The sequence below is a fragment of the Tiliqua scincoides genome, chromosome 1 (assembly GCF_035046505.1).
Source record: "Tiliqua scincoides isolate rTilSci1 chromosome 1, rTilSci1.hap2, whole genome shotgun sequence".
NCBI classification, from domain to species: Eukaryota; Metazoa; Chordata; class Lepidosauria; order Squamata; family Scincidae; genus Tiliqua; species Tiliqua scincoides.
In genome coordinates this window covers 295,396,408-295,540,586 of record NC_089821.1, presented here as the reverse complement: position 1 = coordinate 295,540,586, position 144,179 = coordinate 295,396,408, and the positions used below count along the sequence as shown (strand labels likewise).

At 45.1% G+C, this 144,179-nt stretch overlaps 1 protein-coding gene across 1 annotated transcript; it reads left to right on the top strand.

The window, feature by feature from the left end:
• The first annotated feature begins 88,296 nt into the window (after positions 1-88,296).
• On the top strand, positions 88,297-143,416 carry PRIMA1 (proline rich membrane anchor 1). The gene is made up of 4 exons (XM_066612205.1): positions 88,297-88,380; positions 104,006-104,153; positions 127,382-127,511; positions 143,317-143,416. The coding sequence occupies exons 1-4, from the start codon at positions 88,297-88,299 to the stop codon at positions 143,414-143,416; spliced, it is 462 nt and encodes a 153-aa protein (XP_066468302.1).
• The last annotated feature ends 763 nt before the right edge of the window (positions 143,417-144,179 follow it).

The window sequence follows — 144,179 nt, the reverse complement described above, 5'->3', positions numbered from 1 at the left end:
CCCTAGCATGTATTTACTGCTGAAACAGAGACGCCTGCGTTGGCTTGGTCATGTCGTGAGAATGGATGATGGCCGGATCCCAAAGGATCTCCTCTATGGAGAACTCGTGCAAGGAAAGCGCCCTACAGGTAGACCACAGCTGCGATACAAGGACATCCGCAAGAGGGATCTGAAGGCCTTAGGGATGGACCTCAACAAGTGGGAAACCCTGGCCTCTGAGCGGCCCGCTTGGAGGCAGGCTGTGCAGCATGGCCTTTCCCAGTTTGAAGAGACACTTTGCCAACAGTCTGAGGCTAAGAGGCAAAGAAGGAAGGCCCATAGCCAGGGAGACAGACCAGGGACAGACTGCACTTGCTCCCGGTGTGGAAGGGATTGTCACTCCCGGATTGGCCTTTTCAGCCACACTAGACGCTGTGCCAGAACCACCTTTCAGAGCGCGATACCATAGTCTTTCGAGACTGAAGGTTGCCAATACAATATTGCAGGCAGACTACACTCACTTGGTGGAACAGGACTGGCTCCCCCTTATTTAATTATTTCTTTCATTTTAATTGAACTATTTATAATTATTTATTTTAATTTGCTTGATGATGTCACTTCTGGCCATGACATCACTTCCAATGGGTCCTGGATAGTAGTTGGCAAACTTCAGTCTCGAAAGACTATGGTATCACGCTCTGAATGGTGGTTCTGGAACAGCATCTAGTGTAGCTGAAGAGGCCAATTCGGGAGTGACAATCCCTTCCACACTGGGAGCAAGTGCAATCTGTCCCTGGCCTGTCTCCCTGGCTATGGGCCTTCCTTCTTTGCCTCTTAGCCTCAGTCTGTTGGCCAAGTGTCTCTTCAAACTGGGAAAGGCCATGCTGCACAACCTGCCTCCAAGTGGGCTGCTCAGAGGCCAGGGTTTCCCACCTGTTGAGGTCCACTCCTAAGGCCTTCAGATCCCTCTTGCAGATGTCCTTGTATCGCAGCTGTGGTCTACCTGTAGGGCGCTTTCCTTGCACGAGTTCTCCATAGAGGAGATCCTTTGGGATCCGGCCATCATCCATTCTCACAACATGACCGAGCCAACGCAGGCGTCTCTGTTTCAGCAGTGCATACGTGCTAGGGATTCCAGCTCATTCCAGGACTGTGTTGTTTGGAACTTTGTCCTGCCAGGTGATGCTGAGGATGTGTCGGAGGCAGCGCATGTGGAAAGCGTTCAGTTTCCTCTCCTGTTGTGAGCGAAGAGTCCATGACTCGCTGCAGTACAGAAGTGTACTCAGGACACAAGCTCTGTAGACCTGGATCTTGGTATGTTCTGTCAGCTTCTTGTTGGATCAGACTCTCTTTGTGAGTCTGGAAAATGTGGTAGCTGCTTTACTGATGCATTTGTTTAGCTCGGTATCAGTCCTGGACAGATTGTCATTCTAAAAAGTGGGTGCTAAAAGTTTGAGAACTGCTGCAATAAGGTGTTAGTAAGTTGACACGGGGTGCGTGTGTGAGACTCTAAAAGTTTTCAAAGTCACTAAAATCAGAATTTGGAGGAATAATACCATCATGTTATATATCAGTCAATCCGTAATTTCATGCAGAATGCAATGAAACAAACCACATTGAAATATCTATGTTCTATTAAAAGGTACTGCCAAAAAACCAGTGGAGGCAGGGCAATGGTACATCACCACGCCCACCACCTGGAGTGTTGCCCCGCCCACTGCATGGGGTGACGCGCAGGTCTCCCGCGCCGGGTGATGCAAATCCTAGTGACCCCACTGTTTGTGCCAGCTATATTGCTGGCATAGGCCCAAGTAGCCCCATTGTGGGTGGTGGGCTTACTCTGGGGCAAGGGGAAAAACATCCCCTTTTACCCCATGTAGATCTCTAGCAGCCAAAATTCTCCCACAGAATGCATTGGAAACCACACCGGTGACACTGCATCAGTGCAGGGGAACTTAAGTAAGTTTGGACTGCCCGTGTTCCATTAATTTCAGTGGAAAATCTGTACATTTGCTTACCACTTCCATTGATGAGTTAAAAGCCATTAACCTATGACCTGATCCTATGCAGCAGGATTGGAACTTCCAGTCCACTCCCATAGGAGCTGCAGCAGCATCATAAAAGGCATGCTTCTGTCATGAACTTCGGGTCTTCCAGTGCAGATGGCTGGAGGCCTCATTCACATGGTACTGGATTCTGGATGCTGCACTGGGGCTGGTAAGATGGTGGAGGGGACTGTTTGTGGGCAGTTTGGGAAAAGACAAGGATGGGGAGTAGGGAAAGCAAGGGGCAGTTTGGGGTGGAAGGTAGTTCTTGGCAGCAACAGCATTTGCCGGATCCAATCCCCTTTCCCAGCTCAGTCCAGTCCTGCCCCCTGAGTTTCCTTGGACTTTCACCAGCTACATAGCTGGTGTACGTAGGTCCCAGGAGACCCACTGACAGCCAGGTGGCCTCCCTACCATGGCATGCAGTGCAAGCTCTATCGGTGGTACTGCATGTTTTCGAATATAGGATTTGTGTGTTAATATTTTACACAATATTTTGCAGGTATAGAAAGCCTCGCCCACAAAATTATTCCAGTTAGCTCTTAACTCTCACTTTTCATACAGTTCCTTCCCCCTCAAATGTCTCATATTCTGCTGCTCATATATGATAAATCAACTGTCTTCATATTTATTTATTTTTCACATTTTTATACCGCCCTTTCTCCAAGGAGCTCAGGGCGGTGTACACAGCTGCTCCCCTCCTTTTTGTCCTCACAACAACTCTGTGAGGTAGGCGAGGCTGAGAGAAAGTGACTGGCCCAAGGTCACCCAGGAAGCTTCATGACTAGGAGGGGATTCAAACCTGGATCTTCCAGGTCTAAGTTCACCTCCCAAACCACTACACCACCCTGGCTCTATATAGTCCAGTTCTATATATATGCACCAGTTCTTTAGCTAGTGCAAATTCAAGGAGATAAAGGCTTGCTCCAGAGGGGACAACAACTGATTCACATCACCCATGCCTGGTGTCACCCTCTCCTGCCTCTGACATGTCCCTGGCCTTCTCTCTATTCTGCCCTGATCCAATATACCCTTTCTATACAGTTTATACCCAGGGATAACTATAACTACCTGATTTTTACTGTTCCATCAGGTTTTTGCTACAGCTTGAGACTTCTGGCATAAAAACATTTACATTTATGTCACTGTTCTAATGGTTTTTCATGTCCCATTTTTCTGTGAGTCATTGGGTTATTTTCAGTGGTTACTTCTGTATTTGTTTCTTTGTGCTCACTGCTAAATTCTACCCTATCCTCACTTAGAGCACCTGAAATATTTACACAATTGGACCAAAGGAATGAGTCATCTTGAACCAGATGCTCCCTAGCCCTTGTCAGCCTTGCCCCAGGTCCGTGGAAATGAACTGCTCTGCAACTTTTTTGATGCCAAGTTCCATTTGATGCTTCTTCTGTTTCAGTTTAAGTGGAGCCCATCCTTTTTGAGTAAGTTTGGTTCCTCCTAATATGTGCTCCAGTACCTAACAAATCATTCTGTGGATGCTTCTTTGCCAACACCAACTCATACCTACAATGAAGTATGCATACCTACAGTGCGTTGACACATCACAGCTTTACCTCTCTGGCTGGCGCAACAACCAGCACATAAAATCTAAGTACTCAAGTGGCACTGTAATTTTTTCCATTCCTTGGTACTCTTTCATTCTGCCTATTACTATTATACTGTGGGTCTTAACTCCACAGCTTCATCCCTCAAGGCATGGTATCTTTTATTTAAAGCATCATTTAGGCTTATCTTACAGACTTTTAAAAAAGCATACCAAGAGGGAGCCAAAATAACAAGACGGTTTATTACATTGCCAAATGACTCTTAATTTAAAATAGTTGTCCTTTGTATTTATTTTCGTAACCTAAACCAATTGTACCATGTCCCTGTTATTCAATAGTTATTCAATAGTTCTTTTGGGCATCCTTTTGGATATGTGAAAAATAGCAAACATGTTTGTGGGTGCATGAAAATTGCAAGCTACAGTAGTTAAAAATGTGACTAGGAAATGTTTGGGGTCATTGTGTGAATTATACCTCCCTGTCCTGCTGACTTGCACAGGTCAGGCCCCAAGGTTAACTATCCAGTATTGGACCAAGAAAAATAAGCAGTCAGACTAATTTTATCCAGGACTTTCTGTGGCAGATCCTGTGATCTGCCACTTTAAGCCCCAGCCCAGTGGTACCAGAGCTGTGCCGTTCTTTAGCATCTCTGGTGCAAATGGCCAGAGGCCTCACACATGCAACAGCAGCTCCTAGATGCTCTGCCAGAGCAGGATGTGGGGGTAGTAGGGAATTATCATGGGCAGTTTTGGTAGGGGGTGGGCCAAGTAGGAGAGAGGGGAGATCAACAATTAACCACCACAAACTACATTCTCCCTGAACTGACATTTGTCCCAGGAGACAATTGGAAGTCAAGCAACCTTTGGGCAGGTAAGTCAGAAGAGTTTTAGTTACCACTCCTGGGCCATTTGGTTGCCCCCTCCCCCATAGCATACAGCTGGCAGGGGATAGGATTGAGCTCACATCTTGTACGAACAAGAGAAATACAGAATGGTGGTGAGAAAGCTAGCTGGGTGAAGCACTTCCATAAGGTCTGGGGATCTGCCCCCATAAAGAAATTGTGGATTACAGCCAAAATCACATACTCCTACAATCCAGAAAATATTACATTTAGAAGTCATTTGCATGTTCTGATTTGTGTCTCATTCCCCTAATTTTAAAATGCCTAGCAATTTAAAATTCAGTATGCATACACAACAATCCTAGGCATGTCTCCTAGAAGCAAGCCTCATTGTGTTCAGTGGGGCATATTCCCAGATAAGCATCTATAGAAGTGCAATGCTGTAAGCAAAAGCTTATAGCTAGGTGAGCAGGCAAGCAGCCTGCAGTCTAGAAGGGAGACAAAAGCTGTAATCCTAAGCAAGCTTTCTTGAGAGTAAGCTCCAGTGAACAAAATAGGACTTACTTCTGAGTAGACCTGGTTAGGATTGTGCCCTAAGAGGAACAGGAAGCAAGAAACAGTGAACATTTTCTCTTAGTCTCCCTTCTAAGCTGAAGGCTGTTTTGCCTGCTCGTCTGGCTATAAGCTTTTTGCTTACAGCATTTGTACACACAAGGCACCTTATCACTTTGCACAAATGTAACTCACAGAAACAAAGGTAATGGGCTGTGGCAAGGCTGCAGGGGGCCATGTAGCTAGGGTCCCCCCTTATCTGTGATTTCTGGTATCTGCAGGTGGGCCAGGAACATATCCCTGTGGATACCAGTGGATGCGTATGTATAAAATTGTAGAAAGCTTTGAAGTGCAAGGATTGAGAGGAGCTTCACTGAGTGCACTGGATACATCCTTGAAGTTGACCTGATGTGCACTGCAATGTGCATTTTCCTCAGCTGTCTGCTTGTATCTTCTTTTCTTGATGGAAAGGCCAATAACTAAATTCCTGTATTAGATTAGGTACAGATTCACTATACACCAATAACCCAGACGCACTGCTACAGAGGGAATATATCAAGAACTTGATAGTCCATTTAGAAGTTTTAGCTTATGCAGGCACTCAGTCTAGGAATGCACTCATATCTGTATTCTCATCACATTCATTTTACTTCCCATTTTCCTCTTTCTTTTACACTTCTAATCTTTCCTTCTTTCCCCTCACAAAATTGTGGGCTCAGATATTCATTTTTTTCCCCTTAATAACATTGGATTTGTACATATACATCCATATAGCCATACCCACTCCATTATATTTGATGCTATTGGTCGAAAAGTATAAAGGCTTAGGATGAGATCATGAAATAGCTGCCTTCCAGGAATGTGAGATAAATGTGTTCAGCTTCTGATAAAAGATATCAAAGAAAGCAGGAGATGAAATCAGCAATGGATACCCAGATGAAATGATCAAAATTCACTTTGAACCCCCAAGTCCCCCCCCCCCTTTTCTCAAAATGATGCAGTAATGAAGGAGAAAAGGGCCATGCAATGGCAGGAAAGACAGGCAATGCAAAAAATATCACAAGACTAGTGCTACATCAGACATTGTCTCATTTTGATTTGCAGGTCAAAATACACACTTTGGGCAGCAAAAAATAAATATTTTGTGACAAATGCTCATTTAATTGTGAGATTGTTCACTTCTTTAAAAATGCTCTTTGTTCCTTCATTTGAAAAATGAAGGCATTTTCCCTTCTAATTACTATGCCTTCTTTCTGGATAGGTCACACTAGGGGCAAAATCTTGATTTGCACAGGAAACAGGCAGGCTAGCAGGCCTGCGCTGCATCCAGCACAAGTTTGGGGCTGTCGTGCTGTAGCCCTAATGGGTCTGTGCCACCTGATGAGGTGGTGCAAATCCAAGCTGCCTGGGACTGCCCTGGGCCACCCGGGAACGGGGCTAGGGTCTGGCATAACTGCCTGATCCTGGCCCCGCATCCTGCTCTCTGCCCGCCTGCCCATTGTCCCGTCCACCACCCATCCTCCCCCGCTCTGAAACACCAGGACAGTTTTCTCAACAGGTGAATACTTGAAGCCATTACTAAAAAAATCACTGAAAGCTAAGGTAGATTTAAATGCAGCTGAGCATTCATACAAAGCAGTGAGTATTTTTGGTTGAGCCACGGTCCAGAGCAACTGTAGTGAAGTTTAATGAGATGGACACTTTTGGTCTACCCTCCACCTAATAGTGGAGTCCTGAAGAGGAATAATGGCTGACAGATGACAGTGTCTGGTTTGTCTGTGCGAACCTTTTGTGTAATTAGTATCAAACTGTATGAAAAACTACTACTATGGATGCAACCCAAATCATATTCTAACCTCATGTTCCTTCTTACATTTTTATTTAGGTTCAGACATATGAACTGTAAAGGTATAAGGCCACCAGCAAAATGTCCCATGCTGCTGCAGAGTAGTTTCTGATACCCTGCCAGCACTCTTCTCCCCCCCCCCCTTTGGTGTCCCTGTCCCCCTGCAGTTGGATGACAATAGGGCAATGGACTGAAGAGCACAATTTTCTGAATAAAGAAAACCCTTTCAAGGTCAGACTCAGGTTGAGCTGCACAGGGATTTCCCCGAAGAGACCACCGGAACCCTTTTGTTCCTCTCTGCTTTAACCATGTTCATCCCAATGTACATCTGAAAGGAACAATTAACAATAGGGCACTCCTCTTGGAGTTTCTAATGCACTTTGAAGTGTCCACTGAGGAAAGGCATAAGAAAGATACATCATTTTAACTGTGAGACTGTCAAAGTCGTACAGCAGTTGAAAAAAATGTCTCCACATGCCTTCCCAGCATGCAGACAGGGACCAGCTGTAGAGCCACTTCATATCTGACATGTCACTCTCCTGGCAGCTGGCTTCCTGGGAGTTTTGGTATGCAAGTGTTTGAAGGGGTAAAGACCCTATTTCGTGAGAGCAAATGCTCTCCATATAAAAAAAAGCGTTGCAAGACTTCCTCTTTTCTTTCAAAACCTCTTTGTTTCCCTGAAAAAAAGAAAAGGTCTCGTATGTAAATGGACAGCGGTTGTTTTTAAAAGGACCATTTTCAATGGCATCTGGTTTTATCCAACTTCTCACAAAATACAGAAAACATTTGCATACATTTAGACGTAGAGTCAGAAAGGGTCTCACAGCACAAGCATGTACATGTCTACTCGGAAGTAAATCCCACTGTGTTCAATTCAACTTACTCCCATCAAAGGATCAATCAAGGATTGCAGCCTTAGTATCTTATTAACTACTAATGGTGAAGTAATGGGTAGTATGGGATATGTTTCACACCATGCAATGTTTGCTCTCCAAAGTGTTCCTTAAAAGCACTACCATGCCTGCAATAATAATTTAGGAAGGATTCACAAATGTATTTATTTGCAAGAAGGAAATGGACAGAATCTGAAAATGAATTGGCAGAATGTCTTGGAAGAAATGCTAAACAAGATACATTTTTAGAGGCATCCTAAACCTTTCACAGAATGTGCTGGTAGAATTCTGGACTGTATCACTTCAGACAGCAGATGTAGAGTCATATTTTTTTTGAAAGATCTTCCACTTAAAAGCTTCCCAGTATGTAGCAAGCTAGCAGATCTGAGAGAGGGGGCTACACTAGGTCTTTCTTCCTGATATACTAATTTACTATGCACCAGGAGCTTTACACTTAAACAAAACCTATCACCCACAATAGGAAGTGGTTGAGTCCAGAATTTTGACCTTGGTCTCCATCATGCCTAAATTGGCCTTGAAGGCAGAAGAGTAACTTGTGATGGAGTGGAGACTGCACTGGGTTTGAATTGTGAGCTCATGTTCTAATGTCCCTTTAGTCATGAAACTCCTTGGGTAGCCTTCAGCAAGCCAGTCTTTCACAGCCTAATTGAGCTCACCACATTGCGATAAGAATTGTTATACTGAAAACAATTACTGAAATATTCTCATCTGAGAGAGATCTTGCACAAACCATATCTGGTTTTCAGCCATCACCTGCATATCCAAGCGCCCCATACTTTGTCCTGAATATTTTGACACAGGAAGTAATTGAAGCCAGGGAGGCACAGGAATATTCAGGTGAAGGGGCAGGAATGGAGAAACTGGGGCTGGTTTGACTTTTATTGAGTACTATGAGACCCAATCCTATCCAAATTCCCCCACACCAATGCAATTGTACCAGCATGGCTTGCACTGCATCCTGCGGGAGAATTTTGCATGCTGGAGGTTGCCACAAGGTAAGGAGGCATTTTACCCCTTGCCCCGAGGAAAGCTCCAGCAACCAAATGGGGCAACGCAGACAACTGAGTTGTTGTGGGGCAACTGCTGCTATATAGGTTGGCTGTAAGCCCTTGGAAGAATCACCTCTGTAGAAAACACATTCAAAGTAGTAAATGTGACATGTCTTTTGTAGAAGTTTATACCTGTCCTAACTTTCAGAAAGGACACACAATAACAACACTGTCACTAGACTGTAAAACAGGGAAATGCAGCTGGGGTGGCGGTGGTGGTGATTCCAAGTATTATTTGGCTGAATTTGCATGTGTTTGCACATGCATAAGAATAATAGTTCTGGACTGGAAACATACTTTATTTTTAGAGATACATTCATGTGCTGTAGCAAGTATCTTTCTAGAAGACGCACTCCCCATTCTCTCCCACACGTAGAGAGATTTCCATTTGTAGTTTATACAAGCAGCTGTATTAAATAATTTTTTTTTTTTAATGCCAAGCTGTTTAGGGATCGGTTCATCTAACAGAAGTAAGCGGATCCTACTTATGCCTCAAAGGGGTTGTGTGTATTTTCAGGGTTAGAGGAAAAGCCAGATTATGGACAGTTTCTTTTCCAGTTAGCTACCTTCAGAGGTGGAACGTTTGAAGACTTTTGGTAGGCACCAAAGTCTTCCAAAAAGAGGAACAACTTTTTCCGTTTCTTCACATCTTTAGCCAACATTAATTTCAGGTGAAATATCACTGGCATTTTGATGAAAATTCAATAGTTGAATAAAATTAGAGTAATTTCATAGCAAGGTGTACGGTAAGAGAATATGAGGACTGCTTCATCTAGTGTAAAATTGGGTTGATAGTGAGTGTGTGCAGTCAACACAGTTGAGACCCAAACTCCTGAAGCAACTCTTTTCCATCATGAGGTTTTTTTGTGGAGTGGGAAAAGAGTTCACGATCTTCCATCTCCTTTTTGCCTTTCGGCCTGTTCTGGTCTGAGACGGGCTTTTAAGTTATGAACTGAATTTTGAGAGCCATAAAAAGCGCCGTGTGGGGGGGGGAGGGGAACAGTTGCTACTTAGAAGCCTGCCATTCAGGCAGATGGTGGAATGATTTGATATGAATAGCCACTGTCAGTCTCATACAGCGAACTTTTCAATTGTGCTCCGTGTTGGACGGCATGTGACTAATGCCATTCTTTTGCAGGCTGCAGGCAGGACACAGCTGTTTCTTTAAGAAAGAAACTGGTTTTACTAATGGACAGAAAATTTATGGTTAAATCATTTGAGGAAATGCACGACAGCCAACACTGTCCTACATAATGAAGCCGACCAAATCCCATCATCATGGCTGTAACCAAGTCTTTCTCTTCTCTAAAGCACTGGGTGAAAAAAGAACTCTGGTTTGGGGTTGAAGCTTACACTCATGTTGTAACTTTGCAGTCAAACGGCCTATTCACACCCTTGGTTAGCTTCTGTGTGAGCAACAGTTGAGTTTTCCTTGTGCAGCTAAAAAAAAAAAGGCCAAATTTCTAGATCAGTTCTCAGCAAAGGGCAAAAGTGGGTACAGGCCACTTTCCTTGGAGGGCATGAACTAAAACAGGGGTTTCCAAACCCTGGCTCAGGGGGCCAGATAAGGCCCACGGCAAGCCTCTATCCGGCCTGCAGCCAACCTCTGGTCCACTGAGAAACTCTGACCCACTTGACCAAACATGCCCAAGCTCTCAGAACGCCTTCTAAAGATTTAAAAACACAATTTCTTTGTTTCCCTCAAAAAACCAAAAATAACTTTTTGTGCCCTTTGAAGGCCTTAGAAGGCTTTCTGAGGGTTGGGGAGGCCTCTCCAGCAATCAGAACACACTCCAGGTGCTTCCTATGATGTGTTGGTTCCAAGGTATTTACTCTATATTTAAGTAAGCTGCTTGGGAGGTGGGGGAATGGGGGGCCCTTTTGAGTATGTGCTTTATTTCTGCCGTGTGTGTTGGTGCTTGGAGAAATCCTGGAAATTTGAGCCCATTCATTCATTCATTCATTCATCTAAGTTTCATCTCTCATATATTTATTTAAATTTTATATTTAAAATTTTTTTAACAGCCCTCAATATCATGGCAGATATTTGATGTAACCTTCTGGCAAAAAAGTTTGGAGATCCCTGAACTAGAAGGAAGGTGGGATGGCCAGTAGCAAAAGGGACCCCAGCTCAAGTGTTGGGGGGGGGGGAGTGAAAGAGGAAGATTCTCAGCCAGGTTTCAAGACCCATTCATGATTAAGACAAAAGCCATGCATTTTATGTGCATTCCTTTGGTTTGTTTTGAATGGAAGAATAACTATAGATGTATTATCAACACGTGTCAATCACCCTTTTCTTTTTTAAAGAAAGCAAAGGGATTTGTGTTTCTGTATGCATACTTAGTAGACAGGTCCATTTAATTGTTTGTAACCATAGGTTCTCAGTATGTAGTATGGGATGCACTAAATGATGGAGTATCGTGTTTTGTTTTTTATTTTTTGCCGTGAAAGGTGCCATTTTGGGAGGTATGAAGTTTTGTCCAAAAGAATATCGGTAACCTAGATTTCAAAACATCCAGCTGAAGGAGAGGCTGCAGTGAAGAACTCTGGGCTGATGTGGGAGAAGATGATCCCTTGGGCACCTGCGTCCCAAACTGCTCAGGTATTTAAATTGAGCAGCAATATCTTAAACTGTGGTTGGAAATGAATCAGTGTGGCTTTTTCAGCACTGGCAAGATATGACCCTAACACCTGTCCCAATTAGCTGCCTTTAAACCTAACTGCAGTTTCTGAACAATATTCAAAGGCAGTCCAGCTACAATACACTACATGAATAGTTTTGACTTGGAAGTTACCAGAGGGTAGTCATGATAGCAAACCACATGGAGCCTCCATAACTAGAGGCAGTGTATCTGATTGCAAGTGTATCTGATGGGGGGAAGCGAAAGGCAAACTTCAGTGACATCTATAACCTGCACCCCCTAATTTTCCCCAGTTTTAGCCAAATGCTCTGATCCCCCAATGATAATATAGTTGCTTCTTTCCATTCCTTCTTTGGTTCTATAAATTTTGTCTTAGAAGATGGGCAGCCAAGACAACACACAATGTTCTAGATGAGGTTGCACCACAGAGTAACCTTTTTCCTTAATGGGGAACAGCATATCCCTGACAGAACTTGAACTTGGGCAAAAATCAGCTAACTGGGAACCAGTGTGCCTGGTACATAAAGCTTGTAATACTTCTCTGCTTGGACATATCTGTTAGCAGTACTCCCTCTAGTGACTGGTCCAAACAATCACTTTCCCTGTGATTTTTCACTGCAGGGATAAACCAATTACACTCAATGATGGCACACAGAATTGTGACAACAGGGACCTAAAGGACACTTACACAAAAATACACAAAATCACACTCTTATTATCTTTTGTTCTGGATCACATCTGGCTATGTATGCATAATCACAGAAGGAATTTAGAAGAATAACTTAAAAAGAGTTATTCAAAGTATAACACTGTCAGGAAAGGTCCTGAGAGAAGGCGGGCCAACCAAGGGAAGTAGAACCTAGTGGCTAGTGTTCATATAATCAAAAGGATACAATAACTAGTAAAGCTCAACAGAGGGAGCTGAGAAGCTACTCAAGAGTAAGGCACACAAAACACCAATGTGTAGCTAAATGTGAAGTTTGCAGGCTGGCTTGAATACAGAAAATGAAGCAAAATTAATTCCCTGAATGCATCTAGGTAGGATTACAGTCCTTTTGGCTAACTACTTATACTGTAAGTACACTGCAGTTACTTACACTAGCTACCATCCCTGCAGTTTACTGGAGAGTAAGTGGGTGTGCTTTCCATGACCCAACACTAGGTTCCACAGCAGATCTGACAGAAACACACATGAGCATCCCTGTACTTGAACTCAAGTAACCTAGATTTGATGATATCATAGAATTAATTACCAGACTGGAGGAGTGGAACCCACCTGGCCACTCCATCCCACCCTTTCACTTAGACAGACAGGTTTGTCTGCCCAAACAGTAGGGCTATGCCAGTCTGAGTAAAAGGCTCAGCTACTCAAGACATGAAGAAGGACCCCAATCCACAAAAGCACATACAGTAGCTATTTAATAATGGCATTTCAAACAAAAGACAAAGCCTGTTGCAGGAGGGTATCTCAGCAGCATTTAGGCTACTTAGCCTGTCCAGAAGTTTCTGACCCAAAAATAAGAGGAAAAAAATACACAGAATACGGGGTGGGGGCAAGGCATTAATCTCAGACGTTGCTGACCGGTGTCTCTACTTTTTAACTTTTGTATTGCCTTTCTTTACACCAAGGCTCTTGGGTGTCCTTTTCTACTTCTTGTTTTGTGGGTTCCTCTACTTTATAGTGTTGGCAATTTTGCATGAAGCATGGCAGCTGTGGTCAATTTGAAAGGAGTTGCATGGGGTAATGGGATAATTTGTGGCCTTGTAAACAGGTTCTGGGATTCAGTCTCCTGTGCCCTAGGTTACAAGTTCAGCCCAAAATGATTGGATTCTGAATCCAGAGTCTAATGTGCTTGATGCAACCCATCAAATGCAATGATTCTGAAATTGTGAACACTGCAGGAGCATGCAAGTTTTCGTATTAAGTTAACCACACCAGAAGGTATAGTGAAACAGTTCCATTTTTAGAAAGGAAGTAACTACACAGGCCAAAACACATTTTGCTTCCTTAAACATTACACCAATTCCTGGGTATATTTGGGGTGCCTCATGAGGAAGCTGCTTGAACCATTCACTAATGAGGCTATACTATATCTCCAAAACTTGATGTGATAGGGCAAAACGGATGCCATTTTTGGAATTGGCACTCCAAATTCGTATCAAACAACCATAAAGTTTGGGGAAAACTTTTCTGGCCCTCAATTTTGTAGGCCAGTGTTATCTGTCCAAAGTCAGACCCTGGCTAGAGGCATGCAGAAATGAGAATGAATAATTACTCCATTCCTTTTGATACCATTCCATTTAATTTGAAAACTTGCATGTTCCTGCACCAAAGGAGGTTAGTACCCCACATGTGCATGCACATGCATGCATGATCCTGGGTGTACACATGCTGCAACCCTATACACACTTTCCTTAGAGTAAGACCCATTGAACTCTATGGGAATTACTTCTGAGTAGACTTGTCTAGGATTGTGCTGATAGCTTTCCAAGGTGTGGCATCATAAGGATCAACCACTTCCACTGAGGATGGGAGATAAGAAACCCACCACGAACTGTCTCCAGATAAAAGAATGGTCCAGTATGGCAATACATAGATGGTATGGTGCCCTATGGCCCTACTGTATTGGCAACCTTCAGTCTCGAAAGACTATGGTATCGCGCTCTGAAAGGTGGTTCTGGCACAGCGTCTAGTGTGGCTGAAAAGGCCAATCCGGGAGTGACAATCCCTTCCACACTGGGAGCAAGTGCAGTCTGTCCCTGGTCTGTCTCCCTGGCTATGGGCCTTCCTTCTTTGCCTCTTAGCCTCAGACTGTTGGCAAAGTGTCTCTTCAAACTGGGAAAGGCCATGCTGCACAGCCTGCCTCCAAGCGGGCCGCTCAGAGGCCAGGGTTTCCCACTTGTTGAGGTCCATCCCTAAGGCCTTCAGATCCCTCTTGCAGATGTCCTTGTATCGCAGCTGTGGTCTACCTGTAGGGCGCTTTCCTTGCACGAGTTCTCCATAGAGGAGATCCTTTGGGATCCGGCCATCATCCATTCTCACGACATGACCAAGCCAACGCAGGCGTCTCTGTTTCAGCAGTGAATACATGCTAGGGATTCCAGCACGTTCCAGGACTGTGTTGTTTGGAACTTTGTCCTGCCAGGTGATGCCGAGGATGCGTCGGAGGCAGCGCATGTGGAAAGCGCTCAGTTTCCTCTCCTGTTGTGAGCGAAGAGTCCATGACTCGCTGCAGTACAGAAGTGTACTCAGGACGCAAGCTCTGTAGACCTGGATCTTGGTATGTTCCGTCAGCTTCTTGTTGGTCCAGACTCTCTTTGTGAGTCTGGAAAACGTGGTAGCTGCTTTACCGATGCGCTTGTTTAGCTCGGTATCGAGAGAAAGAGTGTCGGAGATCGTTGAGCCAAGGTACACAAAGTCATGGACAACCTCCAGTTCATGCTCAGAGATTGTAATGCAGGGAGGTGAGTCCACATCCTGAACCATGACCTGTGTTTTCTTCAGGCTGATTGTCAGTCCAAAATCTTGGCAGGCCTTGCTAAAACGATCCATGAGCTGCTGGAGATCTTTGGCAGAGTGGGTAGTGACAGCTGCATCGTCGGCAAAGAGGAAGTCACGCAGACATTTCAGCTGGACTTTGGATTTTGCTCTCAGTCTGGAGAGGTTGAAGAGCTTTCCGTCTGATCTGGTCCGGAGATAGATGCCTTCTGTTGCAGTTCCAAAGGCCTGCTTCAGCAGGACAGCGAAGAAAATCCCAAACAAGGTTGGTGCAAGAACACAGCCCTGCTTCACTCCACTTCGGATGTCAAAAGGGTCTGATGTGGAGCCATCGAAGACAACAGTGCCCTTCATGTCCTTGTGGAAAGATCTGATGATGCTGAGGAGCCTGGGTGGACATCCAATCTTGGGGAGAATCTTGAAGAGGCCGTCTCTGCTGACCAGGTCGAAAGCCTTTGTGAGATCTATGAAGGCTATAAAGAGTGGCTGTCGTTGTTCCCTGCATTTCTCCTGCAGTTGTCTAAGGGAGAATACCATATCAGTGGTGGACCTGTTGGCTCGGAATCCACACTGCGATTCTGGATAGACGCTCTCTGCAAGTACCTGGAGCCTCTTTAGTACAACTCGGGCAAACAGCTTTCCTACAACGCTAAGTAGAGAGATGCCGCGGTAGTTGTTGCAGTCACCCCTGTCACCTTTGTTCTTGTACAGCGTGATGATGTTTGCATCCCTCATGTCTTGAGGTACTCCACCTTCTCTCCAGCAGAGACAGAGGATTTCATGCAGCTCAGTGACGATGATCTCTTTGCAGCATTTTAGGACTTCAGCAGGGATGCTGTCTTTTCCAGGTGCCTTGCCAAAGGCAAGGGAGTCCAGGGCCACGTGAAGTTCTTCTAGGGTTGGTTCACTGTCAAGCTCTTCCAGCACAGGCAGGCACTCAATGTTGTTCAGTGCTTCTTCGGTGACTACATTTTCTCTGGAATATAGCTCAGAGTAGTGCTGCACCCAGCGTTCCATCTGCTGCGCCCGATCCTGGATGACCTCGCCTGTGGCAGACTTCAGAGGGGCAATTTTCTTCTGTGTTGGACCTAGGGCCTGCTTGATACCATCATACATCCCCTTGATGTTGCCCGTGTCAGCTGCTATCTGTATCTCGGAACAGAGCTGGAGCCAGTAGTCGTTAGCACATCTCCTGGCAGTCTGTTGGACTTTGCTGCGAGCAGTTCGGAGGACCTGCAGGTTGCGCTCACTGGGACAGGCCTTGTATGCTGCTTGAGCTCTCCTCTTTTCCTCAATGACTGGTGTCAACTCCTCAGAGTGGGCTTCAAACCAGTCTGCCGCCTTGTTGGTCTTCTTGCCGAATATGGACAAGGCGGTGTTGTAAACGGTATTCTTGAAATGTTCCCATCTGTTGGATGCGTTTGCGTCGGCCGGGCCTGGAAGAGATTCCTCAAGCGCTTGTGCAAATTCCTCCACTTTTCTCTGATCCTGGGTCTTGCTGGTATCAATGCGAGGTCTTCCTTCCTTTTTCGTGTGATACAGTCGCTTTGTTTGCAGTTTCACTCTGCTGCACACCAGGGAGTGGTCAGTGTCGCAGGCAGCACCCTGATAGCTGCGTGTGATCTTGATGCTGGGAAGGCTGGAGCGTCTGGTGAGGATCAGGTCGAGCTGGTGCCAGTGCTTTGATCTTGGATGTCTCCAAGAGACTCTATGTTGGGGCTTTGTGTTGAAGAACGTGTTGCTGACACAGAGACCGTGATGACAGCAAAACTCTAGCAGGCGTTGGCCATTTTCGTTCATCCTCCCAGTGCCAAACTGACCTAAGCAAGTGGGCCATGAACTGTTATCAGCACCAACTCTAGCATTGAAATCGCCGAGGATGAACAATGGCTCTTTTACAGGGATTTTCTTGACAGTGGTGGCCAGGTCATCATAGAATTTGTCTTTGGCTTCTGCTGGAGACGACAGAGTCGGTGCATAAGCACTGATGAGAGTGACAGGTCCTGCTGATGACTGGAGCTGCAGGGACAAAATTCTTTCACTTCCCACAGTAGGTGGGATGATGGATTTCAGCAGGGTATTTCTGACCGCAAAGCCAACGCCATGTTCCCTGGTTTCGTTTGGTGGTTTTCCCTGCCAGAAAAATGAGAAATTTCTCTCCTTGACAGATCCGGAATCTGGCAGCCTCGTCTCTTGAAGGGCGACGATGTCCATCTGCAGTCTGCTCAGCTCCATGTCGATGACAGCTGTTTTGCGTGCGTCGTCTATTTCTTGCAGGTCATCAGAGAAGCCAGGTGTCATTGTCCTAACGTTCCAGGTGCCCAGCTTTAGGGCAGTAGTTTTCTGTTTTCTGTTGCATGGTGCAGAGTTGTCGATCCGCTTGTCGGTTTTCACCCTAAACCCCACGCACCCCATGAGGTTAACGGACCGTGGCGAGGCAACACCTTACTGGCTGGGGACTGCCCAGCTTAAGGCGGGCGGTAGCTGCCCAATGAGATGCAATGATCTCTCCCACCGTCGGAAGCAGCCCCTGGCGTCATGCTCTACGCCAATCGAGCAAAGACTTATAACCGGTAAACTGCTGCTTCCCGTGTTGTGCCGACGCCGTATGGCGAAGTTGGAGTGTCCTCTCCAATGCCATGTCCTCTCCTATGGCCCAATTCTCTGTAAAAGGTTTTACCAAAGGACTCCCCCCAAAGTGTGCATTTTATTCTCTTATGTGCTGTCAGAGAGTCTCTGTTGATACCATGTCAGGCACCCCCAACCCATTCAGAACCCCAAGAAGCTCTGTGATGCCAAGCACCCAGGACAGGTGCCTTCTTTCTGCCCCCTTTCTTTTTCCTTCCTCTTCATGCCTCCCACCCCACTCAAAACTGGACAGACTGCAGCTCAGCACCTACCGTGTGCCCCTCTTTGCCCTGAGTACACCTCTTTGCAACTCTCCCCCTGGGAAAACACTCTTGATTCCTTTGCTTTCCTCTCCCAAATTTGACCATTTTTCTCTCCTCTTGGGTGTTACTCCTAAAATGGGAATGTGTGGGATCTCAGCTACCAAGCCCTGCAGCTCCTACCTCATGTGAACAAAAACCACCACAATAGAAACAGAGGGAACACCTTGGCCACTGGCCCAGCTATACAATTTTTTTGTATAGGTGTGTGTGTGTGATTCTGTGCATGTTGTAGGCATAGGTTCTTTCATATCACTGCCTGCCTGTATTTTACTTTCAATTTCCCCTCACTGTTTTTATCCCTACAATAAGGGGATTTTCTTGCACCTATATACAGTCTCCTACATCCTTGTCAAATGCCAGCTTCCACTGAAGTGTGCCACAAGCCAGTTGCACATGAAGTGTGCCATGCATACATGTTTTGATTCCCCCATGTATGCATCAACATGTGTCCAAGAGCACACTTAGTAACAAGGTTAAGCCAAAATACTACTTTATGTATTCTAGATATCCTGACAGTCTTAGAAGGACACACCACTAGAGTGCACTGCAGGGACCATATTGGGACTGCTGAATTACAATAATTGCTACAAGTGACACAACCTCCCATTTTATCGGTGTTTGTAGCAATAATCTCAGCTTTCAGAAGACAGTCAAACACTTAATCTGCAAATGCTGCATTCTGCTTTATCTTGAGTCATTCACACATTGTCTGTTCAGGTGAACACCTGCCAGAGTTTAGGGTTGCAATTCTAAGTATACTTTCCTGGGTGTAATTCTCATTGGAAAGAAAGGGACTTACTTCTGAGTAGGCAAACATAGGCTAGCATAGGCTAGCATTGCAAGAGTGCAACAGTGCACGTGTGATAAGGCTCTTACTACCAGGTCGTTTCTTTGTTTGTTTGTTTGAAGATGTTGGCAACCTTCAGTCTTGAAAGACTATGGTATTGCGCTCTGAATGGTGGTTCTGGAACAGCGTCTAGTGTGGCTGAAAAGGCCAATTCAGGAGTGACAATCCCTTCCACACTGGGAGCAAGTGCAGTCTGTCCCTGATCTGTCTCCCTGGCTATGGGCCTTCCTTCTTTGCCTCTTTGCCTCAGACTGTTGGCCAAGTGTCTCTTCAAACTGGGAAAGGCCATGCTACACAGCCTGCCTCCAAGCGGGCCGCTCAGAGGCCAGGGTTTCCCACCTGTTGAGGTCCACTCCTAAGGCCTTCAGATCCCTCTTGCAGATGTCCTTGTATCGCAGCTGTGGTCTACCTGTAGGGCGCTTTCCTTGCACGAGTTCTCCATAGAGGAGATCCTTTGGGATCCAGCCATCATCCATTCTCACAACAGGACCAAGCCAATGCAGGGGTCTCTGTTTCAGCAGCGCATACATGCTAGGGATTCCAGCATGTTCCAGGACTGTGTTGTTCTCTAGACAAGAGTCCTATGGCTGGAATGAACACAGGGGTGCCTTTTCATTCCTAGCTAGAGGTTCTGATAATATGACCCAACCATTCTATACTTTACAGAGAATGAGGCAGTGGAATCCTGGACTGGACCACCTCAGACTATAGATGAAGTGTTATATTTTTGAATGCTGCCCAGCATTTTAAAACAAAACAACACACTGCAGTTAGGACCCAATCCTATCCAACTTTCCAGCACTGGTGCAGCCACAATGCAGGCCCAAGGTAAGAGAATCCATGTTCCCATACCTTGAGGAGGCCTCAGTGACTGCCCCTCACTGCAGTCCTCCAATCCCCATTGGCACAGCTTCACTAGCACTGGAAAACTGGATAGCATTAGGCCCTTAGTAAACTAGCGTATCAGAGAAAGCTTTATGTGAAAGTGTCTTTCTGATATTCTACAGCACAATCATATGCACCTCTACTCAGAAGTGAGCCCCACTGTGGTCAATGGGGCTTACTCCCTGGAAAGTGTGTATGGAATTGCAGCTGTGTTTAGAACATGCAAAAATGTGGAGTGGTTTGTTTGTTTTACATGTGGGAACATTTAATAATTGCTGAAAGACAGGCTGGGTGCCATGCAGGACTCCAAGAGCAGGAATTCCCACATCTTAGAGGTCACCACAAAGAAAGCCCTTTCTCTTGTCACCACCAACTGAACTTCAGATGATGAAGGAACACTCCCCACCTCTGCCTGATCTAAATAGGTGGGTAGACTCATATATACCTGTATTTGATACTTCTCCTTTGTATCTTGTTTGAAATGTTGTTGAAACAAACAGTCCCCCCCCCCCAACAAAAGCTGCTTTCCAAAACAAAATGCATTTTCTTCTTATATCACTTTAAATGTCACACTTCCACCAAAGAATCCTGGCAAGTGTAGTTTGGTGAGGGTGTTGAAAGTAGTTTGGTGAGGCCCTCTCAAAGAATTATATTTGCTAGGGTTCCCTAAGGAGGGACAATGTCAGCTAAACATTTGTTAAACTGAGAGTCCAATCCTATGCATGTTTACTCAGAAGTAAGTCCAATTAAAGTCAATTGGGCTTACTCCCAAGTAAGTGTGGCTAGGATTGGGTCCTTAGTCTCTGCTAATGCTGTACTTATGCTCTTAGAATGCTCTTATTCGACAATATGAAGGAATGTTTCATATCTACAGCCAGTAGGGGGAGTTTTCTGCTTTAATATTTTTTAGCAGCATCTTGTACAGACCCAGGCTGCAAAGAGAGGAACAGTATTTGTTTCCGTTGTTGGAAAATCAAAAATGATGTTTTAGTTCTAAGCTCAAGGCCCCCTGACAATGCGGTAAATGCATCCATACTACAGCATAATGCTGTGCAAAGTGGAAGGTCCTTAGCTCCGTGGCAGAGCCCATCCCTTGCATTCAGAAGGTCCCAGGTCCAGCTCTGGCTTCTCCAGACTTTCATAGGCTCCAGATGTCAAAACTGAGAAAGACAAGACCTCTTCCTGAAACCTTGTTGAACTTTAAAGAGGTAATTGGCGCAAACCAGTGGTTCCCAAACATTTTTGACTGGAGGCTCCTACTGGGCCATTGGCCAGGGCTCCCCCTTAGGTCTACAATCCAATACAGTGTATAGGGTGAAGGGTGTTTTTTGCAAGGATTCCATGGCTTCTCTGGATGATTTCTGTGGCTCCCATTCTCCAGTGTGGAGTAAGCCAGGGGTTTTCAAACTGGGGTGTTGCGTCGTCCCAGCCTGAGGGCCCTGGCCTTTGCCCCCTTAAGGGGCGGGGGCAGGGGGGAGGCAGTGATGCGATCCCCAGGATTGCATTGCTCAGGGGGCTGCAGGGGCTTGGTTGTACTTACCAGAGCCTCCTGCAGCCTCCTAGGGGTGCTGGGAGCCCTGTGCAACAGACTGCAGGGCTCCTCAAAGCTTAAGAAGTGAAAGTGGAGCGATTATGATCCACTTCTGGTTTTGTGGAGATGGGGCGTGATCATTCCGCTTTCACTTTCCAAGCTTTGGGGAGCCCTGCAGATGGTCACGCAGGGCTCCCCGCACCCCTGGGAGGCTGCAGGAGGCTCTGGTAAGTACAGGCAAGCCCCCTGAGCCCCGCTGCCCCCCCTGCCCTGCAAGGACTTGGAGTGGTTCAAACTCTCCCAGAGAGCTTGAAATCGCTGGAGTAAGCCCTACCAAGCTAGATGGGCCAATTGCGTGACTCGTTACATCACTAAGGTTTGTGTGTCCAGTGCGGGGGCAAAAGTAAGGCAGAGGAGACCCCTCTGTGTTGCTTTCACTCCTCAGACGCTCCCTGAGAGCGAAGGAGAGGGGCGGCTTACATGGCGAGTTTTGGAGCCATGCAGCACTTACAGCTCTGTCCCCTCCCCTGGCTTTGCTACAGTTGCTGAGCTCCTCCAGGTAAGAACCACAGTGGATGACATGCACCCCTGGGACACTTCGGATCCCCACATTTCTTATGGGAGAAAATTCCTCCCAGTAAGTTCAAAATAGGGCATGGATATACAAATGGTCCCAATTAACCCTTATTTACATTATTTCTTATGGGGGAATCATCCCCTTTTTGCAATATGTCCAGATTTTCCAGCCTTAACCCTGATTTATAAAAGGGCCCCCAAGTATAGGTAAAACAGAGTCCTTCCTATTACAAACTGTTCACCAACTCGCTCATTCCCATCAGTGAGCACCACACTGTACCCTAAATCTGAAGAGTGGAAAGAGTACCCAGAAGCAGAAGAGACAGCAAGCCAACGGTACATTTTTGACGTTCACAGGATTCATGCAGAGGAAGAGTACCAAAGGAATCTGTAAGTAGATTTACATGAACAAACTGTCCATTCAGTGCTTTTGCATTTCCAGATGCTCTCTTTAAAAGTTGGGCTTACTTTTTAGCGAGCTGGATTGCAAATAGGCATTGCCTCTCTCCCTGTTCGTCAATTGTTAGAATTTTCCATCACTTAAAATTAATGTACTTTCCCCCCAACTAGGTCAGTGGAATGTAAATGTTCTGTTCCTGGGAGGATTAGGCATCACCACTCCGCTAAGGGACACACAGCAGAAATCAATCCACACAGTACTTATCCCAAAGCAGGCCCGCACGGATCAGTGAGCAAGCCTGGCTTTCCCAGGGAAATCTTAAAATGCCATCTCACTAAATGCCACAACAGGGAGCATTTCTAGACATGAGTATCTGCCTGTCATGGGCATGACTGCAGTAATGCCTCAAAATCCTAAAGCAGTGAGTGTGAGGAGTGCTGCCTGTGCTCCCCTTTTCATGCCTCAGAGGGCACCGCCCAGGTCTGGCAGCTACAGGGCCTGCCCAAGTATCGATGCTGCCCCCCTCTGCTCCTCTCACTCTCCAGTGTTCTAACTCAGCACTTTCCTCCCCTCCACATCTCATCTTCCTCTCTGTCCCCCTCCCCCATTCCTTTTCCAGTCCATGGGGATGGAAGGAGAAAGATGAGCAATGGAGGCCAATTGGCAGATGGGCTCCCTTCAACCCATTGCTGCCTGAGGCAACTACTTCAGTTGGCCTCATGGATGGGCCGGCCTTGGGCAGCTACTACCCTTCCCTCACCATCACAGTAAAAAGGGGAGAGATCTTACCTCATCATTGGTGACTACCTGCTTGATGCTGTGTTCGTCTCAGACTAACATTCCTTCAGGCAGAGGCAATAATGCTGGGTGTTTGGCCTGGTCGCTAGGTTCTCCCCAGCTTTCTCTCCCTTCTCTACTTTGTTTGGGAAACAGCTTTACAGGGCAGGGTGCTGCGACTTGGGATGTCTACACACAGGTGCCACAGTGCTGATTAGGGCATGAAGCAGCTGGGGGGCCCTCCCCATACTGTGGGTTCTAACAATAGGAGGTGGGTTTTCTTTTCTTGGAATTGAGACTATAAGGATCCTCTTGTTCGTTTGCATGAAATTTGGCACCTAAGACACAATTCTGTTGCTGCTCTTGCTCTACAGTTGCAACAAATGTTCATTCCTTTCCATTTTTGCCACAAAAAAAACACATTTGGGGCACAATCCAAACCTGTGCTGAAGCAGGCAAACCAGGCGGCTTGCACTGCATCCAGTGCAGCTTCATTGGCTGCAGCGGCTCAGCCAGGGGCAAGGGGAAGCTCTTCCCCTTACCCCTGGGTAAGGGCTGCGCGCCTCAGTGGGTCTCCTCAAACCTGCGCCACCACTGGAGGTGGTGCAAGTCCGAGGAGAGCGGAGTGACTCGAAGCCGCTCCGTTCTCCCCAGGGACGGGGGTTGGGATCCGGCATAATGGGATCTGTGGATGTTCTTGGCACAAGCAGTGGGAAGGAAGCCGCCGCAGAGGCTTCCACCGGCCTCTGTGTGTCGGCACATCTGGATGCGCTGATGCAGTTTCCTCCCATGGAGGCACAAACATGCTTTATGGCATAACTGCTGGTTAGGATTGCGCCCTTGATGTGGCTGAAATAATAGCTGAAAAAATACCGGGCTTACCAAACACATAGTTTCCGTGCTGCTTGGTCAAAGCCAACCCAGCCATGAGACAAGTTGAAACTGTTGCCTCAGGTTTCAGGGCTGTGCCAGGTTGCAAGTTGGTGGAGAGAGCCCTCCATCCAGTACCCACCTGACACTCCTCTGGCCCGCCGACTACTGAGCAGACACCTCCGTCCTCTTCTTGTGTGCTGACGTGCAAAAGAGGGTGGTGAAGGCTCACCAACAGTGATAATGTTCAGGTCTGCTGCTGTTTTTTCTAGTGCACTGTGAACACTGGCATTCCTGGAGAGGGGCAAAGTTTCTTCAGGAGCTGGAACTCCCGTGTAAAGTGCCTTCTCCCCCTTGGTTGAGCCAGTTGCAGCTGCTAAAGCAAAATGGAGGTATATCTTCCACTTTGCTCTCGCCTTCCTGAATGACTCGGAAGCCAAGGAGGAGGCGCTTTACACGAGTGTCCCAGTGCTTGAAGAAACTTATTGCCTTGCCCCCTTTCCAGGAATGCCAGTGTTGTGAAACTCCCAGCATTAACTCTACTGGCTGCTAGCAGAAGTGGAAGTAATGGTGGACATTGGAGGAGTAGAAAAGCTCTCCTGTCCTTGGCTGCTTTCTGAGTGTGTGAGAAGAGGATGTGGATACCAGGAATATGATGGGTGGATGAACACACTCTTAATGCACACTCTCCTGGGGTACACCATCAATGGTATGTGCTTGAGTATATGTACTTGCATACAATGTGGTGCATGCTGGTGGGGGTTAGAGGGCAGGCAGCGGAGGAGATGGCAGAATTGGGGTGGGGTCATGCAACAGTTCTTCATGGACCACCTCCATGTTTGCTATCCTTCAGTTTTCCTACTGATGCTGGCAGCTGCCATATCCTGAACCCCTGTCCTGGGCTGGACACCCCCCCCTCCCAGCAGACAGCTATGCCTGCAAAAGAGCTGGTGTAGCTTTGCAGAATCCCATCGTGGACCTTCTTGAGCCAACAGCAAGTATTTCCCCTCTTAACTCTCTTGCCCAACCTCTTTCCAGGGACAGCATGTTCAATACAGCAACCAGCATGGCAGCATCCCCGCATCACTCACACCAGCCCAGGATAAGATTGAGTTATAGGTTAACAGTCGTAACCTGGAAGCAAGCCCAATTAAACTCAATGGGACTTCTGAGTAAGATGCATAGGATTGTGCTATAAAATGATGTGAATGAGCCAAAATGAATGAGCCAAAATGTGAATGAGCGGTGTGCCCCAAGGATCTGTCTTGGGACCGGTGCTTTTCAACCTCTTCATAAATGACCTGGAGACAGGGGTGAGCAGTGAGGTTGCAAAGTTTGCAGACGACATCAAACTTTTCCGAGTGGTGAAGACCAGAAGTGATTGTGAGGAGCTCCAGAAGGATCTCTCCAGATTGGCAGAATGGGCAACAAAAAGGCAGATGCGCTTCAATGTCAGTAAGTGAAAAATCATGCACATTGGGGCAAAAAATCAAAACTTTAGATATAGGCTGATGGGTTCTGAGCTGTCTGTGACAGATCAGGAGAGAGATCTTGGGGTGGTGGTGGACAGGTCGATGAAAGTGTCGACCCAATGTGCGGCGGCAGTGAAGAAGGCCAATTCTATGCTTGGGATCATTAGGAAGGGTATTGAGAACAAAACGGCCAATATTATAATGCCATTGTACAAATCTATGGTAAGGCCACACCTGGAGTATTGTGTCCAGTTCTGGTCACCGCATCTCTAAAAGGACATAATGGAAATGGAAAAGGTGCAAAAGAGAGCGACTAAGATGATTACTGGGCTGGGGCACCTTCCTTATGAGGGAAGGCTACGGCGTTTGGGCCTCTTCAGCCTAGAAAAGAGGCGCCTGAGGGGGGACATGATTGAGACATACAAAATTATGCAGGGGATGGACAGAGTGGATAGGGAGATGCTCTTTGCACTCTCACATAACACCAGAACCAGGGGACATCCACTAAAATTGAGTGTTGGGAGAGTTAGAACAGACAAAAAAAAATATTTCTTTACTCAGTGTGTGGTCGGTCTGTGGAACTCCTTGCCACAGGATGTGGTGATGGTGTCTAGCCTGGACGCCTTTAAAAGGGGATTGGACAAGTTTCTGGAGGAAAAATCCATTACGGGGTACAAGCCATGATGTGTATGCACAACCTCCTGATTTTACAAATGGGTTATGTCAGAATGCCAGATGCAAGGGAGGGCACCAGGATGAGGTCTCTTGTTATCTGGTGTGCTCCATGGGGCATTTGGTGGGCCGCTGTGAGATACAGGAAGCTGGACTAGATGGGCCTCTGGCCTGATCCAGGGGCTGTTCTTATGTTCTTATGTAAAAAATGACCAAAAATGAGACTCACTTTTTGATTCTTATAAAAAAAGAATGCTGAAGAAAGTGTCTCAGTCCTATTGTTTGCATCAGAACTTTGTTATCTGCCCTTACCTCCTTGTTTGGTGTTTGGTTTTGTTTTAGGTCTGGTTGTTGTTATTTTGTAATCCGGTGATCCTACTCGCCCAGGAACAGGGCTTGGTCTTCCATAGTCTTGTCCTGGTCAAACCCCATTGCCTTAAACAAGCTCAGCACAGATGGACACTTTCCAGTGCAATTCCATACACTGGTAGATTGTGCTCATCACGCAGTTATGTTAAGGTCAGGTGCGGATGCGAAGTGAATGTATACCAGACTAAGGCTACATGAGGATATATATAACCCCTATAAACGACAGAGGTGAATTGCGACAGAGAAGAAATGTTTTTTGCCTCCAGCCAAAAGCCTGTCATACCTGACTCTGCATAATACAGATGGCTCAAGCACAACATGAAAAAGCTATTATAGAAAGCAACCTTTCTCTGTTTTCTAATAAATGCCTCCCAGCGACAGATGGGGGACAGTATAAATAATGCAAAACAGGGGGCGAGGGTGGAATATTGTCCACTGAAGGAACTTCTCCCATCTCCTGTGAACATTTTTGAAGATTTATTTGGCAATGAAACCGGGCTGCGATTCACAGAAAATATTAAAACCAATTGTCAGCTTTTCATGCTCCAATAACTCATAGGCTGTCAGAGATCCTTCCAAATCAGCTCTGATGCTCAGAAAAGGCCCACTTCTCCTTCTTGACAGGCTTTGTTGGGAAGGAGGGGGGTCAAGGAGAATATACAACGCTTTCTCTAAAACAGGAGAAGCACAAGTGAGAAGTAGTAATATGGCAACAGGTTTGTAGGCCATAGACCAGTGGTTCTCAAATCTTTAGCACTGGGACTCACTTTTTAGAATGAGAATCTGTTAGGACCCACCGGAAGTGATGTCATGACCAGAAGTAACATCAACAAGCAGGAAAGTTTTTTAACAATCTTAGCTGCAATCCTGTTACCCACACTTACCCTGGAGTAAGTCCCATTGACTACCATTGTTAAAAGCAAATACACAGTAGCCTAGTAAAAGTACAGACTGTAACATTTCCCCAAATGCAGTCACATATCATGGTAGCATCAAGTCTAATATATTAAAAATAATATATTGAAATGAATGGGGACCCACCTGAAAATGGCTCGTGACCCACCTAGTGGGTCCTGACCCACAGTTTGAGAAACACTGCCATAGTCTATTAAAGAATGATAAAGGGTCTCAGGAGGGAACAATTCAACAAGCAGACATCCTATCTGAAGGGCTGCACGTCTCCATATGAACCTGCCCGCCCTTTAAAATTTGCATCTTGAGAGCCTGCTCTGATGCAGAAACCTTTAGAGGTGAAGCAGGTGGCTACTGGACATTGGCCATTTCAGTGGTTGCACCGCTGGCGTTCCTGGAGAATGGGACAGAAGGCTAGGTTTTTCAGGTGCCTGAATGCCTGGTTAAAGCAGTCCCTCCAACTCACCTTCAGACCCATTTGTGGCTGCAGAAGCAAAGAGGAGGAGATGCCTACTCCTGAGTTGGCACAGATGTGCTTTACGGCACATTTATGACTCTCAGGAGCCAGTGCAGGGGGCCTGTGTCAGCCCCCATCCATACCGGGTAAGATGGTGGAATGCCTCATCAAAGATAGGATCTCAAAACACATAGACGAACAGGCCTTGCTGAGGGAGAGTCAGCATGGCTTCTGTAAGGGTAAGTCTTGCCTCACGAACCTTATAGAATTCTTTGAAAAGGTCAACAGGCATGTGGATGCGGGAGAACCCATGGACATTATATATCTGAACTTTCAGAAGGCGTTTGACACGTCCCTCACCAAAGACTACTGAAAAAACTCCACAGTCAGGGAATTAGAGGACAGGTCCTCTCATGGATTGAGAACTGGTTGGAGGCCAGGAAGCAGAGAGTGGGTGTCAATGGGCAATTTTCACAATGGAGAGAGGTGAAAAGTGGTGTGCCCCAAGGATCTGTCCTGGGACCGGTGCTTTTCAACCTCTTCATCAATGACCTGGAGACAGGGTTGAGCAGTGAAGTGGCTAAGTTTGCAGACGACACCAAACTTTTCCGAGTGGTGAAGACCAGAAGTGATTGTGAGGAGCTCCAGAAGGATCTCTCCAGACTGGCAGAATGGGCAGCAAAATGGCAGATGCGCTTCAATGTCAGTAAGTGTAAAGTCATGCACATTGGGGCAAAAAATCAAAACTTTAGATATAGGCTGATGGGTTCTGAGCTGTCTGTGACAGATCAGAAGAGAGATCTTGGGGTGGTGGTGGACAGGTCGATGAAAGTGTCGACCCAATGTGCGGCGGCAGTGAAGAAGGCCAATTCTATGCTTGGGATCATTAGGAAGGGTATTGAGAACAAAATGGCTAGTATTATAATGCCGTTGTACAAATCTATGATAAGGCCACACCTGGAGTATTGTGTCCAGTTCTGGTCACCGCATCTCAAAAAAGACATAGTGGAAATGGAAAAGGTGCAAAAGAGAGCGACTAAGATGATTCCGGGCTGGGGCACCTTCCTTATGAGGAAAGGCTACGGTGTTTGGGCCTCTTCAGCCTAGAAAAGAGGCGCTTGAGGGGGGACATGATTGAGACATACAAAATTATGCAGGGGATGAACAGAGTGGCTAGGGAGATGCTCTTTACACTCTCACATAACACCAGAACCAGGGGACATCCACTCAAATTGAGTGTTGGGAGAGTTAGAACAGACAAAAGAAAATATTTCTTTTCTCAGCGTGTGGTCGGTCTGTGGAACTCCTTGCCACAGGATGTGGTGCTGGCGTCTAGCCTAGACGCCTTTAAAAGGGGATTTGACAAGTTTCTGGAGGAAAAATCCATTACGGGGTACAAGCCATGATGTGTATGCGCAACCTCCTGATTTTAGAAATGGGTTATGTCAGAATGCCAGATGCAAGGGAGGGCACCAGGATGAGGTCTCTTGTTATCTGGTGTGCTCCCTGGGGCATTTGGTGGGCCGCTGTGAGATACAGGAAGCTGGACTAGATGGGCCTATGGCCTGATCCATTGGGGCTGTTCTTATGTTCTTATGTTATGTTCTTATGTTAATCACTGCCTTAAAAGGTCTTGAATAGTATATTACAGAAATGCAACTTTAAACCTTTTAGTGCACTTTCTGATAGCTTACTTTATTCTTGCTGCATACCTTTCTTTTCTTTTCTTTTTTCTGGCTCAGACCCCAGGTTAGACAATTTATAATGTTACATTTGCATTTATGCAAATAAAGCAATATATCCAAATGAGAAATGGTTTATTCCCTCTGGAAAGATGCAGCACCTGTGAATAAATCTGCTTTAAGTCAAACATAACTTGCTTCAAAACAATAACAACATAAGAAGAGTCATGTTGGTCAGAACCAGTGCCAGGCACTGGGAACCCCCCCCCCCCCAGTGTGGTATAACTTTTCTATTGCTTTCTCCTCGCTAGCATGATTTATTTTCTTTATCTTCTCCCAGTGCAGTTTTTCTTCCCCTCTCTTTCTTTTCCCCCATTGTGGGTTCCCCCTGCCCTCCAGCCCAGCTTTCTGAGCTGGTGGACTGGAGCAGTTTCATCCCTTCCAGCTCTTAGAAGAGGAGCTGCTTCCCTCCTGTCTTGCTCCCAAAGAACCCTGTGATAATAATTGCATTAGAAAAGCATGGGACCCTTCTTCCCCCCCCCCCACCAACTAATTGGGCTTGCACCCAGAGGGGCTTATTACAAGGGGTCCCTGTTAGCTGCAATCCCATTTGGCTGCCATGTGAGAAGCAAACCTAAAAGTGGTGTATAAGAAAACAGAGTCTATGGCTCTAGGTTTCCATAGGCACTAGTTTTAGGTTTGTGACAACTTGCATGGCAGCCAGTGGAGCTGGATCCATCCCTGTGAGCCCTTTCATGGGTTTGGGCTATCTATGGGCCTGCACCCCACAAGTCCCTATATGCAGAACAGCGACTGCTGCTGGGTCAGACCAAAGATCTGTCTAGATCCACATCCTGTTGCTCACAGTGGTAATCTATGGTTACTTGTGGGGAAACCACAAGAATACTGGTATTCAGAAGCATACTGTCTCTGAGTGTGGAGGAACATTCTCGTAAAAAGCAGTATTTTTTTTTTTACTGCTTTTACATGCTAGAATAACATTAGCATGATCCATCTAAGGAACATTTGCAGTGATTTGTTTACAAAAACATTGGAGAGAACGAAATAGAGAACTCGGCATCAGAATACTTGCCTGCTCATTCTAACTAGCATATTGATTTGTAAGTGCAGGAGATGCTGGCAATCCATTTCTCCACAGGTTTGCACAGAAAGTATCTTGTGATTACAGTACTGTATTCTTTATATGAAGACTGAACAGGGTGCTCAACACATTGCATATGTATTTACTTCATCCTCTTGACAACTCCCATTGATTTCCTGTTTATTTTGGCACAGCCTGTCTCCTGCAGAAGAGAAGATCGGCCTAGATTAGCATAACTCCACTGAAGTATTTTAAGTCAGATATGTTTATACTAGTTGAGGGTCTGACCTACCAAAAATAGTAGCTAGCTGCCTATGTTTTTAGTCTGCATGATTATGTTGATGGTGTGCCTCTAGAGCTTGCCTGTTTCATCAAAAGTTCCAATGTGAAAATGAAAGAGCATGGAAAAAAAAATGTTGGTACTTGATCCTAAGCAGATGAGTTCTTTTTAAGTGAGTCTCAGAGAGGAGGCACACATCTGCCGCAGTCTAGCCATAGAAACTTCCACAAGTGAAGATGCCTTGATTCTAATTAGAATTAGGGAACCAGTAGGATATGCAAATTCTTAGCATACATGGGGTGTTTGCTGACATTGATAAGACTAGGAAAGTCTTTGGTCACATTAAGTTCCTGTGGACACTGGTGCTCCTCAGAACTTTCCATGATTGTGCTTATGTGAGACAATATACACAAGCCGCCTAGACAGACCACTCATCATCCTGGACTGTGCCAGTTAACCAGCATGTAGGGTGTGTGGTTGCCTGGCATGTCTGCTGTCCCAGAGAATAAGTCCAGGACATAGAGTCACCAAACTGATGTCATTTCCAAGCTGTTGCAGAAGATGGGATCCTGGTACCTTGTCTGCATGAGTTGGGGCTGCAGATGCAGGAAGGCAAAGGAAATGGGAGATATAAGGGGAGAGGCTGGTTAGACAAGGTGGGGAGGAGAGGAAGGCAGAGAGGAGGAGAAAGAGGACACAGCTACCCAGTGATGGTCTGGGTGATTAGTTTATGCTAATCCCAAGGCAGAAGGGTCCATCAGGATCTGCATATATTTCAGGCACATGAAGGAGGTGAACCCACCTGGGTTCTAACACAAGGCTACTGGCAAATTCCCTTGTGCCCCACCTGCAGGGAGCTAACAGCCTTAGCCACACCCCAAAGTATTGTAATTCACTTGTATGCTATTTGGGCTCAATGGAGCAGCAGCCACCTTTTAGCATCTGGTGGACCAGGTCCTGCGGGAGCACCATATGTAAGCCACCATCACCACCACTCCCACCAAAATAAGCACTGTCATGACCCCTCCCCCCGCTAGCAGGACTACCCACATATACCACCCACTATACATAGATAGATCTGAGTTGTCAAAACAGATAAGAGATCTTGAAGTCAATGAAACCATAACCCCATGTGTAGCAGCTGTAAATAAGGCAGATTCGGTGCTGGAAAAGGATTGACAATAAGACTGTTTCTATTATAATGTCCCTATACAAAACAACGGTGCAGCCACGTTTGGAATATTGTTGCCATCCCCTGAGAAGGATATTGTAGAGATGGAAAAGCTGCAGAAGTGGGAAACCAAAATGATCAGAGAGCAGAACCTTCCTTATGAGGAAAGGCCACAGTATTTGAAACTTTTAATTTAGGGAAACAGTGATTAAGCAGAGATATGATTAGCAGCCCAATTTAATCCAAGTATGGTGGTGGATGTCATAAACCACCACCATAAATGCTGGACCGATGGTGTGAAAGCCATGCTGCTGTAGTGCACGCTGGGGTTGCCAGCACAAATGGCTGGAGGCCCTGTGAGCACAGCAGATGCCCCGCTGGAGCAGGTAGGGCAGCTGCAGGAGCAGTTCAGGGCATTGGGGGCAGTTCAGGGCAGAGCAGGAGAGGGCAGAAGGGTCTCAAAAGCAATTGCACTTGCTGAGATTCTACCCCCTTTCCCACCCCAAATTGCCCGGAGTCGCCTTAGACTTATGCCAGCTAAATAGCCAGGCCCATACAGGGAAATAAGTAACAAGGATTCTTACTTCCCCTGGGCTGTCTGGTCACTCTCCCATAGTATTCAGCATGTGCTCCATCATGTGCTGAGTGCTATAGGCTGGGAGAGGGATTGGATTGGGCCTGGAGACATAAAATTATGCATGGTGTGGAGAGAGCGAGCAGGGTAAAGTTCTTCTCCCTTCCTTACAACACTAGAACCAGGAGTCATTGAATGAAACTGAATGCGGAAATTCAGGACAAATAAAGGAGGTCTTTCTTCACACATTGCATAATTAGAGTGTGGAATTTGTTGCCACACAATGTGCTGATGGCCATGACTTTGGTTGGCTTTAATTAAAGGGGGATGAGACAAATTCATGGACGACAGGTCTATCAATGGCTACCACAGGCAGTCTCTATGTTCAGAGACAGTACCTCACAATGGTGGGAGAGAAGCATGTCTTTCTCTTCTGCTTGTGCACTTCCCAGAGGCAGCCCAGGAACACTTCTAGCATCTGATGTGAGCTGTGTGTGCTGATATAGTGTAGGTTACTCCAAAATTCAGTTTTTGGTATGATACTGGAACTAAATAAGCTGGGGTCCCCAAACTTTTTGGCATGAGGGCCGTATCGCATATTTGACAAGGTGTTAAGGGCTGCAAAAAATAAATGAATAATACATACATACAGAACTGATATGCTGAGAGTTTGACTGTAGGAGTGAGTGAAATGGGGAGTGTGGCTGAATGAGGAATATACCGGGTATATACCTTATTCAGTCACTAGAGGTGCAGAATGTAATGCAATGTAATGGAACAATTTATTTACATTACATTGCATTACATTCAGCACCTCTGGTGGCTGAATGAGGTATATACCAATGCTGGGAACCCTGGAAGTGCATCTTTCGAGCTATTTTTAGCCCAGAGACGCTGGGGAACAGCGCCGGTTGGATAGAATAAGGGCCAGATTTGACCAGAGGGCCAGGGTTTGGAGACCCTGGCCATAGGCATTTATTGATGCCTTTGCTCTGAATGGTGATAGAATCTGTCACATTCAGAGTTTGACTCTCTGGGGAGGTGGGGAGCCCTGCACTTACATATGCAGAAATATGGAACGAGTCAGCGTTGTGTTAATTTCCATCTTCTGTGCCTGGGAGAAAGCCCGTTTATCCCGTGACTCTGGCAGCAAAACTGTTCACTAAGAACAAATGCTACATGACAGTTTGTGGCAGGTGTTCTAAATGTTTCAGCTGGTTTTTTTCCCTCCCCTTTAATACAGAGGCACATTAGATTATGTAACCTTCTATGCTCAGCCTGCTAATTTCTCCAAGATTCCCTTCATGTTTCTCTCCGTTGCTTTCAGTCCTGCAGCATAATGTCATTTTCATTGCTATCCAGTTAACAGCAGTCATTTAGAGGGAGAGAAAAGTAAGATCTTTCACCCATATGTTTATCTTAGTGATGGGAATTAGCTGAATGGAAAATGAGCACAAACAGAATTCATTTGGTCCCTTCAATGGGTCCCGTTAGGGAGAAGGGCGGGATAAAAATAAAGTTTTATTATTATTATTATTTGGCAAGATGGGAAGGGGGAGAGAGAGAGAGAGAGAGAGAGAGAGAGAGAGAGAGAGAGAGAACCCAAGCTGGAAAGGATCAGGGAGAGGCAATGAATGAGCATCTCTTGCTAATAGCTGGCTGATCTTGTTATTAAAACAGCTATAATGATGTTAAGCTTTTCTATTAAGTCAGCAGACCTGGAGTATTGGCTACATTTCATTTCTCAGAAACAGACCCATTTTTCAATTATATTTTCATCTACAGTGCCTTTAAAGGCCTGAAGAGTACAAGTAGTGCAGGGAGACAGATTAATATAAAATGCTCCCAAGTTTTGGGAAGATGTCGATTTTGATGAGAAAATGGAATATTTTGATCTCTGTATGCCTTTGGTTTTCGGCATGTGCAATAGCCAGGGTGATAATTCCATCTGGGCACTGCTAACATGTCAGGCTGGTTCAGGCACTCATCCAAGTAGAAGTGACTGTGTGAATAAGGGCATGAGAATCATACTTACTGGCTTCACCCCCAAACTCCATGCCTTCAAGGGGACATACAGCTGACACTGGTACAGTGGTGTCACAATAGGGGTGCAGCTGGTATGGGTCATACTGGGTGACACCTTTAGAAAGGGGTGACACTATACTACCCGAGCTACCTCTCACTCTTGTATTTTTGCTGCTTGCTGGAAAGAATGTGAGGAAACTGGGCCTGCAGCAAGTCGAAGATCTGCCAAACAGAGGCAATCTAAATAAGGGCTTATTGAATTTAAAGCAATGGTATAGCCCATAAGGTCGGGGGAGACATGTTTACATCATTACATCACCCCCATACTTCCAGAATGCCAAGCTGCTGAAGATAAGTGCTTGTACTGGGTGAAACCCACTGCTGAGATGCCTCTGCATTGGTACACCAAAACATGTGAAGTCTCCTGTATGCACATGAAGCATAGCATGGAACATAGTAAAGATCATGTGCATGCACGGAGAGGCACAGCATGCTTTCAGCAAGGCAGCCCCTGACAAGAGGCAAGGAAGCAAAGAAGAGAAGGACACTCTCTGCCATTCAGGGCTTTTATCAGAGTGAAAGCCACACTTGTTCCTTCTCCTACACTGCCAGCATCATATGGCAGACTTCCTGACTCTGAAGGAATCCCAGGAGCCCTTGCAGCAAACAGGGTGGGACCTTCCCCCTGAGACTTTACCCCTTTGAGAGCAAGATACTTACTGGTGTACCCATATCATATGATTCTCCTCTCCAACTTTCAATGTTCTTCCCCAGGTTCTGCCCTTCAATCAAGGAAGTGGGGTTCCCCCAACATGAAAAACATTTGATAGGATATACTTTCCAACCATGGTTTCTTGAAAGAATGTTTCCCAAGCTTTAAGTGAAGGGGGTCTCACTACTGCAACCCTCTGACCAAACGAATCATTGTGTACAATATATCATCCAACACTCAATACATGCCTCTGCTTCCCTCCCCACTCCTGAACTCTTAGAGGAGTGTAAGACGAACATTGGGTGGGGCCTGGTTCTCCATGGGGAACAAGTAGGGGGATATGATGCAAAAAGCAGACATTCCTCCTGCTAAAATTTCACGTTTGTTTGTGAAAGACAAGCCCTGCAAATCCCCTCCTCTCCCCCAGCATGTAGTGTATGTATTAGGTATTATTAAAATAAAGTTGTAGTTTTGAAGCTCTGTATCACCTGCCCATCAACCTTTGTTTAGCCTTCTCAAAGGATCCCGTGAAGGAGGTATGTCTGGTGACTCTTGTAAGGTTTCGTCTGTCCATCTAACAGCCACTCTTCCACCCCTTCACTGCAGGTTGTTCAATGTAAAATAGAGAGGTCACTCCATCAGGTCCTACCATAGATATTCACCTATAAGACGAGAAATTTCTACCTTCAACCAAGCGTAGATTGAAACCTCATCTTATCTGTGGGTTACTTAGGGTTCAGGCAGCCAGGAGCAGCCCAGAAGAGCTTCAAAAGTGCCTATGGAGGGTCTGTGAAGTGTCTGAGGAACATTTTGAGTGATTGCAGACAGCTTACAAACAGGCAGCTTTGTTTACATTTATCGTAGCTGTAGCATCTTCCGAGCATCGTCGTTGATGCCAAACCCAGAAATGCCTCTTGAAACAACAGTGAACTATATAAAAATTAGTCTGGCAGCAATGGAAGCAGGGTGTTGTGCTGAGGTAAGCTGTGCATGTTGCTTTATATTGGTGCTGTGCTTGTTTTGGAAGGTTTTTAAAAGTGCAAATGCTTTTCTGCAGTTTCAAACCTGGACTTTCTTTCTTTTTCTTTTTTTAAAAGCAATTCAATGCAATGTTCAGTTCTGTTACTTTAAGGGGGGAATGGCACACAGTACTACATAAGCACCTTGTTAATGTCTTCAGAAACCGTGGCATGGCTCAGATTCAGGAGGGTCTGGTCTAGAGGGTAGAGCCTCCATTTGCCTGAAGATTAACATCCACAAGGTCGCCAGTTCGAGGCCACCGGCACCGTGCGACCTTGAAGCAGCTGGCAAGCTGCAGCTGAGCTGTTCCATCTGCTCTGAGCGTGGGAGGATGGAGGCCAGAATGTTAAACCAGATCGGAGTGTAACACCTTGAATGTAGTGGTTCTTGAAAGAAAGAACCTTCTTTCAATTTGTAAAAATCCCTGCGTGGATTTAATAAGCCTGCCTATGTAAACCGCCTTGAATAAAGTCTTGAATAAAGACCAAGAAAGGCGGTATATAAATACTGTATATTTATATTATTATTATTCTTTCCCCCCTTTCAATCAGGCTCCAGGGCAAGCTGCAGCTCCTCCTCACAGACACCTTTCCCCAAGTTTTACCCCCCACCAACTTATCCAAGAGTCATGAAACATTCCATGATTTTGGCTGAAAACCTGCCCTCGCCTGATCTGTGGGATCGTCTTATAGGCAAGCATCTGCGGTAATTATTGTTTCTTATCCTTCAGCCAGGGATGGCCTAAAACTTCCTGCTGCCTGGCAGCCTAATCCTGAGCTGCCCACGGCAAGGGGCTGCAGCGGCGTCGAAAATAGCTGACACCGCACCCTGCATGCTCCAGGCAGCCGCCCGTGGCTCCTTGGCGGAATGGGACTTTTGTCCCCTTCCTCCGGGTCAACTGAGTAGCCCCACAATGGGGCTACTCAATTCTCCGACAACCCAAAGGCCGGTGGAAAATCAAGAGCCTCCGTGTTGGGCAGTGAGCCTGACATGGAAGCTCTGGATCTGGTGGAGCTTCACTCCACCAGTCCCACCTCCCTCCCTTCCCGCTCCCTCCACAGGAACGCCTCCTAACCGCCGTCCCCCCTCCCTGTAATGCCTCCTCCCCGTCCTTTCCCCACCCTCCACCCCCCTGCCCAGAATACCTCCTCCCCGCCTCCCCCTATGCCCCAACTTACCTCTCTGCTGCTTGGCAGTCTGTGCGACCGCTGAGCAGCAGAACTCTGGTGGTCACCCAGTGCTAGCCCTGTGCCAGCCAGCGCTGTGCTAGCACTGCTGCTCCCCCAGCAGTAGGGCCTGCAAACGTGCCTTACAGCACGTTCAGGATTGGGCAGTGAGTCAGTGTGATGTGATCCCTCTACTTCTCCCAGTGAAAGCAAGTGGGAGAGAGAGAGAGAGAGAGAGGTTGGTATCCTCTGCCAATCTGCTGCTTGAAACAGGTGTTTCAGTTGGTCTCGTGGATGGGCGAGCCCTGCCTTCCTTGGTGTCAGAGATGGAAAAATGCCTTACAGAGTCTGAACTCCCTACAGGGCAACAAATTGTCTTTTTATTATGTTTAATAAGCCATCCTGTGAGTGTTCCCTGTTTTAGAAATTATATTGATTTTGAATTATAACAGTGGCTTTTGGAGTGTCAAATTATATACTCTCCAGCTTGTTCATAAATGGTCAAGAGTTAGCAGAATGCGCAGCAAGGTGGTCAGCTTGATGCCACACTATTCAGGGAGGTAAAAACCAAAGTAAATGATAAAGGGCTCAAAAAAGACCTCTCCAAACTTGGTGGAAATGGGGAGGGGAGTGCTGAGCTAGAACATTAGAGACTGGGAGGAGCAGAGGCTGGCACATTGTCTAGTGAGCAGGGCAGCCCATGGAATGCCACCTCAGGCATCAGGGTGTCTTGGGCCAGCTCTGGCCACATCTTTAAAAGGGTTGTTGTTGGCATCCTTTAGTCTCGGAAGACTATGGTGTCACGCTCTGAATGGTGGTTCTGGAACAGTGTCCTCTCCAGAGCGCGAAGCCTGAGTAAAGTAGGTATGGAGGACAGGCTGTTACCCATGCAGCAAATCCCCCCTCTCCACGTCGCTGAAATGGTCCAGTGGAAAGGCAGAAGCCAATACGGCTGGTTCCAGCAGTGTCGCAGGAGTTGCCAGAACGGGACTGTGTTCAGCCATGAACTGCCTCAGGGACTCCGGCTCCGGATTTTGCCTCAAGGTTGACTCCTGAAGCCTTTTCCATAACTGGATGTGGCCACAAGACAGTGGAGGTTTGGGGTCAGAGTTTTCCTTCTCTCAGATGAGCTGCCTTCCCAGGCTAACGAGTCCCATCTACCCAGTGGCTGTTTAATCGCCTCTTACGACAAGTACAGCCAAACTGAGGGCCTATCCTTATCCCCAGCCCCCAGGGGTATTGTAGGGTATTAAAAGGATATTGTATAGACAAAAAGGTACAAAAAGAGTGCAACCAAAATTATTAAAGCACTTTCTTTATGAAAAAAGGCTACAAGGTTTGGGACTTTTTAATTTGGGAAAAAAGGTAATTAAAAAGGGCGAGTCTGAGACTGGAAGGGGTGAGAGAGGAGTGGATGACATGCAGGGATGGCAAGGGGGAGGCATGTGGAACTTAAAAACAGCTTTAGAAGTTTGGTTGTTGAGAGTTAATAAGAAGGCTAGACCTGCAGTGAGGCATTAATCTGCTTCACATGTTCAGACACTCTCTTATTTATTTGACACACTGTACACTTTCTAGTTGTTTCTTTGCCTGAGTTTTGAGGTATATGTTCTCCAACTGTCAATTCAACATCAATTATCAATAAGTCCATCACGAGTTACAAGTCATGATAGGTATGTGCAAGCTCTTGATTTTAGAAATAGGCTACCTCAGAATGCCAGATTCAGGGAAGGGCATCAGGATGCAGGTTGTGTCTTGTCTTGTGTGCTCCCTGAAGCATTTGGAGGCCACTGTGAGATACAGTTAGCTAGACTTGATGGACCTTTGACCTGATCCAGTGGGGCTTTTCTTATGTTCTTATGACTAAAATTTCTTGGCCTCAATGTTTTCTATATGTAAAATGGGTACATTTGTTTTCCATAACTTCAGATTTAATTCCTTGATAACAAGTATGTGTTCATTTATGCATGTGATGAATAATGGCAGCTACAGTCAACTAGTTGAGTCAACATCCTGAGGTTCATCCTTTGTTCTTGTGAGACATCTCAAGTCTAGATGGTGTGAGCACAATCTGGGTTGTCTGGTGTTGTAGATATATTGCTTGGTGGAGCTGCACACATGTGGAATAGCTGTACATAGATTTATTTTTAATGTGAATTCTTTCCACTCCACTCCACTCACCAGTCTGTGATTCCTATAGCACGGAGACACTGCTCCGTTGCTGCTTGCCTCCCTTCTGGACTCTGGACTGCAGGTTGGTATTCAAAGGGTGTTACAGCTCTTAACCAGCTGAAGACTAGGTCTCTAGACCAGTGGTTCTCACACATTTAGCACTGGAACCCACTTTTTAGAATGAGAATCTGTCAGGGCCCACTGGAAGTGATGTCATGACCAGAAGTGACATCATCATGCAGGAAAATTTTTAACAAACCTAGGTTGCAATCCTACCCACATTTACCCAGGAGTAAGACCTATTCACTATCATTGTTAAAAGAATATACATAGTAGCTTGTTAAATGTTTAGGTCTGTAACATTTCCCCAAATGCAGTCACATACCATGGTATCATCAAGTATAATATATTAAAAATAAAATATTGAAACAAATGGGGACCCACCTGAAATTAGCCCGCAACCCACCTAGTGGGTCCTGACCCACAGTTTGAGAAACACTGCTCTAGACTATTGTAACGTATTCTCTGAGGTTGTCTCTGAAGGTTGCCCTATAGCTACTGCCTGAAACAACTCCTTGGGCAAAACTTCCTTCTCCGAGCAGTTTTGTGACTGGGATTATAGGTAGCATCACAGCACATGGTAGAAGGTGCACTGAGCCATTTGTCAAGGTTTCTGACGGTGCTGGCTCAGCCCTAGGGTACAGAGAAGAAAGGTGACAGGCCCTATTCCAAAGAATTGTTGTTGTTCCTTGCTTGCCCTTCTTCTCCCCTCACCCATTGACTACTTGGCCCATGCCCAGAGCTCTCCTCCTTCAAGGCTGCAGGGCTTTCATCTCTGCTGCAGGGGATGCCTGCCTTTAATAGGCTCAACCTGTCACAGAGGCAGCCTTTGTGTCTTGATATCCTCCTCACCACAGGACATGGATGGGCTGCTCTGACGAATGGCCTTCTGGAATTGGCTTGACTGGGACTTTGGTCTAGCAGTCTGTTCAGAATTTATGACTTCTGCTCCATCAGCAACAGAATCATGTTTTAATATCCGAAGCTGCAAATCTGACAAAGATAAATTTTTCTGTGACAAGTGCAACATCTTGCACAATGTTAACAGTCATTTAATTAAGACTGGGATTTTTTTTCCCCTTCTAATCTAGCTGCCTGTAATGCTATCAATTTGAAATTCATCCTGAATTCATCCTGAAGCCCCTGAAACACTGCTTTTTTTCTTTCTTTTTTTTTGCAATGAAATATCTTGCTGTAATGGCATAGCATGAGCCAACTATCTATATTTTCTAAATTGTTAAGGGGAAAATTCTTATTTATGGACTAGCCTTGCTTTTATGGGTGGTTTAGCAGAACCTCTGTCTCAGTGCTGATGACTTGGCAGAAATAATCCAGTGTTGGTCCATGGTCTCTCTTGTCTCCTTTGAATACAGAGGCAAAAAACTTTTGTTCTTCAGCAGTAAGAGATTCTGTTGTTTGGAGCAACAAAACTCACTAGTCTCCTTGTCCAGTTTATATCAATAAATCATCATCATCATTATCATCATCGTCCCCATCTCATCAGATATCTCACCAGTTCTTAAGCTCTGGAGTAAAGTTCAAACTAGTGAGCACCCAAAAATCCCAGTCCAAACATCTGGTGGGCTATGACACCATTGATGATTTCATTAATTCATTCATTCATATATTTTTATTCCACCTTTCTCCCACACCAAAGGCGGCTTACAATTTTTGTGTGGTGAAAGATAGCTGGGACCTGTGCCGTGTCTGTGAGCCAAAAATGCTCCTTTCCCTCAAAACCTAACCCATTTAGACTGAGGAGGAAAGTTGGGAGAGGCTGAAGAGAACAATTTTCCTTTCACTTTTGAAATCAATGAGGAGAAGCTCTGAAAGAGGTGACCGAACTCCAGCAAGGCAAGAATGGTCTGGGGACCGGATCCCTGCGCTTGTGGAGTTCCACCCACTATTTTCCTATTGGAATGTTTGAGAAATCCATTGGAATCCAAACATTGGAATGTTTGTGGATATTCTGATTCCTCACTCCTTCAGGTGGCTTTGTGCTCCAAGCCTATGGAGGTTTGCTACATTGCCCAATGAATAGTTTACCCTCCCCCCCCTTCCTTCAAGAAACTGCACTATGTCATACATAAACTGCTCCTGTCACACTTAGTCACTGCTGACAGTGAAATATTGTCTCGTAGGGAATGAGTTTTGATTCTGTCACCTTTTCGCTTTGTGACCATGAAACAAAATGAATGCCAGTGGACGTCAATATGTAAGCCAGCTCCTATTACTTAATTGTAGCCTAGAGAGGACAGATGTAAAGAGAGACTAGCAGAATGCCAGTCTGTTGTGCGGCTGTGAAAAGACCAGAAGCCCTGCAAGATAATGGTGACCCTATAAAGTCCAAGCCACAGTATCAACATAAGTTGGATTGGAAGTGGTTTAAACTGTTGAGGTTTCTGGTACCAAAAAATCTGAGTGATTTTGGGATGGCATTGAATATTCTTTGTTAAATATCTACTGATTCTTAGCCATTCTACAGATCCAGGGGACCCTTGTACAGGAGTCATGTGCCAATGCGCATGGGTCCTGTGCAAGGATCCCCTGGATCTGTCGAACAGCTGAGAATTGGCAGATATTCAGTGCTATCCCAAAAATACTCAGATAGATTAGACTTGAAATGTTTAGCCAGACTTCAAAGAGGCCAGGCACTCAATGTAGTTCTATGCATACCCGGGGAAGCAATCAACTCCCCCTTCTGATTGCAGCTTCTGGTACCTCATCAAATGCTGCTCCATGGTATCCACAGGTCTTGAGGAATGGTTCTTTAGATAGGACAAGAGTTATGCTGAAAGGGTGTTCTGAAAGGCCTCGGGGCGCATCGCCCCTGAAAGCCCTTACCCTGCGCACAGGCAGTTGGTATCAGCTCAGTGACCAGCAGGAGAAATTGGTGGTTCCCGGAAAAATTGGTGAAGTGTTGCTCCAGGTATTCCTCTTTCCAACATTTCGAGAATAGCATCCTTGTAAAATAATGGTGCTATTAATAATATGGAGGGGAATTAAGAAAGTCCTGTTGTGTACCCATTAAATTAACATTAGATGTTCATGATGTACAGCGGTACCAGCACTTATGCTTATTAGTACCTCTAGGCTCTTTGAAGGGGCTTGGCTTAGTCAGGTTAGACTCTGAGGGCCCAATCCAATTTTCCAGCCGCAATGCAGCCCCAAGGTAAGGGAACAAATGTTCCCATACCTTAAGGAGGCCTCTGTGACTGCTGCCCCACCACAAGATGCAGTGCATGCCCCATTGGCACAGCTGCACCGGCACTGGAAAATTGGATAGGATTGGGCCCTGAGCTGGCACCAGAAGACATGTTGGCCTTTATTTATAATACCACACTGGACAGCTGAAGCATAATAATCTGGCTGCCTGCCAGACCATCTATGAGGGAAAATCAGAGGCCAGGTGAAAAGAGCACAAAAAACACACCCCTTTCTGGGTTACTGCATATGAGGAAAATTGGGCCTGCTGTGGTAAAAAATGGTGCCCGCTGTGGTAAAAATGAGAGCTGATGCTTGTGAGTGTTGGGCAGACTCCAGACATGCTGATGGGGAGTCCTGCCTGATCATCCCTGAATGCTGCAATAGCGCTGGGTCAATCAAGGCGCTTGATTGCTGCTGTCCCCCAAAGCCTGCCGCCACCTCAGAGTGGCCGCACATCAGGCATGGAGCAGGCACTGCCAGCCCAAACCACAAGTTCCCTCACAGTGGGCAAAGCTAGCACAAGCGCCGCCTTCCCTAAGCCGTGGTTAATTTTGGTGTGGTGAAAGATAGCTGGGACCTCTGCCGTGTCTGTGAGCCAATAAATGTTCCTTTCCCTCAAAACCTAACCCATTTAGACTGAGGAGAAGAGTTGGGGGAGGCTGAAGAGAACAATTTTCCTTTCACTTTTGAAATCATGAGGAGGAGCTCTGAAAGAGGTGACCAAACTCCAGCAAGGCAAGGATGGTCTGGGGACTGGATCCCCACGCTTGCAGAGTTCCACCCATCATTTTGTTGGCCCTGCCTCCAGCAGCAGCAGCAGCAGCAGTAGCAAGGGACAGTCCCATTGGTGAGGAATGCCTTCACCAGGAACAAGACTTACCCCAGGCAAGGCAAATTTCTCTTTTATTGGGAATGTGTTTCTCAAACTGTGGGTCGGGACCCACTAGGCGGGTCATGAGCCATTTTCAGGTGGGTCCCCATTTATTTCAATATTTTGTTTTTATTATGTTAGGCTTGATGCTACCATGGGATGTGACTGCATTGGGGAAAATTCTACACATCTGTAATTTTAACAGGCTACTATGTATATGTTTTAAACAATGATAGGGACTTACTCCTGGGTAAGTGTGGGTAATAGGATTGCAGTCTAGAATTGTTAAAAATTTTCCTGCTTGATGATGTCACTTCTGATCATGACATCACTTCTGGTGGGTCCTGACAGATTCTCATTCTAAAAAGTGGGTCCCGGTGCTAAAATGTTTGAGAACCACTGGATTAGACAGGCAGATTTATGGATATTTGGAACCTTTCTCAAATGGTCATGCTCTTTCTTGGGAAGTGGTTTGTCACTATATTAGGTAACAGGGTATCTTTATATTTTCCCTCAACTGATGCATGCAGCTTTTAAAAACAAACCTTCTACCTTAGAGACCAGCTTGCCCCCTAAGTTCATCAGAGCTCTTCGTGTGTTTCTTTGAGTGCTCCTCTTTATGTCCTCTCCTTGACTGTGACAAAGGGCCTTCTTGGTTGTGGCCTCCTGAATGTAGAACACCCTCCTGGGCAGATTATGATCAGCACCCTTCCTGGACACTTTTCAGTGGGGCTTGAAGACTTCTTTTTTTTTTTAAAGTCAAATGGCTTTTGGTAGTGAATAGGAAGGGGGGAGTGTTTTGATGTCAGGGGATATAAGAAGAAAAGAAGAGCACTGCTGGATCAGGCCAAAGTCCTATCTAGCCCAGCTTCCTGTATCTCACAGTGACCCACCAAAAGCCTCAAGGAGCACACAAGACAACAAGAGACCTGAATCCTGGCGCCCTCCCTTGCATCTGGCCCAAAGGATTTCTTGCTCTTAGTCTATGCTTTTATATTTTAGCTGCTGTTTTTAGGCTACTGAGGTGTCAATATTATTTTTATGATGTATTTACCTTTTTATGTTGTAAACTTCCTTGAGCACCAGGTTTCGTTTACCTAGGGAAGGGCAGTATAGAAATCCCCAAATAAAAACCAGTCCAACAATAAACCAGTCGTCTCTACATGAGGTTGGCCAGATCTCTATGTCAACACACAGTAAACATTTCATGCTATTAACTATTGTATTTACTGATTTGGCCATTTAACTCACCCTGTGTTTAGGATATTTGGAGCTCTCCGCATTTTAATTTGCTCACCAGTGTGCTTTCAAATTCATGGCAAAGGATGTCGCTGTTGAGAGATAATCACCCTCCTGTAGGGATGTGAAGTGTGAGATACAGATGACTAGTGAAGGCTCCCTGCAGTGGAATTAACAGCAGTCGCCACTTTGGTGGAGAAGTCTTGTGTTATTTGGAAATATGGTTGTTGTTGAAACACATTACCATGAACAACTTGATATTTAAGAAGTAAAATTCATAGGTAGCTTTGCTATGTGGCAAGGTGCGAAGGTGACTTCTCAAGATCAAGTTTGACAAGATGTTTACTGGGGTTAGCACTTGTCTTGGCATCCTCCAATATACTCTCTCCATTGTTAGCAAGGAAAACTAAAGCTGTTATTTAGCTTGGAAGAAAGTAAACTTAAACATAAAGTAAACATAAGTAAACATAAACTTGGAAGAAAGCCCTATTGAAATCCATAAGACTTATCTCCAAGTAAACATGGATACACTAGGAGGTTAGATCTAACCTTTCCCTCCTCCTTAGTAGCTTGTCAGTGTTATTGCTGATTTTCTAAGACACCCACCCAGACAAGTGGATTAAGTAAGGAACCACAGATGTACACACCCTTTTTGTAGGTGCAGTTCCTCATTCACTAATGCAGTGATTTTCAACCAGTGTGCCATGGCACACTGGTGCGCCACAAATGGTCTGCAGGTGTGCCGTGGGAATTTGGGGGAATGTTATTTATTATTAGGGCCATTAGTGATGTTGCCCCCCCCACCAACAGCATGATGTGCCTTGTCAATAGTCAAAAAATGGATGGTGTGCCTTGACAATTGTAGCACCTTGTCAGTGTGCCATGAGATAAAGAGATTGAAAATCATTGCACTAATGGGAGGAGCATAGACAGGCCTGTTGCTATATGCATGCAACCCCTAGTTGGACTGGGATACTAGTACCTGGCTTAACAAAATGATTGCAAACAATTGCCGTATATAATATCCACTACAGCTGAGAGGGATCTCAGTAAACTGATTCCCAGGGTTGCAAAGAATGGCTAAACTGTGCTTAATCTGCCCGGGGAAAAGGTGGCAACCTAAACTGCATTGAGTCCTCTTCCCCCTTAAGCTTTCCGATAGTAATGATCAAAATCTGCAAGAGTCTATGGGTGTAAAAGTCAAAAGCGCCCCAAGGCTGCTCTCCCTTGCCCAACTGTTACTCAGCTGAACAGAGCTCAATTGGTCTCTTTGACCTTGGCAGTGTTACTGGAAACAGAATTCCTCATGGATGAACAGCGCTTGAACAATTTCTCTCCACGTAGAAAGCACACAGGCAGCCACTCTGAGGTGAAGCAGAAACTCAAAGGCTTTTCTATCCATAATGTAAGGCTAGACAGTCATGCGCTGAATGGAACCTGAAGTTCTCAAACAAGACAAGCAGGACCTTAATTGGACCTGCAGGCTTTGAAAATACTGGAAGGTGATCTCAAACGAGCCTTTCTTTGTAGGCAAAGATAAAAGAAAACAGGACTCACCAAAGACTTTTCTGTGCTTCAGGCGCAAAATTCAAATAATACCCACTATAAAAACTGAGGTGCCCACATAAGAACATAAGAACAGCCCCACTGGATCAGGCCATAGGCCCATCTAGTCCAGCTTCCTGTATCTCACAGCAGCCCACCACATGTCCCAGGGAACACACCAGATAACAAGAGACCTGCATTCTGGTGCCCTCCCTTGCATTGGCATTCTGATATAACCCATTTCCAGGACATTTCCATTATCAGGAAATTCCATTTCCATGGAATGGAATTTCCATTTCCATTTCCAGGACAAAGTTCCAAACAACACAGTCCTGGAACGAGCTGGAATCCCTAGTATGTATGCACTGCTGAAACAGAGATGCCTGCGTTGGCTCAGTCATGTCGTGAGAATGGATGATGGCCGGATCCCAAAGGATCTCCTCTATGGAGAACTCGTGCAAGGAAAGCGCCCTACAGGTAGACCACAGCTGCGATACAAGGACATCTGCAAGAGGGATCTGAAGGCCTTAGGTGGACCTCAACAAGTGGGAAACCCTGGCCTCTGAGCGGCCCGCTTGGAGGCAGGCTGTGCAGCATGGCCTTTCCCAGTTTGAAGAGACACTTGGCCAACAGACTGAGGCAAAGAGGCAAAGAAGGAAGGCCCATAGCCAGGGAGACAGACCAGGGACAGACTGCACTTGCTCCCAGTGTGGAAGGGATTGTCACTCCCGAATAGGCCTTTTCAGCCACACTAGACGCTGTTCCAGAACCACCATTCAGAGCGCGATACCATAGTCTTTCGAGACTGAAGGTTGCCAACATTATAGCCCATTTCTAAAATCAGGAGGTTGCACATACACATCATGGCTTGTAACCCATAATGGATTTTTCCTCCAGAAACTTGTCCAATTCCCTTTTAAAGGCATCCAGACCAGATGCTGTCACCACATCATGCGGCAAGGAGTTCCACAGACTGACCACACGCTGAGCAAAGAAAAATTTTCTTTTGTCTCTCCTAACCCTCCCAACTCTCAATTTCAGTGGATGTCCCCTGGTTCTGGTGTTATGTGAGAGTGTAAAGAGCATCTCTCTATCCACTTTATCCTTCCCATGCAAAATTTTTACATCTCAAGCATGTCCCCCCCCCCCCCAGGCGTCTCTTTTCTAGGCTGAAGAGGCCCAAACGCCATAGCCTTTCCTCATAAGGAAGGTGCCCCAGCCCAGGAATCATCTTAGTTGCTCTCTTTTACACCTTTTCCATTTCCACTATGTCTTTTTTGAGATGCAGCAACCAGAACTGGACACAATACTGCAGGTGTGGCCTTACCATCGATTTGTACAACGGCATTATAATATTAGCCATTTTGTTCTCAATCTCGATACCTTTTCTAATGATCCCAAGCATAGAATTGGCCTTTACTGCCACTGCACATTGAGTCGACACTTTCATCGACCTGTCCACCACCACCACCCCAAGATCTCTCTCCTGATCTGTCACAGACAGCTCAGAACCCATCAGCCTATATCTAAAGTTTTGATTTTTTGCCCCAATGTGCATGACTTTACACTTACTTACATTGAAATGCATCTGCCATTTTGCTGCCCATTCTGCCAGTTTGGAGAGATCCTTCTGGAGCTCCTCACAATCATGTCTGGTCTTCATCACTCGGAAAAGTTTGGTGTCATCTGCAAACTTGGCCACCTCACTGCTCACCCCTGTCTCCAGGTCATTTATGAAGAGGTTGAAAAGCACCGGTCCCAGGACAGATCCTTGGGGCACACCGCTTTTCACCTCTCTCCATTGTGAAAATTGCCCATTGACACCCACTCTCTGCTTCCTGGCCTCCAACCAGTTCTCAATCCATGAGAGGACCTGTCCTCTAATTCCCTGACTGTGGAGTTTTTCAGTAGCCTTTGGTGAGGGATTGTGTCGAATGCCTTCTGAAAGTCCAGATATATAATGTCCATGGGTTCTCCCGCATGCACATGCCTGTTGACCTTTTTAAAGAATTCTAAAAGGTTTGTGAGGCAAGACTTACCCTTACAGAAGCCATGCTGATTCTCCCTCAGCAAGGCCTGTTCTTCTATGTGTTATCACATATCAACATATTGCTGAAAGCGCAAATTTAAAATCATTTGTTGATTTGCACTCCTTTACTAATGTCATGGACAAAAACAGGACACACTCCTGACACCCTTATTCTCATCTCCCAGATCACTTCTATGCATGCTCCCACCCTCCAATATTATCCAGAATTGAAGACTCTTCACTGCCTGTTTTTTTTTTACTGTTTTTATTCACAGTGTAATAGCCTATCTAAAACTTAAGAAGGTGCTTATGCTTTAACATAGGAGAAACAAGGTCATTTTAGGTCATTTGCAACTCTGCAATCACTGCCCCCACTCAGAAATGTAACTTGTAGGGATTATGAGACTGTTTAGTTTTCACAATTGATTGAATTCCATCCATCTGTGCAGGTTTTTTCCCTGCCCTTTCCCTTTAGCAATTCATGGGTTAATTTATTCCCTCAAGAGTTCACACACACACACACACACAAAGAGACACACACACACAGACACAGAGGGAGCGAGAGAGAGAGAGCGCGCGCGCATGTTTCTGTTTTTAAGGTTATAAAAACTCATCTAAAGCTGTAAGTATTCAACTTTATAAGTATTCTGTAAGTACTTTATTCCATAGGTACTATATAAGTACTTTGTAAGTATATCAGCAGCCAGCATCAGCAGAACTTGCCTTCCCCCAGAGTGGCAACCCAATAGGATCGGGCTGCCCATTCTCATCCAGCCCATTCTTAACTAGACAACTGGTAAAGGACTCAAAGTTTTTCTGGGGTGCAATGGAACATCTATTTATGGAGCAGGCAGCAATCCCTCAGCACTATCTTCTGAAATCTGCCTGACAAATATGAGTAGGACCACCATGAAGAAGTGCCTCCAGTTCAAACCCTGCCTAAATGAATGATATTGATGATCACTGAGAAGTCCAGGAAATCAATCAACAGCAAGGTGTTTTCTTGACTTCTAAACCAGGCTTGAAGATGGAGATGAAATAGATAGATAATAATCAGTCTCATCCAAGAGAAGCTCAAGCTGACTAGCCATCACCATGCCCCCAAACAGTAGATTTGAGACTCGTCTATTGTTATCTAAAGGATGTAGGCAGGGCTGGCCTTAGGGCAATTTGGCCATATTTGGGCCCATGCCTGGAGGGGCCCCACACTGGTGCAGCAAGCGGAGCACCCACAGCCGAAGCCACTCTGTAGCTGGAGCTCCAGCATGGAATTTTGCATGCCTAGGCACTGTGAGAAGAATATAGCTAGTGGAGCTTTGCTGCTGGACGGCTCTCCTGCCCACCCACCCTTCGGTCAGATTGGTTTGAAATCAGTGCCCTGGAAACAGATGGGAGTGACACAACTGCTGGGTGCCTCACCGCTGCCACTCATCCTAGTAAACGGGGGGGGGGGGGGGACAGTAAAAATGTTCTGCACTGAGCCCCAAGCTCCTAGGCTGGCCCTGGATACAGAAAGGACTTTTTCAGGTCATTTTGAGGATCAGAGGCTACTCCTTCACTTAAGAAACCATGAACCAGCAATCTGATGGTTTAATCTGGGACAGAGGATATCTCCAGATCTGCTCTGGCCTTCCTAAGGACTTTGGGTGGTCACACCAAAACCTAAAGTTCTCCCTTTTAGCCAGGATACACAATACAAAATTTTCTCTCCTATCCAACAACACTAGTTGAAGACCTTCTGTTGGCTTGAGTCGTGATTGAAACCTGACTTTGCATTTCTTCTTCAGTGCCTTTTAAACATTATCCCAAGAAGTTGGTTAACAAAAATGTCCATTTTGATTATGTCCTTTAATTTCACAAAATTGACGCTGTATTAATAAGCTGCCAGGTGAGACAGCTGAACTCCTGTCGAGCTGCTGGGTGGAAAAAAAGATGTGTGCTAAAAATATTTGAAGAGATTGATTTGATCCATCCACACACCATCTTCTGTAATTTATCACTGCAGCTCCTGCTTGTTGTGTTTTCCATGCTTTATTTTCAAATTATGACTTTGCCACCTTGCTTATATTTTCACAACTTGTTGCAGCTGAATAGTATGTCCTATGAAGGACTTTAAAAAATCATTTTTGCCATATCAGTGTCTGTATCTGTAATTCTTCTCTATGGATATTAGTTGTGGTTGTGGGATCTGGGATGGGCTGTAATGGTTAGGGTGTTAGATCAGAGGGATTAGTGTGAAATCCTGCTCAGATTGTGAAGCTCATTGGGTGACCTTGAGCAAGTCAGCCTTTCTCTGCCTAGCCTATCTCATAGAGCTGTTGTGAGAATAAAATGGGATAAACCCATTGACTTATGTAAGCCTGAATTTCCTTGGACGAAGAGTGGGATATAAATCAGGGACGTGCAGTGGGTGGGGAGGCAGGTAAAGCAGACTTTCAAAGGACTCTGGTGGGGAAGCTCTGCCTCACCTGCTTCCTCACCCATCGCACGTCCTTGATATAAATGGGATAAATAATAATTTAGCATGTACAAAAAGCCATAGATCGGTCTCTGGCTTATTAGGAGAAACATTATAGTATTGGCTTAGTTCTGGAAACAGACCTTGTTTGAAGAGAGTATTTAAGAACATAAGAACATAAGAACAGCCCCACTGGATCAGGCCATAGGCCCATCTAGTCCAGCTTCCTGTATCTCACAGCGGCCCACCAAATGCCCCAGGGAGCACACCAGATAACAAGAGACCTCATCCTGGTGCTCTCCCCTACATCTGGCATTCTGACTTAACCCATTCCTAAAATCAGGAGGTTGCGCATACACATCATGGCTTGTACCCCATAATGGATTTTTCCTCCAGAAACTCGTCCAATCCCCTTTTAAAGGCGTCTAGGCTAGACGCCAGCACCACATCCTGTGGCAAGGAGTTCCACAGACCGACCACGCGCTGTGGAAGGTTAATATATGAAAGGCATATATATTAACCTTTGTGGAAGGTTAATATATGAAAGGCAGTCTTTTGACCTTTAGAAAATGTTGATAAAGTTTTCTAACATTAAACTCTGGTAGAACCTGAAGTTGCTGTTCCAATTCTGGCAAAAAAGGTTTACAAAATTAAAAAATGTAAGATGCTTTTGAAGTCTGAACTAGGCCTGCTGGAATGAAAAGATAAAAGTTACAAGCCTTTTGGTGGTTTCTGGGATAGTATAATCCTGGCCACAATCCATCACAGATTTAAACACATTGAAGGTTATTGAAGGTAAGGAGTGAGTTGAAAGGAAGTGCTTTTCACAAAAGATTTCCTTGGTTGCTAAAAACTCCTCCTTCTGTGGTTTGCGGAGTTCAGAAAGGAGTAAAAGTGTTCAGTGGAGTGTGATTTTGAAAAACCCACCCTACTGCAGGGGAAATCTGGAATGGGCACAACAGTGCAGGTCAGGGGGGTGAAGTTTGGAGCACTTCTGCATTTTGAAGGTGGAGTGAGTTTCCCAATAAGCTGCCAGTGTTTTGTGCTTTAGCTACAATTGTCCCTGTTAAAACAAGCTCTCATTCTTGACATGGAGGATGTCATAAAACAATCACAAATTTAGAAGTCAGTTCCAAAATCGTAGATGGGGCAAACCCATGCCCTTGTTGAGACAGTGCACCCACTGGCCCTGCCCTGGCAACAGGGTAATCAAGTAACCCTGGTAATCAGGTATATGGTGTTTGAAAGTATAATGAAATCAGATTCAAAATTACTCTCCCTCAAGCCTGAGTTTAGACCTACTTTTGAACTCCCTACCTCTTATGTGGTCCTTAAATATTGTCTTGAGGGAACATTTTCCACCATATGTTCCTTATTAAAAAAAACTGGTCTGTATCTGCTATGAACATCCTATATTGCAGGTAATTCCGGGCCATGCTCAAGGCTGCACAATTGGTTGACACAGTGTGCTAGCCAGGTCTGTTGAGCTCTGCTGTCATCCTACATGATAGGACTACACCCAAGGCCGGGGATGGACTTACTTCAAGTTTGCAGAATCTATTTATGTAATTTTTGTACTAGAACCCAGGGCCTCTGAGAAAAATTTTATCAGGAGATACAAAAATTCTTTTGGGCCCCTTCCCAAAGGGGGAGGGGGTGAAAGAATGGGGGTGGGTGATGGTGGAGCAGAGCAGGGGTGGGGAGGAGCGAAACAGGGTGGGGGGTGATGACAGCCAGAATAGTCTTTGGAGACCAGATCCACTTTGCTTCCTGATGTGGAGCCCAGGTCTACCTGCCCGCATGACATCAGCATCTAGATACAGTAATATGGAAAACTAAACACTCCTAAGTCTCTCTAAAATCTGTTAAATATAGAAAAGCATTGCAGAAAATTAGCATAATCATATTTAGGTTCACATAGAATGTAAAGTGTCATGTGCATACCAAAACAGATTTCTGCAGTAGCTATATTCCTGCAGATGTGTCCCTGAGTTCTTAGACACTCCTTCACGGTAAGTGAATCCACAAGTCAAATTGCTACTGTAGTAGACTAGCTTCTTCCCAGATTTGAGAGTATGCATTCCTCAACCAGCAGCCACCACTGCACACCCTTGGTATTCAGTATTGCACAGTATCACAGCAGTTAACCACATCATCAAAAATACAAAACAGTAACATCTAAATGATACATTCTAAAATGGTATCAAAGAAAGATTATTTTTAATTGCTTGTTTGACTTATGAAAATGCAGCATCACAATAGTTACTTATTATGAGCATTTAAAAAATCAGTTTCTAAGTTTAAGGCAGCATGTGAAACAATACTTTAATGGTGATGTTTTTTAAAGTGCTGGACAAATTTAATGGATATCTAATAAAAGGCTGTTGTGGGTTGAAAGAAAAAAAAGATTGCATTATGGGATGTCACTAACCAGTAAATATATTTATGAACTCAGGATTCATCCATAAAATAAAGATCACATAAATCTTAAACTAAGGAGACAACTGTAAAAACCAATGCCTGTGAAACAAGCAGAGAGGCCAAAAACAGCTACTTCATCACACAATGACATGCACCTGGTCAAAAGTCACCAAAACATTGCTTTTCTCTGGTGCTGAGCCACTCTGTAGAACATTCTGGAATGGACTACATTTGACCACCATATTTCAGGGCTCCTTTGGACCAGCGCCTGATTGCCTGACCAATGGAGAATAAGTATCAGCATTGTTCACTCTGAAGAGATTTGTAGTAAAGCATAAACTCTTTTGTCATCTCAGGGCAAGAAGCTCAGCCATTCCAGGAAGACAAGTGAGACAAGGAAAATGGAGCAGTGGCTTTAAATTTTATCACAAGGTACTCTAGGTCCTTACAGGTCACTAAAACCCAATGAATCTGCTCACTCTCTGTTTGATGTCTGTGAGTCATAGGTGTTCAAAAGGTTGGTGCATGTGAGTTATGCTTGCTTTATCTCTGTTCAGCCAGCCTTTGGGAGAATTACATTATTTAAGTCTTCTATAAATAACCAGCACTAAATCACCTTTGTTGGGTAAGAGGTCAACAATGTTCTCTTCAAGCAGAAACTTTGGTTTCATTTGAATAGCCACCAGTACAACGAAACAAGCAGGGCTGAATTTGAGTCTGGATTTTTTTTGTTTTGTTTTAAACTGCTGCATCTATAAATAGAAATTGGAGGACCAACATGGAAAGATTAAGATATATCAGATGAGGAACATGAAGAAGGGACATAGAGCAAGCATCTCTAAAGTCCATCTCCTTCCACATTAACTTGCCCACCTCCTTCATTCATGTCCTCTCTGCGTCTTCCCATCATTGGGGGTTGGGCAGGTAGTGGTGGGGGTGATGTCCCCATGGCATAGCTAGGGGGGAATGGAAAGTACTGCAAGTGCTGCAACATGCTGTGTAAGCGGCACCTCCCACTTGCTGTTGGAGTTATTCTGGGCAGCGATGGCAACATGCAGGTGCTTGCTGAACCAAACCGTGTCTCCTGCACATTGCCATTCCTGCTCAGAATGGCTCTGACAGTGGGGTGGGCTGCTTACATGGTGTGTTGCGGTGCCTGCAGTACTGACCATTTTGACCCCCAGCTATGCTACTGACCTCCTTGATTGTACCTCCTAGAGAAGCTTCTGGTGTCGACTTTGATATCCTATTGGCCCAAAGTGAAAGCTTATTTATTTGGCTGAGGATTCTTGCTTGTTTTGTGGCTGGTTTTAGTGTTGGTATTAGGCTTGGTTTTTGGCTGTGGTTCCTACAATTGTTATTGCTGTATATGAAGGTTTATTGACTCCATTTGATTTTAAAGTTTATACCATTCTGGGAGCCCTGTACTGAAGGGCAGATCGTAGACTGACAAAATTAAATAAATAGAGGTTTAGAGGTTCCTGATATACCTATTTTTCGTAAAAAAATAAAATAAAATAAAGCTAGTTCACACATTTGTTGCATCATTTGCTCAACACTCAGCTGAATCAAACCATCCTTTCCATTTATCAAGATTCAATAGTCAGTGGAACAATATTATGATTCTTAAGGATATTTATATGACACTTTCAACAAAAAATAGTTCACAAAGCAGTTCACATAGCAAAATACAAGTCAATAAACAGTTATACTATGGTGAAGAGGAGCAGTTGCTCTCCCCCTGCTAAGTATAAGAGGGTACCAATTTTAAAAGTGCCTCTTGGCCCAGTCCACAAGCATTATATGTAATAGGCCTTGGGGACTGTTTTTAAACAGTGTTTATACTGATTCATCATATAACTGGAAGGTCAAATGAATACGTCATGGGTGCTTGGAAAGCAATTGAGTTCATACAGTTGGAGTCACAGAGTAGACACCCCCTTTCGCTTACTACGCTTACGTGCATAGGAACATGCTCCTCAGCCACTCAGGGCCCAGTCCTATTCAGATACTGCACCACTGACCCACCAATGCTAGGTCAATGCTAGGTCAATGGCTAAAACCTATTGTACTGGCATCTATGGCATTTCCATAGACCTCTATGCAGGCAGAGCCATTGTTGCACCAGCACATGTGGAGATATGCTGGCAAATCTAGAGTATAGATTGGCAGCCCAATCCTAAGTGGGCCTTATGCCACCAGAACTAGCATTCGGGCAGTGTAAGGTCCTTTATGGCCCTTGCAAATGGGAAATGCTGTCAGAGAAGCTGGATTGCTTTTGCAAGCAGTGATGGTGGCCTGCCACTGGATCCTCCATGTCCCCTGGAACTGCTGTCAAAGCAGGGGGCAGGAAGGAGGCAGGATGGGGGTGCAATGGGGAGGAAACAGGACAGAAAAGGGGACAGAACAAGGGCTGGAAGGGGGCAATATTGGCGGCAGTGGTACCTCTAATATCCTATCCCCCTTCCAGGCCTCAATCCACCTTCCCAGGTTACACTTGGTCTTGTGCCAGCAAAAACACTGGCACAGGTCCAAGTAAACCCATTCCAGCACCATAAAAATGTTCCCTTACTCAGAGGAGGCCCCCAGGACTTCCCCCCTCCCCAGGTTGCAGCATGCGCTCCAGTGGTGTGGCTGGATCAGGAGGGGAGGGAAAGGATAGGACTGGGGCCTGGGCTGTTATATAATCAATCTGGAGGATTTCCTGCAACAGCTTTAAGCACATGCTGTAAGGCTTATGTCTACAAGTGGCGGCCCTGGAAAGAAATATTATCTACCGTCACTGATATTTTATTATTCATGAACGTGTTCAAAAAGCATCTGCTAAAATTCCAAATCTGATCACTCTGCCGCGATTTAAAGTTCTCAAGTTATAATACTTTGCATGTGTAAAATACTTGTCACCAGAAGTCCTTAAAATGCTGAGGATACCCTGGGATAAATGCCAGCATCAAAAGGATGTTTCAGACACTGTTTTGCAGTTTCCGGGTGAAATCTTTTTGCTGTTGACTTTGGTTGAGCAAGGATTTCATACTCAAACATTAGACACGCAGCTGAGGAGGTGACAAATGTAGGAATCAGAAACGGGCTAACTGAATATAAGCTGACATCCAGTAATCATTAAGGAGTAGCTTCGAATCCCTCTCTGAGATAAAAGGAATTGGTTATTTTTTTATGTAACAACCAAGATTACAGCCCTACTTCCTGAGGCACTGTCAGATACTTTTTGGACAAATTCTGAATCCTAAAATAAATCGTAAATATAGTCGCGTCACTGAGAGGCTGGAGGGAAAGGGTTTATATTTTGCCCAGTAATAAATAGTTCCTGCCTGAAACAATTTGTTATTATTTAGTACAAAAGTTGCAGGATGAATTCCATGTTCCATTCTGTTTTCCTGGTCCTGAACATCGGATTTTTGCAGAAAATCCATCATCTGATTTCAACTACTGATTTGTTTGCCAGTTCTTTGAATAATACCAATTCATCATGAATTAAAGGCATTTTGCTTTTTTTCTTTATTTATTATAATAAAAGAGAAAAAAGTAAAAATAGAAAACACAATGTAAAAGAAAAAGAAAAAACAAACAGCATAAGAAAATACACAAATAATACAGATAAGAAAACCTCTTTTTCAATTAAGTATTTTATTTATTTATTACAGATACAGGTGAGGAAAATGGGTTAGACTTTGGGCAAGTACTACACAGGTTACACATGAGGATATGGCCCTAGATTACAACATGCATTATTCGAAAGAAAGAAAGAAAGAAAGAAAACACAATCTTCAATACAAAAGCTATCATATTTGCCATTATAAAAATTTAAATTTATCTAAACACTCAATATTGTTTAACTGAAATTATCTATCCAATCATAAAAAGGCTTCCAATATTTTCTTACTCTGCCTAAATCTTTCTCTTTCATTCTTTCTGTTAAAACTTCCATTTCTGCTATTTCATAAATTTTGTCTATTAAATTTTCTCTAGTTGGCATGTCTGTAGATTTTTTGCACAATCAGTATTCTTGCCGCTGTAACAATATGTACAATGAGGTATTTTCTATATTGGTCTTTAATTTCTGATGTCACATTTAGGAGGAATATTTCTGGTTTGAATGGTAATACACAATTCAGAATGCCAGATGCAAGGGAGGGCACCAGAATGAGGTCTCTTGTTATCTGGTGTGCTCCCTGGGGCATTTGGTGGGCTGCTGTGAGATACAGGAAGCTAGATGGGCCTATGGCCTGATCCAGTGGGGCTGTTCTTATGTTCTTATGTTCATAATTCAATATCTCTTGCAAGAATTTATGTATCATTTTCCAGTATTTCTTTGATTTTTCACATGTCCACAGATAAGAAAACCTCTAATAGTGTAGCACGGGCAAAGTCGAATATACTAATTACTTATAGCTTTATATCTTAGGGTGCAATCCTAACTAGTAGTTAGGCCAGCCCAAGTTATTTGGGCTGGCCTAGAAGGGTTGCATACGTGCTGTAAAGCACATTTGCGCCTCCTTGAGGAGAAGCCAAGCCAGTGCTCCGAGAAGCGCCGGCCTGCGGAGGCTGACATAAGCCTCCATGCTGGCTTTCCCTCAGATGCCTGCGTTCGCTCCGCTGGGCTGATGCAAACGGAAAAAGTAGGCGGGGGAGGCAGGGAGGAGGGCGGGAGGAGGAGGGAGGGAGGCGTTCCTTAGTGGGGGGAGGGTGGGTGATGGGTGGCCCCAGGGGTGGGCGGGGAGTGGGAGGCAGGGCTGGGATCCAGCAGTTATGCTGGATCCCAACCCCTGTTCCTGGGGACAACGGAGTGGCTTTAAGCTGCTCCGCTCTCCTCAGACTTGCGTCACCTCCAGAGGTGGCGCAAGTCCAAGCAGACCTACTGGGGCCAGCAGCCCTTACCCAGGGGTAAGGGGAAAAGCTTCCCCTTGCCTCTGGCTAAGCTGCTTATGGCCCCTATCCTGCACTGGATACAGCGCAAGCCTTCTGGCTTGCCTGTTCCAGGGCAGGATAGGATTGTGCCCTTAATAATCTAAATTTCCACCCATGTATATGTTGTATCTCCAACAGCCCATTTCAAATTCTTATTCCAGAATATTATCTATTGTTTACAATCTATTCTTCAAACTCACAACTCATTCAGGGCCCAATCCTATGGAGTGCGTGCCAGCTCACCGGTGGCACACACTTTCGCAAATGTGCTCTAAGGCCCGTTTGCGAGCCCTAGTGCCGGTGCTCTGCCAGTGGTAGCCCAGCACTGGCTGGTGCTGAGCTAGCACCGGTGGAGTATTGGAACTCCGCTGCTTGGCGGTCATGTGGACCGCTGAGCAGCGGAGAGATAGGTGGGGATGTGGGAGGAGGCGAGGAGGAGGCGTTCAGGGGTGAGAGAGGCAAAGGGGGTGGGAACCAGGTGTTCTGGGGGGAGGAAGCAGGGTGAGAAGGAGGCGGGATTGGTGGAGCTTTGCTGCATCTGATCCAGAGCCTCCGTGTTGGGTGGACAGCCCAACACAGAGGCTCAGAATTCTACGATGACCCGGAGAATTCAAGAATTGAGTAGTTCCATTGTGGGGTTACTCACTTTACCTGGGGGAAGGGGATGAAAGTCCCCTTTTCCCAAGGAAGAGGCAGCAGCTGCCTAGAGTGTGCTGGATGCAGCGGCAGCCATTTTTGGCAGCTCAGGATCATCATTCTCTCTTTCTTGGAGAAAGTCAATACAGTGATGCCTCGCAAGACGAATGCCTCGCGCAACGAAAATCTCGCAAGACGAAAGCTTTTTGCGATTTTTTTGGTGACTCGCAAGACAAATTTTTCTATGGCTGTGCTTTGCAAGATGAATTTTTTTGCATTTTTTTTGTTTGTTTGCAGTTTGCAGTGATGCCTCGCAAGACAAAATTTTCGCAATATGAAACGACTTGCGGAACGAATTAATTTCGTCTTGCGAGGCACCACTGTAATTGTTTTCCAGGTCTTCATAAAATTTTCTGTTGATTTATCTTCAAGTAAAATTGTCTGTTTGTCCATTTCTGCAAAGTCCATAACTTTTCATCCACCTTTCTTCTATCAATGGAGTGTCTTTAGTTTTCCAATACTGTGCATAAAGTATTCTAGCCTCACTTAACAAATATAAAAATAAGATTTCAAATCTTTTTTCCACATATTCATATATTATACCCAGCAAAACGACTTCAGGTCTCATTTGCACATTTGTTCTTAAAATCAACTGTATCTGTACATGTATCTGTATCCAGTACTTTTTTTCTTTAATACATGCCCATTACATATGGTAAAAAGATTCTTTTTTTTACATTTCCAACACTTACTTGACATATTTTCACACATCTTCACTAACTTAGGGCGCAATCCTAACCTGCGCTGGAGCAGGCAAGCCAGGAGGCTTGTGCTGCATCCAGCGCAGGTTTGTTGGGTGCAGCGGCTCAGCCAGAGGCAAGGGGAAGCTCTTCCCCTTACCCCTGGGTAAGGGCTTCGTGCCCCTATGGGTCTCCTCGAACCTGCACCACCTCTAGAGGTGGTGCAAGTCTGAGGAGAGTGGAGCGGCTGGAGGCCCCTCAGTTCTCTCCGGAATGGGGGCTGGGATCCAGCATAACCACTGGGTCCCAGCCCCACCCCTGGCTCTCTGTGCGCCTGCCCCCGGGACCACCTATCACCTGGCCTCCCCCCCCCCAGAAATGCCCTCTCCCTGCTCCACCCCACGCCTACCTTTGCTGCTTGTGCCGGCATGAGCACGCCAACAAGTGGTGGTGCGGGAGCTACAGAGGAGGCTTCTGCCTGCCTCCGCGCATTGGCGTATCTGAATGTGCCGACGTGGCTCCCTCCCATGGAGGCGCAAATGTGCCTTATGACACGTTTGCGACACTCCAGGGTCTGCTATGCCGGTATAACTGCCAAATAGGATTGCGCCCTAAGTTGGTGTCATATATCATCTCTAGATAATCTTATATACATTTTCCTTGATGTTGACATTTAAAGTAAACTCATATATCTTATCCATAATTTCCACCCATTTTTCCATAGAAAGCTAAAGACCCACATTTTTAGCCTAATTACAGTCCAATCCTGAGCTGCCTGGAATGCGGAGCTGCAGTGGTAGCGGCAAAAACAACTGCCACAGCATCCAGCACACCCTAGACAGCCGCTGCCGCCACTTCCTTGGGAGAAAGGGACGTTCATCCCCTTCCCCTGAGTAAAGGAAGTAGCCCTGCAAAAGGTCTACTGATTTTATGACAGCTCTGGAGCTGCTGCAGAATCAGAGAGCTCCGTGTTGGGCTTTATAGCCCAACAGGGAGCTCAGGATCCAGTGGAGCTGAGCTCCACCAGTCCTGCCCTCCTCCCACCCTGCCCCTTCCCCTGGCATGCCTCCTCCCCACTCTCTCTCTCTGCCCCCCACATCCCCCCAGAACGCCTCCTCCCTGCCTCCCCCCCCACACTCCCACCTATCACTCTGCTGTCCGGCGGTTCGGGCAACCCCTGAGCAGTGGAGCATGGCTTTCCATTGGTGCTAGCTCAGAGCCAGCTGATGCTCAGCTAGCTAAGGGACTGGGATGGTGCTGAAGGCTCACAAATGTGCTTGATGGCACATTTGTGAAAGTGTGCGCCGGTAGTGAGCCAGTGCACACTGTTTAGGATTGGGCTCTTAAACATACATTCTTTAACCTGTTCATCTACTATTTTAAATTTCAACAACAACTTATAAATCTATGATTGAATAGTAGTCCCTGTACTTAACATTATCCTTTAGTTACTTACTGTGATGAATGCCCCTTTTCCCCCATTTTTTTTTAAATTTTGGACACAACTCCCTAGAAGCTCCTGTGCAGGTTCAACAGCTAAAAGCTGCTGGGACATCCCTCTGCAAACAGTCTTTGTCCTTTGTTTGAAAAATGCCATTCTCAGTCAGTCATGCACTGGATGGGGGAGATTCACCCTGTCTGCAGTAGCTATTCTGCCTAGATCTAGCCTGTATGTGCCAACTGGGTAGCAAATCTGTCTGACTAGGTCCAAGGAGTGGGATGGAGTGACCAGAAGGTTTCCACTCCTCCAATCAGATAATTTGATGACATCATTGAGCCAAGGGTATTGAAACTCAAGCCCATAGGAAGTGAGGGTGTTCTGACCAGGTCTACCGTGTCGGTACACGTCCCACTTACATGTCCATGTAGAGCCCCAGGATTCCTTGGACAAACGTAAGCCACTAGGGACTATTTCTAGCTAGAAGTTATCGGAGAGTTAAATGTGCTTGCTTTGTTATTTTTTTTCTCCAAGTCATCTTGCAAAGTTCAACAGGTTTAATGTATTGGTAGTTGGGGAGGGGGGCTGAGTTTCTTGAGCTGCACCCCAGCTCCTTCTGCTGGGCATTCCTGGTTGCTGCATCCATTTGATCAACCCTCTTCATTGTGCTTTCCATCCAAGCTCAGGCATCTTCCACCAGCCTGCTTGCACTTTTACCATCCTATTTTCTTTCCCCATTTGTTCAATTCCTTTTCTTTTGTACTTTTAATAAACTAGTTATATTTTGACCTGTTGTTTGCCTAGACCAGGTTCACAGGTAATTCAGTGGGTTGTCATGTCTCTTCCCTCTACAGACACTACTGTGAGTTTAATTTGTAATAAGAACCCCAGAGGTGCACTCTTTGGAGGGAGTTTTTCCAAGATGGCCTGCCTGATCATTATAACCTGGAATGGGGGAGTGGATACAAACTACCAATTGTTTATTCATTCAAGTGACATTCCATTTGGGAGTAGGAAGGGGTGTGGGCTCACTAACAGCCAGGTACTACTCCCCATGGTCAGCCTGCCTTCTCCTCACTCACTCACTCACTCACTCACTTTCCTTGACACTTACAATAGAATCCTTTCTTCTCAAGGGGGTAACAAGTTAATGCATTCACATCTGGAGCCTTTGATACTCTTGGGAGAGGTCACAACTCAACTCAGTGCTCAAGTACATTCTGTATACAAGGTCTAAAGATGGTCCCTGGCATCTTCTTTTAAAATGATCTTACATTTCAAGGCTGGGAAAGACCTGCAACCTGGGGAGAGTCACTACCAGTCAGAGTACAGATTCTTGGGCTAGATGGGCAAATGGTCTGACTTGGGAGAAGGCAGCCTCATATCTTCATCTTAAAATTATATCCATATTGAGAAAAAGGACACTTACGAGAGAAGTGGGTGACATTGCCAAACACAGACTTCTGGCTTTTACAGAAAATAACCACCCCTACTCTATCTTAAAGACAAGCACAGAGTGTCTGACAAAATACACCCTTGAAATGGTAACTGTGGCCAGCTAACTTGGAATACCTTCTGTTGTGTCAGCACCATCATCTCCAAACATAGATTGTGCAATGACTTGTAGGGGGGTAACACCTTCTGTCAGCTTGCAACTAGAAAACAGATGGGTGTCCCTTTTGGGCTGTAAACAGAATCGTGATATAGTTTCTGAATGGAACAGAAAGGCTTGATATTTCTCAGGGACAACACAGCAGCAGCAGCACCATTAAAAACAAATACCAATTCAAGATGCCAAGTGGAGACAAATAGTAGCAACTGCTCTTCAGATCAATGGATCTTCTTCCGCCTCTACCTTTCTCTTCTACCTGGGAGTTTGGGTAGTGGTAACTTCTAGGGCCATTTTGTTTGTTCTACTGTAAAATGGCAAAGAGGCTATAACTGTGACTACATAACTACAGGTTCTTTGTTCACATTCATGGTAGAAACGGGGGGGGGGGGATGCTGTCCATTGAACTGCGGCCACTGAGAGATTTTATGATCATGGTTTCTGCAAAGCTTCTGTCAAGGTTTTCAGTACAAGTCTGGTTCCTATCAAGGTTTTTAGTATAAGGCAGGGCTTTTCAGACTGGAGCGTCATGACACCCCAGCCTGTGGGCCCTGGCCTCTGCCCCCTTAAGGGGTGGGGGCAGCCTAGAGGCAGGGAGGAAGCATTGGCGTGATTCCGCTAAAGCAGAAGTGGAGCGCGATCACTCCGCTTTCACTTTCACAGCTGCAGGGAGCCCGGCAGAAGGTCGCACCAGGCCCCCTTCACCCTGGGGGGGGACTGCAGGAGGTTTGGGTAAGTGCATCCAAGCCTCTGCAGCCCCCTAAGTGGTGCGATCCTGGGGGTTGTGCCACTGCCTTCCCCCTGCCCCTGCTGCCTCCCCCGTCCCTGCAAGCACTTACAGTGGCTCAAACTCTCCATGAGAGTTTGAAAACCACTGGTATAAGGCCATGGGCAGGGGGTGGGCATACCGAGCCTGAGAGTGAGGGGTGGAATCAGTAGTGCCAGCATGTGCTGCATCCAATTCCCCTTTCTGTGCCTGATCTGTCAACACAGTTCAAAACGGACTTGCGCCAGCGATACTGCTGGTGCAGGTCCGAGTTGACACATTGCCCATTATGGAGAAGGCAGAAGGCCATTAATGAATTTTTAACACCTCCCCTTCTTAGCCGAAGATGATTACTGGGCTGGAGCACCTTCCTTATGAGGAAAGGCTATGGCTTTTGGGCCTCTTCAGCATAGAAAAGAGGCACCTGAGGGGGGACATGATTGAGACATACAAAATTATGCAGGGGATGGACAGAATGGATAGAGAGATGCTCTTTACACTCTCACACAACACCAGAACCAGGGGATATCCACTAAAATTGAGTGTAGGACAGACAAAAGAAAATACTTCTTTACTCAGAGTGTGGTTGGTCTGTGGAACTCCTTGCCACAGGATGTGGTGCTGGCATCTGGCCTAGATGCCTTTAAAAGGCAAATTTCTGGAGGAAAAATCCATTACAGGTTACAAGCCATGATGGGTATGTGCAGCCTCCTGATTTTAGAAATGGGCTATGTTGGAATGCCAGATGCAAGGGAGGGCACCAGGATGCAGGTCTCTTGCTGTCTTGTTTGCTTCCTGGGGCATTTGGTGGGCCACTTTGAGATACAGGAAACTGGACTGGTTGGGCCTATGGCCTGATCTAGGCCACAGATGTTCTTATGTTCTTACGTTCTTATGTTCCTTTGCATACCCTAGCCCCACAATAATATTTAACATCAGCTCCGCACACTGGCATTGTGGTCTTGACTTATTTCTTATGCAAACCTCACAAATTTGCCTTCCATGCGACTCCTCCCTGAGGAAATGCAATGTTATTTAAATATATGACAATAAATGCAAACATGATGATGCTTATCAAATTGCTTTGGATTTTTTTTTAATGGAAAAAATCCATTTTATGTTCTCAGGAAGTTGCTGTTCTAATTAAGGCTTGAAATGCCAAATATCAAAATATGTTTGCCGTTTCTTTCCAAACATCCTACGTACACATGGACTGTTTTCTCTCTTTTACATGCACAAATCCACTTGTCAGCCAGCAGTCAGTTTTTTCACACGCAGTCAACAGAACTAGTCTAGCCTGAAGAATAGGTTTATTTAGACTTGATGCACAGTATTTGCATCATTGTTTGATTTTGCAGTATTTGGCTGGGAATTGCTGACAGTCAAATGTAGAGTATTAGATTGCCCCCATAAACATGCAATGGGCCTTATGACCCCATTATTCTTTCAATAGCTGATTTGCTCTTTGCTCCAGGGCTCTTTGCTTCAGGACTCTTAACCAAGAATCAATAGAACATCCATTTATCAAGCCTCCATTTTGGACGTTGAGTCAAGCTTTTTTTTGCCACTTGGTAACGTCAAAGGGTAACCTCGTATATCCTGCCACTGCAAATCAGCAGTGACATAATTCCAGTTGACCATCATTTTAGGGATGATGCAATGTAATGGGAGCTGTTTCCAATAAACCAAAACCTACTTGGAGTGCATGAAATAGCATCAAGTAAGGCCTCGAGTCTGCTTGCCAGCAGCCAACCCTCTGTTTATCATCGTGACTGAACTTTTCCCCCAGGACTATACTGAAATCATAGGTAGACTCACAGAATGCTGAACGAGATGACAGTGAACTGAAACATGCATTAATGAGTGATACACAACAGAACCAGGATGTTGGCCATAATATGAGTATGACTTTCATGCTGTTCGGGCCTGAAGGCTAGAATTGGCATTGCTAGTTGACCTGGACTCCCTCCTCATCTTCCTCAACTATGCTCATTTATATAATGTTTCTTAAAGCATGTCATGAGCTAGCATATGAGTCACTTCACGTATGCAGGAAAGTAAGTAAGAATGACTCATACTTTCCTTGCTTTTACTATAACAGAAAGAAATGGAACTCAAAGATCTCACCACCATGGGAAACATCTGCGGTGGTCCCAGTTATACATTTCACAGTGACTGGGAGGCAATGAACTCTTGCCTAGTAGATTCTTTGGACTTGCCTAGTAGATTCTTTCGACTTGTTTTCTTTTGAACAGCAGACACCTCCATGCCATGTCACATAGCTCAACAGAGTCCCCTCCATTTCAAAAGTGGTTTGTGGGTAGCACTGAGGGCTGCTGCTTGAGAAACTCCTTGGGTGCACAGAACTCATGCTATTCCAGGCATAATGCTTTGCATAGGACCTAAGCATGATCAAATTATGTTCACTGGCTCTGTCAAATATAGCATCTACTCTGTGAGCATGCATAAAATCAAGAGAAATTGGTTGGAACATGGAAATGGCTGCATTTGAACATGGAGGTTTCCTTGTCAATGAATCTGTGTCCTCTACAGATTTGTCTTAGAAACTATCTATGAGTTCCACATATTTCTGTTTTGTGTGAAGAAATACTGCCTCTTTGTTGTATCTTGCTGCAGATCTATTTCACTGGATCCCATAACCTCAAGTTCTCCCATTTTTATAGAAAATAATTTCAAAGTGCATCATGTCCTTTTATACTCTCTTTCTCCCATCACACAAAGAGGACACAAACTCAAACAAATACAAGTATTTTTAAAAAAGTAATGTGCATACTAGATCCTGTTTGTAAAGCTGTATTTCAGCTGAGAGTTGGTGACGACTGGTATTAATTATTGAATCATTTCATATATTATTTAAGCTTTCCCCTGCCATTTAAAATATCATTTTTTAAAAAAGCTCTTCAAGCATTAGAATCAATCAGCTACCATACAGTGGCTCTGCCTTCCATATGGAGGGTATTGCGTCTAGCATGGGCTGGCAGGAGGTTTAATTGTGCTTTAATTTCGCCTGCAGTGATTAACTAACAGTGTTTCCAAACTTTTCTTACCTCTGGGCCTTGATTTTCACCATTGGGTGACTTGCACCGTGGGGTAGCCCAGTTAATGTTCCTTCTTTGACCTCTTTGTTGCCCAGTTAGGTCTTGTGGATAAGACCATGCTGAGAGCTAAGAGACCAAGCTACAGCTCAAGATTACCTTGGGGTCAGGGCCCTAACAAGGAGAGGGGGTCTTTGCCTCCTGCATGACACTAGGGTCCCCACCAATATGTAGGTAATGGGGTCTCCAGGGCTTTCTTCATCTTCCTTCCCTGGGCCTCAGAGCAGGGAAGGGGTTTAGAGCACCTATTCCTCCTCAGCCTTCTTCAGTGTCACCCTCCCTTGCAAGCAGCCTCCAGCCCACAGCTAGAATTTCTCATCTCTGGCCCTCTCCCTTGGCTGGTCCTGAACGCCCTTTCTTGTTCCATCCATCTGGCCTGTTGTCCTCTGTGTCTTAAACTCCCCTTCTGGGAGGCAGGGAGGCTCCTGAAACCACTTGCCAAACTTTGCTTCTCCTCATCTGTTCCAGCAGATGCAGGCAAGCTCTCAGCAATGAACCAGTAGTCTATGCCCTGCCCTGCTGAAGCCCTTCCAGCATCTCCTAACTTGCATCCGGTCCAGTGTCCATTGAGCAGACTGCTCCCTGGGTTGGGTGAGTCCAGCCCCAGACTTGAATTTTGCCTCTCCTATAAATTCACTAGGTCAGTGTTTCTCAAACTGTGGGTCAGGACCCACTAGGTGGGTCGCGAGCCAATTTCAGGTGGGTCCCCATTCATTTCAATACTTTATTTTTAATATATTAGATTTGATGCTACCATGGTATGTGACTGCATTTGGGGAAATATTACAGACCTGTACTTTTAACAAGCTACTATGTACGTATATTCTTTTAACAATGATCATAAATGGAACTTACTCCTGGGTAAGTGTGGGTAGGATTGCAACCTAGGCTAGTTAAAAATTTTCCTGCTTGATGATGTCACTTCTGGTCATGACATAACTTCTGGTGGGTCCTGACAGATTCTCATTCTAAAAAGTGGGTCCTGGTGCTAAATGTGTGAGAACCACTGCACTAGGTAGAGTTTACCTAGTGGAGTTTAACTTGGGCAAGGCATTCCCTTGCAGGCTCAGCCTCCCTCTCCCCCCCCCCCCCCAGCTGCAGTATGGGGATAATCATATTTACTTACCTCACAAGGTCACTGTAAGGACCACATCAAGATAATGCATGTGAAGCACTTTGAATGTTCCAAAGTGCTATACAAATACTAACTAGCAGTTGTAATAAAGGCAATGATGATTCTTCTGGGATTCCCTCTGCATTAGGGGATCTCTAACATGGGATGATGTCACATATAATGGCAGGGGTATCAATGTTGCATAAAGCCTCTCCCATTTAAGGAGAAAGACAGCATCATTTTTCAAGGCACACATCAGTCCCCTCACAGCACACCATCTGGAAACTGCTGATGTTGCTATTTCCTTCTCATTTGCTTCAGTCCCCAGCCCTTCCCAAAGCCAGTGTCCCCAGATAATATATAGCCATACTTAGTAGTACTCATCCTATTGAGCAAAATAAGGAACTAAATCATCACCAATTGGATATGAAAAATGGAAATGTGCTTCTAGCAGCTTTCTTGACAGATCTGACTTGGAAAACTGACTTTTTCCTCTGTTCCTTTTTCTAAGCACCAAACCACTGAAGAAACATTCATCTACCTTCCTTTACTATCAGCATACCTCAAAGAGTAACTCTCTCTCTCTCTCTCTCTCTCTTTTCATTTAACAGTTTCCCTGAAAGTGTTACAGAGCTAGGAGAAAACAAGAGTAGTTGGTTGGATGGGAGAGCATCAAAAAAACTGAAAGAGCAAAGGAAGAGACGGGCCTCAAGATGGTGCTACAAGGTAGTAGTTTATTTCTGAAGAACACCCAGTATGTTTTGACCATACATCTTTCTCCATATGACCCAGTAGTATTTGGATGCCACACCAATGTCACATGGATGCCAGCACAACATCTGTCATCATAACTCAAGACCATCCAGGTAATGTCATACCAGTGCAGCTCTCCCAGTGATGCCGTTGCAGCCTTTCCTAGCAACACTGATAGCATCCCTGGAAACCTTGACATAGTCCCTTGTTTACACAGCAACATTTTGATATTGGCCAGTGCACACTGTATACAAACCCCCTTCCTGGGCTTGATCCACGGCACAGATTAATGAGGACTTGTACCAGTGATATCCCTGGTATAAGTCTGAGTTGACCGATTGTGGCTGCCCAGGGCTTACCCCAGGGCAAAGGGACAATTGTCTCCTTACACTGAGGAGACCTCCAGCAGCCCAGAATCCCCTGCTGGATGCAGCATAGCCTGTGCTGGAGTTGCTGCATCACCGCGCAAGGATTTAGGTAAGATTGGGCTGATATACAATACTCTTGTTGGCATCCTTCAGTCTCTGAAGACTATGGTATCGCGCTCTGAATAGTGTTCTGGAACAGAGTGTCCTATCCAGTGCGCGAAGCCTGGGTAAGGTAGATATGGAGGATAGACTGTTACCCATGCAGCAAATCCCCCCTCTCCACGTCGCTGAAATGGTCCAATGGAAAGGCAGAGGCCAATACGGTTGGTTCCAGCGGCGTCGCAGGAGTTGCCAGAACGTGACTGTGTTCAGCCATGAACTGCCTCAGGGACTCCGGCTCCGGATTTTGCCTCGAGGTTGACTCCTGAAGCCTTTTCCATAACTGGATGTAGCCACAAGGCAGTGGAGGTTTGGGATCAGAGTTTTCCTTCTCTCAGATGAGCTGCCTTCCCAGGCTGACGAGTCCTTATATACAATAAGATAATAAGGAATAAGAGAAAACAGCATAAGTAAAATAATGAACGATGCCTATGTCATGGCACAAGCCTATGCACGTTTACTCAGAAGTAAGTTCCACTGTGTTCAATGGGTCTTATTCCCAAGGAAAGCTGTATAGGACTGCAGGCTAAAGCATCAAATCAAAACTTGTTCCATTTTCTTACCATCAGGAGACAACTATGGTTTTTGACGAACTGATTAATTTCCAGAGCTATGATCATCCTTACTTTGAGCGGAATTAGTGTTCACAATAAACATGGGTCCACCGTGACTTCATGACTCCCACTGTCTAAAATGGCTCTGAAGGCAAGGGGCCACTTCCATGGTGTGTTGAGGCCTCCTGTAAAACTTAGTGCTGTGCCCCCCCATAGCTATGCTACTGTGCCATTATAGTTGTAGCACAATCCTAGGCATGTCTACTCAAAAGCAAGTCCCTCTAAGTTCAATGGGGTTTACTCCCAGGAAAGTGTGTGTGGGATTGCAGCCTTGGCCACTTTAGGACTGTCTATTGAAAGGCAGGATAGAAATGAAAAAATAAAATAAAATGTAAATAAATAAATGGAACTACAGGTCCAGCCTATTTATACACGGATTTTTTATACACAGATTTGACTCAACATGAATGGCCCCTGCAAATGAGAAGGAATATGCTGATCCCTGGAGAAGGGGGAAAATGCACCCCTTTAAAATTAGTTTAAAAAACTGAACAGTCCTTTAACAAGGGGGGGGGGGGAAGCTGGCTGACAATCCATCAATCCTTCTCTCTCCAGCCCTCCCTTCACCCTGAGCAAGTGAAAGATAGATACTTTGCATTGGTGAAGGGAGGGGTCAGAGTGAAGCCTTTCTAAGCACTTTGAGAGAGACTGATTGTTGGATTGTGGTCTTAATGATTCTATCTTAACATCACAAAGGTCAGCAAGACTGTTTTTAAATCACCAGAGCAAAATAAACTTTGCTGGAGGTCTGGAGGCAGGAGGTCTGGTCTAGAGGGTAGAGCCTCCACTGTTAGCCTGAAGATAACATCAGAAGGACAGGGCAGCTCCCTGAAAAGCTGAGAATGGGGAGACCTTGAAGCAGCTGACAAGCCCAGCTGAGTGATTCCACCTGCTCTTGGTGTGAGCAAGAAGCGTCTTGGCTGCCTTCCATGTGAGAGATGGAGCTGCTTGTCAGCCTGCTGGGAGAACTGGAGGCTAGAAGTGAGACCAAACCAGGAAGATCCATTCTGAAATGTTGTTGGTTCTTGAAAGAGAGAATCCCCTTGAGGGATTTAGAAACACCTGCCTATGTAAACCGCCTTGAATAAAGTCAGAGGAGTAATCCAATGACCAGAAAGGCGGTATATAAATACCTAGTTATTATTATTTTTAAAATTGATTTGCTATAGTGTGCTTTTGCCATCCACATGAGCGCTAGGAACGGAACCCATGTGAATAATGAGGCCTGTACAGGCCTTCTTCATAGGATGAGGTCAGATTTTCTCTATGCCATCTTTTCTGCATCAACCGCATGCATACAGGGCATTCACCCAGGGCATACAATGTCTTCTCATTCCACAGGACTCTGGAATTGTTATTAGGCATATTCTGATCCCATTTTCCACCAAGGAGCAATGTGCACCATATGTACTTATCTCCCCCTTTTAGCCTCACAACAACCCTGTAAAGCAGCTATTGTCAACATTTTTCTTCTCGTGGCACACTGATCTCTATGGTCTTTGTGTCTTCTGATGTCACGTATGGCTTCCAGGAGACTTGGGTTCTGCAGCTCTGTAGTAACACATTCTCTGTCTTTTTTCCTCTGCCGGCTCTGCCGGGCAGACAAATAGTTAATACAAACAGTTGCCCTAGAAACAGAGCCACAGAACCTGGATGAGTTTTTTTTTAGCAGTTTTCAACACTGTACTCCAAACCCATGTGGCACACCTGCAGACCTTTCATGGCACACCTATGTGGTGCAGCACACTCACTGAAACTAAAGCATTTTCAACTAGGAGAGAAAGAGTAATTGGCTCGTTGCCACTGAGCAGGCTTTTGTGACTGAGCAGGTATTTCAAGCTGCACATTCTAAAAGTCCAGCACTCTGCCATATGAACAGATGAAGCTGCCTGAATAATACCATAATTCACACCTGTTTATGTGTTAGAATGTTGGCAACCTTCAGTCTCGAAAGACTATGGTATCGCGCTCTGAATGGTGGTTCTGGAACAGCGTCTAGTGTGGATGAAAAGGCCTATTCGGGTGTGACAATCCCTTCCACACTGGGAGCAAGTGCAGTCTGTCCCTAGTCTGTCTCCCTGGCTATGGGCCTTCCTTCTTTGCCTCTTTGCCTCAGACTGTTGGCCAAGTGTCTCTTCAAACTGGGAAAGGCCATGCTGCACAGCCTGCCTCCAAGCGGGCCGCTCAGAGGCCAGGGTTTCCCACCTGTTGAGGTCCACTCCTAAGGCCTTCAGATCCCTCTTGCAGATGTCCTTGTATTGCAGCTGTGGTCTACCTGTAGGGCGCTTTCCTTGCACGAGTTCTCCATAGAGGAGATCCTTTGGGATCCGGCCATCATCCATTCTCACAACATGATCGAGCCAACGCAGGCATCTCTGTTTCAGCAGTGCATACATGCTAGGGATTCCAGCACGTTCCAGGACTGTGTTGTTTGGAACTTTGTCCTGCCAGGTGATGCTGAGGATGCGTCAGAGGCAGCGCATGTGGAAAGCGTTCAGTTTCTTCTCCTGTTGTGAGCGAAGAGTCCATGACTCGCTGCAGTACAGAAGTGTACTCAGGACGCAAGCTCTGTAGACCTGGATCTTGGTATGTTCCGTCAGCTTCTTGTTGGACCAGACTCTCTTTGTGATTCTGGAAAACGTGGTAGCTGCTTTACCTATGCGCCTGTTTAGCTCGGTATCAAGAGAAAGAGTGTCAGAGATCGTTGAGCCAAGGTACACAAAGTCATGGACAACCTCCAGTTCATGCGCAGAGATTGTAATGCAGGGAGGTGAGTACACATCCTGAACCATGACCTGTGTTTTCTTCAGGCTGATTGTCAGTCCAAAATCTTGGCAGGCCTTGCTAAAACGATCCATGAGCTGCTGGAGATCTTTGGCAGAGTGGGTAGTGACAGCTGCATCGTCACTTTACGTCGTTTATGTGTTACCTGTTTACATATGTGCCATATGAACAGATGAAGCTGCCTGAATAATACCATAATTCACACCTGTTTATGTGTTATACCATAATTCACACCTGTTATGCTCCAGCAGCCCTTCTGAAACTCAGGGAGGTTATGTTTGTGGCCTCCCCATGCCTCAGACACCTCCAGAGGTGACCAGAAAATAATTTCTGGTCATGACCGGAGGTCCTCTGATGGCCTTGATTCAGATTCGATTATCCATGGGCTTCGGTATCCATAGGGGGGTCCGGGAACGAATCCTCTGTGGATATCAAGGGCAATCTGTATAAGCTTCTCTATTATATTCCCCAATATGTTTTATCAACACAAAATCAAGCTTGTGAAAAAAAAAAAATTAACTACTGCTGATGGACTGCCACTCATTCCTTAAATTAAATGCCAAGCTTGTGAAGTGCCCTCCCGGTACATGACTCTTTAGAAGTCCCATGACATTCAATGGTATGTACTCCCTTGTAACTGTATTTAGCATCCTATGCTCCAATCCTTTGTGTATGTACCTACACAAGTGTGTGTACCTACACAATGAACGAGTCCTACTGAACACAGTAGAATTCTGAGTAAACATGTGCTATTAATGCATTCTAAATGTTTAAAGAAGCCCATAATACCATTGACTAGAGGTTTCACCCCACATAAATGTTACCACAATGGACAACACAAATGTAAACAAAACCGTAAACCTATTTATGCAATAAACAATTGTAAACTAAATTATTGATAGTAAGCTATGGGAGGTAAATGCAAAAAATCTCTAACAGCAGATGCTTAATACTTGGTTGTGCAATATTCTGTTGTACATCGTGTTTCATTCTGCAATTCAAGACTTCTTTGTATTTAGTAATTATTACAGAATATTTTATCTTCACTTTAATATATAAATTTCAGTTGATGAGGTCAAACGTCTGAAAGAAATCTAAAAAGAGAAGGAAAAAATGCATGCTTTAGCTGCACCATCGTACACTTACATCATGCAGTCATGACATGAGATTATTATTATTATTATTATTATTATTGTTATTATTATTAACAGTATTTATATACCGCTTTTCAACAGAAAGTTCACCAAGTGGTTTACAGAGAAAATAAAACAAACAACTAATGGTTCCCTGTCCCAAAAGGGCTCACAATCTAAAAGGATGCAAAAGAACACCAGCAGACAGCCACCAGAAAAGACAGTGCTGGGGTGAGGAGGGCCAGTTACTCTCTCCCCCCCCCCACTAAATAAAAGAAGAGCACCCACTTAAAAAGTGCCTCTTACCCAGTTAGCAGGGGTTAGAGAATATGTCAGGTTGCTGGTAAATCACGGTGTTGAGAGGTTGACCTTCACATCCATACTCAATGTATTTGGCATCTCTCCGTCACATACCAGATCCAGTCAGGATTCAAATGCAGAATTATGTCATGAATGTATGTCATGAATAACAATAATAAGTGCTATTGTGATCTCTTCATGTTCATTCATTAGTGTACACTTTACATCTTTCCTGCCACTTTTGGTCATGGTGCCAGGGATTGAGTTGAGGTTTGAATGTAACATATAGAATGGTATCCTGGGTGTGCACACCAACTCTCATGTCAGTATCTCAGTATCAAAGGCATATACTTCAATACAAGATATTTGCATTTCCCTCTTTGTTTTGAAAACAAGAGGTGGGGTCATGTTGGTGTTCAAACTTGAAACATAGGGTGGTGTCTTTAATGTGCAGGCTAACTTTCATTCTGACATCTCAATCTTCCAGGAAGTTATTGCATTGTTTGTAAGGTGTCAGGTAATGTGTGTATTGAACATGGGCTCCAGGCACTTATGATCTACATCTCACCTCCTGCATCACCAGCCCTCTGCAAACCTGGCAGACAGAGCATTGCAATGGAAGGGCCCTGTTGAGGCTGCAGGAATTGTCAGAGGACCCCAAAGGCCTATCCCTACTTATTTGAACCTATATTGCTTAAGTAACTGGATAAAGGGCACTTTTGCAGTGGTGGTTCTCTTTGTTTAGCAGGGAGAGAGCAACAGTCTGTAATCATCTAACAACAGTGATTGTCTCCCTTGTGTTTTTAGATCAGTAATCTGTGAGCCTCTTTGGTCAACGGACCATCTGCTAAGTGAACCTTCTTTTGTTGACAAGCAATTTATAAATATTCTTAATCAATAATGATAATAAATAAAGCCCTAGGTTCAGAGCTTGCTTCTCAGTCTGAACACATTATGCAAAGTGTAGAAGCAAAAACATTTTGCTACCCTGTTCTGTGACCTTTTCTGGAAATCACCCTTAGGCCTAGCTCTGCCCAAACCTCTGCCTCTGGCCTCTAGGATCCTGCCTGGCTTGCTTCCACCTCAACTTTGTCTGCTTTGGACCATGCCCTTGTCTTGGCAATCAGTGGCCTGGAACAGACCAGTCTAAGCCACTATCTAAGTGACGCAATGCAGCTTGTAATCCTGTATATGTGCCTTGGTGTACACAGGGAACGCTTCCTGATTCACTTCAGCTGAGGGGGAAACCTCTGCACTTGCATCTCTTTGAGGAACACAAACAAAGTCACAATAAAATATGTGACAGAAGCGCAAAAATCTTTAGTGTAGAACTGATTTTAAAAATGCCACATAACCATTGTGTTCTGGTGTGGGCCTGGTCAGAGATTACCCTCTGAGCTTGATCTTGAGCATGTTGCAGTCTTGTGAACACTCATGCCCTGCCATCCATGTCTCTCTCTCTCACCATATGGCCCAGTCAAATCTCACATCCTTGGAGAGTTAGACCTAATATAGATGCAATGCTTTTCATATAGATGCTAATATAGATGCTGCTAATGTGCTAGATGAGGTGGCTCATCCCCACACGTGCTTATGGATCTTAGTGGTATGTAGTTAGTGTGGGGTTACAAAAGACATCCAAGGCTTTTCTCCTCTTCTTTAAGATGACACATTGCTTGTTGTTTAGGGGGAAGTGTGCTAGGCAATTCTTCATTCTCGGTCCTTCTCTGAAATGGTTGTTGATACATTCTCTATATAGGGAATAGGAGATGACAGAAGAGATGATCACAGAAAGAGACATAATGCCCAGGTAGTCTCTGCAAGATCAGCTGGTCTCCTGGTCATAGATGACTGATGTCTGCCCAAGCAGTGGTCCATGTGATCATAATGGAAGCGATCACATTGCCATGGAAGGTGCTCCACCTTGATACTTAACTTAATCTGCTCTTTTTTTCCCCTGTGCATGCTCTGTAAGCACACATGCTCATTTTTAGTTCCTGGCATGTTAGGTCTGTTTAGCTTCATCACATGGGCACACCGGCAATCCTGGCCCCTGTGCCACCCAGGGCCAAGAATGCAGAATGCTGCCCCACCACAGAGGAAAATGCTGCCCCCCACTGTCATGTCCAGGGGCCTTTGGAGGGCCGGAGGAGGTCACATATGGCCTCCAGAGGCCTCCAGAAGGCCTTTAAAACATCACTTCCAGTTTTCAGTGATGTTTAAAGGCCCTCTGGAGGCTTTTCTGAGGGCCATGGAGGTCATGCACAGGCTTACCTGATGGGCAAGCAGTTTATCCACCATTACTATCCCCACACACACATCTAATTAAGCTGGAAAGATCTTGCAGGCTGCAAAATAAAACGAGTATATTCATTCATGCACAAAGTGAAGTCTATGGGTGAGAATAGGGCTGCAAGTCTAACCACACTTTTCTGAGAATAAGCCCCATTGAACAAAATAGGACTTACTTCTGAGTAGACCCAGTTAGGATTGTGCCCTCAGTGTTATTCAGCCTGGCCCATGAATGAAGAAGTCATGCAATAACTGCAATTTCTAGCTTAGCTCTTATTTGCCTACTGAAAATATGGTTTCAAAATTTGGATTGGAAATCTGTAGAAATGTTTTTAGAGGAATACTGATTAAATTGACCAAAGTGTCTTGGCCACGATAAAGCCGGTCAGCGTTGCCAAAAATCCACTCTCTGGCACTCCTTAACACAGCTTTGCTAGCTAGCTACGGTTTTGTATAAACTGCGAGAAAATGATGGCGCACTTATTCCCCCGGGTGTTTGAGCCAAAGGAATAACACTAAGAGCCCCAAAGAAGACTTGGACAAGTGCTAACGGCAGTTCTTTCAACATCAAGTCACTGGAAACACTAAAAGAATAAGAAGAAAATCAGTGCAGTGGCTTAACAGTGCCTAAAGCTTTATCTCTCATTCTGTCAGGAACCAAGAGCAGTGTGTACGGAAAGTACAGTTTATTATTTCTGTACCGTGACCAAGTGCAGAAATACCTTCAGGAAATCACCAGAAAGCTCGAAAAGCAAAGCATCTCTTGTGTGTCTGGCTCAGTAAGACTATAATTGAATCAGCCACAATCTATTAAGTGCTGTGTTTTGCAAGAGGAACTGGGGGGGGGGGGAGTGCCGCCTCTTTTTGCAGCATTATGGGAATATCTGTTTTGCGCTTATAAGCTGGGTCACAGTATCTCTGACTGTGTCTTCTAACCTCAGGCAGAAAATGTGCTTGCTGAAAAATTTGCAGCCTTACCCAGGGCTGGCCCATGACCTCCTGCTGCCTGAGGCAGCCTGCCAAATACTGTCCCCTTTAATCAATACTGGGCCATCCTCTGCTCCTCCTCCTCCTGTCCAGTGCTGTCATTCAGCACTCCCCTCCCCTCCACATTTCCTCTTCCTTTTTGACCTCCTCTACCTTTTCCAGTCCAGGGAATGGAAGGAGGAGGAGTGGAGGAAAGGGATGGGTACCCCCTCCCACCAATCTGCTGCCTGAGGAGACTTTTTTTTTTGTTGGCAACCTTCAGTCTCGAAAGACTATGGTATCGCGCTCTGAAAGGTGGTTCTGGAACAGCGTCTAGTGTGGCTGAAAAGGCCGATTCGGGAGTGACAATCCCTTCCACACCGGGAGCAAGTGCAGTCTGTCCCTGGTCTGTCTCCCTGGCTATGGGCCTTTCTTCTTTGCCTCTTAGTTTCAGACTGTTGGCCAAGTGTCTCTTCAAACTGGGAGAGGCCATGCTGCACAGCCTGCCTCCAAGCGGGCCGCTCAGAGGCCAGGGTTTCCCACCTGTTGAGGTCCACTCCTAAGGCCTTCAGATCCCTCTTGCAGATGTCCTTGTATCGCAGCTGTGGTCTACCTGTAGGGCACTTTCCTTGCACGAGTTCTCCATAGAGGAGATCCCTTGGGATCCGGCCATCATCCATTCTCACAACATGACCGAGCCAACGCAGGCGTCTCTGTTTCAGCAGTGCATACATGCTAGGGATTCCAGCTCATTCCAGGACTGTGTTGTTTGGAACTTTGTCCTGCCAGGTGATGCCGAGGATGCATCGGAGGCAGTGCATGTGGAAAGCGTTGTTTCCTTTCCTGTTGTGAGCGAAGAGTCCATGACTCGCTGCAGTACAGAAGTGTACTCAGGACGTAAGCTCTGTAGACCTGGATCTTGGTATGTTCCATCAGCTTCTTGGACCAGACTACTTCTTATTTATTACAGTAGAGGGGGGGCCCATACCTGTGGATCCCGTATTCGCAGATTCACTTATCCACGAATTGGGTCCACTGGGCCCCCCGCACGTGCCCCTGGCGCATGTCACCTCCAGAGGGTCCTCTGAGCTCAGCAGAGGCTGCACACATCCATCCATGGGGGTAGGTGCATTCCTTGTATCCATGGTTTCAGTTAACTGTGGGGGGTTCTGGAACTGAACCCCTGTGGACACCAGGGCAGGCCTGTCTTTCTTTCTCATAGACTCAAGATGGTTTACATAGGCAGGCTGAACATAAACCCCATATATCAAAGAGGTTTTTACAAATATTATTCCATGAGAAAATCGTGTAGAAACTCCGCTTCTCTGGTTGCTTCCCTTCATAGTGTAGCCCTCATCATCTTGGCCAACTCTTGCACTTTTCAAGCTCTTGCAGGTAGCTGCACCAAGCTGCAGACAAGTTTCTCAAGGATGCTATCTTTTTTTTGGCAGCTGACTCCTCCACACTTCACTTCTCCTCAGAATTACGCCAGCAATCTCTTATCTCTCATCCAAGGCAGATGATCCTGCTTAGCCTTTTTAGGCCAGGCGACAGCTCAACCTCCAAACCACACCTCCTGCCCCCTACTTGTACCTACTTCAGGAGGTCTGGCTCAGTTGGTAGAGCTGCCGCCTTGTATACCTGAAGATCTGAGGCTGCCAGTTCGAAACAACCGGAAGTACTGACACGCTGATATACTGATGAGCTGACCCTCGGTGGCAGAGAGGAGTTACCCTCAAGTGGAGCGTGGGAGGCGAAGGGCCAGAGAGAGGCCAGATGGGGAAGGAATCCAGCTGGAACAAGGAATCCAGCTGGAATGAGGAGTTCTATGAAAGACTAGAACTATTCAATTGTAAAAATTCCTACAGGGGTTTAGAACAGCCTGCCTATGTAAACCGCCTTGGATTAAAGTCTGAGGAGAAATCTGATGACCAAAGAAAGGCGGTATATAAATAAATAAATAAATACTTCACTGTTTACTTGTCTGTTTCAAGGCACAAATGTGTTAAAGCACCATAAGTCACCTAGGACCGGGTTACATAAAACACAGGCAAGTAGATTTTATGATTCTGGGAGTGACTTTTTTTCCCTTACAGACCCTTGGGTGCTACTAGTGCAAAATGGCAGATTAGAAAAGAAGGAGCATGTCACAAAATGGCAGTTTATGCAGTCATTTATAGACAGCCAGGCAGCACTCAATCACTGAGCCAAACAAGACTGGGTTGGAATTTGAACCTGGGTTCAAGGGAGTGGGGGAAGACATAAGAAAAAAAATTCAAACCACTAAGGACGGGGGTGGGGTGGGGGGTGGGGATGGGCAGAAGGTCTGGGTGTGACCTTGACCACCTCATCACATAAGAGCTGTCCTGTCCATTTACCAGAGAACATTTCCTCAGCATCCCACCACCTTCAGAGATGTGGCTAGTAGGTGACACATGACAGGGCTGTTTCAGGCTAGCTTGCACTTGAACTGTTGCCTTCTTTACTGGTGCTCTCTTGTTTTTGCACTGTTCTGATTTTTTCCACTACTTCATTCTTTTTTTAATGATTGTTTCCTTCCGTAACCCCATCACATTACATTACACTGTGACTATATACACTTTACTTTTTTGCTGTCCTGTTATAGATCAGTTTACATTCCCCAAATGCTTTATAATCCTGATCTGCAATTCTATATACACACTGTAACTTGTATCACACCAAAGGTGAGTCCAGACAGCAACAGAGGGAGGCTTTATAGGTAGCACTATGTGAGTACTAGTACTATTCTGCCCTTATTGTTCAGACTTGGATCCAAAGACATGAGCTGAACTCTACAATAAAAATGTGGGGGGATATCAAGGGGCAACCTTGTATGTGTGGAAATGCCTTTGACTGAAGCAAGAGAATGTTTGAAGTATATAATGTTCACACTATGGATAGCCTTCATTCGGGTGGAGGGTATTAGCTATTCCCCTGGGCACCTCTCACCCCTTAATGAGAAAGCCCATTATTGCAGGTCGAGGAGTAAAACCCCCTTCTCCCCTTAACTAAATCTTCTGCCTTTGCTGTTGAGGAAATTTTACCTGCCCACCCCTTTCCCCATAAAGGGCTCCTGCTGTCTCCTCCATTGCTGCTGCAGCTCCAGAGAGTGGGAGTTTTCTTTGTCTTTTCCAAAAGGGGGTGTGTGTGCATCCCAGCACTGAGATGCTCAGAACATATTTGAATAACAAACCCCAAAAAGAACATGACAGAAACTGGGTGTTGGGAGGGGGATAACAGAAATGTAGCAATCAATGCCTTGATCAGTTGCTGAACAGGTAATTGACAGAGAGGAGGGAGAATGAAAAAGGCCTGCTCAAACACTTACACCAGCCACTTCATAAACAACACCTGAAGGCACTGCACTTCAGTTCACACCTGAAGGCACTGCACTGCAATTGTGATGATATCTACAAATCACTGTAACAAAACAGAATGGGAATATATGCCTGGGAAACAGTTGGAATGCAATGGGATGACATGCAATGGATGGAAGAGTCATCAGAATTATTAGGAAAAAATGAATGAGCAAATAGTATCAACACTACCACAAGAAGTTAGAGCGACAACCAACCAACTCTTAAATCAGCATCCTTCCCTTTATAGAGATGAAAAACTGACAGCCCAATCCTAAGCATAGACAATGGGGCTTACTCCCAGTTAAGTGTAGATAGGATTGCAGTCTGAGCTGTAGCAGCCCATAGTTTCACTCCTTGGGCACTGCTTGCCTTCTCTTCCAGAGCCACATTCTATACAGGACATTATACTTTGTCATTTATTTACTACACTTGAATTCTACTCTTGCTCTGGCAAACTCTGAGCTGTCTAACTGGATTTCCCAATGCATCTTCAGTTCAGGTGCTGATTAGGTGAAGACCTGCTTAGCATTAATCATGATAACATCCTGTGCCTTTAGCACCCTTTGGACTATTCACCCATGTAGGTGGGGACAAAAGCCCTGGTTTTTGAAGAGATTATGATTACATTTACTTCTCTATCACTTCTTTGAAGTGAAGATCAAATGTAAATCAAGATCAAATTCTCAGTGCCTTACTGCCATTCTTCTTTGACGAGTATTTATGAGACAGCAGCGATGTCTGCAGCAACTCAGCAGAATGTTTGCCAGAAAAATTAAATTAAATATTCCCATACTCAGTATTTCAAAATGACATTAGACACATGACAGAAGCCAGGCCCCAAATTCTTGGTCCAGATCCCAAGCCTCTTACAGTTCAGGATATTCACATTCAAGATATTTGCACTGACCCTTTTCAGAGACAGTCATCACAGCCATAAACTGAATCTTGATCCAGATCTGGATTTTAGATTTATTAAGGTTGTACTCCTAAATATGCTTGTGCAAATTTACTTGAAAGTAAGCCCCAGAAAATTCAGTGGGTCTTTCTTTCAAACAAGCACAAACCATATCCAGCTCCACAGTTCATATGTTTAATGTGAACAGAGAGAGTGCCATGAAAACTGTGACTCCATCTATCAACATCACAGGCTGTTCATTAGCATCTGTAACATGAGTTAAATTTAACTTAGAGTAGCAGCAGCCCCCATTCACACAAGGCAGTCTTCCCTGCAATTTGCTCATTAACAAGCTGGCTAAAAGCTCAGCTTGTTTTCTTTTTTCTGCATTTGCTCTGCTTGGAGTTTGTAATGAGGCAAGACTGTGGTGGCACTTTTAACAACAAAAGGCTGCTATTTGCTTCCCTGCAAGAACTGTTAAATGCTCCCAATGTTTTCATTATTACAGAGTGGCAATACAAATGAAGGTCACAAAGTGTCTTTTCAGAACACAAAGACATCACACAAACTGGAGTAGGCAAGGGGAGAGAAGAATGAAGAAAGGGAATAGTTTTTCACATCATTAGTGCCATCCTCTCCCACAGCCTCTATATGTATCATCTCACTATATATCACTATAGCTGTATAGCACATATCCCTCTCTTCTCCTTTTACTACTACTACCACCATGCATGGTACATGCATGCACATAGTACATTACAAAGGGTAAGAGGCCAGGTCTCTGCCCTAAGGGGCATGCAATCTACAACTCCACTCAGGGGTACACCACAGAGAAAGGGGAGAGAAATGGAACTAATATGCATTTATTTTACTTTCCTATACCTAGGTTTGGCTGCAGTAGGTTATGGAGACTAGGGGGTTGTGATTTAGTTACAATATATGATTTCTACCCACTTTTTAATCCAGAAGGATTCACAAGGTGGTTGATGATGATGAAGAGGAGGATCTCAACCTTCCTCCAAAAGCTCAGGGCAGTGGACATGATCTCACTTTTGTCTGTCACCTCTCCAGCTCTCATTATAATGTTGTGTCTGTTTCCTATCCCCTCTTATATAACTTGTGTCATCCTTGGCTTGGCCTCCCCATACATCCCACCAGAACTACAGGTCTTTTTCATTGGCCAAAGACAGAGAGGGAGGGGCCAGGCCTGGCAGCTGAGTGTCTGATGCTGCTGTTATGTCAGCTGGATGCTAAGTCACCTAGTGGAGTGCTCCTTATTTCTCCACCACCATCCCAGCTGCAGGGTTTTTTCCCCACTACCCCAGAGCATGGTGGAAGGAGTCAGTAGTATCTGCCTGAGATGAAATATTGAGCAATGCTTTGTAGTGGGTTTTGCCTCTATTCACCCAACCTGAGCCAGGGAGCAGGCCACCATGCAGCATTGCAGAGGCAGATTGCCCAGAGCTTGTGGCCCAAGCTCCAGAGACCCAGCTCCAGAGATTCTAGGCCAGGGCCACAAGCCCTCCTGCTCTCGCTCTGGCAGGTCAGAAGCACCCACGGCTTGTGTCACTTTTTGGCATCCCTGCTGCAGCTTGGCCACTAACATTACACTGATATGATCAGGAGGCATTTCATGTTTGAATTGATCTCCCAGTTTTAATCTCCAAGATCAAGCATTGCAGTCATCATGCCATTTGGTCTCTATAGGGGATTGCAGTATCCTAGAAATAGGATTTGGTGTTATTTCCTGCTCTTCTATTGAAGCTGTTGTAGCTTCACTTTTATTGGGTCTCCATCACAACTGTGACATCTAGTAAGTGAAGTGCAGATGGGAACATGGGGGGGGGGGTGTACAACACTGCATGTCTCAAACTAGCACCACATTCTTGAGGAGCTGAGAATCCCTCCTTCTTCTCCTTCCTTGCTGTTCATTCTCTCTGCATCCCTATGGGGAAAAAGCGTATTGCCATTTCCTTCCTCCAAGTCCAAACCATGCTGTTCTCCAGCTAGTGAGAGCTCCAAAGAAGGAAGGGAAACTTTTACTTTCGTAACAATACTTGGCTTTTGAGTTGTGCATGTGAAATGTGCAAAGTACATCACATAACATGAGGCAGGGACCATAGCTCCATGATGGAACATCTGCTTGTCATGTTCAGCCATCCTTTGGTTAAAAAGCTCAGGGAGCAAGTGATGGGAAAGGCATTGCAGACAGGGGAGAGCATTCTGGGCTGGAATGGCCTGACTCAGTGGCATAGCTAAAAGGGGTGTAGGATAGCAACTGCATTGGGTTCAGGCTGCCTGGGGGCAACAGTCTGGCTGGCCTCCCGCATAAATGTGCCCCCTCATTCCTCTCATGCCTCTTGCAGAAAGCGCTGGAAAAAACTGCACTCTTTGCAAGAGGGGCAGCAGGGATCAGTCTGGCTACTTGGTCTGTGACAGATCAGGAGAGAGATCTTGGGGTGGTGGTGGACAGGTCGATGAAAGTGTCGACCCAATGTGCGGTGGCAGTGAAGAAGGCCAATTCTATGCTTGGGATCATTAGGAAGGGTATTGAGAACAAAACGGCTAATATTATAATGCCATTGTACAAATCTATGGTAAGGCCACACCTGGAGTATTGTGTCCAGTTCTGGTCGCCACATCTCAAAAAAGACATAGTGGAAATGGAAAAGGTGCAAAAGAGAGCGACTAAGATGATTACGGGGCTGGGGCACCTTCCTTATGAGGAAAGGCTACGGCATTTGGGCCTCTTCAGCCTAGAAAAGAGACGCCTGAGGGGGGACATGATTGAGACATACAAAATTATGCAGGGGATGGACAGAGTGGATAGGGAGATGCTCTTTACACTCTCACATAATACCAGAACCAGGGGACATCCACTAAAATTGAGTGTTGGGTGGGTTAGGACAGACAAAAGAAAATATTTCTTTACTCAGCGTGTGGTCGGTCTGTGGAACTCCTTGCCACAGGATGTGGTGCTGGCGTCTAGCCTAGACGCCTTTAAAAGGGAATCGGACAAGTTTCTGGAGAAAAATTCATTACGGGGTACAAGCCATGATGTGTATGCGCAACCTCCTGATTTTAGAAATGGGTTATGTCAGAATGCCAGATGCAAGGAAGGGCACCAGGATGAGGTCTCTTGTTATCTGGTGTGCTCCCTGGGGCATTTGGTGGGCCACTGTGAGATACACAGGAAGCTGGACTAGATGGGACTATGGCCTGATCCAGTGGGGCTGTTCTTATGTTCTTATGATCCCTTTGCTCTGGGGGCGGTGAGCAGGGGTCTCAGGGGGCAAGCAGGCAGGGGCTGGGTGGGAGACTGAGAAGAGAAATGAGATTCCAGTCCCTGCTTGCAGCTCTTGGGGGGGTGAGCAGGAGAGGGGTTCGGGGTGGAGGGAGTCAGCAGATTTTTTTTTTTATTAAAAAAAAACTGGTGTGACATCACTTCCAGGTGTGTTGTGGGGGGCATCATTTTTAACTCTGCCCCAAACTCCAGAGTGAATAGCTATGCCACTGGTCTGACTCTATATAAGTCGGCATTATGTGTCCATTATTTTGGTGATCCTTACAACAGATCTGTAAGCTAAGTCATTAAGGGGGGTTTCCTATATGGCATTTCCCTATGCATGCATGCAGCATCTATGGATAGAGGCCCTCTGCCTCCTGAGTGCCTGATGCTTCACTGTCAGTCAGTCAATCCAATCAATCATGAGAAGACTATCACCCGCTTCTAAGCACTCAGAGAAATACTAGTCTAGATGCACCTCTGCCTGACCCAGCAAAGCAATCCTCACGCCCTGTCTCTCTGTTTCAGTCTAGATTGAAAAAAGATGCCTAGGGGGGACATGATTGAGAAGTACAAAATTGTGCAGGGGGTGGATAGAGAGATGCTCTTTTTCCTCTCACAACACCAGAACCAGGGGACATCCTCTAAAAATGAGTGTTGGGAGAGTTAGAACAAACAAAATATTTCTTTACTTAGTGTCATTAGTCTGTGGAACTCCTTGACATATGATGTGGTGATGGCATCTGGCTTAGATGCCTTTAAAGGGGGATTGGATCTGGAAGAAACATCGTCCATCACAGGTTACAAGCTGTGATGGATATGTGCAACCTCCCCAATTTTAGAAGTAGGCTACCACAGAGTGAGTGGCACATGCAAGGGAGTGGCACCAAGTCTCTTGTTGTTTGTGTGCTCCCTGGGGCATCTGGTGGGCCACTGTGAGTTGCAGGAAGCTGGACCACATGGGCCTTTGGTCTGATCCAGCAGGGCTCTTCTCAGGTCCTGTTCTTGCAGCCAAGCGCGGCTGCCCCTCTCAGAGTGCTGTCCTAAGCAGCCACCAAAGCCTGCTTGGCAGTCAGGCTGGCACTGACGCTAGCTGTAATTTGCTGGGGCGGCGGGGGGGGGGGGGCTGTGCTGGAAAGAAGGGAGGAGGTGGTTTCCTTTCCCACTCCCCTTATGGAATGTCCTCCCCTGAGCAGGGGGAAGGGGGGGCGCCCCACGCACGCCACCTCGAGCCCAGGGCCAGCTGCACAATGGACCCGCTGGATGGGTCTGAAAAATCACTGCAGCAGGCGGGCAGGGCAGAGATTCAGATCTTCGCAGGGGAGCCTCTGGCTTCGCTGGCAGACTCCCCCCGCCGCGTCCTTGTGCATGTGTAGCTCTTCTGCTCCTCCCTCCCTCCAGCCCACGAGGTCCCATTTTTTCCTCCCCTGCCTGGCGCGGCTCTGCAGGGTGATGGACAGCTGAGCACCGGAGACTCCAGCGAGCCCGAGGGCCGGCAGGCAGTCCTGCTGCTACTTGCAGGAGGAAGAAGGGACTCCGCGCGGGGCCGGGGGGACTTGGGCCGGCTCTCCTCGCTACTCGGGGGAAGGGGGGAGGACTGGCGTCTCCCCCTGGCTGCTGGGCACTTTGCGCTCGGTTTTGGTCTCCACGGTCGCTGGCGTTGCAGAGGGAGGGAAGGAGGCTGAGGCTGCAACCTTGTTCACACTTTCCTGGGAGTAAGCACCATTGACTCTAATGGGACTTGCTTCAGAGTAGGCAGGCATAGACTAGGGCTGTGAGGCTGCAATCCTATCCACGCTTCCCTGGGAGTAAACCCCATTGAACTAGTGGGACTTACTTCAGAGTAGGCAGGCATAAGCTAGGGCTCTGGACGCTGCAATTCTATCCACACTTGCCTGGGAGTAAGCCCCATTGAACTAATGGGATTACTTCAGAGTAGGCAGGCATAGACTTGGGCTGTGAGGCTGCAATCCTATCCACACTTGCCTGGGAGTAAGCCCCGTTGAACTAATGGGACTTACTTCTGAGTAGACAGGCATAGGCTTGGGCTCGGAGGCTGCAATCCTATCCACACTTGCCTGGGAGTAAGCCCCATTGAACTAGTGGGATTTACTTCAGAGCAGGCAGGCATAAGCTTGGGCTCTAAGGCTGCAATTCGATCCACACTTGCCTGGGAGTAAGCTTCGTTGACTATAATGGGACTTCCTTCTGAGTAGACAGGCACAGGATTGGACTCGGAGGCAGGAAAGATCTGGACGGAGGAATCTCTTGCTGGTCTCCATCCAGCCGCCGAGAGCGCAGCGCAGCGCAGAGCAGGGCCCCCTTCGCAGGCTGAGCCTCCTGATCCGTCTGTGCATCTCTCCCCCCCCTTCCTCCTCTCCAGCTTTCCCTCCCCTCTCCGCTCCCGGGATACGTATGAGAGGGTCGGCTCTCCATCTGCCCCCACTCTGCCGGCTGGAGGGGAAGCCTCTCCTGGGCGAGGAGATGAGCGGGTTCCCCCGGCGGTGGCGGCGGCAGCAGCAGCAGCAGCAGCGCTAAGGAGAAGTTCGGGAGGACCTGCCAGGTGGCGACCACCCGCTCGGTGCAAACTTTGGTCGTCCTGCCGCCGGCAGCCCCGCTCCAGCATGTAAAGGGAAGGGCCAGGGCGACGGCCTCTTCCTGCTCAGACTAGCCGAAGGGTAAGGGACGCAGACTCCGTGCGGGGGCTTTGGGGGCAGCACTCGCGGAGGCAGGGAACTGGGTCCCGCATCTCTGCAGCCTCCGCACCCGCACGCTTCCCATGCCGGTCATCGGGGGTGGAGGGTCTTTCCTCCTCCAGTGCCTCTGGCGGGAGGGGCTGCGCCTGGCCAGTATTTTGCTTTCAAGCTGCTCCTGGGGCTTTCCCCGAGAACAGCAAGAGCCGGTGGCGTAGCTGAGGGGGAAAGCACTAAGTTTTGCAGGGAGCCTCACCGGGACGTGCAAGGGGCCTCTCTCCTCATTCCAGGCATTCGCCTCCGTTTTGCTCCCCCCACCTGGAATGACTCGGAAGGGAAGGGGCCCCTTGCACGCCCTGGCGAGGCTCCCTGCAAAACTTAGTGCTTTGCCCCCCCTCTTGCTACGCCACCGGCAAGAGCTCCTCCTCAGTCAATTTAATACCTCCGTTTTGCTCCCCCCCGCCGCCTGGAATGGCTCAGAAGGGGAGGGAATGGCTGCAAAGGGCCCCTTGCAGGCTGCAGTGAGGCTCCCTGCAAAACTTGGTCCCCTCTCTAGCTAACGCCACCAGAAGGACTACCTCCTCAATCAATTTATTTTATCCCACATCCAAGCAGTTCAGGATAGTATACTTCGTTTGCCTGCTCCCCTCCCCTTTTATCTTCACAACAACCCTGTGAGGTAGATCAGGGGTGCTCTGCTCTCCACACCCTTTGTCTTTCAGGGAGGGTTTTCTGGAAAGCCAGATTGCCCAGCTTCCCTCCTTCCTCTCCTGACCAAATCCAAGCCAGGCTCATGGTTTGGGGAGGGCAGGGGAAGGGAGAGGGAAACCATGTGCTGGGAATAGGGAGAGATCAAGTGCTGCCTGATTTCTCTTCTCTCCCTCCCTCCAGTGACACAGGTTGTGTGGAGCCGGAGGGAGTCCCCGCTGCACCCAAAGGAGTGATGCTCATCAGAGAAGTCCTCCATTGCTGCTGGCCTTCCCTGCTGCTTCACTGGGCACTCCACCCCATCTGGGGCTTTGTTCAGGTAATGCCATTCCTTTTGCAGGTGATACTTCTAACTTAGAGTGTGTCCATCCATCTGCTCCCAGATAGCAGGGATGCTTACCTGCTGCAAGGTACTTCACTTCTGAACTGTTTGAATTGCCCAACTTGCTAGGGAGCACACCAGTGCAGATAGTACAGAAGCCAAGTACCTTCCTGCCAGATTAAAGGACTGCTTTTTGAACATGGTGGTTTGTGCAGCTCCCTGGAGATGAGATTAACTGAGGAATGAGGGGAATTGTAGGGTGTTAAAAGCAGCTACAATTGTGTTGTGGTTGATGCTGTACATAAATAGCTAGCAGCAAGTTTCTGTGTTTTTGTATAGTAGAGAGAGGATTGGAAGATCTGGGAATTGTGCCTCACTATTTGTTTTCTGTTACTATGATCTGGAGTTCCTGCTTCTTTATTTAGTACACTTCTGTCTTGGAGCCCCCGATGGCATACATGCCAGTCACCCTGCACTGTGCAGACCTAGACCTGGATGTATCATATACACATAGTGTCTCAGGGCACTGGTCTGAATTAGTTCTGTGTCTGCTTATTGCATCAGGTAGCATGGGCTGTTGGGTACCAAAGTGCATGTCAGATGAAACAGTACATTTCTGATGCTGAAACCATATATGACTGTGGCAAACAAGACCCACCAGATCTGCATAAAGAAAGCTCCATGTGCAGAGGAACCCCTACAGGACTTTCTGGCTTATCCGCCTGTTCTCTAATACCGATTCTTCTAAACTTACCTGGGTCCTTAAGTAGAAATATTGCTTAAATACAATTGTTTAGAAATATCTCCTAAAGTAGGTGGTGTGTTTTTTTTTAAAGAACGGTTTTGAAATACAATTCAGGCTTGATGTTTTTAGTTTAGGGAAATTATTTGCTGCCTAAGCTGAACCATAGTTACTCAGAAGTAAGAACCATCACATTGGTTTCAAGCAAATATGTTTAGGCCTACTGCCAGTGAGAGGATTTAAAGGAATCAGGGTAAGCAAGGCAGATGCAGGATTTGTTCACATTTGAGCTGGGAAGGTAGGTGCCCAGTGGAGCTGCGAGTCTTAAGTTTTCATGAAAATAGTTTACATCTAGAAGATCTTGATGTTTCAGGCGGTTTGGCTTAAGTAATCTGTGGTGTGCATTCTGTGGTCCAGGAAGCTTTGCTCTCCTAAGATTCTGCTGCTCAGATAGGGGGTGTGGTTTAGAGTTTTCAACACTGTAGTAATAGCCTGAATACCTCATCTTTAATCATTACTGTGTTCTTGTCAATTTGACTGGTGTTGTTGGTTGCCTCTTTACTCACAGATCGATATGTTTTACTCAGTGTGCTACTTAATGTTTCAACTTTGATAATGTAGCTTGCCTGTTTTTAAGTTGCATTTAGCTTGGAGAATACTGGCTGGGAACTATCCACACTTCTTGACAGCTTTCTCCCTTTTTGTGAACTTGGGACCCTTAGGGTTATTACATGCCTTTACAAGGCATAGGGGTTATTACAGCCCCCAAAGTAAGGGAATAAGCGTTGCTTTGAGGAGGCTTCTGTGACTGGCTCTCTCCATCACAGGATGCAGTGTGCTCCCCGTTGGCATGGCTGCATCAGTGCTGGCAAGTTGGATAGGATTGGGCTGTTAACCGATCACTGTAGTGTTATTCATTACATTTTTATCTCACAATTCTGCTAAAGAATTCAAAGTGTTGTATGTAGCTTTCCCCCCCCCCCATTTTATCTTAAAACAAGCATACGAGATACAGGAGACTATGAGAAATGATTTATCCAAAGCACCCAGTAAGTTTCATGGCTAAGTGGAGATTTGAACCCAGGTCTTCCTCATCAAAGTTCAACACTTTAGCCAGTATACTACCTGACCCAATTCAGGCATCGTGACATACCACGATTGGCTGTTACATGCACAGACTTTGGGCCCAAACACTCTCTGTCATTCATGCGCGATGGGAGGAAATTCTGCATTTCTGGTCTTGTTTTATCGCAAGCAGCAGTTTCTTGTTTCATCCAAATATGGGAAACAGTGATTTCTAAAAAGCAGGATATCAAATCACAGTAGTTCTTGGTTTACTACTGTGGTTTATTATTAACTAATTATGGAGAAAAGAAAAAAATCATGGTTTACTCGAAACTGTGATGGAATGTCCTCCTTTGGTACATGCGTGGTGGAGATAGGAAGGAGAGGGAGAAGCATGTGAGCTTAAGACTTGCCTCAGCTTAACTATGTAAAATACCATCATTTGTTATTACATCTGAATCTGACTTCTGGCTCCACAGGCCAACTTACATAAATCTATCCCTGTACTGTGCCAGCATTTTAGGCCTAAGAGAAAGATGACAAAACAAACTTTCCCCTTTGGGAGATGGCATCTTCTGGTGCATGAATCCATATGCTGTGGTGAAGATAATCATTTATGAGCACTTAGTGTGTTAATATCTGTTTTTCAAAATATCACTCCGTCCTTTGGCACACAAAAATAATTATGGATTATTTTTGCTATTTTCCCCCAAAAGAATTGTCTTTCGAGTCCAGTTTAGATTGCAATTGCCATAGTTACTGATAATAATTCCAGCTATTTGTGTGGTATGAGATTTTAGTCTATGGGATTTGAGCCTCGGTGCATTTAAGTAATTAGCACTGTTGGGTCTCGAAACTATAACATCAGCTTGTTCATTTGGAGCAGGATTTCACTCTTTAACACGCTGACAGGGAAGAAGGTTTGCAAAGCATAATGACTCTAGGTGTTCAACGCAAGGTCTCTCTAAATAACCTATTTTTGTTAGATGTTTGACTTGTTGTCCAGTGTGACTGTGAACTCAGAATCCACTAGGTACAGGCTGAATCAGTTTTACCAGTTCTTAATTTGCCATGTGGGGTGACCTCGGTAGTCATATGTGATGGCTAGGAGTCATGCAGGCAGACTCGGAGGAAATGGTAAGGCCGAAATTATACTGTTAGGCTGTTTAACTCTTACTAACTTCAATAGGATGTAAACAGCCTAATGGTGTGTAGTAATACACTCATAGTAAATAAGACAGTGATCTTCCAATTGAGGCAGCTGCACTAATGAAGCCCTAATCACATGTATCTTTCTTGCTTTTCTCTTAACTTTGGCCTCATAAGGAGTAATTGATAACCTGGGTACTGGGTGTACAAAGAGAATGTTGTCCTTTTCCTCTGTTCCAAACTTAGCTGGGTCCACATTTTACTGTTGATGTTGCTTGGCTTAACTTTTCACCTCTTGCCTTAAGATCTGTCAGCTGTCCAATTGCAACATCAGGCTCTCATTGTGCTGCCTGCCTTGCACTAGAATTCGGGTGGCTAAACAAGCTTGTGTAATTGAAACTGTGCAAGATTAGAGGGAAATGTAATTATGTGAAGAGAGTTGCTTTTTTTGAAACCTACATCCTCCAATCAATCAGTCAGTCGCCATGGCTTACATCTTTTATGCAAGTGTCATAGGTGATATATACAAAAATCAATACTACATTTTATTAGATTGTGGAACTCTGTCATTTTGTAACCTAGAAATCCACATGAATAAATTGGGGGGGGGGGTATTATATATTTTTTTTTCTTGTTCCTCTGACCCTCGGAATGAGTAGCAATTGCACTTATGCATACAGAGAATGTACATTTGATGTCTTCAAAAGACATAAGCCTGGACCTTTCTTTGCATTACACCTTGATAAAACGGATTTTTGCATCAGCTCTATATAATGCTGACATCTTTATCTGTATGAACCTCTGTTCTGCTGCACATTAGATTCTCAAGATTCAATCATCCACATATGCAAGTCAGTAAGGCACATTTATGGATATTTTCAGTGATAATACAGCTCTACTTACTCCAGTAGGATAATCTGATTGAAGACCTTTACCTGAGACCACCATGCTATAGAATTGCCTGATACACCAGGGTGTGGAGCCTGTTTAAAATATTCATAGAAGGGAGAACTTCAGCTGCTGCTGCTTCTCCTTTACAGTCCCAGTTCTACAGTGATGAAAGAAATTACATCTGCCAGACTTCTCCTTTCTGGCAGTTATTACAGGCACAGCAACCTTGATTGATAGAGGTCCACAAATGTGATGCCAAGTCACCAAAATACTGGTAACTAAGCATTGAAAGGCTTCAGTATACCCCATCACAGAAGTAACTTTTAAAAAGTCTAGTTTTTCTGTTTATGAACTAGCCATTTAATTGTACAGTACTGTAATTTGTAAATTGTCCAGGCAGAGAGTTTTGAACAGGAAAATCAGACATGTGTCTCCTTTGCTGGAATCAGTAGCATAGCCAAAGGGGGAATGGTACAGTAAATACTGCAGGTGCAACAATGCACCATGTAGATGGCCCCTCTTATTTGCTGATGAAGCCACTCCGGGCAGTGATGGCAATGTGTGTCCTCCCTCTGGCTAGGTTACTGGCTGGAATCGCCCTTTCCTCCTGTGGTCCATGGACATACATCATTTTCTTATGAAAGCATAATTTATGGTTGCTGAGAGTGGGGGGGGGGGGAAATGACCAGTGGGTGTGGTCCTGCTCTCCCTCCTTGTATTTCCAGAACACAGAAGGTTTTTTGAGATGAGCCCTCTTGAAATATTCTATAAAAGATTGAATTTGTTTTGGCACAATTCCTCCCCCCCCCAAAAAAAAGTGGCTCACACATAACAACAAACTATAGTCATTAGCCTGAGCCTCAGACTTTTGTGTTCTTCCTCTTTCCTTCAGCTCAAGCGGTGATTCGAAGCATCTGCTTGCAATTTTTTCTAAGCTACAGTTTCCCAGTGTGTCTGATCTCAGGAAACTGTGGTTTGTATAAACCAGAGTTAATAAACTAGGCTAGCAAACTAAAATCTGGTTGGTTAAAGTCAAATGCAATGGGAAACTGTGACTTGTTACAAGCTGTGAAAGAAGATTTTTTAATCACTTTCCTTTGCGTGTGAAGAAGAAAGGGAAGCAGGCAAGCTGGAGGCATGAACTAGCTTGTGCTCAAAACAACAACCCACATATGGTGGTTGTGTGTGAACTGGACCTGTTTGGTGAAGTAGTTAAGAGTGTTGGACACAGACTGGATTTCAAGTTTCCACTCAGCCTTAAGCTCACTGGGTGACCTTGGGCCAGTCATCATCTCTCATCTTAGCCGAATTGAGAGGGTTGTAATGAAGACAAAATGGGAAGAAAGGAGAACCATGTATGCCACACTGGGCTGTTGAAGGAAGGATAGACTAAAAAGGTCATAAATAAGACAGCAACTGATTATTGGGCCTTTGCTGGTGGCCACCAAAAATCTACTTATCTGGACTCTTTGGGAACCATTTTATTGATTGGTTAAGAGCAGCAACTCAGGTAAATGGAAGGCACTCTTGTTAACAGGCAGCAGAATGACTGAGAGCAGGTTTGGTCCTGGATCAATTGTTTTACTGGCTCCACCAGTGTGTAGAAGTCTCAGAGCTACTTGTTTCTTCTTGCTCTGTGTCTAGTTCCACATCAGAGAGAGGACTTGAAAAGCTACAATGGAAATAAGAACTTCTCTGCTGCCTTGTAACTATTCTCACTCAGCTTTTACGTCATATACAGGCTGAAGAAGAGAGTCAGCAGCTGGCTCCGTGTGGCCTTTGGACAGTGTCAGGATTAAAAAGTAGCTGTCTTGTTTCCCAAGTTATCCATTCTAGCACCCAAGGCAAAGAAGTGGAAATTCTGCTGTATTCATTAAAATAAGACTTCAGTGTTCTTCACTGACAATTTGTAATTGTCAGTTGATGCACTCAAATAGCCTTTTCATCTTTTTTGAATTATTCATGCCTAGATTTGTTAGTACCAAAAGAGCTCTGGGGCATTTTTACCTGGTTTAGTGCACTGAAGTTAATGCTCCAAGTTTGCTTTAAAAGAAAAGAAATAAACCCTGCAATATCAATAATGAAAAAGAACTATTAAAATAAATACATATCATAATAATGATTTGAATGCCATGGTGTGGATGAACTGTTAGTGTATTTATGATTGTAGGGGTATGAAATAAAGTGTCATATGAGAATATATAGTTTTCAGAAAAATCACTGTTTTGCCAATGTATCCCAAACACAGAAGTGCTTTAGAAAGACAAAAAATGGAAGCAAATGCAGACCCACGATGTTTGAGACCTTGTCAGCTCCACAGTTGGACTGCTGTGATGTCACAGAGACTTGCGTATTACAGCTTCCTGCCCTGGTTTCACTTCTAGAAATGCATCCTGTGCCAGCTGCTAGCTGAGCTGCTTTACTATCATGGAAGTTCTTAATAGTTGAATATTAATATTCCAATTGCTAAATAGTTAATTTATTAGCATAAAAGGACTTGGGGGCAGAAATGGCTGCATTTTATTTATTTTTTCACATTTTTATATCACCCTTCCTCCAAGGAGCTCAGAGTGGTGTACGAGGAGGAGCTCGTACATGGTTCCTTCCCTCTTTTTTAATCACAACAACCTTGTGAGGTAGGTTAGGCCAAGAGGTAGTTGGTTAGAAGGGATGCAGAGAAGTGAGGGGTGAGGAAGCGGCACCATCATAGTAAGGATCAGCTAATTGGATAATGTATAAATGAGATATGTGGATGGCCTGTGAGAGAGAGAGAGAGAGAGAGAGAGAGAGAGAGAGAGAGAGAGAGAGAGAATGAATAGGGCATGGGTACAGAAAAGATACTGTAAACTAAAAAAATCTGCAAGTGTTTGTCTGTTTCTTGTGTTAATGGCAACTATACAGCCGGCTCAGATTTCTAGTCTCTGCTGAATCACTGAGGTGGATTTATTTCTGTAAAAATGACATAAAGTTCTGATCTCTTGTCTGAACCCCAGGTTATTCTCACATCGCCTAGCAGAGACATCTTTGTACTTATGTGTAGATATTAAATTTGTGGCATCAACTGATGTTCTTTACATAGGATTCAGAATATAACTTGCACGCTATTCAGGTTAGGGATCCATTTTTTGTCTCAAGTGTGCTTGGATTATTGCATGTACATCTCAGTCTTTTCATTCTCAAGCGTGCCTGCCTGCCTGTCAATGTGCAGGCAGGCACATGATAGTCCATGCTTGGGAGACTATGTATTGAGATCGTGGTTTGCACAAATGGTACACCTTCGCTTGTGTAAGCAGCCTGGGTCGGCTTCAGGAATCCGTGGTGTTGTGTGCTCTTTTTTGGCTCATGGCTCACCCGTCTGCCTGACATGGATCAATCTGCAGTAGTGTTGATGTGGGTGTATGTAGCTTGATACATTAAGGATCGTGAATGGAGTTTGCAGCACGACTGTACTTAATTTGAGCAGTATTTTAAAAAATACCCATGACTCAAGCCAAATGGCACAACTCTCTCGGCGGAAAGAGTCTCCTTTGAGTAACCAGCTTGTGAATTGCAATGTAATGCAGCAAATCTGCTCACTAGGGAGTAATCCTACTGAACTTCATGGGACTCGGTGCATAGAGTTAGAATTGTGTGGCATGGCACTTGTGACTGAAGAGACAACTCGCTCATTTCTGTTTACTTTTATAGAAAGTAAACAGAAAGTATTTGGTGCTTCCATATATGGGGATTTTTTGTCTTTTCTTCTGCCTTTCCTGCTGTTAGAAAGTTCCCACACATTCTGCCTTGCACACTTACATGCCGTGTTGTAATCAATTAAAATGTATTTAAAATGATAGTCAAAATTCACACTGTCCACAGCTGAAGATATTAAGACACCATTGAACTCTTTCCAGCTCTACATAGATTCCAACTGCAGATTGCAGTCTCAGACAGGCTAGTGGAATGGGACTAAAGTTCAGAGTCATGTCCTCTGACATTAAATGTCACCCAAAAGATTGGTTTAACATCCAGGCGCTAAAGTCCGTCAACAGCTAGCTGCATGTCAGATGTGACTGACATTATACCAAGTGTGTGTGTGTGTGTGTGTGTGTGTGTGTGGTGATTGGACCGAATGAAAGCCACTTTGATATTGGTTTGGAAGATCTTTATAAAAGGCAAAACAAACTGTAAAATATGCAGCAGACCTATATTTAGTCAAATCTTTCATTGGAGGGCAAAGCTTTTGTTGCCTTCTAATCCACCAACTTTATTGCATCTTGGATAGACACTAGAGGAAAAAAAGAGCAACTACACACCATATGGGTCTTTATGCTCTGTGAGAGCTGCAGTCTTTTCCATAGTTTCCAGTAATATTGGATGTTCAGTTTAGTTTTAAGGGGCTCATGGAGGAAGAAGTGTCTTTTTCGCTATAAAAAAAATTAACATGAGCTTTTTCATTTTCAGATGAGATGTGGAGTACTTTGAGGTAACTTGGAAATGCTCCAGGTTCTACACAGATTACATTATTTCTTTATTCAAGGTCCAAACTTGGAATTTCAGAATTCTCATCTGTATGCAACATCTAGGTTTTAGAAGTAGTTTGTCTCTGAATGCCAAATGCAAGGGTGTGGCAACATAATACATGTATCGGTTGTCTTGTGTGCTCCTAGGTCGTTCACTGTGGGATACAAGAAGCTGGATTAGATGGGCCCCTGGCCTGATCCAGTAGGGCTCTTCTTATTTACTCCAAATACCAATGCTTGACCTCAAGACTGGTTTGGCACCAATTCAACTTCATCACAAAAACAGAAATTCTGATCATGCACTGTTTTCAGTCCTTCATGTCAAAGAAAATGACACCGTTCCATCTTGGATTGTTCAGGATCTTGCTTCTTTTGCAGCCATGGCTTCAAGGACAGCTGTGCCTTTTTGGCAAGATCGATAGCCTGGTGGCAGACATGTGTTTTGCATGCAGATGATCCCAGGTTTCAGTCCCTCGTATTGGCAGTTCAGCAGTGGGGCTGGGAAAGACCCTCTGCTTCCTGGAACCGTTGATGCCATGCCACTCAGAATAAATGTTGGGTTAGATGCAATAATGCTTGGCCCTGTAGAAAGTAGCTCTGTATGATCTCAAGAACAGTAGCAAAGCTGGGGGGGCAAGTACCCTGAGTTGAGTAACATGATGGTGCACCCACATCATTGCATCACCCCCATTCCTGCACTCCCCCTCCTCAACACATGTGTGGCCCATGCCTATAGAAAGCTCCATTTGGAGCTATATGGAGACAAGGGAGGGCTGGAGGGCTGATTTTGCGGCATTTGCTGCGCACCTGCAGTAAGTGCTATCACCTCCCCACTGACAAAGACAATGGGAAACCGCCACTGTGCTGTGGGGGTTAGCTATACCACTGCTTCAGTACTGCTGCTAACTCCTTCCTTTCTAATCCTGTAAATTTACTTGTCAGCACCATAAACTGAGTAGGTAGTCTCACAGTGCAATCTTTTGCACACCACCTGGGAGTATGCACTATTGAACAAAATTGGCCTTACTTCTAAGTAAACCTGCATAGGATTGTGCTGTCAGGCAAACTATCTCTCAGTTTCGGTTCCCTTTCCTAACAGTAGGTAATATTTGGACCCTAAGCCATGGTCAGATGATAGAACAACCTTACTGAAGCTAAGCAAGTAAATGCCCAGATTATTGACCTTCTAGGTACCCCACATATTCTGCTTTGAGTTCCATGATAAAAGAAGCGTGGAATAGAAGTGAAATGAAATACATAACCAATTACATGATTGTTATAAGCATTTCTTATAATGTTATAATGTTATAATGAAATGTTATAAGCATTTCTGAAATAATGTATGTGAAACACACCAGATTAATATCACTATATTAGCTATTCTTTTCATCATTGTCATTTTTAAGCATAAGGATTGCAGAGGATCCCTTCAAAAGTGAATGAAGATTGCGGAGTAACAAAACCAATTATAGGATGCACCATTAAGCTCCAGCTGGTGTCAAAGTTATAGCTTAATGCCTGGCTAAGCTTATCAGCTTCATAAGATCTGTGCATTCATAACTGACCTGAATATTATAGGCTTACACCTTGATCTTGAACATAGTGTAAATACTGTAGTTTTCCATTGTAAAGTTTTGGCTCATTGAACTCTTGTTTGAAGTCTTTTGCACCCAGTGTTTGTGACTGATCAAAACAGGAAGTGGTTTTTTTCTTTAAGAAATGAGCGATGCAGAGCAGTCACCTGCTCACAGAAAGGAATGGAGCAGCATCCTCTGCACATGTAGATACATGCTCACTTCAGAACTGCCCCACTGAAAGCAATCTGGTTGAGATTAGGGTAATCTAAGTCCTACTGAAGTCTTGCACTGCTAGCATTAGCATTCAAAGAAGAAGCGCAAGGGATTCATCAACAAGCATTGGGAGGGATGCTATGCTGGGATGAATAGGGACAGTTGCTAAATATAAGAAAGATTAAAAGATTGGGAGCAGATTGAAGGCTTGCATACTTTCTCCTCCCTGTAGTGTGAATTCATTGACCCTTCCTTTTGCATTTCAGTGTTCGTTCAGCATTACATTGGCACTAATGCAAACCAGGGCTCTCATTTTACCTAAGATTAGAAACCAGGGTTTGAATCCTGTTTAAAAATGCTGGTTTAGAGGAAACCTCATGCCTGCAGACTGTGTGGTCGACCAAGTTGGAAATAACTCAGCAGGCACCTATGTCCACAAGCTGTGCAGGTGTGGTTTAGTATTAACCATGACTAGCATCTATGAGGCTGTAAGTCAACAACATTCACTCATTACATTCCCCGTTCAGAGAACATGAGGTGGAAATGGTGCTGTGCTCTGTGGTCATGCTCCACAACAGCAGGCTACTTGCTAGCCAAACACCCTCATGCTACTTGTTTGAATGTTAGTGTGAAGGGGCTGTATATAAGAAGGGCTCCTCCATGAGAAGGACATCTTCCTGGCCACCCTAGAGTTCCCAAATGTGAGTAGCAGCCCTAAACATGTGCAGCTCTATGCATGTACAGCCTCTTCACGCTAATGTCACACTAATATGGGCAACAAGGGGTATAGCTAAAATGTACCTGACTGTTGGAGGAGTGACCATCAGGTGAAGTCCCAGTTTCTCACTCACACGTTCTCTGAACTTGTGGGGGAGGGGACATATGGGTCAATTGCACTAACAAGACTAGGAATAGGGAAGGCATATATAAGCCTGTGGTCTCCTCACAGTGTCATAGTCATGCTAAAGACATTAACAGTATTGCATCAATACTGGGCTTCATGTTCAAAGAATCGTCAGAAGCTTGTGTAAACTTTCTGTCACGTTCTACAATGGCTTTTGATTTTGATAGGGTAATGTTGGAATACTTTGTGTGAGTAATGGCCCAATCCTATAGGCCAGGGGTGCCCAAACCCCGGCCCTGGGGCCACTTGTGGCCCTCAAGGCCTCTTAATGCGGCCCTCAGGGAGCCCCCAGTCTCCAATGAGCCTCTGGCCCTTCGGACATTTGTTGGAGCCCACACTGGCCCAATGCAACTGCTCTCAGCATGAGAGCAACTGTTTGACGTCTCGCATGAGCTGTGGGATGAGAGCTCCCTCCACTGCTTGCTGTTTCACGTCTGTGATGCAACAGTGGCAGTGAAGGAAAGGCCAGCCTTGCTTTGTACAAGGCCTTTTATAGGCCTTGATCTATTGCAAGTTCTTCATTCATTCATATAAGTTCATCTTTAATATATTCATTTATGTAAATTTATTCAAATTTAAAATGTAAATTCTTTTTTTCCTCCGGCCCCCAACACAGTGTCAGAGAGATGATGTGGCCCTCCTGCCAAAAACTTTGGACACCCCTGCTATAGGCCATTTATGCTGCCAGACCAAGTGTTCTGGTGGCGTAAATAGTGTTACGGCTATTGCAAAGGAGCCCCAGTGAGTGGTGAGGTCTGTGCAACAGTGAACTGAGGTCACCCACTGGTTCAGGCAAAGTAAAACTGCAGTGATTGGATGGAGGTGGGGAAGGGGATGCAGAACAGGGAAGTGATGGGGGGAAGGAGGGTGTCTTGGGCCTGGGAAGGGGCTGGGTTTGGCAGCGGCAGTGCCTGACAAATCCTAACCTCTTTCCGGAGACTGTTCCGCCTTCACCAGTCTACGCAGTATTGCTGGCACAGGTCGCGGTTGACCCATGGCGGCAGCGGGGGCTTACTCCGGGAAGGCCTCAACATGCCAAAACTCCCCTGTGGCATACAGCAGGTGCCACGTTGGCACCACTGCATCACCACGTGGGGAGTGAGGTAGAATTGGACTGTCCATCTATTCACTAATGGACTCCGACAAGCTATTTAAAGGGTTGAAAGTTCTTTACATGTGGCCTCTAGAAGTTCTTTACAGTTCAGCTAAGCATAGCTTTTCTCATTCTTTGTTTCCTCTCCTTTCCTTTGGGTCTTTGAGGAACAAAATGCTGTCTCCAAGGCATCAGTGAAAGAATGCTTTACGTTTCTGCATCTGCCATGTGATGATGTGTATTGTACTATACATGAACTGAGGATTTGTTAGGCTTACGAAAAGAAAAGACTTGACTAGAGGAGTGTACATGCCATACGTGTAATTTGGATGTTGTTAGCAAGAGGGTTAAAGAAACCATACTGTTTCGTTTCAAAGGATCAGCCTTAAGTAATAATCACATAAATGTTGAACTAAAATTACCTGAGAGGTCACCATTAATATTCTTTATAGATTCCTCCTATAGGTATGAGTATATGGCCATTGAACACAACCTTTAATTTTGTACCTAAGCTTGATAATATACTGCTTTGGGTATAGGATAGACTTTAGCAAATGTATAAATGAGTTTAGTTGTTTGGTACGAACCAGAGCGAGATTGATAACGTGTATATGTTTGTTTATATTGATTTACAGAAATGGATTAATTTTCAAATATTTATTTAGAAATGGAGATATTTGATTTTTTTTTCATCCATACTGAAGCTTTCATGGCTGGAATGTCCAGTAGTCCAATTAAATATGTCCAGGTTTGAAGGCCGTGGTCCAACAGAGTGCTTTTCGCCTGACGTTTTGCCCCCATCAGTGGAGGGCATTCTCAAAGGCTCCATGATCCAGAGATCACCACCATTCCATCCCCACCCCCCCAGGAGGAAGTAGAGTTTGTCCTACTGATTGCTAGGCATGCATCACTTTACAGAGCAATCCTAACCAGCACTTAAGCTGACACAGGCCCTCTGAGCTTGCTTCTGGGTGTCACGAATGTGCCATAAAGCATGTTTGCACCACCTCGGGAGTCAACAAGGCTGGCACAGAGGCCGATTCTGGCTCCCAGAGATTGGATCTGGACCCTGCACCAATACATCTGTGCTGGCCAAGGCAGGCCAGTGCAGGGGATGGGAGAGGGTGATGGGAGGGTGAAACAGAGGTGGGTAGGGGAAGGGTGAACTTGGAGTCAGATCGGGCCCAGGAGGGTGGTGGAACCAGCCACAGCAGCACAGGGCAAATTGCAACCCGAGTAGCATTATACAGGCTGCTCAGATTTGCATCCACAAAATCATGGGTGCAGATCCGAGTAGCCACATAGGAATGGCTGGAGTAATGACAAGGGGTAAGGGGAAAAATATCCCCTTAACCTGAGTTGCCCTCCAGTTGTTACATACCTTGTGCTGGACACAATGCCTGCAACTTGGCCTGCCTGTTCCAGTGCAAGTCAGGATTGTGCCCTCCATTTTATTTCAATTTATGACAATAAAGAATATGATTATTAAGAAAAGAAAATCAACTCTGATGCTGGAGGAGCGATCCAAATTTGAGAAGGTGATCAAAATAGAATGAAATCTAAGGGAGAAGTTATGAAGACTGCATATTATCTGGATGGATATAATGGAAAATCACTATAAAAGGCTTTGGGAAGAGGATTTGCAAGTTTCAGTTATGGACAAGCAGTGGAGGAAGACATGGGGGATTGGAATGCAGATGTAAACCAATGTAGCTCTGAGAGAGAATTTATATACATTGTTGTACTGGTGTTGTTATACTCTAAATAAAGAGAGAAATTCATTGGGAGGAGAGTATTGGCAATGTGTAGACAGGAAATTTATTTCCAGTATTTGTGGTAGGTCTGCCTTTGGATTTGGGTCTGTGATGAGGATGATCTTGGGACAAGATTTTGTTGTGGGTACAATATGACTCTGGCCCAAATCCTAACTAAGTTTCCAGCACTGCCATAGCTGTGCCAATGGGATGTGTACTGCATCCTGCAGTTGGGTGGCACTCATGGAGGTCTCCTCAAAGTAAGGGAATGTTTGTTCCCTTACCACAGAGCTGCATTGCCCTTATGTCAGTGCTGAAAAGTGGGTTAGGATTGCACCCTCTGTTGCTTATTCCATCAAGACTGATGGAATAAGCAATATCAAATCTATAAATGCTGTCAAACCAGCCTGATTTAGCAGCCAGGATGCTAGTTGCTAGTTGTTGATCAACTCCAGCAGTCCCTTCTTGCAGTGAATGGATCTACTGGACCATTTGTTATAGTTCCCCATTAGGGCTATAATCCTATACATTGTATAGGGTTGCAGGTTTTTGCGAGGATTCTTTTGCTCTGCTGGTTGGTTTCTCTTGCTGCCCAGGGGGCCATGGCTCACAGTTTGGGAACAACTACTTTATTGTATACAGCGGTGTTTCTCAAACTGTGGGTCAGGACACACTAGGTGGGTCGTAAGCCAATTTCAGGTGGGTCCCCATTCATCTCAATATTTTATTTTTATTCTATTAGATTTGATGCTACCATGATATGTGACTGCATTTGGGGAAACGTTATATTCTTTTAACAATGATAGTAAATGTGACTTACTCCTGGGTAAGTGTGGGTAAAATTGCAGCCTAGGATTATTAAAAATTTTTCCTGTTGGATGATGTCACTTATGGCCATGGCATCACTTCTGGTGGGTCCTGACAGATTCTCATTATAAAAAGTGGGTCCTGGTGCTAAATGTGTAAGAACCACTAATATACAGGAATGAGAAGTTTAGGAATAGAGGAATAAGGGAGCAGATTCTGAAATTAGTTTTGCATAGCGGAGTGCAGTGGGGCCTAATAGGCCTATAAAATATGTGAATGAATGTTATTTATCTGATGGGTTATATTGATGAGTTATATTAATAGCTGTTACCCTTATTTGTATTGATAATGCAGTATTGCTCTTTTCCTCTTCTTTTTTTGTAAAGTGTGTTGTGGGTTTTTATGTCTTTAAAATGTTTGTACTTTATTATAAAGTATATGCATAAAATAATAGTTCTGATTTTTTAAAAAAGCACTTTTTAAAAATGACACATGCTTGAGTTGCACCAGGGAGTAGCTTAAAAGTGGCATATTCTCTCTTGTGTGTGGAAGAGAAGGTAATGTTTTTCCTAAGAATAAAAATCTCTTTTTAAGACTTGCATTAAAAAAAAATCTGCTGCCTGGTTGATGAACAATAAGAGTCTAAAGAATGATGGCCAAGGCTCTGGAGAGCATTCAGAGTAAAGACAAGGAGTTTGTGCAGGCCATAGAAGAAAATGGAACCCTCCTGTAGAGATCTGATGAGGGGGCATCACTTGGTTTCTCAACACAGTCATTGACTGAAAATGATTGCCACCTTTGCAATTATTATTTACTGCTATTTGTATTTAGAATACCAGATACTTAGAATATTTATTATTATTATTATTTTTTACAATCTGAGACATGCAACCAGAACACAATTTTTACTAGTCTTTTTTTGCAGTTTACTCAGGGTGAACCCCAGAAGTCATGCTCCAAGCCTGTAGCAGAGAAAGTTACAGACAGTTGCCAACAGATCTGCCAATGTAGACCACCTCCATTACCACCCCCACCGCCTCCTCCGCCCCCACCCCGGTTGCTTGGGGCCTCATGTAAGTAGAATGTATTAATATTTCTCTCTATATATCCAAATAGGCAAGCAGGCATTTTGGAACAATGTACAAGTGAGCCCCCATTCTGGACCCCCCCCCCACAGATAACTGAATCCACAGATATGAGGGGACACCTACCCCCACCCTCCAGAGGTGAGGGGAGCTCTGCTCCTCTCACCACCGGACAGTCCTCTGAACCGAGGCATTAAAAATGTCACTTCTGGTTTTATGAAACAACCGGAAGTTACTTTTTCGCCTCTAAGGTTCAGTCTGAGCCAAGCATTGGCCGAGGAAGGACACCTGCAGCCTCTGCTGGGCTCAGAGGACCCTCTGGAGGTGAGGGGAGCAGAGCTCCCTAGCTTCCAGAGGGAATGCACGCCGGGGGGGGGGCTATGGACCTGATCCGTGGATAAATGAATCCGCGAATATGGCCCTCCCCTATATAGTAAGCATTGGGGAAGCTAATTTTATTCAGCTTGCATTATATGATTGAAGAATGAATGAAATATTTTAACTAAAGGCATACAGGCCCTGGTATCCATGGGGGTTCCGTTCTGGAGGGTTTCTCCAGCCTTCCTAATGTCTTTTAAAGGCATAAAAATGTCACTTCCAGTTTTACAAAAAAAAAGTGACTTTTTTACCTAAACAGCCATTTGGAGCCGTGCAGAGGCTGCACGCGGCCTCTGCAGGATGCAGAAGGCCCTCCAGCGGAAAGGGGAGCACATCCAGAGGCAAGGGGAGGGTATAGGGGGCATGGCGGGCCCCACATCCACAGATAAGTGAATCTATGGATTCAGGAGCCACAGATATGGGGCCCCCCGTACATGTGTTTTGGCTTATTGAACAGGGATTACTTCAGGGGAGCCAAATAAATTCCTTCTATGTTCTAAACCATATGGTTCCTTTCTCAAAGCAGGACATCAACATTGGAGCCCCAGAGATCATTTGCTGTGGGGTCTTTTTTGTGCTTTGCTGTAGTGTGTAGCAAACATTTTATGATGCAGTATTTAGAAGATTTTATCATTAATAATATTTAAACTGTTCAGGCTTGATGGCTGTGATCCAGTAAAATCTCTGTCTCCTGAAGTTTTGCCTGCAACTTTGGCAGGCATTTTCAAAGGTGGAGGAACACCAGAATACTCCAAATGTCCTCTTCTCCTATAAGGAACTTGCACTTTAATTGGTAGTTGGCTTTGCTGTTTACTAAGCTAGATTGACAATGCTTTCACATGGCACTAATTGACTGAATTGACAATGCTTTCACATGGCACTAATTGACTGAAGAATTATTTGTGTGATTTTTATCATTTTCCCTAGATACAAACTCACTTCCACACACAGTTCTGGAAGTGGGGGGGGGGGAACAAAACATGATTGTGAATTGGACTTCTGAAGTGTAAAAGGCAGTATCAGCTCATATCATTGTGGAGTTTGTCCTAATTATTCCAACTTTCACCGTGTATAATAATATGATTTATCTGGATATGCAGGGAGTGAAGGGTTAAAATAATTTGCAGATGTGTGGTGCAGTACATGTGTAAGCTAAGCAACCCTGTTCATGTAAACTGTCTTGCAGGAGGCTATGTTGGGATGAATGGTTGACCTGTCTAAATATACAACTATAGGCTGCTGTGGCCCTCTTCAGTCTAGGACTGTAGGGGGCCAGGGATTTACATATGAAATTTGCCTTATGCTGTCACATCATTGCTCCATCTAGCTCAGTGTTTTCTGCAGTGACTGGCTGTAGTTTTCCAGCCCTACTGGAAATAGCAAAGATTGAACTTGGGGTCTTCTGCATGCAGAGCAGGTGCTCCATCACTGTTACCTTTCCTGAAGGTGCTGTCTGGGTTGGTTGCCCATTGCTAGGTAGTTTCCCCAATTGGCAATGTGGGTACAAGAGCAGTTGAGACCTGGCTAAAAGGCCCTGTTCTTCTAGTAGTGGATTGTTTCTTTGGGGCAGTACAGTGAGAACCACTGTCTAGGTTTTCAGTCTAGGAAGGAAGTTCTGATGCTTCTGCTCCAGCCAATGACTTCCAGCCTACTTTCTGATCCACACCCTAGGTCTGCTGTTTATTCCCTTTGCTGGCATCCCTCCTCAGCCAATGGGAAGGGTTGGAGTGGGGCACATTGCGGATTGGTGCCTTAGTCTCATCCTTTAAGCATAGTGGCTACATAAAGCATAGAATTGCTAACTGTCTTAACTTTGTTCAGACGGCCCTGGAAATCACTGTGGTAATGAAGGGATCTGGTTCAGGACTGGGAAATCTCTTGGATATTTAAATTATGTGCAAACTAAAAGAAACGCTCTGTGTTTGAAGGTTTTATTGAAATATGCTTTTATACTGTTTAGGACATTTATCTGTCTCTAAGCAAGAGAATAAATAGACACAAATGTGGTAACAAAAATGGCTTCAGAAGTCAGTGGGAGAACATTTTAGTTTCCCAGGACACCCAGGCTGCTGACCCCAGAGTCACCACGCTTAAACAAAAAGACTTCAAAAGCAGACATCAATGTAAAACTGCTGAATGAGCATTTATTAAGAAACTGGATTATGTTGAATCAGCCTTGGATGAAACTGGGGTTGTCTTTCCCAGCCTTTGAAAGCAGTTGTTTAGGTACAGTATATATTCACATAGCAAGAATGATATCCAGTGACTGTGGCTGGGAATGGGTCACTAATACCCAGGGTTCACTTTGTCTTTTGGGCTTTGGAGCCTTGCTCCAAATATTCTTTGCTGTTCTCGTTAACGTGTGTGCGTGTGTGTCCTTGTAATCGGGACAACATATCTCATATTTGGCAAGTGACCCAATCCTATCTAAACAGCAGACAGGTGGAATGCACGTTCCACTGGCACGGGCTGCGGCAAAGCAGCTGTAAAGTGCTCTGCAGCAGCACAAGCAGCGGTGTGCCAGCAGGAAGGCCAGAGCCTTCCCACACATGTGGGTAGTTGTCAGGAGGCCTGCCACAGCAGATAAACCCAAAGTTGGGGAAAGGAGGTGGAATGGGAAGGAGACAGGACAGGGTGGGTGGACTGGGCACAGGAGGGGGGTGGGATTAGCGGCAGCAGATGCCAGATCCCGAGCCCCTTCCTGGGCCTGATCTGCTTGCATGGAGCAATGTGGACTTGCACCAGCAATACCATTCGCTGAGCACCAAGTTGACCTGTTGTGGCTGCTGGGCATACCCCTGGGCGAGGGTGGAAATGTTTGCTTAATCTAAGAAGGCCTTCAGCAGCCAAAACTCCCCTGTCTGATGCAGTGTGATGTCCCTGTGGAGGCTGCATTGGGCCTGCTGCATTGCTGCTTGGGAATTTAAGTAGGATTAGGCTATAAGTTAAGTGGGAGGACTCTCCTGCGAGCCATATCGTCTGAGGCTTGTTTGATAGTGACTTATGTGGTGGCTCCTGCACTTTGGAATTCCCTCCCATATTTAATAAAATGGGGTACATTTAGGCCCCATTTGGAAGTTTTAAGTAGATAACTTTTGCTTGAATTTAGGGGAGCAAGCGTGCTGGTGAAGCCAGCTTATCTTTTCCACTGCCCTCCTTCTTTCAGTGCCACCACCAGTTTGTGGTGGCAGCCATTTTTCCCCCCTCGGGGTGTCCTGGGATTTATGCTATGTGATGATGTCACATTGTTCACAGAGGCATTCTGTGAGGTAAGTGGTGACCAGTGGGATGTCTGCCACTGTCACCAGTCAGCCTCTGAGCCGCCAGTGCCTCTTCTGTAACTAGGAACCTGAGGGGCAGTCATGTGCTTCCCCCTTGCCTGGGGCAGGTGCTCCACTCTAGATATACCTCTAAGAAAGACCATATGCTACATGTAAATTTGAACCTTGGTTGTGTGTGTGTAAAATAGCATGTGGGGGAGTTCACAGTGGGGCTAGAAACTGCAGCAGGTGCTAAGAGCTCCACCCCCTCACCATGTATTCACAGTATTTCACACTTGCACTCATAACAACAGCAACAATAAACAGAAAAAGGACCAAAGTCATCCATTCATCGTAATGTGTACTTTGGCCCTGAACTTATGAACAAAGCTACTGTGCAAAATTTGATCTGCAGAGAATGAAAGAAGCATTTCTCTCTTTTGTTAATTTTTTTTTTTTAATGTCTCTTTTGCAAAGTGATATTCATCTGTATCTATGCCATACCACGGGGGTGTAAAGCAGGAACAAAATAACAGTATTTTCAATCATTTGGCAGGTGTACTCTATATAACAATAGCTTTTAAAACAAAAGTCAATATACTTCAGTTCAGGAAGAAAACAGGTCAGCACTTAAGAGGACCATGTACTGGCTCACCTTCTACAATCTTTTCTGTAAATCTGGAAAACAAGGGATATCGTTGTGGCCAAGTTTCTCTTTCTTTCTGTTCTCTCTTCGTCTCTCTTTTTAGTTATGGGTCATACCTACAACTACACTGCGCACAGAGTACTACGTATAAGGAGAGGATGCTGCCACTCCCCCAGTACCGTAGCTAAAGGGCGACTGCAGGCACTGTAACACGCCATGTAAGTGGCTCCTCTCACTCCCATCATAGTCATTCACTCGGCCAACGAAACAGCATCTCCTGCGTGTTACTATCACTGCCTACTGCCTGGAAGGGCTGTGATGGTGAGTGGGCGGAGTTGCTTACACAGCGCATTGTGGCGCCTGCAGTACTCAACCGTTTGCCCCGCTCTAGCTATGGTCCTGCACTCACTTCAAGGTCATAGGAAGTTCTGCATTCACCGTGGGGTGTTCTTGAACATGAATGTGACCAGCCCTTGCTCACACAGCACATTGTGTGAGCATTGAGGTTGTTATCCAATCAAATACTTCCTGCAGTGGAATCCTCCGGTGCAGTCCAATCCACTCTGAATCAACTAAGAAACCATTATGTGTGTTCATATCAGAAAGTTCTTTGAACAAGTTCAGTGCTATATTTTCAGTCCGTTGAATTTTCAAAGCTGTCTTCAAGCAACCCCATATACAGCATACTGCAGTGAACCAATCCGGAGGTCGCTCACATGAGTGATGATGTCTAGCTCTGTGTCTTCCAGAAGAGGATTCAGCTCTTATACAAACGTAAGGTCATAAACAGAACTTTGGGCCACAACTGCTACCTAGACTTCCGAGAACAGTGCTGAGTCCAGGAGCATTTGGACACAATCCAATATGTGGAGTTTCGTGCACATACATAGTAGACATGCTTAGTTCTTTATAGCCCCATGAACTTTGGGAGGCACCATTGCTCAGTAGTAGAGAATGTATTTTACGTTCCGACCATCCCAGTTTTAGCTTTTGGCATCTCTAGGTTGGGCAGGCAGCTCTAGAAAGCTGAGAGCTTTGAGTGCTGCTACCAGTCTTTCTTACCAGTACTGACTTAGGTGACCCAGTTTTCTTGTTCAGTAAAAGGCAACTTCATATGTTGAACTGCCTGCCCCGTGTTCTCAGTTGATATAATAGAAGATTACAGGGCAAAAAAGCAATTACATCATTGACTAGGACATCTCTCCAAGCTATAATTGTAACTGGTTTGTTTTTCTAAAGGAAGACCTTTTTATCTCTGGAACTCAAGGTCTTGAGTCTCAGCCACAATAATGGATCTTATTTGTTAGTGATTTGTACTTGTATGAATGCCAACTTGAAAAAAAAAAAGCTAAACAATCACTGTTTGGCAAATATTCCAGCACAAAGTGTACAGTTCAGTTCAGAACTTGAAATGCTCATGCAGATGACAGTGAAGACTTTCTTAAATGACTTGGCTATTGAAGGCCAGCCTGAGACCGCCTGAGTGCCCCCCCCCGTAGCATGTCTGTCTCCCCCAAATGTTGCCGTTGTACATGCACCCTCATGGATATAGTAGGGAGGACGGGCTTACAGATGAACCAGTGGGGAAGCCCCAGTCCCCCTTTACATACCAGGTATGCAGGCTTCCCTTCTACATACTGCTTCTGGGGGGAGGAGCAGGGACAGGGACATGATTGAGACATATGAAATTATGCAGGGGATGGATAAAGTGGATAGGAGGATGCTCTATTCCCTCTCACACAACACCAGAACCAGGGGACAACCACTAAAATTCAATGTTGGGCGAGTTAGAACAGACAAAAGAAAATATTTCTTTAACCAACGTGTAATTAACCCGTGGAACTCCTTGCTGCAGAATGTGGTGAATGTGCCTGGTCTAGAGGCCTTTTCAAAGGGGATTGGACAGGTTACTGGAAGAAAATTCCATCATAGGTTACAAGCTATGATGGGTATATGTAACCTCCTGGTTGACTCAGAATTCCAGGTACAAGGGAGTTGTAACAGGATGCAGGAATCTTGCTCACTGAGGGCCCAATCCTATCCAGTTTTCCAGCACCAGTGCAGCCACAATGTAGCCCAGATGTAAGGGAACAAATATTCCCATATCTTGAGGAGGCCTCTGTGACTGCCTTCCCAACACAGGTTTGTTCCTGTGTTTGTTACCTGCTCCTGGTTTGTTAACTAAAGGGAGGGGGTGGGGCCTCCACATAGCCTGTTCCTGCCTGCTTGGTGCTTCATAAGCACCAGGTAGGTGGGGAGAGGTGATCTGGAGTCTGGCAATCTTTCCCCCTTTCTCCCAGCAGCACTGGAGGGTGGAAGCTTCCTATTTCTACATGTTGCTCCATCCTTGCATGGAGTTTAAAAGGAATGTGTCTCTTTAAATTTTAAACACCTCGTGAGTATGGAGCAAGGGAATTGGTAAGGAAGCACTCCTTTCTTGCATGGCTTTTAACCTTTAAAGCAGTGGTTCCCAAACTCTCCCTGAGAGTTTGTGTTTGTGAGGGAGTGAGGGAGGGGAGAAGGCAGCAACATGATCGTGCTGCTGCCAGGAGAAAGGTTTTTGTGTTGTTTTTTTTAACTTACCTGGGGGTCACTATGGCTCTCCAGAAGGTTCAGGGAGCCTGTGACACCCTCTGGAGGCCTCCATGAATCTCGAAAGGGCCGTAAAAAGCAAAAACAAACAAACAAACAAAAAACCACTTCTGGTTTTCATGAGAATTTGGTGACTCCCCTAGCTGGTTTCCACAACTCCCTTAGGAGCTACGGCTCACAGTTTGGGAACCACTGCATAATACTCTTTTACTAGAGGTCTAAGGTCAGCATTGTGGTTCACCTGTTTGCTAGCATCCTCAAGGAAGGAGGGAGACCAAGCTTTGTTCTTCCCTTCAGCATAGATATTCAGCTGATTGCTTCTGTGTCTGGTTTTTCCAAAGGCAAACCTCCTATTGTTTTGGTGCAACCTGCAGTCACTTTTGTTGTTTTTGTCAGTTATGTACAGGTGTATCACATCAGGTGACATGACAGAAGAGGCATTCCTTCCTGTGTGAGAAAAAAGGGGAATGCCTCTTTTAATATTGTACTTACCACCTGTAGTTTTTAAAACACTCACTGTATAAGCATTTAAAAATATGCTACCCCATTTCTGCCCAATGTTGCATATTCGCAACAGGGACCAAATGTGGGCCAGGCAAAAATGGGTTAATCAGTAATTTCCGTAACAGGTTCCATAATAGGTCAGTTGGGCAGATGAATCAATTAACAATTGCAGCCCTAGATTTTTCCCCCCTTCACATAACATTGCAGAATCTTTCAGGTCAGAGGCATCACCACAGTAATACAGGGCACTGCAATATAGTCCTTCCCAGTATGGACCCCACATCTTTAGCATATGAAGATGTTGTGAATTCTACGACTTTTAGGGCGCAATCCTAACCAACTTTCCAGTACTGACTTAGCCACAATGCAGACCCAAGGTAAGGTAACAAACATGCCCTTACTTTGAGGAGGCCTCCTTGACTGCCTCCCCACTGCAGGATCTATCTAGTGCATGCCACATTGGCACAGCTATGGCAGTGCTGGAAAGTTGGTTAGGATTGCGCCCTCAGTGGCTCTCTGTTTAAGCTGCTCCACTGGAATATGTTTTTCTTTCTCTCTCCTTTTATCTGTCCTAAATAACTAGATAGAATTCACCAATTGTCTTGCTTTGAATCAGGCTCAGTTTAGCAGTGGTACGTTGCTTGACATTAAATGTTTTCCCACTTGTTCATGCCCTTCGTTGTACTGACTGAAGACTAAAAAGCTTTAGAGAACGTTACTAATGAGTCAGATACTGCTAATTTATATCCAGAATAACCTCTAGGCTCACCCAGCAGTGGTAGGAACAGAGCAGTACGTCAGTCTGACTATACAGTAAATGTATCTTAATTGGCAGAAGTTTTACTCAGTTAAAATACTCTAAGAGCCTTAAATACCAAATGCCTATACGCACCCCTTGCCCTTGTGGAGATTCCTTATTCTTTTTAAACCAATGCATGAAATATCTTCAAATACCTGAAGGGCAGTCATATGGAAGAACGAACAATTTTGTTCTCAGCTGCCTGAGAGTAAATCCAATGGGTACAAACTCCTAGAGGAGATTCTGGTTAGATATCAGGAAGAAATTCTTGTCAGGGCAGTTCACAGATTGCCGAGGAAGGTGATGGATTCTCCCTCATTGGAGATCTTCAAGCATAGATTTGATAGGTTTCTGCTGGAGATGCTGTAGGACAGTGGTTCCCAAAGTGGTGGATCGAGACACACCATGGGAACCAGAAGCAGGGCATTCCCCTTTAAGGGTAGTGGCCTTGCTCTGATGGCAGTGATGGCATTACAGCAATCACAGCACCGATGCTACCAAGGAGCTTGTTTTTTACCTGAAGGGCAGAGCTGGCCTCTTGCAGGCTTCTTGAGGCTCACAGTTCCCTTTGATATCCTCCATGGCTTTGTAAACAATCTTCATCTTTAATCAGCAGCTACTTCTGTTTTCCTGGGGAAACGGGAAGTAACTGCTGGTCGGAGATAAAGGTTGTTCACACAACCACAGAAGATACTGGAAGGGGCTGCATGCCTCCAGGTGGCTGTAAGAGGCCAGCTCTGCCCCTCAGGTAAAAAAACAAGCCCCTTGGTAGCGATGGAGCTGCAATCAGTGCAGCACCATTGCTGCCCCCTCCCTGCCCATGCAAACACCTGGTTCCCAATTCCCTGTAGGGGTTTGGGAACCATTACTCTAAGAAGATTTCCTGCTACAGGAAGGGTTTTGGTCTAGATGACCTGCCACCTCTATGATTCTAAGAACATAAAAAACCTTATATTGTCTAAAAAAAAAAGTACCCTGGCAGAATTAAAGATATGGTTAAAATAATGTAAACATCAGAAAAAAACACATAACACAATATTATATTATTTTAGAATAATATAAACATAACACTGATACCAACATTTCAACTAAAATGAAAATCAAAGTAGATTTCATGTACTTTCTCAGGCAGAATATATGAGGAATTTAACAGAAACCTAAAGAGTTTCAGTAGAGCTACCTCCCTTAATTAATCAAATAATTGATCAAAAGCACTTGTATCCTGTCCTTTTATCCATCTTTTGCTTATATCCACCTTGCTAAGTCTTCAAGGCAGTATAATCTAGTCCAGGCGTGTTCAAACTTTTTGGCAGGAGGGCCACATCATCTCTCTGACACTGTGTCGAGGGCCAAGAAAAAAAAATTAATTTACATTTCAAATTTGAATACATTTACATAAATATATAAACGATGGAACTTACATGAATGAATGAAGGTCTTGCAATAGCTCAAGGCCTATAAAAGGCCTTGCATAAAGCAAGGCTGGCCTTTCCTTTGCTCCCACTGCTGCATCGCAGATGTGAAACAGCAAGCAGTGGAGGGAGCCCTCATCCCACAGCTCATGCGAAAGGTCGAACAGTTGGCCGTCATGCTAAGAGCAATAGCATCAGGCCAGCGTGGGCTCCAGCAAGTCTCTGGAGGGCCAGAGGCACATTGGAGACTGGGGACCCCCTGAGGGCCGGATTGAGAGCCACAAGTGGCCCCAGGGCTGGGGTTTGGGCACCCCTGATCTAGTCTAGTCCAGTTTACAGTCAAATACTTATGAGTTAAAAGCAACAAACTAAAAACGATCAGCTTAAAAATGGAGTACAGTAAACAGAACTGGTAACAGCATTAAAATAGAAACAGAGGTTGTATTGTCACTTGCCAAAAGAAGAAAAACATTAAGCAGTTTTTTGGCTTGGTGCATGAAAGATAAAAGAATAGGCAGGCACCAGGTTGATTTATCTGGGAAAGTTATTCCATTCTTGGCAGTGGGTGAACATACGAAGATATCTCCTACTCACTCAGTCCATTGGTCCATCTGCCCATTTTTTTTTTCTAATTTTGGCTGTATTTGGCTCTTTATGAATGTAGGCAGTGGTTTTTTTATAACTCTCTTACCTGAGATCCTTTAACTGGAGATGCTGGGGACCAAGTCTGGGATCTTAAACATGGTATAGCGTATACCCTACCATCAGCATTTCCCTACATTTCCGTAGTAGGGAGGTTGTGTCTGTATATCTAGGCTGTCACTAGATTTTGCTTGAAGCAACATTCAGAGCTGGTTTTGTAGGTTCCTCCACAGACAAAATATCTAAGGACTGTCACAAGAGACGAAACAATTTTTTGGTGAGAGCAGCAAGCATTTCTCTGATGAGAACTGTGCTTAAAAACAGATAATGACCAGAAGTTGCGTAATGTATCAAGTGTTTTTTGTTTGTTTGTTTTAAAAAAGGAGTGAAACAGGAGAGAACCAGGGCAGGGGCCTTTAATACTTACACCCAGTTCTGTTATTGATACTGCCCCCTCCCATTATTTTAATTGTCTCCCTTATCTAATTAAGGCAATAGGGGGGTTAAATTGTGTTTGAAATAGTGTACGGGAAGCAAAGTAGTCGAACTCCCTTCCCCCCACTGCAGTTCTACCCCATCTTCAAACACCCATGCATGCTACTTTGAAAAAAACCCAAAACACACCAGGCCACGTTATATTCCAGATTACATATAGTTTTACGTGTTATCTGGAATGCCTAAGTGACACTTCAGTGGTCAGAACCATGACTCAGAGCCCAATCTTAGCCAGCTTTCCAGTGCAGATGCAGCCATGTCAAGGGGGGTCATTTGTTCCCTCACCGTGGGGCTACATTGCAGCTGCATGGGTGCTGGAAAGTGGAACAGGATTGGGCTCTGGGTCTGACCTCCCTGAAAAGATCCTTGTGATGATAAAATGGGTGCAGGAAGAACCATGTGTGCTGTCCTCAGCGTTTTGGAGGAAGTTTGGGTTAAACACATGTAATTAATAGATTCAAATATATTTGAAGTGTTGAGAATAATAATTTTGTTAGTGGTAGGATACCAGCAGCTCTGTTCAGCGGGCAGAATGGTTATGTCTTTAAATAAAAGAGCTATTCAGACTTATGATTCTGGGCTTTACACAACTGGGGGAAAAAAATCATTGCTTGCATTCTTGCTTCTAAAATCCCTGGGGCCTTGCAGTACTCTGTGTCTTGACCTTGTGAGTGTATGAATGTAACTACTTTTAGGAGAGGAAAACAGAGGTTATTTGAGGGAACTTGACGTTGTCCTTGCTGCCATATTTGTGTTTTTAATGTTCTGAGTTATTCTGTGTGTGCATGCAGCACATGGGAGGCTTTTAGTGAGCTCATTCCCTATAATTAAGATTGTTGCATGCGCTGTTTTTATGTCTAACGCAGCCATTTTCAACCACTGTGCACACTGGTGTGCTGTGATTGGTCTGCAGGTGTGCCGCAGGAGTTTGGGGTAGGGTCATTTATTAGTAGGGCCATTGTGGTATGTGAGCCCCCCACCAACAGCATGGTGTGCCTTGTCAATTGTCAAAAAAAAACTGATGGTGCACCTTGACAATTTTAGTACTTTGTCAGTGTGTCATAAGATAAAAAAAGGTTGAAAATCAGCGACAAAGAGCAGCGACAAAGGTGACAGCTAACACCACCCCCCTCTGCAAGAGGGCAAAATGAATTTGCCTTAGCATTGTCGTATTTGTTTTGAAATTCTACTACTATCGGTACCCAAGGCAGATTACACAGTTTTATAAAACAATTTATAACAAAAATAAATTGCAGTAACCACTCGAAATGAATGCAAGACATGTAGACAAGAAGGGACAGACAGCCCCCTACTCCAATAGTTTTTCTCCCACCAGGACTACTGTCCTCCATGGGCTGTGGTGAGTCGAGGAAATATAACCCTCACCCCCAGCAACCTCAGCAACATATGTCAGCAGTCACTGGGGTAGGGTTTCTTCACATCTAGGTTGCAGTTGGCTCCCACTACTTCCCTTCCGTTACAGTTCTGCCAGAAGCCTGGGGGGTGGTGGTTCAAAACTGACAGGAGTCTCCACTCCAAACTCAAATGGTTGTGCTGCCTTTTATTGTTTTCATTATTGTGATTTTTATTTTATTTCTGCATGTTCAGTGTAAGGACATGCGCTTGATTCACAGTCTTCTTGCCGCTTGTCTCTCTCAATACAGTTTTATGTACTTCCAGTGATTGGCGTCAGGGTGCCCTCCCCCCCACTCTTGTTAGAAAGTGAGTGGGACATACTTTGGAGGGGGGAATTGTTTCTGTGCTGGATAGTGCAGCAGAGCTGATTGCCTTCTATTTTATTCCATCGTTTTAAATATTTATATTTTGCCTTGCCCGTCATTTTCAAGGTAGCCTGCAACATAATCACAATTATGCAAAAAAAAAAAAAAAAGAGTATTAAGAACAAAATGGTCGTGTATGCTGTAATAAAAAGAGAAGTGCAGACCCCCAGATAAAGAGTCAACAGAGTTTAGAAACGCATTTAAAATCAGTACCAAAGGAAGGCCTAAATTCCATGGAAAGCCTGCATAAAAGCCACTGGTGAGGGTGCCAATAAATCTGGGGGAGGGAATTTATAATCCAGGGGGCATAACTAAAGGGCCCACTTCTTGTTGAAGGGCCACTCACCTCACCTTGGAAAGTGGGGTCTGAGTATGGCAGGGGAAGGGAACAGGGCAGAAGTGAGTGGGACCTGTGGAGCTCGGTTCTGATCCAAAGCCCTGTGCCTCCTGCCCCAACACGGGACGATTTTACTCTGTGCTGACTAAATAGCTGGTACAGAGTTGAGTAGCCCCATTGCAGGGCTTCTTACCTTATCCAGGGGAAGGGGACAAATGTCCTTTTTCCCCAAGGAGGTGTCAGGAGCCACCCACGGCTGCCTGGCGTCCATAGGTTGCAGCTGCAGCTATTTCGGTGCCGCTGCAAGCTTGGGCACTGGGCAGCTCAGGATTGGGCTGTTACGCAGCCCAGCCTCCCTGTTGGCCTCTGTTCCAGTTTCCCTTATTGCACTCTGTCCCTAGACCCAGTTTGTGAGTTTCCGATTGGTGTCAGAGACTTGGTGTTCGCTCTGGTTTCATCCCTTGTGATTGGAAGAAAGCAACTTCTTGAACACAGACTTTCTGTCTTTCTGTTAGGCCCTCTTCCTTCTCAGCCTCCCTGATTATGTTCCCACTTCTTACGCATGTACACTCAGGTGAGGCCACTTCCAGCCACTTGGCACTGTGCAAGGATTTTCAAAACTCCGCTGAATTCCTTCACACAACCTGCATAATTTGTCAACAGTTCCCAAACTTTAGGAGACTGTGGACCACTGAAGTAAAAATTGGAATTGTTGTGGACCACGTGCAATCCCTCACCCCCCCCCCCAAACACAAACACTACAGTTAAATTTGTAATTAGAGAAGATTTAATAGAGCTTTATTGATAGAGTATACTTGTGGGCACTTCAGTACTGGCTGTAGCCAGTCCATTCTCCATCCTCTCTGTTGGTCCATGGGGGAGCACTCACTTAGTGAGATGTTGGAAGTGCTGGCTGCAGGCAGTTTGTTCTCTGTCCTCTCTGGTGGTCCATGGGGAACCACCTCCCAAGCAAGCACTCCCCCATGGACCACAGTCTGCCCACAGCTGCAGCCATCACTTTGGTGCCAGCAGTGGGTGATCAATTCTCCGCTCTGTCTAGCGGTCCGTGGGGGAGTGCTTGCTTGGCAAGTGATTGAAGGAGATCTTTTCTGTGTGTGTGAGAGACCTCATGGGCCTCATCCTATTCAGGATCTCACAGACCATCTATGGTCCACATACCACAGGTCAGAAATCAGTGCTTTAGACCGGGGGTGCCCAAACCCCGGCCCGGGGGCAACTTGTGGCCCTCGAGGACCCCCAATTCGGCCCATGGGGAGTCCCCAGTTTCCAATGAACCTCTGGCCCTCCGAAGACTTGCTGGAGCCCGTGCTGGCCTGACACAACTTCTCTTAGCGTGAGGTTGACTGTTCAGTCTCTTGCATGAGCTGTGGGAGGAGGCCTCCTGCCACTGCTTGCTGTTTCACATCTGTGATAGAGCAGCAGCAGTGAAGGAAAGGCCGGCCTTGCTTTATACAAGGTTTTTTATAGGCCTTAAACTATTGCAAGACCTTCATTCATTCATATAAATTCCAGCTCTACATTCATTTATGTAAATTTATGTAAATCTATTCGAATTTGAAATGTAAATTAATTCTTTTTCCCCCCCTGACAGTGTCAGAGAGATAATGTGGCCCCACTGCCAAAAAGTTTGGACACGCCTGCTTTAGACCCTATGATCCCACAGAATGCTTGTGAAGTTCAAAGTAGCTCAGTCTATACCCAAGGAAGCCCTTCAAGTGTCTGCCAAAGACAACAGGCAACAAACAGTATTTAAACTCTTATATATAAGATGCGTGACTTATAGGCTCTCAAATTATTTGGAGAGTTTCATGAACTGTTTTTGGGATTAAGAACTGATCATTTGTCATATTATGAAAGTCATAAACCTAGAAACCAATAATTCCGGTTGCTGCTTGGAAACTCATTGCCTGTGTGATTTATATTTTTTTTCTTTGCAAGCTGCTTGATAACAGAGCTTGTGCCCCCCGCTACCCAAACAGTGTCTCTTTTGTGAACAGGGAGGTTCTTTCTCCAAAGCTGGCAGTCTGGCACCTTTTGCAAGCATAACATTTATCCTTTAAAAATGGTGAGCGCAACTCCATGTATCACTCATTATATTTATTTTTAGATCTTGCCGTGGGGGCTTATACTGACAAAAATGGAACCAAGGGAAATATAGTCAGTACACTTTTTAAAAATGACTCCAGATTTGTAGCAACATTGTAGCACTATATTGCTACACATTCGGGAGCAGGGAAGCCAAAATTAAAATCATGCTTAGTTGGCAGAATCTATAGCTCCACATTCTCCTGGTTTACTCCTCTCTACTGTGGAGTGAGTGGTACTCTTTGCTAGGACTATATAGGATAATACTGTGGATTGATTCAGAGTTGTGAGGGAATATGTTCTTTCCTGGTCTGTCGTTTACTGATGTAGCTTTCTCCATGGTCATCCATATGCATGTGCACAAAGTCCTGGATGGTACTATTATATGTCACTGACCATCCATCCTCTTTATTTTAAGAGCTGGGACAAAAAAATGCCCTCTTCATTTAAGTTGTACGCCCAAGTATAGAGCACTTACACATGGAGAAGAAAATAATTTTATATCGGAATTACCTGGATGCACATGTTCATCCACAGCCTGGAATCTGAAGTTTAGGTTCCAAAATCTTATTCCATTAACTAGTAAAAATGATCTCTTAAGAAGTGTTAATTTCAGTCAGCACATACTGTCTGATTCCAGGACTCCAGGGGAGCTGGCTGTTAGTCCAAGTCAGCCATTTTCAACCACTGTGCCGTGGCACACTAGTGTGCTGCGAGTGGTCCACAGGTGTGCCACAGGAATTTGGGGGAAGGTCATTTATTAATAGGGCCAATGGGAGATGTGAGCCCCCACTGGCAGTACGGTGTGCCGTGTCAATTGTCAAAAACCTGGTGGTGTGCCTTGACCATTTTAGTGCCTTGTCAGTGTGCCCTGAGATGAAAAAGGTTGAAAATCACTGGTCCAAGTGAACAAAAGCAGATGCCAGTCAAAACCACAGCATGGCAACATTCTGAGCATGGAGGCAGAACATAGGCAGTGTCCCGTAATGGACAGAACGTTCAGACAGAGGAGCATGTTCTGAGGCAAGGGCTTGATGGGTCCTGATGTATATAGACATCAAACAATTTTGTGGCATTTAGGCTGTAATCCTACACTTTACCTAGGAGTAAGCCCCATTGACTATAATGAAACTTACTTCTGAGTAGTCATGCATGGGATTGGGCTCTTAAGTGACTAACTGGTATGTCATGGCATATGTTTCTGTGGGCTTAAGCACATAATGTATGGTCACCTTAATGGACAGGTATGTATATTCTGAGTAGAGAAAGAAGAAAGAATGCCCCTTGCCATTTTCTCAAGCCTTGAGAATTCTGGAGAAAATAGAGGGGTAGCCCCACAAAAATCTGTAACCATGGAGGGACAGGGGGCTCTCTGGTTGCTGGTGGTCATTTTGAGCTTCAAACTTGAAAGCACCGCTTCTTTGTTAGGTTCCCAATTGCTACCAAACAGTATTTTCTATCCCAGAATGTGATGTAGCATCATATGACTGGGCAAGCCCCTCAAAGCCCCAGAAAATTCAGCATTTTTACCAGTTTTCAGAGGCTATTTTCAGGTTTTGGTGATGCAAAAGAAACTGGGAAAAAAAATTGACTATAAAAACACTGCCCCCCCCCCCCAAAATGGCCCAGCAATAGTTTTATTTATCTGGATGTGTGGGGTTTATTTTAACTAAAGCAGTGTAACAGATCTCTTCTTTCTCAGTAACTCTTCCTGATATATTTAGTCTGCCATTCACCAAACCTTATGAATGCTGTTTGTAAAAAGTGCCAAATTTGAGAATGTTTGCACAACTCTGATCTACAAGGAAGTTGCATTTCAGTCCTAGATCCAATGCAAATATAGGTCTCAACAACTTCAGAGTTGTAGGGTAAACTTTCATGTGCTAGCACTTTATGGACAGAACATCAATTATCACTTCCCAGCTTTGTCACTTTTCAGCTTTACAGTAAAACAAGAGTTGTTTAATCTTTTGACAACTTCCTCCATATAGTGTAATACCAGGTTTCCTAATCTTAGCTGTACTTACTTTAACCACAGAACAACTTAGACTTATTGTAACTATTCAAGCAGAAATCAGTGTTGAGGCTTTAATCAGTGTAAAACCCAGGAGCGTACAAGCCCTGAACAACACTCAGCTGCTCTATTTTTTTCCAGCACCAAATGATGGTTTAGGATGTCATTTGGTAGATAATGATCTGGCAGAGTTCATTGTTAAATGAGTACCACAGGATGATTCATTGTGAAGCAACCATTAGTGGATCTTCAGGGCTGCCATATTTAAAGAGGGAAGAGTTGGGGGCTGCATCGAAAAATGCTCATTGGAGAGTCCTGACTGACAATGTTTGCTGTTGAACCATGGTGAAATTGGCATTGATTGTTCAGTTGCCATCCATTGTAGCTTGAGCATTTGAGACATCATGCTTATTGTTCAGCTAGTCACTGGTGTGCTGTACTAGCTCTATCCTTAGTATGCTGTGATCTAGATTGCATGCCCATCTGTATGTACATTGATTGATGGAATACTCTAAATTATGCACTCTCTGCCTCTAAACTCTCCCCTGTCCTGCATGAATCTCCCTATACTGAACTATAACTGGTTATAATGTACAGTGGAAGAGAAACCAAGGACCCTATATGTGTAAAAATTATTTGAAAAATCAAGGATATCCAAGTCACTTTGCAAGGATATATGAGACTGTAAAGAGGCAAAGTGGAAAACTCCATGGTAATTATGAGAGAATAATAATAATAATAATACAGGTATTTATATACCGCCTTTCTTGGTCTTTTATTCAAGACTTTACTCAAGGCGGTTTACATAGGCAGGCTTATTTAAATCCCCGTAGGGATTTTTACAATTGAAAGAAGGTTCTATCTTTCAAGAACCACAACATTCAGATGTTTCATTCTGATCTGGTTTCACACTCTGGCCTCCATCCTCCCACGCTCAGAGCAGATGGAATAGCTGGCTTCAGCTTGTCAGCTGCTTCAAGGTCTCACCGTTTGTGGTGCCAGTGGCCTCGAACTGGCGACCTTGTGGATGTTATCTTCAGGCAAATGGAGGCTCTACCCTCTAGACCAGATGTAATCCTAATGCAGAGGTTTTTATGCCAGTTGTATAAAATGCACGGTCGCAGTTAAAACCTTCTAAAAGCTGTTTTATATTTCTTATATAAACAAAGTTAGACATTCATGGAATCAGTTGAACAAGTAAGTATTGAGTTGTTCAGAAAATAGATGTCTTTGGAAGTATAACATTTCCGATCATCTTTATCAATATTTAAAAAAATGATATAAACCTTGGAGCAATGGTGGTATAAAAAGTACAGGTTCTACCTCTGAACTCTCTCCAAATAGCAGGAAGGTTAGAGGAGGTCCAGTCCTGTACTCTATTATTTATTTATTTATTTCATATTTTTTATACCTCACTTTTTCTATGCTTTTTAGAAGGCTGTAGGTGGACTTAAGCCCTTCTAAAAAGTACAGCTAAGGGGAACATCATTACAACAGAGAATGGGACTTGGCCCAGTAGCGTAGCTAGGGAGGGAGGTGCCGTAAGTTTTGCAGTCTCTCCAACGTGCCGTGTATGCAGCCCACCCCACTCAGAGCAGTTCTGGGCAGCAATGGCCATGCAGACAGTGAGTGGGGGAGACTGCTTACATGGTGCATTGGGGCATCTTCAATACTTATTGTGATGCTGCTCCCTCCCTGGTAGCCACACTACTGATTGGTCCTCCTCTTGCAATGTAAGCAGCAGCAGTGAAGATGCTAAAGAGACAGTGTGTTGTAAATCACATATGGATTTGAACCAGTCTGCTGAATCTTTCAGCTATGAGTTTTTATTCTTTGCTTGCTGTGTTTTTATTTTTCTCATAATTGAATCCTCGTAATGGTTAAAGGCATCATCCATGAGGAATTTGCCCTTCACAGATCCAGTGGAAATGCATTCTGTGGCTGCTCTGTGTTTCAGTTCAGGTTGACAAAGCAGGCTCAGAAGTATTAAGAAGTAAACTTAATGAAAGGAAGGTTTGGGCCTCTGGCAGTTCAGCTCCATATATTTCTGCAAAGTGTTTCAAAGGAAAACTGCAGTCATTGTGCATGAGAGATTTCTCTAATGAGGGAACCCAAATAGGGAATTCCAGTTACAATGAAAGGAAGCTTCCTTCTCACTTCATAACTTCTAAATTGAATACAAAATATACCGGATTCACCAGAAAGTCAGTTTTGTTCATTCTGTGTGCTTAGTAAGTGATATTGTCATCCTTAGTGGATTCTGTCTGAGACCAAATCAGACCAGTGGAAGCCCACTGATTTTAGCGGCCTTTAATGCATGTACTGGATTGTGGCCATTCTGTCTACTAGTAACCTGGGTTTTTGCAAGTTATATCTTCAGCCCAGTGGGCTGTGAAGGGTTTTGGATTTAGACACACCTGTGTCTGTGTCTCTTCCTTCTGCTGTAAGAATTGATTCAATTTTCCATGTCGTTCATGGCTGATCAAGCATTGCCAGATGCATTTCAGAGGGTCAGGAACTGTGAAGCGAAGCTGATATGGTGGCATTCTGGATATGCCAAGGAGTTACTGAAGTGCGTTCATGAATACTGTATAAGATATATATAAAATGGATCCTCACTGATGTAAATTTTAAAGACCTAAATGTGAAAGTGAAATGTGAAATTCAGATGCGGAGTGAAAATTAAATGCATTTTAACATCTTTCTTACACAGTTCAGGTGGGGCCTTATCTTTTTTTAGTTTCTCTTGTAAAGTGCATAATATCTTCACTTGATAGCTAATAATAAAAATAGTAATTTCTCAAAAGACTAGAAATTCAGCCTTTATTGTAAAGTATAGTTAGCACTTCACTGTCACTTCAGATAAATGGGTTTGTAAAATTACACCAGAAACTTCAGAACCGTTCTTTGTAGTGGTATACATATGCTACTCACTTGGATGTTGTTAGAATAGCTTCTTCTGGGATGCTTTCAAGCTAGGTTTAGGAAGAGCACAAATCTGCTTGTGTAAGGTAGTGGATACAGCATTGGGCCCAGGGATACCAGGGATCAAAACCTTGCTTGCCCATGCAGCTCACTGGCAGACCAGTCACTAGAAACTGTGCCTGGATACAGCTGTGTATCTGGCTGCAGTCACTGTAAGTCTGTACCTGGTACAGTTCTTCAAGCTTCCATTCCGTGTTGGTACAGTCTGTGTTTGATGAACATGGGTTGTTGATCTGTAAACATGAACCCTGATATTGTCATTCACATGGAAATATGCATCTAGGTACAGACGTTTTGTACTTAGATATGGTATAATGAGTAACAGTCTGTGGAATCATCCAAACCTGCTTCACAGGGCTGTTGTGAAGGTATTATGGGATAATCTGCGTGGACAGCACCCTCAAATCCTTAGAGGTACAATCCTTTGGGTAGTGATTCATTGGAAATGCAGTACCTGAAATTGAAGGTTTTGTTGTCTTAAATAGAAAACCTATAGTTGTCTGAGCTTTAACTTAGTGTAGTCATGTGGAACATTCAGGGGTTGCTTTGATACTTTCCCAGTATACTAATTTTGGCATGAGCACAGTGTATAGACTTTATTTTCTCTGACAAACAGTAATCTTTAGCTAGTTATGGAATGTTACGGTCTTATGCCCCAATCCTATCCTCCACCAGTTCATGCAATGCAGCTGCAATCCTATGTATGCTTACTCAAAAGTAAGTCACTCTGTGTTCAATGGGACTTACTCCCAGATAAGTATGCTTAGGGTTGGAAATAAGTTACATTGAACTGGAGATATGTCCCACTGAATACAGTGGGACTTATTTCTGAGTAGACATGTATAGGATTGTGCTGTGGATGACCTTGTACAATTCATTACATTTTCTCTCAAACTAACCTATGTCTTAGGACAGGGGTCGGCAACCTTAAACATTCAAAGAGCCATTTGGACCTGTTTTCCGGAGAAAAGCAAACCTTGGGAGCCACAAAACCCTTTTGACATCTAAAATGAAGATGTCACTGCATATATAGTTTTTTTTTTTTTACCTTTATGCTCTTATAAGTCCCATTTTTATAATGTAGCCCCCTCTTGTAGGTCCCTTGTAGGTGCTGGGGCACCTTCCTTATGAGGAAAGGCCACGGCGTTTGGGCCTCTTCAGCCTAGAAAAGAGGTGCCTGAGGGGGGACATGATTGAGACATACAAAATTATGCAGGGGATGGACAGAGTAGATAGGGAGATGCTCTTTACACTCTCACATAACACCAGAACCAGGGGACATACACTAAAGTTGAGTGCTGGGAGAGTTAGGACAGACAAAAGAAAATATTTCTTTACTCAGTGTGTGGTTGGTCTGTGGAACTCCTTGCCACAGGATGTGGTGATGGCATCTGGCCTAGACGCCTTTAAAAGGGGATTGGACAAGTTTCTGGAGGAAAAATCAATTACGGGGGTACAAGCCATGATGTGTATGCACAATCTCCTGATTTTAGAAGTGGGCTATGTCAGAATGCCAGATACAAGGGAGGGCACCAGAATGAGGTCTCTTGTTATCTGGTGTGCTCCCTGGGGCATTTGGTGGGCCGCTGTGGGATACAGGAAGCTGCACTAGATGGGCCTATGGCCTGATCCAGTGGGGCTGTTCTTATGTTCTCATGTCCTTTTATTATGCAGCACCAAGAAAATATTTTTTTTATTTACTATTTACTTACCTTTGCTCTGCTGTTGTCCCGGTCCCTGGATCTTCCTGCAAAGGAAGGAGCTGCTGTGGGCGAAGGCGGTGCATGGTCTGTGGCATGGTGTGGTTATCAGCTGTGCTCAGCTGCACACTGGCATTTAGCCAGCATAAAACTCACTAACATGCAGGTTGATCTTGGTGAGTCATAAAGAAGTTTATGGGCCATTTCACAATTCCATTTTTCACATGTGAGGAAGTTCCTTGGAAGGCTTCAGCTTCACAGGAATATGAGTTTGGCACATGGCCATCGGTCTGCACAGGGACGTTTGGACAGCATGTGCAATGTTGCCAGCCAGTTCCCAAATGTTCACCAGTCATGGGCCTCACCAGTGCTACTCGGTGAACGCATCCCACTGTTCATCTGGCCATCTGCGGTTTTTTCACAATGCGGCTCTCGAGTGGGGGCTGGAAGCGGGGCGCCTTCCCCCGCGGCCGCTGCCCAGCCAGCTCAGCCCCGAGGTTGAGCTCGCTGCAGGGCGAAGGAAGGAAGGGGGCAAGGAAGAGATGCCCGGCTGCCCTGTGCGGCAGGGTCTCCGCCCCCTTGCCCAGCAGGGTGCTTGCTCACAGTGGGGGGCGGAGAGCAGGTCCGGGAGAGCGCCGAGGCGGCGCCCAGCCTGCACTCAGCAGCCAGCACCCGCAGCACATCGCTGCAAGGCACCCCCCCGCCCGCCCCCGCCACCAGCGGCTCTGTCCCGAGGTTGAGCTCGCTGCAGGGCAAAGGAAGGGCGCAGGGAAAGAGATGCAAGGCACCCCCGCGCCCACCACCAGCGGCTCTCCCGGACCTGCTCTCCACCCCCTCTTTCTTGCGCCCTTCCTTCGCCCTGCAGCGAGCAGAACCTTGGGAGGAAGAAAGGGCGCAGGGAAAGAGATGCAAGGCACCCCCGCGCCCACCACCAGCGGCTCTCCTGGACCTGCTCTCCACCCCCCTCTTCCTTGCGCCCTTCCTTTGCCCTGCATATAAATGAATTCATATTTTTGAAAACAGAAACTCGTGGTGAGATGGATTAGAAAGTGACCACACAAAATAAAAAGAACTCCTGGATTGGGGGGAAGGGAGAAAGTGTTGTTTTTCTCCTTTTAGTAAAGGTACTACTCATTTTCTATCCAAGGTTGTGACAGTGGCAGCCACAACTGAGTACTGGCTCTGCCCTTAGTTCTAGAAAAATCTTTCTTAATTTAGTTTAAAAGCCTACCATAGCAGTGTGCTATTTACTCGGTTGAACAAATGCTGGATCTGAAGGGCAGCCACCAAAAGATTGTGGCTGCCAGCATTACTGTTTTCATTTCCTCTCCCTTTCTGTGCAAGAAGAGCTGGTGTAGCAGAAGAAACTGCTCAGTACCTGATCTGATCTGCCTCTGTGAGGAAGCAGAGCAGAGTTTTTGGAGGTAAAAAAACAAATTTTGGAAGCATACTAACTTCTTAGGCTATGTCTATAGCACTAAATCCTGAATAAATGAAACTTGTCAGATCACCTTGTTTGATAGAACTCAACTGAGTGTGTGTTTTTTTCACATTATCTTCTATAGCTCCTGCACCTCCTGTTTGCACTCCAGGAGATACCTGGTGGCCAGGCCCAGTTATAATTATAGCAGCATGCTGCACCACGCCAGTGTTCCTCTTTCTAGTTTTCATCATTTGCTACAAAGCCATAAAAAGGTAAGAGTCTGTCCGTCTCTGTGTGTGTATTCAAGCTCAGAGTGGCAAGTTGACCTGTTCTATGGATATATTACAGGTGGACTGTGCAGTTCAAGGGCAGTCAAATGTTTAAACCATTAGTTCCCAACCTGTACGTGGAGGTAACAGAACCACTGAGTACTTGCGAGGTAGGTATGGGAGTGGAGACTAGGCGGCACTTTTGCAATCATGCCACCGCTGATTTTAAAAAGGGGGTTTTGTCACTTACTAGGGGGTCACCATGGCCATCTGTTAGGTGCAGGGGGTGCCCCCTCTGCAGGCCTCCCCACACTTGCAGAACATCTCTGAAATGAGATTGTAACCCACTTCTGGTTTTCATCATAAACCTGGAAGTGTGTAGCAATCTCATTTTGGATCTGTTTTGCACTCTCTGGAGGGCCTTGGTGATCTCCAGTAAGTGACAGAAACCCCTTTTCTATCAGTGGCAGCATGATCATGCCGCTACTATTGTCATAGCCATTCCCACCTGTTGCCACTTCCTTTAAGGGGGAATTGGGTGCTTCTAGTTGGCCTGGGAGTGAAGCTCAGGTTGGAAATACTGGTTTAAACTGAATGGGTGATGCAGAAGTTCTCCTACAACTGAAAAGCAGTGGCCTTGTGATTGCTGCTCTAACAACCCCCACTCCCTTCTTTCTGCCCCCCCCTTCTTCCTGGCCCATCCTTGCCAGAGAGTGCCCTGCCTTGGAGCACTTCTGCCACGAATAGTTCTTCCTGGAGATGTTGCTTGATTAAACCATAAGAGCACCATATCAACATCAACATCCCAGCTACTTCCACCTTGTGGCTACATCACCAGGGCTACCACTGATTTGGGAGGAAACTTAGTTTGAGTGGTTTGGGAGATGGTTGTACTGTTCTGTCTCATACCATTAGGAAATGTGAGAGGCCAATGCCAGCGTTAACCCTCCAGAAACAGAATTGATGAGGTGCATTGGCAGAGAAGCGCATTGACAGGTCCCATGTGGCTTGGGACTTGTCACATTTCATGGCCCTGCAGGAAGGAAAAATGAGCGCTGCACAAAGGAGCTAAAACAGATGAGCAAAAATATCTTACTGGGCTGTTTCGCACTGCAGGTAGGGGATTGAAGGTTTACATAAACAAACAGATAAAATACTCCCTACTCCTCCTGCTCACACGATTAACATGTCAGGGAATCTGTAGTGTGAAGTGTTAGTTTAGCAGCAGTTATTGCTCATGGAATTTTGCTCACCTGTTTTAACTCTTTGAATGACTTTGGGCAATTACAGAAAGTACATCGCACTTATTGTTTGACAAAGCTTCTGGTTTTTCATCTCATTTGCACTCCCCAATTACTGATGCACGTTTGCATATTGAGAAACACTGCAAAAAAGAAATCTTGTTGTGATTGTGGATATGGTTAATCTCTGATTTACCAATGCACGGGAGCATGAGTGTGCCAGGAAAACACATTTCAAGTGTTATGACCCTGTGAACAGCTCAGGTGTGGATGGATGTCTATAAATGGAAAGTTCACAGACTGAAATCAGGCTGAGTTTCTTGTTTGTTTGCCTTGAGTAAGTAAAGCATTTCACCTCTCCAGTCAATCTTTTCAGTAAATGTTCTGCTGTTGCTTGGGGCTCTTGGCAGCATCCCACAATAGTTTCCTTGATTCTTTTAAGGAGATATTTATTGATAAACTTCAAGGAGGTGAGATAAAATACTTTTATTCTGAAAGAATGTTGCTTTCTACACAGCAAATATTCAAACAGGCTTCAGGGAGTAAGTACCATGGACTGAAACTAGTTCATGCAGACACTACCCCTGAGGACAGGGGGATACTTACAGGGCAGTGTTTTTCAAACACTGGTACTTGTACCACTGGAGGTATTTGAGGTGGTGTCCAGTTTTTCAGGGGTTTGGATGGCTTGGACTCTGAGGATATTGCCCTGAGGGCTGCTCCAGCTGTGACTTAGTGTCAAGGCCTGGAACTGGATCCAGTGATGGCCCTGCCTTCTTGGAAGCGGGAGTGAGGGTTAGGATAGGCCCTTGGCTATTTTGTAGTTAAGAAGGATCCTTCAAAATCTTGAATTTGAGTTTTGGATTATATTATTATGCTTTTAATTTTTTAAACTGACTTGAGCTTCCCATCAGGACTGGAAAGGCTAGATATAAATGTTTTAAAATAAGTAAATGTCACCTCTAGTTTGACCTTAAGGTCCCTGAGCTTATGTTCCTTGACAAATGGGAAAGGGGGGCTAGAGAGGAATATGGTCTTCTAAGTTCCCTAGTGGTCTGGCCTGGCACATACATGTATGTTGCTGGGAGTGGGGGGAACAAGACTGTACATCTCTTGAGGATCTCCCTAAATGTAGCTGCTGCACTTTTAGTGGACTAGATCAAACCAGATGTTTTCCTAGTGTAATTTTATTGTGTTTTAAGAGGTTGTTACTCTTTTTGTTGTAAGGGGGGGAGGAAAGAAAGGATAAATGTGTAATAAGTAAGTAATAAAATTAAAATTGAGATTCTTGTGGGTAGCTAACTCTCAAGATTCTTCTCTAAATTAATGCACTAGCACTGCCGCTCACAGGATCAAACCTAAACATCTTGGTGCTTATATGAAAGTGCATTAGATCATTTGAAATGCTTTAAGAATTGCCTTCCCAGTGGAGAGAAATCCATCAAGTGCTGCCTTCTCTTCCCAACAGCTGCCAGTTAAGTGTCCCTGGGTGCTCACAAGTGGGGTAAAAAGGTGGAGGCCTGTCATTTGTCCACCATTCACTGCCTTTGAACATGGAGTCTTCACTTACCTATCATGGCTACTGTGTCTCCCCAAAAATAAGACCTAGTCGTGATCAGGGCCGGGGGGGGGGCGTCCTCGGGTGGGGTGGGTGGACAACATGACTGGGAACGCTGCACTCCTGCGCACCACCTAGAAAGCGCCTGCTGTGCTGCCTTGGGCAGAGGAAGCTGAGGTGGGAAGCAGCAAGCGAGGCAACCCTGGGCTCTGAGGCTCTCCACACCTTCCAGGGAGTAAGTCCCATTAACTATAAAGGGACTGACTTCTGAGTAGACAGGCATCCTCCTGGGTGCTGAGGGGATATTTTTGTATGGTATATTTTTGTACATGAATGACTGTGGATTGTTGTACATTTAAAAAAAAAAGACCTACCCCAAAAATAAGACCTAGAGTGTTTTTTTGAGTAAAAAAAAAAAATAAGACAGTGTCTTATTTTCGGGGAAACATGGTAATAGCTGTTGATACATCTGTTCTCTGGAAATTTGTGTCCTTTATTCAAAGCGCTCTAATCCAGTGGTCATCACCCCGTCTTGTGGCTATGAATTCCACACTATGCATGATTTACAGAAGTTCTTCCTTTTGTCTGTCCCAAACCTTCTGCCAGACAATTTATTTGATTACCTTGAGCTCTAATGTAATAGGAAAAGGGGAGGGGACTCTTTATCCAGTCTCCTGAGATTAGTGATAACTCTTTATATTTTATTCTATAAAAAGTGAAGATATCTAAAAGTGAAGAAATCTAATAACAAACGAGGGCACAGCCAGTATCCTTGCACCAGACCCTATATGCAAGCATTGGAACTGCAGCTCTACACCCCAGCACAGCAGCTGCTGGGGATAGCAAACTGCTGCTCTGAGCTCACTTGGAGCCAACTGCTTTGGGCGGCCTCAGCAAGACTCTGTATCTCACCCGTTTAGCGGGAGTAATGACCTATCTGGCACAAGTGTTGTGAGGTGAAAATTATAAACGGTGGGAAGCCTTGTGCAAATTAAAAGTGCTGTAAAACCAATACTGGAAGTGCTAAAGGAACTGGAGCTAACACTTCTTTGCATCTAAAGCAGACCCATTGGAGCAGCCCTCCCAGTTTCCTCTTGCTTTTCTCAATCTTTGTTTTTTTCTTTCGTATTTTTGTTATTGGCAGTGTTAAAATGTAAACCTACAAGCATAGAAATGACTGCATCATAATGTAGAAGATGCAACCAGACCCTCAATACCCACAATCATTCTCTGAGAACAGCTAAATAATGGATTGTAGATCAGAAAAACCTTTGAACTGATATGGGGACTTTTTTTGTTTCTCTGATAGTCAGTGGAATAGGACTTGGGCAGCCCAACCCTGAGCTGACCACCATGCAGGGCTGCAGCGATGCTGAAAATGGCTGCCACTGCATCCAGTGCGCCCCAGGCAGCCACCACTGCCTCCTCTGGCGAAGGGGATTTTCGTCCCCCTTCCCCCCAGTAAAGTGAGCAGCCCCACAATGGGCTTACTCGATTCTACAACGACACGAAGGTCAGCATAGAATGAAGAGCCTCTGGCTAGCCCAGTCTCTCCTCCCTCCCAACCTGCTGCCTCCTGCCTACCCTCTGCCTCCCCCTGCCACAGAACACATCCTCCCCGCCTCTCCCCACACCCCCACCTACCTCTCCACTGCTGGACAGTCTGCGCGACTGCCAAGTGGCGGAAGTCTGGTGTTCCACCGGCTCTAGCCCAGCATTAGAGACCACAAATATGCCTTACAGCATGTTTGTGACTGTGCACACAAGTGGTGGGCACACTCTTTAGGATTGGGTCCTAAGTACCCTCTTTTCTTCCCTTTCATTTTATTTTCCTTTTTAAAATTTCCTTCTCTTTTTTGTTTTGATCCTCTGTTTTTCTTCTGTTAACATTGTGATTATTCTGGATTCTCTTTTCATCAACAACCAACGCTAATTTTTTTTAACTTTTTGGTTTTGTTTTGTTTTAGCAAGCAATTTTTGCTAAATTTTTGGCTTCTTTTTTTTAAACTCAGTCTTCTTGAATTGAAAATATTTCTGAACAGAATGAAATATAGATATTCAGCTGATTGGCTACAAGAAGATTCCAAATCTAAATAAATCTATTGCTATCTGATACCTACAAGGAAATTAGTGTGTGAGATGGTACTAACCCAGACCAATGCACTGCTGCACTTCTCAAAAAAATACACAGTGGAGTCAGTTACAGATGAGAGAAATGTTTTTTAGTTCCAAGGGGTCACTGGCAGTGCATAACCTTACTGAGCACATTTGATTACTGGTCCTAGACCAGGGGTCGGCAACCTTAAACACTCAAAGAGCCATTTGGACCTGTTTTCCGGAGGGGAAAAAACCTCAGGAGCCACAAAACCCTTTTGACATCTAAAATGAAGATAACACTGCATATATAGTTTGTTTTTTACCTTTATGCTCTTACAGGTCCCATTTTTATAATGTAGTCCCCTTTTGTAGCTTTTAGTTAGTTGTGTCATACATTCTTGTCCTGTGTTTTCAGATGCCTGGTCCTCTATGGTGTTTTGCCTGATTCAAAGGCCATTCTCTGCCTGGAGAATTATGCCCACTTTAAGCAAATTAGCTCCCCTTCTTTCCCCCAACAAATGACCCCGGTTCTGCCCTGCAGTCCTGCTGGACCCCACCTCCAGGCTAGCTCGCCTGTTCAAGCTGCAGAGGTCTTCTCTCCTGCCAGCAGCCTCCTGCCACTACAGCAGCCCCTTGGTCCTCAGCAGGTCTTGGGCACAGCAGCCACACACCAAACTCCAGTGTCTCCAGCAGTCTATTAGTCTCAAAGTCAGTCAGAGTATCCAGGGCAAAGTCCAAAGTCAATAAGCCAAGTCACAGTCCAAGGTCAGATTCCAAAGTAAGTCAGTCAAATCAGTCAGAGTGTCAAAGTCAATAAGCCCAGTCAGTCTCCTCTCCAACCTGCACTCCTTCTCCAACCCACACCCCCCTTCCTGCCTCAGGTGCTCCTTATACCCCTGAGAGCCCTATTGCCTTCAAGTGGCTGCAGCTGTGCAGCACACTCTGCTGGATGCCCAGGCCTTACCCTTAAAGGGGCCACTGCTGACACCACACTACCTCCTCACCAGATCTTCCAGGATTCCAATACATATGTCGGTTATGACATCTGCTTATCTTACATGGATACTAAAGAACTCCCCCCACCTTCCAGAGGCACCCTGCTGGAAGGAAAAAAGGACACAGACTCCAGAGGTGGGGAAGAGAAGAAGCCAGAGCTGGGGGGGGGAAGGTGGGGGGGGGAGCCACAGGCCAGCTTCTGCCCTGCCTGCCTGCCCTCCCTCACTCAGGCTGCAACCCTCTCCACACTATCCTGGGAGTAAGCCCCATTGGCTACAATGGGAGTTCTGAGCAGACAAGTTGGTTGGAGCTCTCAGGTTGCAGTCCTCTCCACACTTTCCTGGGAGGAAGCCTCCCTGACTACTTGTGAGTAGACCTTCATAGGAGGGGGCTGAGGCTGCAGCCTTCCACACCTTCTTGGGAGGAAGCCCCACTGACTACAGTGGGGCTTACTTGTGAGTAGACCTGCACAGGAGGAGGCTGAGGCTACAGACCTGCCCTCGAACAGGTCTCTCGAACAGACCTGCGCAGGCTCCCACTCACCCGTCCTTCCGCTTGGCCTTGAGCAGGTTCCAAGGCTGCCATCCCAGGCACCCTTTCCTGGGAGTAAGCTTCATCTGCTGTAATTGGGCAGACACACAGGATGTCTCCTCAGCTGTGGAGGAAAAGCCTCTCCTTGCACTGAGTGGGGACCTGCTCAGGGAAAGGCAGGCTGCAAGGGCTCGCAATGGCTGAGGAAGAGGGTATCCTGCTGGAGAGTTGGGGAAGGGAAAAACAGGGAGCATAAGCCTGTAGAGCGGGCAAAATTGAAAAGGGAAACCAATGCAGGGCAGGTGGGGGTGAAGGGAGTGGAGGGCAGTGAGCTCAGGGGGCGGAGGGAAGCAGCCTGCCCTCCCAACATAGGTGCCTCCTGTTACCCCCTTTGCCACTTTCACCGGGAGGAGCCGCAGCAGGCAGCTGAAAGAGCCACATGCGGCTCTAGAGCCCCAGGTTGCTGACCCCTGTCCTAGGGTGTAGTAAAATTGGGCTTAGATCAGGATAATATTACAAAGGAATTCTGCATCCGTTACCATAGCAGTTACTGCTTAATGCTTTTCCCCCCTGTAACCAGTACTATACCTGGTCCTGGAACCTGCTGGAAACCAACAGGGCCCACATCCAGATCAGATATCAGTGTCCCAGACGGGGGCCAGGAATCCAGCCAAATTATTAGGGCTCTTCCCTAACTTTTGTTTTTTTAGTTTATTCTGAGAGATTAGTGAGGGTCCGATCCTATCCAATTTTCCAGTGCTGGTGTAGCCGTGCCAATGGGGCATGCACTGCATCCGGTGGTGGGGAGGCAGTCACAGAGACCCTCTTAAGGTATGGGAACATTTGTCCCCTTACCTCAGGGCTGCATTACGGCTACACTGGTGCTGGAAGGTTGGAAGGTTGGGCCCTGAGGAACTTGCTCATGATCACACAACCAGCTACTTCATTGTAGCATAAACGAACTTTTTTCAGAATAAGCTCATTATCTCTTTCTCTCCTATTCTATCATAAAATAAAATAGGAAGTTGATTAATAAGGGCCTGATGTAAGAGAACAAACATTCCCCTAACTTGAAGGGGCCTCCATGACTGCCCCTCCACTTTAAGATGCAGTTCGTGCCCCATTGACATGCCCGCATCAGTGCTGGAAAGTTGGATTTGGCCCTAAATCTGGAATGGGGGAAATTGTAAAATATTCCTCTGGACTGATTGTTGAACTCAGAGCATTAGGCTGAAAATGCATTATAAACAGTGCTGTCTTGGGCTCTTTTTTTTTTTTTTTTTTTTTGCAAATCCTATATTAGCTTCAGCCATAGGTGACTACATTGTCTTTTGGGCTTCAATTCAGGTGGACCAATCTAATATAGGGCCTATGGCAGTGGATCTTGCAATCTGCTGCTGTAAGTCCTGTTATGGTGGTGCAAAAGGCACACCGCTTTAGGAAATGATCAGAGGCTCCACACACCTACCAGCAGACCTTGGAAACCCACCGGAACAGGTACAGTGGCAGTGGGGGGTGGCTTGGAACAGTTTTGGTGTAGGGATGAGGCTGGGAAAGGGGTGGGTGGGTGAGGACCTCAGTGACAGCAAGGTACACCCTGATCATGTGCCCCCTTCTGAGCCTGGACTGCCCCATAACTTTCCTTGGACGTAGGCCAGCAGAACAGCTGGCATAGGTCTGAAGAAACCCATCAATAGCCATTTGGCCTATGGAGAGGTAAGATTTTTACTTACCTCTCCCAAGTTGGTTGGCAACCTTCAGTCTCGAAAGACTCTTGTATAAGCCTACAGCACTTGGTATTTCCAAGCGGTCTCCCATCCAAGTACTAACCAGGCCTGATGCTGCTTAGCTTCTGAGATCAGACAAGATCAGGCATGTGCAGGGTAACCAGCTGCTTTCATCCCCATACCATTGAATGTAGCATGCACTCCAGCAGCATAGCTGCATAGCCTGAGCAGGGGATGGGATAGGATTGGGCCATAAATGCACTGACTGGGAATAAGCCCCATTGAATAAATCCCCAGAGGGATTTATTTTTCAGTAAATAAAAACATGACTAGGATTACACAACACATCTGCTTTCTGCATCCTGTTTGCAATGCAAATACTTGTATCAGCAAGATGAAAAGATTTATGGGGAAAAACAGGCTGTGTGGAAAGGGCTAAGCTCTACAATTAAAATAGCATATGGGATGAGAGGAAGGGAGCATGTGTTACATAATTCTTTTAATATTGGTAGCTCAGTGTTTTGTTGTTATAATATGCTTATATAAAAGCTAAAAGAACAAAAAACCTTATCATCTTATGTAAAGTGAAGAGGCAGTATCTGTCTCCTATCATATAAAAGGGATTAGCACAGACTTGTGTTTCCCATTTTGTGTCATTTAATCCAGCAAGGAGAACTAATGAGAGGTGCTCCAGATGAGTTTTATTTTGGCATATGAAAAGAATCACTAGTATCTGCACATTATCAAATGTTTTGTTTCTTGTTTTCCCTCCTTCAGCAGCCCATTTTACCTAGGGAAGTGACATCTAGACTTTGCTGGATTTGTAGTGGAATGAATAACTGTCCTCCACAGTTGATCAGAGGATTTGCTGACAAAGAGTCTTGTTGCTGAGTCAGCTGGGGAAAACAGGCTAGTGGTCCCTCATCACAGATTTGTTGTTCATCCTTGTAACTTTCTTTTTCATGCAAAGCCTTCATGAGCATCTCCTGACACAGGTGTCAACGAGCCTTTCATATGTGTGCCCTTGAATAAATAGTAGCTTTATCTCCAGATAGTTTAAAATGACAAAATGCCCTTTGAAGAAAATCATGACATAGGGCTTATATTGTACAATGATTTTTAACTCTTCTTATGAAGCTCCCTTAGATTATTCTGGTACAGCCATTTTCAACCACTGTGCCATGGCACACTGGGGTGCCATAAATAGTCTGCAGAGATGTCGTAGGAGTTTGGGGGAGGGTCATTTATTAGAAGAGCCATTGGGGAATGTGAGCTCCTCACTCATGGTGTTGCCTTGTCAATTGTCAAAAAACCGATGGTGTGCTTTGACAATTTTAGTACCTTGTCAGTGTGCCGAGAGACAAAAAAGGTAGAAAATCACTGTTCTAGCATCATTACACACTTGGAGTCGATGAGGAAGACAAAGGACCCATTCCTATCCAATTTTCCAGTGCCAGTGTTGCTGTGCCAATGGGGTATGCACTGCTGCTTGTGTTGGGGAGGCTGTCTCAAAGACCTCCACTAAGTATGGGAACATTTATTCCCTTACCTTGGGGCTGCAATGCGGCTGCACTGGTGGTGGAAAGTTGGATAGGATTGGTCCCAGAAATATACTGGAGATTCTGGAAGTGATAAGATTTGATCTGGCAAAGACTGCAATGGAAACTAAGAGGAAGAGCTGGCAGCTAAACTGCAGGCATACTTCGAAGACAAATGTGGCAGATGCCATTTGCAGGAGCATGTGCTACCTAATTCCATCCAATGCTCAAACCTGTGGATTTGTAAATATAACAAATATCACAGACACCATAATCCTCCCATTATATCCCTTCCAAAGGAAGCCCAAACTCAGGCTGGGCTGCTGTTCCTGAAACATCTCAGCACTTACAGAACTGGGGCTCAGGTATATAGTACATTATCTTACCAGGTAGGTAACACTTCCTGCATCAGACACCAATGGCCCAATCCTAACTAACTCCCCATGCAGTGATGTGGCAGCATAGCCTCCAGTGTATCCCTGCCCTCCTCCTCCCCACCCACATGCTGCTCACGCTGACATACCACCACCAGCCCAGTCTGATGGCCATGGCAGCATTCCTCTAATGCTGCTGTTGCCTTTAAATAGTATACAGAGTGTAGCAACTGAGCATTGTGCTAGAATACTCTGGTCCTTTCTTTGGAAAATAGTAATGCACACTCTTTGGACACTTTATTCTCATCTGTTCAAAGCCGGAAGAAATCCAGGTGATTTGTGTTGTATGTTTTTAAGGTATGCGTCTGCCACCTATATATCTATTTTTCATATAAACAGCGAAGGGTTGTTTAAGGTCATTCCACTGAAAGGCCAGTGGGAAGTAAATGTATCTTTCCATCAGCTGGAAGATTGGTGTAGACCAGGGGTGGGCAAATCCCAGCCCACGGGCCATTTGTGGCCTTTGCGGATCCCCAATCCAGCCCACAGGGAACCCCCAGTCTCCAATGAGCCTCTGGCCCATCAAAGACAGTTGGAGCCCATGCTGGCCCACAACTGCTGGTTGCAACCACTAGACGCAAGCTGCGGGGCGAATTAGAGAAAGGCGTTTCATAGTCTCCATGAGTTTTCTGCTTTTCCCTGGGCATTATTTTAAACCTTCCCTCCCCCATTGTCTCTGAACAACTTATGTCTCCGTGTGTTTCTGGCTTCGCCTGTATGTTTTCACTGTGCAAGAGGGGTTCATAGTTCTCATATGGTTCTACATGCCTGTATTGTAGTTCTTATGTGTATTATAAATAAGTTCAGAAAAATTCATTCATTATATAAGTTCCATTCCTAATGTATTCATTTATGTAAATTTGAATAAATTTATGTAAATTTATTCAAATTTGAAATGAAAATTAATTCTTTTTCCCCCCAGCCCCCAACGCAGTGTCAGAGAGATGATGTGGCCCTCCTGCCAACATGTTTGCCCACCTCTGGTGTAGACGGTTATAGTCTCTTAATCGGAGATAGGGGTGGACCCCTCACATGGTTATACATGACAGATGCTCAGTTATCTCCTAGTTATTCTGCTCAAATTCCTTAGAGTCCAGTCCTGCCCTTCTCCCCCACTGATGCAGCTGTGCCAAAACAAATGCACTTTCTCGGGGGGGGGGGGGTTGGATTGGGAGGCTTTGTAGGGGAAAGCAGAATTCATTCCCTTTACCACTCCCTAAGCCTCCCACTCCATAAAGGTCTCTTCAGGTCTGTGCCAGCTCTGTAGCTGGCACGTGTCCAAGGAGAAGAAACAGGCGGGGAGGCTCAAAAAAGAAAGGCTAGGATCCAGCACACACCATTGTCACTAGACCCACCCCCTTCTATCACCACCCCAACCCGTTCCTTTCCCCTCCCAGCCCAGTGTTGTCCCTTCCCATCCCATCCTCACCCTGTCGCTATCTTACTTGGACTGGCAGGTGCCAGCAAACTAGTGGATGGACATAGAGTAGTGCGACCTCTTGTGGCGGTGCTCCCAAGTGCCCGCCAATGGAGTGCTGTGCAGCAGCCATTTTATTATTTATTTAAAGAATTTATACCCCACCTTTCTTATCACACTCAGGGACACTCAAGGTGGCTTACAATAAAACATCAATACAATTGTAAATAAAGCAATAGTAAAACTTTAAGATAAAAACAAAATAATAAAACACAGCGAACACCAATGGATCACAATTAAAATTGCATTTCATTTTTTTTAAAAAAGCAAGTGCCAGCTCCCCAATGTCACCATTAAAAAGCTTCCATAAATAAAAAGGTCTTAAGACCTTTTTACAATAGTGGAAGACTCTTCTGTTACTGTCATAAATCTCTCCCCCGACAGTCCAATCCAGTCTGGGGATAGGTGGGGATCCTATCCTCACCTGGATAGGATTGGGCTGTTAGATATATGTAGATGGTTTTCGACATTCAGACTTGCAGAAGGAACAGGAAGCATAAGCTCCATGTGCTTCCTGTTTTGGGGATGCCTGTATCATGTTCAAAATAACGCATCTTCCCTGCAAGGACAGCCATGAAGGTCTACATCTGGTCAGTGTTTGGATGAGTCATCACCAGGAAACCCCATGTATGCTTCCTCAGGTTCCATGATGGAAGAAAGACAGAATAGAGGTGTAATAAATAAACAAGATTGCTCCGTATGGAGGGACTACACATGTCTCTGCCTCTTGCAAACTCACATGCCATACATTTCAAAAAACTTCAGGAAATAGGATGGGCAAGTGATTCAAGTTTCCTGTCCCCTCACCCCCAATTTAAATGAGTGACGCCTCACAGTGAATATGGAAAGGCGGACCAATTTGTCTGTTCTCGATAGTAATGGCCCAATCCTATTGGCTGTTAACATCAGCAGAACATGTGTTCTGTCCTTGTAAACAGCTTTACTTGTCACAAATGCGACAGCTCCAGTATGCACAGCCTGGTTGTCCCTGCAAACAGTGAGTGACTGGGTCTAGGCAAAGACAGATGCTGGACTCCCAACAGATCGGATTCGGCAGTGCAGAGATCTGGAGAAAGATGGGGAGGGATGTAATGCAGCAGGAAGTGCAGGGAATGGGCAGGAGATGGGGCAGGGAGGAGGATGAATTGGGCCTAGGAAGGGAGCGGGTTTGGTAGCAACAGCGCCTGCCAAATCCTGACCCCCTTCTTGGCCTCATTTGCTCAACACAGGCTTGTGCCAGCTGTAGGGCTGGTGCAGGTCCAAGTCAACTCATGGCAGCTGCTGGTGCTTACCGTGGGGCCTCAACGTGCCAAAACTCCCCGACTGAATACAGCAGAAGCTGCGTCAGTGCCGCTGAATAAATGAACAGGAAGTTAGTTAGGACAGGTCTGTAAGTCAGATTTCATTGTTCACAAGACAGTGCTCGGGAATGGATGCCAAAGACAGTGGACCCAATTCAGCAGAAATTAGCCAGAATTGAATTATCTGCTTCCAATGGTCTGTATCCACAGCTGTCTTTTTGGTGGATTAGTCCTCTTGCTTCCAGGAACTGTGATTTGCTATTTTATGTTGGTAGAAATCAATGTCAAATTACAGCTGAAACTATTTAATTAAATATCTTCTAAATGGTGTTCTCTTGGTTTTAGGATTCATGAAAATGCATACATGTGAGTGATGGAAAGGTTACAGATGCTGAAGCCCCATGTCAAACCAATGCTGGGAACTGTATAGAAAAATTTCATTTATACAGGGCCAATGCTCAGTTCTCTTAAAGTCAATTTTGTACAGTGTCCAATTGGTGATCGGCTACATTGCATAATCACTCTATATAGTACATTTTGAAACAAATGGACGAACTGCTAAAGAACTACTTATATCTCCAGTCATGGAGTGAGTATTATCTATATGAATTCCTCTCACCCGTACTAATCATGAAGCATCTGCCTTACCTTAGAACAGTGTACTGGAGTGGGCAGATAAGCAGAATAAAAGCAGCATGAGGACACAAAAGAATGATATAGATGAGAGAAACAAAGATACAAAAAAACTAAATACAGTTGGTCTGCCAAAATTGAGTACGTTAATGACAGTTGAAGATTTTTGTACATCTTTCCTTAACATACAATTTGTGTATAGTTTTAGGCTATATTCACCCCACACTATGAACTGCAGAGTTTTCAAACACTTGGATAATTATTTTTCAAACCTGGGTACTTTGCAAATATTCAGTTATATAAATATCATAGGTAAGGCAGAACAAGAAGAATGAAAAAGGAATATATTTGAGGTATAATATTAAAGGATAGATAATTAGAAATCAAATTAAAAACTATGTGGTTGTAGCCAGTATTACATGAGATGAAGGAATTGGGCAAGGGTCCATTCCTACCCTTCCTCCCTACAGCAGCCCCCCAGCTTCCCTGAAATCATCTCCTGAGTATCAGGGGATGCTCAAGAACATGGTCGGATGAGGCTTGGCTGGAGGTACCTTTCAGGACAAATTCTTTTCTCTGTAGCCCTTCATATCCTGCCCTACCCCACCTTCTGCACAGGCCTTTAACCCTCAGGGGAAGCTTTGTGAGGGTTCAGGGAGCTGTTGTGGGAAGGGTAGGAAAGTTCTTTTGAATGAATGTCATTCGTCTTGTACGATTCTGAATACAACCCCTGAACCATCAAAACCACAAGCAGAGCATATTTCATTTTCTTCATCCTCCAGTACTGTTCTGATTCTGCAGTTGCTAAAACTTTAACCAACATTAACAAACTACATTTTGATCCACCAACAAATACAAACAAGTTTTTTTTAATAAATGGAAATTGTTCTAACTACATTGTAATTTGAGTTGGTCTGTCACTGTGTAATCATCAGAAACCTTGCACGCTGTTCCCATTGAAGCACACTGTATTTAATGTTGTTGGATTCTTAAAATTATGCATACCAAGCGTTTGCAGTCGCATTACTGGAGTTCGAATCCAGGACTTAAAGTGGATTTGTAAGCCTTGGTTGTGAAGGAGATAAGAGTCAGCACCAGTCTAGATATAGTTATCCACCATAGTTAAAGGAAACTTTGGAAGGAATGGGAAGATTTGCCCAGAAAAGGGAAAGAGGAAGATGAGCATGCTTGTAAGCTCTTACCATGATCAGAAGATCAGGAATTTTATGCCTCCCTAAGGGTGCAATCCTTGCCAGCTTTCCAGTACCGAGGTAAGGGCAATGCAGCTCTGAGATAAGGGAACAAACATTCCCTTACCATGAGGAGGCCTCCATGACTGCCACCCAACTGCAGGATGCAGCACATGCCCCATTGGCACAGTTTTGTCAGTGCAGGGAAGTTGGTTAGAATTTGAACCATAGCCTTGTATATACTTGGCATACTGGGAAACTGTAATCATGCACTCTTGAGCTTTTGTATGTAGACATCTCTAAGGACATTAGCTTGTGAGCAAGGGGGTAAAAACTGACAACTTGAACCACTTTGCTTGTATGCTTGCCTGTCAGCTCAATTGTGAGGCCCTCTGGAAGCCCTCTTTGTTGTACATCTGATACAAAAAAAGTATCATCATTGTACTGCAATTTCCAGTGTACTTCGAGAGATGCTATGACAGTTGAACTGGTATAAAAATGATTTGTGTTTGTCTTGTAGCGATACTGTTTGTTCCTAATGTGCTTGTTTTTCATGCACTAGCCCTGGTGAACACTCTCAGCAAATGAATTCAGCAGAACAATGGCGATCGCTTGCAGATGTATATATGCTTGTCCCAGATCTTGTTTGCAAAGTTTAATCCTTTAACTGCTGCATTAGGAGTTGTCTTCCTTTAAGTGTACCTCAGTTGACCAGACATGAATAACTCTAGGCAATACAGCCTATCTATGGACTTTGTGTCTATAATTTTCAACTCCAAACCTGCTGATCAGGTTTCTGTTTTCTACCATCAACCTGTTTTTAAAGGTTGATAGTAAAAAAACAGAAACCTCACAGAAAAATGCATCATTACTTAATACCCACTTTGAAGATTTATAGAATGCAAAAAGAATGAACATCAAAAAAATGTTTTAAATGCCCAATACATTTTCCCTCCCTCTAATTATTAGGACAGGATGCTTTTGAAATGTTGTATATTAATAATGAAGCTGTTTATCCATCCCCTTTCCCTCCCCTCTTCTCTTTGCTCCTTTTCAAAAATGATTATTACTGGGCCTCAACATAGGAAACCACTGAGAAAAGAAGAGAACGGAACAAGTCGAGCTGAATATGCAATGACCTCCTCGGAAAACAAGACAGTTGATGTTAACAATGCAGCGGTATAATTTCCGAGATCTCCTCTTGAGTAGCAGACGTTCAAAGCACACACGGCATATGCAAGGTGGGTGAAATGCAGCAAGGAGAGAAGCCCTGTAGCCAAGGACTTCATTTCAGATATAGTGCACTCATTCGTTGAGAAGAAAAGCAGACAACTCCTCTTTGGCCTGCCGATTGTCACAAAGGAAGGGATAAACTTGCCAGTCGGGGCGACTCTGAGAAAAGGCCTCATAAAGGCATAATGACAATGTGCCGCGTCTGTTGAAAACCACATTGCTACCCACCCACCCCCAGCTTTTTCCTTTTCTTTCTTTCTGATTTTTGTTTGACTGTTCATTAAAAAAAAAAAAAAAACCCTGCCTTGGTAAGATCTTTTGATCTGAAAGTGATCTGTTCAAGGCAGCAACATATTGCAGTTGGGTCTGAAAATTCAAGCTTTACCTTCATGGCTTTGCACTTTTTTTTACACTTTTCATGTAGAAGCCATTGGCTTTCCCATCCTGAATTACGATTGCATTGTTAAGTGGGAAAGTTTCCATTAACCCACAAAGCAACCGCTCTCCCCCCCCCCCCAAGTGCATGAAATACACACCTGCATCTACAGCCTGGTGACTATGCAATTTCCCTGGCTGGAAACTTTTCATACAAAAAGAAGACACAGTGCAATCCTTCGCAATTAGCATTGCTAACCAGAGAGAAAAATATTAAAAGGTAATAACATTTAAAGGTGCTTTCAATACTGTTAATCTGTCATTGGTCTTATTTTCCTCC

Excerpts from the sequence above, each read along its gene's own strand:
- PRIMA1 (XM_066612205.1), top strand. The coding sequence starts at position 88,297 with ATGCTCATCAGAGAAGTCCTCCATTGCTGCTGGCCTTCCCTGCTGCTT. Across the intron at positions 104,154-127,381 it reads CCGGTTGCTTGGGGCCTCAT|CTCCTGCACCTCCTGTTTGC; the intron begins GTAAGTAGAATG and ends TATCTTCTATAG. Across the intron at positions 127,512-143,316 it reads TGCTACAAAGCCATAAAAAG|GAAACCACTGAGAAAAGAAG; the intron begins GTAAGAGTCTGT and ends GCCTCAACATAG.